General features: G+C 34.1%; 13 protein-coding genes, 1 long non-coding RNA gene and 1 pseudogene across 19 annotated transcripts in view; 7 read left to right on the top strand and 8 right to left on the bottom strand.

Moving 5' to 3' along the window:
* LOC145603674 (phosphatidylinositol 4-kinase beta 1-like) overlaps positions 1-9,164 on the top strand; it is a 13,671-nt gene extending 4,507 nt beyond the window's left edge. Inside the window, exons 5-16 of the mRNA XM_081659623.1 lie at positions 1-392; positions 2,578-2,658; positions 2,758-2,880; positions 3,697-3,766; positions 4,726-4,823; positions 4,900-5,004; positions 6,400-6,453; positions 6,837-6,980; positions 7,093-7,146; positions 7,223-7,297; positions 7,934-8,017; positions 8,108-9,164. The exon at positions 1-392 is cut by the window's left edge and continues 38 nt beyond it. Coding sequence (XP_081515749.1) covers positions 1-392; positions 2,578-2,658; positions 2,758-2,880; positions 3,697-3,766; positions 4,726-4,823; positions 4,900-5,004; positions 6,400-6,453; positions 6,837-6,980; positions 7,093-7,146; positions 7,223-7,297; positions 7,934-8,017; positions 8,108-8,209 — 1,382 coding nt within the window. The 3' untranslated portion in view covers positions 8,210-9,164. The remainder of the gene's footprint in view (positions 393-2,577; positions 2,659-2,757; positions 2,881-3,696; positions 3,767-4,725; positions 4,824-4,899; positions 5,005-6,399; positions 6,454-6,836; positions 6,981-7,092; positions 7,147-7,222; positions 7,298-7,933; positions 8,018-8,107) is intronic.
* A 705-nt stretch (positions 9,165-9,869) lies between these two features.
* LOC145605146 (BTB/POZ domain-containing protein At2g13690-like) lies at positions 9,870-13,801 on the bottom strand. Its single transcript, XM_081661173.1, has 2 exons — positions 12,714-13,801; positions 9,870-11,040 (listed from the first exon to the last, which is right to left on the bottom strand). The coding sequence occupies exons 1-2, from the start codon at positions 13,431-13,433 to the stop codon at positions 10,099-10,101; spliced, it is 1,662 nt and encodes a 553-aa protein (XP_081517299.1). The 5' UTR covers positions 13,434-13,801; the 3' UTR covers positions 9,870-10,098.
* A 9,408-nt stretch (positions 13,802-23,209) lies between these two features.
* Positions 23,210-25,568, bottom strand: LOC145605192 (NAC domain-containing protein 82-like). Its single transcript, XM_081661230.1, has 2 exons — positions 25,485-25,568; positions 23,210-24,659 (listed from the first exon to the last, which is right to left on the bottom strand). The coding sequence occupies exon 2, from the start codon at positions 24,405-24,407 to the stop codon at positions 23,400-23,402; it is 1,008 nt and encodes a 335-aa protein (XP_081517356.1). The 5' UTR covers positions 24,408-24,659; positions 25,485-25,568; the 3' UTR covers positions 23,210-23,399.
* Positions 25,569-28,583: 3,015 nt separating this feature from the next.
* LOC145606264 (NAC domain-containing protein 82-like) lies at positions 28,584-30,333 on the bottom strand. Its single transcript, XM_081662291.1, has 2 exons — positions 30,265-30,333; positions 28,584-29,774 (listed from the first exon to the last, which is right to left on the bottom strand). Exon 2 carries the CDS (start codon positions 29,613-29,615, stop codon positions 28,584-28,586), a length of 1,032 nt encoding a protein of 343 aa, XP_081518417.1. The 5' UTR covers positions 29,616-29,774; positions 30,265-30,333.
* A 4,896-nt stretch (positions 30,334-35,229) lies between these two features.
* On the top strand, positions 35,230-41,472 carry LOC145606000 (pectin acetylesterase 6-like). Its single transcript, XM_081662064.1, has 11 exons — positions 35,230-35,890; positions 37,056-37,138; positions 37,625-37,754; positions 37,858-37,931; positions 38,114-38,325; positions 38,452-38,512; positions 39,173-39,226; positions 39,356-39,433; positions 39,542-39,647; positions 39,735-39,880; positions 40,830-41,472. Exons 1-11 carry the CDS (start codon positions 35,698-35,700, stop codon positions 40,935-40,937), a joined length of 1,245 nt encoding a protein of 414 aa, XP_081518190.1. The 5' UTR covers positions 35,230-35,697; the 3' UTR covers positions 40,938-41,472.
* Positions 41,473-48,785: 7,313 nt separating this feature from the next.
* Positions 48,786-51,559, bottom strand: LOC145604677 (transcription factor MYB61-like). Its single transcript, XM_081660590.1, has 3 exons — positions 51,118-51,559; positions 50,732-50,861; positions 48,786-50,600 (listed from the first exon to the last, which is right to left on the bottom strand). Exons 1-3 carry the CDS (start codon positions 51,248-51,250, stop codon positions 49,460-49,462), a joined length of 1,404 nt encoding a protein of 467 aa, XP_081516716.1. The 5' UTR covers positions 51,251-51,559; the 3' UTR covers positions 48,786-49,459.
* A 27,922-nt stretch (positions 51,560-79,481) lies between these two features.
* On the top strand, positions 79,482-86,402 carry LOC145603588 (uncharacterized). 4 transcript variants are annotated; one of them, XM_081659518.1, is made up of 3 exons: positions 82,495-82,769; positions 83,063-83,091; positions 84,169-86,402. In XM_081659518.1, exon 3 carries the CDS (start codon positions 84,241-84,243, stop codon positions 86,101-86,103), a length of 1,863 nt encoding a protein of 620 aa, XP_081515644.1. In that variant the 5' UTR covers positions 82,495-82,769; positions 83,063-83,091; positions 84,169-84,240; the 3' UTR covers positions 86,104-86,402. The 4 variants fall into 4 exon arrangements, with proteins under 4 accessions (XP_081515645.1, XP_081515642.1, XP_081515644.1 ...); XM_081659519.1 differs by lacking the exons at positions 82,495-82,769; positions 83,063-83,091 and adding an exon at positions 79,482-79,592; XM_081659516.1 differs by having other exon boundaries at positions 82,493-83,091.
* Positions 86,403-86,806: 404 nt separating this feature from the next.
* LOC145603616 (choline/ethanolaminephosphotransferase 1-like) lies at positions 86,807-103,464 on the top strand. Its single transcript, XM_081659563.1, has 20 exons — positions 86,807-87,412; positions 88,477-88,678; positions 89,672-89,681; positions 89,812-89,862; positions 90,360-90,437; positions 91,116-91,191; positions 91,347-91,369; positions 91,443-91,543; positions 92,088-92,182; positions 92,354-92,422; positions 92,782-92,851; positions 93,173-93,236; positions 93,328-93,368; positions 93,455-93,539; positions 93,695-93,757; positions 94,313-94,371; positions 94,473-94,525; positions 95,350-95,422; positions 102,964-103,003; positions 103,120-103,464. The coding sequence occupies exons 2-19, from the start codon at positions 88,542-88,544 to the stop codon at positions 102,983-102,985; spliced, it is 1,170 nt and encodes a 389-aa protein (XP_081515689.1). The 5' UTR covers positions 86,807-87,412; positions 88,477-88,541; the 3' UTR covers positions 102,986-103,003; positions 103,120-103,464.
* Positions 96,711-99,659, bottom strand: LOC145605825 (uncharacterized). Its single transcript, XR_014105145.1, has 4 exons — positions 99,359-99,659; positions 98,499-98,617; positions 97,329-97,412; positions 96,711-97,007 (listed from the first exon to the last, which is right to left on the bottom strand). It is a non-coding gene; the product is annotated as an uncharacterized LOC145605825 (long non-coding RNA).
* A 1,761-nt stretch (positions 103,465-105,225) lies between the features above and the next one.
* Positions 105,226-107,033, top strand: LOC145603553 (large ribosomal subunit protein eL31-like). The gene is made up of 3 exons (XM_081659478.1): positions 105,226-105,327; positions 105,444-105,568; positions 106,536-107,033. Exons 2-3 carry the CDS (start codon positions 105,486-105,488, stop codon positions 106,813-106,815), a joined length of 363 nt encoding a protein of 120 aa, XP_081515604.1. The 5' UTR covers positions 105,226-105,327; positions 105,444-105,485; the 3' UTR covers positions 106,816-107,033.
* A 1,302-nt stretch (positions 107,034-108,335) lies between these two features.
* On the bottom strand, positions 108,336-111,091 carry LOC145606121 (uncharacterized). The gene is made up of 7 exons (XM_081662176.1): positions 110,905-111,091; positions 110,763-110,824; positions 110,590-110,673; positions 109,933-109,987; positions 109,054-109,189; positions 108,849-108,899; positions 108,336-108,749 (listed from the first exon to the last, which is right to left on the bottom strand). The coding sequence occupies exons 1-7, from the start codon at positions 111,014-111,016 to the stop codon at positions 108,650-108,652; spliced, it is 600 nt and encodes a 199-aa protein (XP_081518302.1). The 5' UTR covers positions 111,017-111,091; the 3' UTR covers positions 108,336-108,649.
* Positions 111,092-112,000: 909 nt separating this feature from the next.
* Positions 112,001-118,963, top strand: LOC145603552 (suppressor of mec-8 and unc-52 protein homolog 2-like). The gene is made up of 11 exons (XM_081659477.1): positions 112,001-112,263; positions 113,285-113,422; positions 113,511-113,560; positions 113,903-114,017; positions 114,887-114,935; positions 115,047-115,136; positions 115,875-115,943; positions 116,017-116,140; positions 117,433-117,797; positions 117,937-118,320; positions 118,595-118,963. The coding sequence occupies exons 1-11, from the start codon at positions 112,217-112,219 to the stop codon at positions 118,877-118,879; spliced, it is 1,716 nt and encodes a 571-aa protein (XP_081515603.1). The 5' UTR covers positions 112,001-112,216; the 3' UTR covers positions 118,880-118,963.
* A 952-nt stretch (positions 118,964-119,915) lies between these two features.
* On the bottom strand, positions 119,916-122,057 carry LOC145606263 (bifunctional aspartate aminotransferase and glutamate/aspartate-prephenate aminotransferase-like; annotated as a pseudogene). Its single transcript, XR_014105232.1, has 9 exons — positions 121,908-122,057; positions 121,736-121,828; positions 121,543-121,646; positions 121,174-121,422; positions 120,976-121,089; positions 120,718-120,795; positions 120,430-120,600; positions 120,227-120,340; positions 119,916-120,128 (listed from the first exon to the last, which is right to left on the bottom strand). The product of XR_014105232.1 is annotated as a bifunctional aspartate aminotransferase and glutamate/aspartate-prephenate aminotransferase-like (transcript).
* A 1,129-nt stretch (positions 122,058-123,186) lies between these two features.
* On the top strand, positions 123,187-131,186 carry LOC145604959 (cell division cycle 5-like protein). The gene is made up of 4 exons (XM_081660953.1): positions 123,187-123,603; positions 124,505-126,208; positions 128,146-128,427; positions 129,556-131,186. Exons 1-4 carry the CDS (start codon positions 123,427-123,429, stop codon positions 130,249-130,251), a joined length of 2,859 nt encoding a protein of 952 aa, XP_081517079.1. The 5' UTR covers positions 123,187-123,426; the 3' UTR covers positions 130,252-131,186.
* A 779-nt stretch (positions 131,187-131,965) lies between these two features.
* LOC145604728 (transcription factor PIF3-like) lies at positions 131,966-136,946 on the bottom strand. Of its 2 annotated transcripts, none has more exons than XM_081660655.1 (8): positions 136,517-136,946; positions 135,882-136,029; positions 134,569-135,733; positions 134,376-134,474; positions 134,214-134,279; positions 134,001-134,066; positions 133,149-133,652; positions 131,966-132,709 (listed from the first exon to the last, which is right to left on the bottom strand). In XM_081660655.1, the coding sequence occupies exons 2-8, from the start codon at positions 135,968-135,970 to the stop codon at positions 132,689-132,691; spliced, it is 2,010 nt and encodes a 669-aa protein (XP_081516781.1). In that variant the 5' UTR covers positions 135,971-136,029; positions 136,517-136,946; the 3' UTR covers positions 131,966-132,688. The 2 variants fall into 2 exon arrangements, with proteins under 2 accessions (XP_081516781.1, XP_081516782.1); XM_081660656.1 differs by having other exon boundaries at positions 134,007-134,066.
* Between the last annotated feature and the right edge of the window lie 6,287 nt (positions 136,947-143,233).

The following is a 143,233-nucleotide window of genomic DNA, read 5'->3' as shown; positions in this document are numbered from 1 at the left end:
AAGGAGGAATTCCTCTAGCAAATGGAGATGCACTATTGCCAAAGCCTCCTCCATGGGCTTATCCATTGGGGACGGTACAGGAAGCCTACCATAATGATGACAGGATGTCAAAATCAACCTCTCAAGTGATTGATCGAGCTATGGGTCAATTTAAGGATGCAAAAGTTAAATTTGTTAGTGTCAGCCTATTGGTGGAGGATCAATGCTGTGATCAACCGTTTCATGGACAGAGTAATTTTTTGAGGGTTGCGAGACTTGCTGATCAGGATTATGTCAGAGTCGTGTTGACAGCTGATCCTAGACTTAGATTTGAAGATATAGAAGATCAAGCGCCACCACGTAGAAAAGAGCATCGGCGTGTTCCAAGTATGATAGCTATGGAAGAAGTAAAGGTGTGAAACCTTACTTGCTCTTTTTTATTCCAGTATATGCTGTTTTTGTTTCCAAGATTGATCTGGGTTCCATTGTTTTTACTTGGTTTCAATTACTGCTTTGAGTAATATTTGAAACCAAGTAAAAAGTTATTTTCTGACTCTATTTCTCCCTCAAAACAAACATGCAATATGTAGGGATTGGCCCACGATTCCAAATTTCCATTGGCATTCCTTGTTTAGGGTAATATATTGCAAAAACTTTGAAACTTAACTTATAGGGTAGTTTTTTTTAATTATTATTTTTTATTTTTACCATTTCAACTGTTAGCCGTGTTGTACACCTATATTAGATAGTTGCTTTAACAGCTAACCTCTAACTGTTAGCAAAACTACTGACAACTACTACCACAACGGATCTTTGGTTGCAAGTGTCAATAATATTGGATTCCTTAAATATCATTGCTAATGACATCCAACTGCAATTAGATTACTCAGTTTCTGATTATAATTTACTCACCCTTGTCTCAAATCACATTCTTTCCTTCGTTCTCATGTTATTCGTGCCCTGTCTCCCTTAAGAATCCATGCATTAATGGTTAATTTCTGCTTTTGCCTTACTTTCTTACTGACGTGCTATGCGGGGTCATTGTTATGTCTTTTTATGTTGCACATGCCTGCATTTCAGCTATTAGTTTTCCTGTGAGATTGATTCTTGTGTGACTGAAGGCTTGTCATTTATGCATAATTTCTGTGTGTATGTAATTACGTCACTATTGCTAACTACTTTTTTATATTGATATTACTTAATCGTGATAATTATAATATACTTCCTCCGTTTCTATTTACTTGACTAACATTCCTAAAATGGAAATGTTGTATTACTTGACACATACTAGTGTGGTAAACTTTTGGTGGATAAAATCTCTAGATTACCCTCAAAAAGTGCATATGGGGCAACTTTTGGGGGTAATATGGTGGGCCATGTGCAACAAGGGCCACAAAACTACAATTTCTCTCTCCTCTCCTTAAATATTGTGCCCAAGGCTATGGGTCCAAGTCAATAGAAATGGAGGAGGTATAAGAAACTGATTTAAATGTTTGTGTGCTTCTGGAATTTGGTGCTGTTCCTTTAAATAAATTGGTTCAGTTGCATGGAAAATAAAGTGAGTTGTGCACTGGCTGAGAATTTCCCTTTTAACTCTATTCTTAAGATAATTAAATATTCTTTTTCGTTTGATTACTGAACTTATACGACAGTGCTGATAATTTTTTGAGGATCTGTATGGTTCTTAAATGACAATGGTGGAAAGTTTATGCTTGATTCGGTGAATTAGTTTTTAGCTTATGTACTTGAGTTTATGGGTCCCTAGGCCCGTAGTTTTGGAATAGTTGGGCCTTGTGGCTATGAACAATGAAAGTCTTCCTATTTGAGTTTGGTAAGATTAGGGATTCTATATAATAGTTTTAACATTTCATCTATTGAAGCTCCAATAATTTTTATATTGTGAATTACCTACCTATATCCTTTCTACACATGCTGGCCTTCTGGTACATGGGCAGCAGAGAGAAGCTACTTTATGTAGTTCATGGGTTTGAAAGTCCTTTTCTGAAGGCATAGAAACAGGACTGGGAAGAAGTGCTGGAACTATGCATAAAAGATACTTGCTGATGATGATGTCTTTATGATTTCCCCTTTTTGAACTTTTGATATAGGTTGATTTATGTTATTGTTCTTGTTTACTCCATTTTCCTTTTTTTTTTTTTTGGTCATTGTCGCTGAGGATGCTGTTTCTACTTTCTGCCTATGTTAATATACGTCGGTTCTTTTTAAGTGTAACACTTTGAAATTTATACTATTCGCAATTTCATGTACACATTGTATTTTTTTGGTGATTATTTCCTAAGGAAGAACATTGTCATGTGGTGTCTTGTTAGATTCGTCTCAATTTGTACTTCATAAATATCAAACTTTTATAATTCTTACACATTGATAATTGAAGATATTCACATTTATAAGTATGCATTGGTAATTATGAAAAGTGTTTCATGTTAATAAAAAAACGGAGTAAGTGTGTTTAAAAGAAAGTTTTTTTTCCTCAATGTAGATTTACCACTGCATTTCCTTCCAATCCTTCCAGCCCTTCTATCACCGCCTGCCTTTATCATTTGCTTTGAAACACTCCTAATATAACTTTGTATACAGGCTGCAGCAGCTAAAGGCGAAGCCCCTCTTGGATTATCCCTGAAAGGGACTAGCCAAGAATCATCAGATGCACAACACAAGGTTATTTAAACTAACTTGGATATTAGTTTTTTTCAGCATTATTTGGCCATAAAGACAGTTTAACTTAGTCATCCTTGTGATTTTGTTATCATTGTGCAGGCTGCCAATGGTGGTCCTCCAAAGCCCACCGATGCATTGTCTGGTGAACTTTGGGAAGTGAAAAAGGAGAGGATCCGCAAATCTTCAGTTCATGGAAAATTGCCTGGTTGGGATTTGCGATCTGTAAGTGATTCAGTGGTTATATTCTAATTTTTTTGAATTGATTCAGATGATGTTTAACAATGACCTCGTATGTCAGCAACTGCTGATAAGTCTAATGTATGTAAAAAGCCTTGCGGATAGCATTGTTTCCAGTGCAAAAGATGACTTCTGATGTTACTCACTTTTTTCAAATTCTATTTATGTTTGAACATTGATATATGTTTAGTACCATGGAAAGTAACTCTTTGCTAGTATGCTGGACTTTGAAAATATCTAAATTTATAAAATTAAGGCACATTCCATGAGCTTTGAACAAAGCTATTGAACTGTTTTCTGCCTATCTCAATGTGGATTTCACTATTTCCAAAATATCAACATTACATTATTTACTAATTGATAATTGAAGATTCAATTAAATTTTTGCGTTGGCGAACGTTATAAAATAAACATGTTAACTAAAAATGAGTGAAGGAAGTATGATGTTTGCATTCATGCTTTATAATTTATTCTCACCACAGCTCTAGCCAAATAATAGAAATTGATATTAATAGGCTAAAACTTTACTGTCTATCTAAATCGCATTGCTTTTATTCCTGTAAGTTGTCATTTTCTTTTGTGATGAACATGTTTTTTTACTTCATTATCTTAGTCAGACACTTGAAATGCCTTGGAGATTGGCTTAATTCTGTTGAAGAAAGTGTCCAATACATCCTGTTATATTTCGCTGCAGCCATATGTTCAGCCCATCAAAAGACTTTATTGTGTAATTTAAAGTATCTAATTTGCTGTATCCATATTTTCAATCCATTAAGAGACTTCAGTTTATTATTTTTGTAGGTGATTGTGAAAAGTGGTGATGATTGCAGACAGGAGCATTTGGCTGTTCAGCTTATCTCCCACTTTTATGGTGTGTTATCATCACAACCTCTTGATTAAACAAAATTTTTGTTGGCCTTAAATGATGCTTCTGCAAGCTAGGAATGGATTTTTGTGAGAATCTATACTCTGTAGGACAGGTCAAATTGTCCTCAAATTTGTAGTCTGATTACTTTGATATTTGCTGTCTATCCTTTTGCTTTTGTACTTTTCTTTCTAAAATGACACTGTGGGCTTCTATGTGCAAAACTTGGGGCTGAAAATGCCTGCTAGGTGTGACACATAGATGAATCTATTTACTTAATGGGAAAGACACTTGTCCAGACTTCAGATTACCCTTACAGGGTTTTTCCTCTATATCTTGCCCTTCATGACCTTTTCGTCCAACTTTTCTGCAAGAGATAGGAGATTTCTAGGGCATTTGCTCCCTCAAGGTGGGTTGTTGGTGCAGATTTTGATCTGCATCAATATAATGACACAAGAAGGTGTGGTTTAAGGATTATGGTTCATGTGAGAGAGCCTGAGAGGTTTTAATGTCTATATTAATGATAATGAGATGTATACAATATTTTTACATTTCGTCTCAACATATATATCTTCTAAGTATCAATTTTTTGCATTTTACTTGTAGATGATTATATTAATGATCAAGTTGTGTGTTGACAAGCGCGTCAAACAGTGTAGATTTAAATAAGTGGAGTACTGCATTTAATACATCTGTAAGATATAAAGTATATCTTTTGTTGTTAATTAGCTAATAAATTGCATTAAGCATTTCTAAAACCTCATATTTCTTGATTAATTCTTCTTAAAGATGAATCTTTGCTTAGCTATAGCAGGATGCTTTCATTATTTACTATATTGGTTTATGATTTGTTCTATTGGTCATTATCTTGGCCTTCACTGTTCTGCTGTTATACAAGCTACACATTAGCATTGCCTTTATTCTGGTTGATATTTGATTTCTCTTCTGAAATTTTGTTACTCCAGATATTTTCCAAGAAGCTGGACTCCCTCTTTGGCTGCGCCCTTATGAGGTCTTGGTAACCTCATCTTATACTGCTTTTATTGAGACAATTCCTGACACGGTAACTAAAAAGATGCTAGTAATTACTTTACCTTTAGCAATCATCTACTCTGTTTAACTGACCTTAATATGCACAGGCCTCAATTCATTCAGTTAAGAGTAGATATTCTAATGTCACAAGTTTGCGTGATTTCTTCAATGCAAAGTATCAAGAAAATTCTCCAAGTTTTAAGCTTGCTCAGGTAATTTCTAGCAGCTTGCCTGTAGTTATACTATGTATTGTATTTGATTGATAACATGGAAATTGCCTTTATTGTGCTTATTCACACTTTTGTCTCCCTTTTCTTTAATTTTCTTCGCTTCAAGTAATGTAAATTGTTATGTCTTATATGAGATTACGAGGTGCATTTTTTGACATTGCCTATAATTCTGAGGGCAAATTTGTATAGGTTTGCCTTATGGCAGTGTCAATAAGGGCTGAACTGGTGGCTGCCAATTGTTAATATATGAACTGTTGTCTATTGTTTTTGGCTTTTTGCTACCACTATTAAAAAAAATCCTTTCTGATGTGAATTTTTATTTTTGTGGTTTGATTTGGAAATTCAACTATAAGATATACATAGTTCCCACTTGCTAATTGCATTATATATATATATATATATATATATATATATATATATATATATATATATATATATATATATATATATATATATATATATAAAATAAGCTGTCTTGGGAAGCCTGTTTATGTTTTTTTTTTTTTTTTTTTTCCAGAGCTTAGCAACCAAATCAGCCCCATTTTCAATGTTATTTTATTTTACTAATTTTATGTATTATGTAGTGCACTGTGCACCTGCCGAAGAACTTCCAAGATACATCCTTGATTTTCTTTAGGCCTTAGGTAGCCACAGAAGGCTATGATGAATTTAGATCCTAGGTCCTGGTGTCTCTCTTTACCTAGATATTGATGTCATGTACTTCTAGAGTTCTAGTTATTCCATTCTAATAAGACGACTTTTAGCTTAATCTGATAGCCTGATACTTTAAAATAGACTCTTAGAATAATTACAACATTTTACAAGCCATTTGACATATTTGGTAGTGGTTGTTAGAAGATACTAGTGAAACAGGGCAGTCCAATTGTGATCATGTTTCCCTAGGAAACTAGTATTTTTTGTATGACTGGCACATTTCATGGTATGTAATTATAGGTTGTTTTTTTTAAAAGTTTTTAGTAATTTTCTGATGGGTTTTAGCTATATGAATAAGCTTAAATAACTGTTTATTTGATTTTGGTTAAACTTTTCTTATAAGTAGATCATTTTCCTTTTACAGAGTGCTTTATAGTTTACAGGATGATCAATGGTTTTTTTTTTCCTTTCCCTTTTTTCTTATGGCCCGCTCTAGTTGTGCCTTGATTGTATTGATACTTTGATTAAGTGGCATACTAAATATGTTGAATTAAAAAATGTAGTAGAGCTTTTATGTTTTTCTACTTGGTTGAGAGAAAAAGGACCTTTTGCATTTTTAAGTTCAAAATATGGCATACTTTTTTTTTTTTTTTTTTTTTTTGGATTCTATTTTTTCCTGTTTGACTAGCTGAGTGACCTTTGTTTGTGTTTCATTTTTGGCAGCGGAACTTCGTGGAAAGTATGGCAGGATACTCTCTTGTCTGCTACCTTCTACAGGTGTTCATAATTCTCTTTTTTTTTTCCCAACCCCAGGCTACCATATCTGTTTGCTGATATGTCTGAGAACTTCATTTAATTGCTAAATTGATAAATTGTTGTCATTATGAAATTAGCTATATGACCAATGTTTTCAGTTTATTTATCTTTCTATGTCATGCTTAATTGGATATTTTACCTGTCTTTTGTGGTTCCACAAAATGGTTGCCCCATTTGCTGCCCTCGCCTTGGGTTCAAGTTCAGAAGTTGTTGCTCCCTCTCCTTTTCTGAGATATAGAAACATGTTTACCTGTTAAAAGTACTATTTCTGATTCTTCTGGTTCTAATACGTTTTGGCCACAAATGGACCTCTGACTTCATGTACTTATTCTTTTGTTCCATAGATCAAGGATCGGCACAATGGTAATCTTTTGTTGGATGAAGATGGTCATATTATACATATCGATTTTGGATTCTTGCTGTCAAATTCTCCTGGAGGGGTTAATTTTGAAAGTGCACCTTTTAAATTGACTCGTGAACTTCTTGAGGTATATTTGAGGGCATCATTGTTTTGTTTTCATGCTTGATCCTTTTATGTTATTCTATATGTTCAAACACTTCTGTTAAAATTGGCCTTTATGTGACTTTTGTGATTCCTAGGTGATGGATTCTGATGCTGAAGGAGTTCCCAGTGAATTTTTTGACTATTTTAAAGTAAGTATATCATCCTCTTGCAGTTTGAAAATAAGGCATCGGTGAAATTTATTAACAAAGCATACTATGCATTCAGGTTCTGTGCATTCAAGGTTTTCTCACTTGTCGCAAGCATGCAGAGCGAATAATCCTTCTTGTGGAGATGCTGCAGGTAGGGTCAATGTTTGTAATTGCCCTTTTATTCTATACAATTTGTGTATACAAGTACATATATTTTATTTGAATTTTGATTTAGATATGTAGGTTTCACTGATTCGTTGCGATTTGTGAATAAATGATTTCTCTTTCCCTCGGCATTAATGTTAATAAAAATGCTCATTGTTTTTCTCACCTCAAACTTGATTTTATATACAACTTGTGTGTCTACTCTAATTAGATTATGAAAATATAAAAATGTTTATGTAAGAAAAAGTTTAGATAGTAAAAGAGGTGGTGTAAAAAGGGAGGTGGGTGTAAGAAAAATAAAATAGATAAAGCAAGGGAGAGTGAGTGAAAAGGTGGCCAATCTTCATTGTCTTGGATCCTCTGGTGGAGACCTCGCTGTATCCCGACCAAAAAAACAGTAAATTATATATGTACTGCTTGAATACAAACTTACGTGCGTTTTCTTGAAATATGCTTCCATTCCCTTGTCGCATATATAATTTCCATTTATCCTTTGGGACTTTGACGAGATAAATATACGAGTTATTTGGAAAAACCTGATGTTATTTAGATGAAATTCTTGTCAGTTCTTTTTAAGTTCTGATGGTTAGTTCATTGTAATTGCACTATGTTTCCGTTTCAGGATTCTGGATTTCCATGCTTTAAAGGTGGACAGCGAACTATACAAAATCTAAGAAAACGATTTCATTTAAATCTTACTGAAGAGGTTTGATGGTTTTATTTAACTCATTTTTTCATTGTTTAGTTGCATCTTTTTAATTTTTTGACAACTTAAATGTTTATTGGTGTGTGGCAGCAATGTGTCTCCTTGGTTTTATCCTTGATAAGCAGCAGCTTAGATGCATGGCGAACGAGGCAGTATGATTATTATCAGAGAGTTTTAAATGGGATATTGTGATATCACACTTTTAGTTTGGACATGGCCTTCTTTTAAATGGGATATTGTGATGTCACACTTGGAGTTTGGACATGGCCGTATAAGGTTGTTGATTCGTATGGAAACGACTCTTAACCAAAGCAGCTTTGATTGAAGTGAGTCAAGTGACCCTGTAGTCCAGGTGAGTACTTGCCATTGTGTCATTGAGTGCTTTGGGATATAGAAAGAGGATAAAGGTGACCATGCAGTCTGATTTGTCGCTCAATTATACTGGATGGGAGTATTTGTGACTTCACCGGCATGAAAACTCAACGGAAGTGGAGACGACTTGGTTGGACTTGTCAAGGGATCATATTTCGTGTTTGTCCGTTTTCCTTGTTTCATATCTTGTGAAAGCTTTGTTGGCTGGGTGACAGTTACCTTTTGGCTCAAAATGAGTCAGAACTCTCACTCATTATCTGCATCCTGAGTTCCTGACACTGTACATAGTGATTCTGCAGAGGGTGAAATGCTCGTCTCGCGTTTTTCATCCACTTAACCTCAGACACCAGCATTAACATATACCAACATCTAAGTTGTACATTTCGGAATACAATTTGAAGAAGGTCAAATGGCTTTGCTGGAACATGTTTACCAGAGTGGGCACTTGATGCCATCTTAGCTTTCATATGGTTTTAACTGTGAATTTTTGTATACATTTTGTGAGCAAATTGGCCTCTTTCTTGAGTGGTCTCATGTGTGTAAATCCTTTTTTTTTTTTCTCCTTTTTATTTTTTATATTCTGCTTTTACATCTTTTATTTTTTTGGTAGGTTTTTAGTGATTTGTTACCCCTTTGGTAAGGAAAACTATTTTTCCCTTAATTATAATTGGTTTTGATGGTGTGATTAGGATAACTTGTTAACACAATGTACATGCAAAGAATTTTCATTCCTTCTCTGATATGAATAGATTTGAAAGGTTGTTGGATCTGGTTAGATTGAATGCGGCATCTGCTCTTGATTGACATAACAACCATCTAATTTCTTGTATCTGATTTTAATGTTTGTTCCCTAGGACTATGGCCAGTTGCAAAGGATCTATCATATTCAAAGCCATAACTATTATAAAGGGTAGTCCGTACTTGAAAAACTGTTATGTTGAATATGTGAGAGGTTGAGATAATATGACTATTAATTTGAGAGTTCTCTATTCTTTAAAAGATAATTTTCTAGAACGTGCACAACATATTGTCATATCGAAAAAACTAACACTTCATTTGTATTTAATCTTCTCCCTGCCACAATTACATGCTTCCAATAGGAGCAAGGAACACTGGGGCCTCAGTTAGAACAATGCTCATTTGTATTATATGTAAGGTTGATGCGCTGCAGTCGAGCATGCTTTATGTGGACCACGCTAGCACCCTGTTTGGGTTGGCAATGCCGGGATACAATAGTAACTTAGTACTGTTGTTATCAATGTTTTAGAAGAGGGACATTTACTTCTGTCAAAACAAAAAAGGAGAGACAAGTACTTGGCTAAGTTTTGTAGATTGTAGATAAACCTCTACATATAACATACTCCGTATGTCGGAACTCGGAAGTATCGAATCAACCATTCTTGGATACTAAAGCTTCTGATGAACTCATCATCACTATTTTTGCAAGGGTTTTTTATAAAAGATGGAGTGCTTTCGAAATGTTATGTTTTTCTTTTTTTATCAGTTAGATGTTCATTGTTAAATGCAATTTTTCCATACATAGAGAAAAATACAATCAATTTCGGCGGAGAACAAGGGTTGTTAATTATGCCTTGCTCTAACTTTCTACACACAAACTACATATTCTACAAAGCCAATCCTACAATATTGCACAATACACAACACAAGTGGGGAAAATTGAGTAGGGAAGAAAAAAGACGGAGACACGGCTATCTCGATTCAATTGCATGAGTTTCTGAGCCTCTTAAGAATGATCTGCGCCACCAAATCTGGAAAGCTTTGCTAAGGTTAGGGCATTCGGTTCCATGCTTAGAGAAACATCTAAACCATTCCATGAACAATGCATACTGGTGCTTCAGAGGAAGTGTAAGGAGGGATTGACCCATTGCTTCCTCCAATTCCCTCACATTCAATCCCTTTCTACACCTCTGCAACCAACCAAAGTCCAGAAGCATAGGACTAAACCACGAGTTGAGAAGCCCAAACCTTGATTCAGCCTGGCATTGCAATTTCCTCGTCCCCATGGCAACAAAAAGAACTGCCGAGACACGGCTTAGTTCATATCTCACCATAGGTGACGCTTTTTGATGCATTTCGAGCAAATCCTTTTGACAGGCCCACAAGTCAACGAAATCTTCTGCCATCTGACGATCAAGTAAGATTTCTAACAACCAATTAATGTTTTCGACCTGCCACGATATGGATTCGATTAAGGGTTTTTCTAAGTTTTTTTTGCTACTAGCCTGCTCAAGAGGGGCAGTGTCAGTGGCCTCTTGGAAAAGGCAAATTAGGGAAGATATGCTACACCGACAGAGGGAGTAGAGATCCTCTTTGCTGATATCAAGATAGTCTTTCTCATAAACTGAGCTTTTAGATAAGAGACCTGTAACCATGGATTTGAGCTCATTTCTTGCTTTGGCATTTCCACAAGTGGTGATGGAACGAACAATCTGGCTTGCCAAATTCTGCTGAGGAGAATTACAGTCATTGAGGTTGAGCCTAGAGAATATCTCATTATTAGTTCCATCATCAAACTTAAACTTTGTGAAGAGTCTCCTAAGCTTCTCCTCCTCTTCCTCCGTCCAAGGAACAGCCTCAAGATACTTTAAGCAGGAGTGAATACCTCTGTTGAACTTGATGCTTGCCGATACCTACAGGAAAAGATAAATCAGGACAAGCAAAATGTCAATGTTTGCTAAAATGCAATGATATCTAGTGCAGGCATTTCTAATACTGAGTAGAACACAGTGGTATCATAACAATAAATCCAACCAAAAGACTTATTTTCTCCCATCCTATAGTATAAACATTATCTTCATCTCTGGTACAAACTTTTAAGAAGAAATTTCCTCTTTATTGTGATAGAATACCAGGCATACAACCAGCTACAAACGCAGCATTGGAATTTCTCAAGGGTATCTACATGGAGCATACACTCTCAATCTGATAACACATATACCTGAGTTCACTGAACAGACCAAATACCTAATGAAAATATCGAAGAAATAAATATGTGATATAAAAATAAATTACACCAGCCCTCACTTGCATGTAACTATTCCGGAGTATGATCCTCCCCCCACATGGCCACATTGAAAGTTACACCTATATGAAAGCGATAAGTAAGGATTTAATGCATATGAATGTTTTGTGACGACGCTGAAATCACCAAAGATAATGCCAAGATGATTGGATATGTCATCAAAACATTAAGTCACATATATCCAGCTTTGCACAGATGGTATCGAACAGGCATAGCTTTCATGAAGTTTTACCTAGACAACTTCATGAAACATTAAAGGTTTTCTGGCATTCTCTGACTTTAGAAATGTAGATTCTCATTTATTTCACCTTTAGAAGGGCATCAGAAAATTATAACAGTTATGCTTACACACATAATGACAACCAGTGAACCAGCAGCAGGATATCAATTAACTCGGGGAGAGCTGGGAAACCATACTAAGTTAGCAAATCTATGAAGGTTCTTCTAGCACTTTGACATAATCTCACTAACATGCATTACATTACTTTCTCTATCAATGGCAAGTTCCCAATTTCACTATACAGGAGAATGTAAGCTTAGGGGAGAATGTGAAGCCGGTCTATGTAGATTACTCACAGGCTCATAGCACCCGATTACATAAATATCTCCAGACTAGAAAGGCCAGCAATTATAATGCCACATCAATTCCATCACCTTCTCAATTCCCCTTTAAATCAATTGACAAATCCATTTTTCTTTCACATTGTTCAGTAACTAATAATGACCAAGATATTTAATGGCGTTCATCCATTGCATTATATCCTATACTTGACACCCACCTCAAAACTACACATCCCTTTACTTTCTATAGACAAACCATCAGTTCCATAAATATCCAAAATTGCAATTGAAAGTTTGTATTTGATAGTTCTCAACTAACCAGTAAACGAGCATTGACTGTTAAGGCTAGAAATGAAAGCAATCAGCTATACCGTAAAGTTTAATTACACTAAGGTTCAACACAGCCCACATTACAATCCCATGCTTACTCTACCATCAAAATCTAACATTGTGTACATACAAAAGAGGAGTTAAAAGCTTTACAAAAAAACTACAATAATAGCAATTGAGCTATTAGCTAAACATATTTTGAGATCAAAAGCCAAATCCTCCATAAGAGTATAGGCAACTTATAATGAATTAATCAATAAATGTGATACTTCAGTCATTTCACAAACATCAAAAACAAATTGACAACAACACCAACCCTCAAAGATAACATTAAATCATATACTTGGTATTTAAATAGCTTCAAGAGATCAATAAACAGATAATGTATACCTCAAGAATATCGATAGCGCGAAAAGCTCCAATCTTAATGAGCTTCTTAGTGATATCATCTTCAAACATAAGCTCAATAGTTTCCCTAAAAACACCCAAATTCTCAACCTCAGGAACTTCAATCCTACAAAACCCACCATTTTTCTTGGAATTCTTAATCAACCCATCAAACAAACAACTATTTTCCCCCAAAACCTTAGAATTCAACTCCAAAACCAAACACCCACCACCATATTTCCCCTTCAAACTCAACCTCACATCAAACACACTTTCCTCCTCACTAACCCCACCATCATCTTCACCCCCATTTTCTCTCTCCTCCCCCAAATCAACCTTCTGAGTTGAAACCAGTTCCTGCTCCTGACCCACATTGCTAATTTTAGGCGGAATCATATCCGAATCAATCGGAGAAACCCGACCCGGAGATAGAATCCGACGACGGTCGATCCGACTCACAATACCCAACCCAGATTTGGAGCTCTGAGGTGAATTAGGGAAAGAATTAAGGGATTTTGACAGGGTTTCAGAAATGGGTGGACCCACAATTTTGTGGGGTGTTTTGGAAGAAGAAATTGAAAGGGTTTCAGGGGATTTTGGTGGGCTTTTGAAAGAACAACACCATGAAGAAGAAGATGGTTTTGCAGTGGTTGTAATGGCGGTTTTCCGGCGAGATTGTTGTTCCCGGCGACGACCCTTTTGAGGATTCCGGTAAGTATCCATTGAAGTGGGGTTAGATCAAAGAAATTGCAGAGCAAAATTGAGAGAGAAAAAGGGGGATTAGATTGCTTGAATTTGGGTTATGGAATCACTGACAAGTGAGTTGGAAAGGGGAGGAAAGAGAAGAAGAGTGAGAGTAGTAAAATTGGAGTATTGAATTGAATAGAGTTTAGGGAGAATCTTGGATTATTGTTTGATTATTTTGTTTGTTAGTTAGTTTGGTAATACAAGTATCCGTTTTCTTGTTGGACAGAGTTGCAGTTTGTGAATGGAAGAGAGAGAAGATGAAGAAGAAGGTGGGGGTAGTGTGCTACAAACTACAAGTGTTAAAATTAGGAAAATTTGTTTGATCTAGATTCTAAATTAGTGAAAATAATGGCATTATGTATGTAATTGGAAAGGTTTTAATTTGATAATAATCATCTTGGATTTTGGTGATCTTACATTGTGGATAAACATTGATATATCGGTGATTAATCAATTGAAATTTGAAAAAAATAAAATAAAATAAAATAATATGTGGTGGTGTAACGTAAAGATGTATTAACCTAAACAGGTGTTATTGTGGCGTTCGAGTTGTTAGAGTCGAGTCGATTCAATTTTAGTCAAGCTTAGGTGATAAGTCAATCGATTTGGTTTTTGGACTACTCAACGCTAATCAGATTGGGTTATCGATTCAATTTTAGTCAAGCTTAGGTGATAAGTCAATCAATTTAGTTTTTGGACTACTCAACGCTAATCAAATTGGGTCATATATACTCAAGTAAATATTGTCAAATATCATTTAGATTGTTACATATAATAAATTAAAGGGTGTTGTTAAACGCATTTACGTTTATGTTGGATTGGTGGATCATGGCCGAGCCAATTTTACAAACGAATCAAATTTAGCTATATGATTTTGGATAGAGTTCAAGCTCAAATTGATCAATCATGTACAGTTCTATTTTAGGTCTCAAAATACTTATTAGTATCTATTTGACTACAAAGTACAAAACATATGTTTGACAATGTTGCTATTTTCTTACACTTGTAAGAGTTATAAGGTGTACACCCTAGTATTCGTTCGGATTTGCACAACAATTGATCATACGTCCTATGGAAAGTCCCTTACATCAATTCATCAATGGTACAATGCACACACCCTTGTAGTTAGAAGTACATGTATGTAGCCTAACATTGTCTATACTACCTTAAAATCCCTAACCAAACTGAAATGAAAGTCTCGTGATCTCAACTATCACCAAATCACTATAATGAGCTTATAAGTTTCTTCCATCTACTTGTAAAAAGTGAATGTTATTATATAGCTTGCCTCAACTAATTAGGCAAGGATAAAGATACTTGTTACAAATCTTACACAAAACAAGTTGCAATTATTGTACTAATTACTTTACATATACGACACTCAAAAGCATAAATAACTCACATTTAATCTCTAAAATTTGGCCAATTCATCTCTCACCAATTCAATCACCATCAACTTATTAATTACTTTCTAATAATGGAAAGTGTAGTTATGTACTTGTGTATGTACTTATGTACATGCACGCAATTAATATCTAGTGTATGATTAAGTATATATATACTAATTATAGTATACTATATTTCAAAAAAAAAAAAAATTATAGTATACTAACATTTACAACTATTATAACCGATTAATTTGCATGATTATTAGGCTAGATGTTTAGTCCAAAAGAAGATTAGAACCTCGTGTATTCTATGTAAAAATCAGAATTTTGTATAAGCAAGTGATTATATACATAATCTTGGGGAAATCATTTTGTCACAAAATTGAAATTCTAACTTGGACGTTTAAACTGTATGATTTGTAAGTAACATAGTGGAAAGAAACGAATCAGATAGAGAGAGTTTGAGTTAGCAGATATGCATATCATACGTGTATATTAGATGATGGATTGATGGCCGCACATCTATCTAAATACTTACCATAATGGTAAAATTATAAATCATTCATACATCTTCATTACATGAGGACAGAAGTAGGATTATTGACATATGCTCGTAGTAAAAATATTTAGCCTAACCTCATTCATTCCTATAATGTGATGTCTTATTCGTCAAAAAAAAATATTATAATGTGATGTCTTATTAAAGTTCTACCAAAAAAGAAAGAAAAAAAAAAGTACTTGTACTACTTTTATCATTTGGCTTAATACAAAGTATTGGGTGATGTTTCTAGGCTTTGTCCTGTTTCAACGGCAATCATTTATTCGATGATCAATACTTACCTATTACATGTTTACATCTAATTTTTTAGATTAATCAACTCGATGATTTGACGGTAATTTTTCCTTTGTATTTTATGAGTATAAACTTAGGGACAAATTTCAAAATTTTATACCCATTAAAACAAAGTTACATTGAATACTTAAAAGTACACAAAAGTTGTTGTAGTTTTTTTTAATATACCTAAGCAAATGATAGGCTGAAATATCAACAAAAGTTCAAGAATAAGATTTGGTTTAATATACTGGTGTGTGATATAAAGTTAATTCATTATGGAGTAGTGTATGTTGTACCGCTTGCACCCTAGCACCGTATCATGTTCCACTTTGAAGATGGTACTTTTTTTGCAAACTACTTGCCTATAGAAATATGATCAAATTGATGTAAAAACAAGGAGGGCCGTAACGTATATAAATATTATGCATGGGGTATATAACATATAGTAGTCCAAATTAAAGATGAACAACCTTATTTTTCTTTGTGAGCATGAACATATTATATAGTTTTAATATTATTTTTTTATACATCAAAGAATCAAATAGAAAAAGACTTATACAACAATGATAAGATTCCACGCGTTAACGTTATAATGGAAGTCTCGTTGTATTTTGTGGTCACCAATTTGCTAACCATTTTAGCTTTGCCAAAAAAAATTTATTATTATATTTATATATAATTAAATATATTTCGTGTCACTAAATAATTCGTTTAGTACGAGGCAATATATAACAAGGCAAGTTCACTTAAAAATCTTTATTAAACTATAATTTATTTCCAAAACGTCGGTCTAAAAATATTTTTAAAAATTCACTTTCATCAAATTCGAAACAAATTGGATATACCCATCTAAAAATCAAACATTTACCGCTTGCCACGTGGATAATCAACCCCATACTAGATTGCCACGTGGTTAGGTGACCAACTTGCCACGTTGTACATATTTTATGGTTAACCGTCTTAAGCAGTTAATTAGTTAAATTGTTATTTTTCCTCATACATAACAATTATAAATACCATAGGTTATAATATAATATAAGGTACAAGTTTGTCACACTATATATAAAAGCCGACCCAATTTTTATGAAGTATTAGGTTGTCTGTCTCATCACATAGATTCGTAGAATTCTCTTGCTTTCTGTTGAAGTTATTTATCTAAAATTAAAAGAGATGACAGAAGTTGTACCAATTATGAGGATTGATAGAAAATCTTCAATTGAATTTGAGCCTCGTACTCTTAATTTCCAACAAATTCAATCTGCAAGGGTATGCATTTGGTGTATTTATTCAATCTTCTATTTCATTTTTTGTTGACATGGGTTGTTAGGGCCTATAATTAGTGTTGATATTGTATAGTTAACGGGCCTATTTCTTGAGCCCTAATCTCTTGTATAAATACTCTACTCTACACTCTAATGAAACTACGGAAAATATTTTCGTGACATGGTATCGGAGCCAAAATCATTCTAATCCCTAAAATCAATTTCTACTTTCTACATTCTAATCCCTAAATTAATTTCTATCATAATCTCTACAATCAAATTTCTGGATTTTTTTTTAATCAAGCAATTTCTACGAATCTTCTTGCTGTTCTAAATCAAATTTTGGGCCTTTTCTAATTCTACTGGTTTACTCCTTCGATTGTTGTGCGTTGCTTCCCATACTACTACTCTCCATCTGTGCGCTGCTTCTCATAATACTACTACTTCTTCTTCTTGCTCAAAAATGGTGAATGACAACCGCAATTCGATTCTCAATTGTACCCACTGCAATCGATCGGGCCACGACTATAATTCTTGCTTTCTTGTCCACGGCCTACCCGATTGGTGGCTGGACAGATATGGAAGTAAAGGCCGTTCTTCGTCTTCGGCAATTGCTTCCCCTGTGTCGCAAGATCAGCCAGGTCGCAGAGTTATCCCGCGGGACAGCCCTCCCAGCCGCAGCCAGGCCGCGGAGTGGACTGCCCAGCAGGCTGCGACAACCTACCAACCAGAGCACTCCGCGACCCAGCCGCGGGACAGCCCTCCCAGCCGCAGCCAGGCCGCGGAGTGGACTGCCCAGCAGGCTGGGAGTCCTGCTCTTCCTCGGTTTACTACTACTACTGCCTCTTCTATCTTGGGTGTGTTTGATACTCCTACGAATTCTATGGCTAGTGATTCTCTATCTTTCTCATGGATTATTGACACCGGTGCATCCCATCATGTTACCGGCAATGACAATTTTTTACAAGATGCTCATTCTATTATCTCTTGTCCCGTTGGTCTTCCCGATGGTGCTAAGGCCATGGCTACTAAAGAGGGTCGTGTTGCCTTGGCGGATGGCATTACTCTCGAACATGTTTTATTTGTTCCGCAATTGAATTGCAACTTGATTTCTGTGTCTAAGTTGATTGATGACTCTAATTGCTTTGTCCGATTCACTAATTCTCTTTGTGCTATACAGGATCAATCCTCGGGGAGCTTAATTGGTGGCGGTGAACGGATAGATGGACTATATTATTTCCGGCGTCTCCCAAAAGTATGTGCTCTCACAGGTCCGGCCATTTCTACATTCGAGTTGTGGCATCGTCGTTTGGGGCATCCGTCGGAGAAAATTGTCAAAATGATTCCTGCTATTCGAGGTAGTTCTGCTCCTAAGTGTTTACATAAAGCATGTGAAATTTGTCCTCTCGCAAAACAAACCCGAGCCAGTTTTCCTGATAGTGATAGTCGTGCTAGTCGTATTCTTGAAATGATACATTGTGATTTGTGGGGACCGTATAAGACGGCTTCTACTTGTGGTGCTCATTATTTTTTAACTATAGTAGATGATTTTTCAAGAGGTGTTTGGGTTTATTTGCTGACTGATAAAACTGAAGTTTATTCTTCTTTCTGTTCTTTCTTTGCTATGGTTAAAAATCAATTTGATGTTACTGTTAAGTGTGTACGGAGTGATAATGGAACTGAATTCAAACACATGCTTCCCTATTTTGATGAACATGGCATTCTCTTTCAAACCTCTTGTGTCGGTACTCCTCAACAAAATGGTCGGGTAGAGCGTAAACACCAACATATATTGAATGTTGGTAGAGCATTGATGTTTCAAGGCAATTTGCCAATTGATTTGTGGGGTGAGTGTATTCTTGGGGCGGTTTATGTTATTAATCGCACTCCTTCTCTTCTACTTGATAAGAAAACTCCATATGAAATGCTTTTTGGCAAACAACCTGATTTTGATACATTACGTGTTTTCGGGTGTCTTTGCTTCGCTCATAATCAAAAAGCTAAGGGTGACAAATTTGCTCCTAGGAGTAGGAAATGTGTGTTTGTGGGTTATCCTCATGGCAAGAAGGGTTGGAAGTTATATGATTTTGAAACTGGAGAAATTTTTATCTCACGTGATGTCAAGTTCTATGAGAATGAATTCCCCTTTGTGTCTACTAGTGACTCTCTTGATGCTAATGTGGGTACCGAGGGTGTGTCACATGACAATGTGGTAGTTGATCATGATTTTTTGGATGATTTGGAAAATGTGTTGGAGGTCGGTGAATCCTCTATTGACCCCGATTCACCACACGCACCGAGCACCCCTGCCACTACATGTGCTACCCCCCATGCTCCTCACACTACTGCACCTTTTGTGCCCTCTAGTACTGCTTTTGCCTCGGAGGCTGCTGATCCGAGTCTCTCCTCTGAATCATCTCTTGATCTTGATCGTGGTCAACGGCACAGACATCCCCCGGGTTGGCATCGGGATTATGTTGCACATACTATTTCTGTTCCGAGTCCATCTATCACTTCTGGTTCACCGTCTACTCCATGCTCCTCAGGTACTCCCTATCCTTTAGCACATTTTGTGAATTGTGATAAATTTTCTGTGCGACACCGTGTATTTATTGCAGCTGTTGATACGATGGTTGAGCCTCGTAATTTCAAGGAGGCAATGCAGGATGAGGGGTGGAAAGCGGCTATGCAAACAGAAATTGATGCATTAGAAAAAAATGGCACTTGGGTAATGGAAAAATTGCCTCCTGGTAAGAAAGCTCTTGGGTGTCGATGGGTTTACAAGGTCAAACTTAATTCTGATGGCACACTTGAGAGATTAAAGGCTCGTCTGGTTATCTTTGGTAATCATCAGGTTGAGGGTATTGATTACAATGAGACTTTTGCTCCCGTCGCTAAAATGGTCACTGTTCGTGCTTTTCTTGCTGTCGCTGCTGCAAAGAATTGGGAATTGCATCAGATGGATGTCCACAATGCATTTCTACATGGTGATCTTGATGAGGAAGTTTATATGAAGCTTCCCCCTGGATTTCATGGCTCTCAACCTGGTATGGTGTGTCGTCTTCTGAAGTCATTGTATGGTCTTCGACAAGCACCTCGTTGTTGGTATTCTAAATTGGCCGCCTCTCTGAAAAGGTACGGATTTGTGCAATCGTACTCTGACTATTCTCTCTTTACTCTGCAATCTGGGTCTATACAACTTAGTGTTCTGGTGTATGTTGATGATTTGATAATTTCTGGTAATGATTCTTCTGCGATTTCAACATTCAAGTCATACTTGAGTGACTGTTTTCATATGAAAGATTTGGGTGTTTTGAAGTATTTTCTTGGTGTTGAGGTTGCTCGTAGTCCGGAAGGCATATTTTTATGTCAACGGAAATATACACTTGACATTATTGCAGAGTCTGGTTTGCTAGGTGCTCGTCCGGCAGGTACTCCTATTGAGCAGAATCATACTCTAGCGAAATCAGAGTCCTCTTTCTTTTCTGATCCAGAGCAGTATCGACGGCTTGTGGGCCGTTTGATTTATTTGTCTTTTACTAGACCGGATTTAGCATACGCGGTGCATATTTTGTCTCAATTTATGCAACAACCGCGACAGGACCATTGGGAAGCAGCTCTTCGTACAGTGCGGTACTTGAAGGGATGTCCGGGTCAGGGAATCCTTTTGAGTTCAGATTGTGATTTACATATTACAGGTTGGTGTGATTCAGATTGGGCAGGTTGTCCCTTGTCGCGTCGTTCTATCTCTGGTTGGTTGGTGTTTCTTGGTGCTTCCCCTATATCTTGGAAGACTAAGAAACAGGACACTGTGGCCAAGTCTTCTTCAGAGGCCGAATTTCGCTCAATGTCTAAAACCACTGATGAGTTGAAATGGTTAAAGGCCCTTCTTCTGAGTTTGGGTGTCTCCCATCCTCGTGCTATGAGTTTGTTTTGTGATAATCAATCTGCTTTGTATATTGCGAAGAATCCGGTTTTCCATGAGCGTACCAAGCACATTGAGGTTGATTGTTATTATCTTCGTGATGCAATTCAGGATGGTATCATTAGTCCGTCGTATGTGAAGACAACGGACCAATTAGCGGATATTTTCACCAAGGCTTTGAGTAAAAGTCAATTCATGTATTTACTTGGCAAGTTGGGCATTTGTGATTTGCATGCTCCAACTTGAGGGGGGGTGTTAGGGCCTATAATTAGTGTTGATATTGTATAGTTAACGGGCCTATTTCTTGAGCCCTAATCTCTTGTATAAATACTCTACTCTACACTCTAATGAAACTACGGAAAATATTTTCGTGACATGGGTTCGATCTATTCTTATTCATCAACGTTGTCTGATCTAGTCGTAAGAATTACAATGACAAGCTATGTATTCGAATATTAGAGAGGGTGAACTTATATATATCAAGGGTGATTTAGAAAAATTAGAGATTTTTGTGTGTGTCGATAATGGATAAATCCATTTATAGTTTTTTTTGTTCGATTCTATAGGATGTTACTCAAGTATTAAGGGATTCACGGATGTTATAAGTTAGGTTGTTTTTTGTGAGAGGTTGTTTAGATGCATGAGTCATTTAGTCATAGAATAAAAAAGATATAGCCATATCGTAATTTTTTTTTTTTTGTTTAATATTTTCAGAGATGTAAAAACAAGAAAATTAGCCTTCAATCAATTTTTTTGATATAAGAGAGTATTTTATTTTTATATTAAAGAGAGTAGTTCATTTTTGAAGGAATGTGTCTAATCATTATTGACATTCAGCTAAATCAAAATTTTGAATTAAGCATGAGATTATAATATAATCTGCCAACCTTTTTTTATCGTTTTATAAGTATTTTTAATTATTTTATAACTTCTTTTTTGTGATTATAATTACTGTGATTGAATTTTACAGGATGCAGCTTTGTGCGTATTAAATTCGAGGAGTATAGAAGAAGCAAATCAAATATTTACAGAGGTAATTACTGAAAATTTATATCCATTAGGAGAAGCAAATCAATTATTTACATAGGTAATTTTTAATTAGCTTTGTGCTAATGCATGGGCTTTTTGTAATAAAATAAACGTTTTGTACAATTGAAATATTCATTTAGCCATAATTCATATGTTATGTAACACATGAGGTCATGGGCTTAGCCTCATTTTTAAGGTCATATGGTATCTAAAAAGGGCCCAAATTTTATGATTTTTTGTTTTTTTATTTTTATTTTTTTTTATTTGACACAAATTTTATGACTAATTTACTTGAATAAATGATGATATTTTTTTCATAATTCATATTTTTACAGTATATTTTATTGGGTTTAAAATTTATAGAGATAGGGGGTTTGAGAAAATTGATGCATACATGGTCTATGCACGCTATAAATATTTTATTATTTATCAATGATTTTATAAACGGTCGTCTTGATAGTAATTTAGTCATTTTGATGATGAGATATAGTATATGACAAATTAGATAAATTTTTTCAAATGTCATGTATGTTAACTACACAAGTGAAAAAAGTGTGAATATTATGTAAGAACGGACAGAGTATTACATTTAGCATGTACGTAACTGATTTATGTCATAACTTGATACTGTAGGGTATGGCGCCCGTAGTAACCAGGGCTACCCGAAATACATCATGCAGAACAGCAACGGGTGGATGTAGAGATGAAGAAGAGGATGTGTATCGAACATATAGCAATCAAGATCTCATAATGGACACATCAAGGGAGGCATTTACTGCTCCATTTTAAGCCCTTTCATAGTCATGCTTTCAATTTCTTTTCATGTAATAGTGCACTTTAACCTGCTTCTGTAAATATAGCAGCAATCCAGTACTTTTTTTTTTTTTTTTTTTTGGTTCCCCTTTAATACTAGGAAGAGTCTTTTTTGTTAGAGAAACTAACAATAAACTTTGTATATTTTGTTCAATGTTTATATGGACCGCCTAGTAGCAATTGTTACAATGTACTAGTATTTGTTCAAGATCATCAATAGGTGTTGGGTGTGGTTTAAAATTTTAAGGCCTAATATCTTGATGGAGTATTCGGAGAAACTAAGCAAAATTAGTGTTTTCTCACGATTTACTTAATTTATTTGCAAGCTAAACTTAATAAGGCCTGATCATGAGTGAATAAACTTGGGCCTTTTGTCTTTAAACTTAAAGTTTTCAATCGAATTAGTCAATTGTTGTCCAAGTAATGCAAAAATTGATTTAAATTGGCTATTTTCATATCGTTATTGATTCAGCCAATTAAAAAATTTATTAAGCATGAAATTATGACAAAATTAGCATTCTAGCCAAAATTTATTAAACATTTTGCATTCTCGCCAGTACAATGAAGTTTAAATTGCAAAACTGAATTAAGTTTCAATTGAAAAGTTTATACAGACCACACAGACGTCATATGCAACCATATGCATAAGTCACAAGTGCATAACCTAAGAGAGTGTCCAAGACTCTCAAGTTACTTTAACAAATCATTCATTTCAAAGAAACCAGGACTAGAAGGATAGCCCCAATTAGAAGGATCGACCAAATCTCCCAATCCTGTAAAAATACCACCATCTGCTTCATCCTCAGTAAAATACGCCAATAGCCTGTCCAATTCGTCCTCTGAAGTCGGTAAAACACTAGCACATTCCACAGAAGCTGCTGAAGATTTTGAGACACTTGTAGGTAAAGGAGCAGCAATTGGCACATCCAAGGAAGTTGCAGCAGGAACGTATGGAGTAGTTATAGCAGCAGTGGCGCTTGGAGAAGGCTCTTCAGCAGCAGCAGCAGTGAAGGGAGGACCAACTGGTGAAGAGACCTTTGGAGCACCCGAAGACAAGGAGATAACAGAATCAGCAACACATGGGCTGTTATCAACACGCCCACAACCCATATCGAGACCAGACTTACTCCCCTGCACATTATCCTCATTGTCGCTGTCCCACTCTTCTTCAACGAAACGAGCCCCATAGTCTTCTCCATTCTTTGGTCCTGCACCACTCTTTTCGAAGATTTTACAGATGGCATATGAATCCTGAGGCACACCTTTGTCAGCCAGAACTTTATCATCCAATGTATACTCATGCATGACCCAATTGGTCCTTTCACCCTTCGGAGCTTTTCCAATGTGGAAGATTAAAGTCTTAATCTTTCCAACATCCCATGAAGCATACTTAGTAGGCGAATCAGTCCCTGTCGATTTCCAATATCCCCTATTAGTAGTCCTGTTCACTCTGCCTCCAGATGGGTATTTCTTTGACCGAGGACAGAAGAAATACCAATACCGATCCTTAGTTTTCAGATGTGCCATTGCAGGAAGATCCCAGGGTTCAAACTTATACACATCAATCTCAGAAATCATTTGAGGACCCAGAGATTTACCCAGAACCTTCCTCTTCAGAAAAAACATGAACAACTCTTCATCTGTTGGGTGAAATCGAACCCCCGGTGGAAAGGACTTATTACACAATAGTTCTTCCATGAATCAGCACCAGAAAAGAACAAGCAGTCCTCTCCTTTTTAACTTTCAATCTACTTCAAATTCAAGAATTTTGAATCGTAACAATAATCAAAGGAGAGAGAGGGATCAGAGACAATCAACTCACCCTCCAATGATTAAGCCAAAAGCCAAAATTTAAGAACCCAACCACCAACGTACCCTCGTGAAGAAACAACGATAGAACAGAATGATCCACAAATTTTTCTTCTTCAGATTTACAATAGACATGGAGATCTGCAATTTAGCACAACCAACATATTCAATCAACAAGAAAAATCACAATCACTCCAAAAATAAGGAAAAAACAAAACAGTCAACCAAAATCAAGACTATCCAAAATTGATTCGCTGATCAAACTAAACTTGTGAAATCACATAGAATTATTCACGACTAACAATATGAACAGAACCGAATAAAAAAATTCAAAACAACACAATAATCCATCTTAGAAAACTCTAAATTGACTAAATGACAATCAAAATCAACGATGAACCCTAAATTAAGTAATTGATGATCGATAACTAAGAAATATTGTAATCGAAGATGAAAAATAGTTAAAGAGCATACCCAAATTCAAACCAGAAACAAAAATCCACCTTAGAAAAAAACCCAAATTGATTATCAGAAGATAACTTAACGATAAACCCTAACATTTGAAATTCAAATTCAACGATTGAATATCGTATAACCAAATTCAAACCAATACACACAAACCCACCTTAGAAATACCCTAAATTGACAATAAAAACGATCAACTAAACAATAAACCCTAACTTCCGAGATTGAAATTCAACGATCAAACAATATAATACCCTAAATCAAACCAAAAACACAAAAACCCACCTTAGAAAAACCTCAAATTGATAACACAGATGATCACTAAACACATAAATCTAACTTAAAAACCGCATTGCAAATTTCAATCCAAAAATACAAGAACACACAATAGAAAAATCTGAAATTGACTATAACAAACGATCAACTAATCAAACAATAAACCCTAACATTTGTAATTGAAAATCGACGATTAAATAAGAAAGTAAGAGAACAAGATTATACCTAAGCTACTTCAATGGAGGAGAGAGAAAATCCTCGGAGATTGAGAGTACGCGGTTGAATGGAGAAGAAGAGTTGTGTTTGTGAAGTGAAAATATGAGAAGCTGAAAAAATGAGTACTCGTAATATATAGACTTGAGAGAAAGACTGATTATGAGAATGTATTGTCAATCGTCAGATCAAAAGATATTGACGGTTAAGATTCTTTCTAGATCAAGTTTTTAATTTATGGAATGTTCTTAAACACAACATTAAGAAATGATTTCTATACTCTGTACTTAATTAGGGCCTGTTCTCATTGACTGAACTCAGCTGAACTGAACTGAACTGAACTCAGCTGAACTGAACTGAACTGAACTGAACTGAACTCAGCTGAACTGAACTGAACTGAACTGAACTGAAATGAATATTTTATAAGAGAAGGAAATTAGGAGTTGAACTGAACTGAACTGAACTGAACGCAGCTGAACTGAACTGAACTGAATTTCAACGTAAGAAAACAGGCCCTTACTCTGTATATTTTTGTTGATTAAATCAAATAGATAAGGGCTTGTTTGGCATCATTTTTGGTTTTCAGTTTTCTGTTTTTTTTCAAAACTAAAAACCAAAAACAGGAAACAAGAAAAAGGAGTTTCCACTTTTTTGTTGCCAGTTTTCAAAAATATTATGATTTTAATAAGTTTATATAATTTTTGATTCATTATGTGGCATATATCATATACTTTTATATAACAAAAAACCAAAAAACAGAAAACCACAGCAATGCCAAACGAACCCTAACTTTACAAGTACGAGTATTCCCTTCATGTTTTAATAAGCGTTACAGTTTGACTAAATATGCATGTCGAGATACACTTTGACCATTAATTTTTCAAATTATATGTTAGTAAAAATATGGAAATTTTGATGATATGAAAGTGTACATTATAATGAATCCAACAATGTATGAAGTAATATACAATACTCTGTATTATTAATTTAGTCAAATCAAAACCATTATGTAAATAGTGTAAAAAAAAATCAAATTGTATCACTTATTAAAACATGGAGAGAGAACCATGTATCGTAAGTCACAACTTCGCTACCACATCCCCTATTACTAAAAGAAAAAATATTCAAATGGAATAATTTGTACAAAGGGAGTACAATGTATTCATTTGACATTGAAAACAAGCACATACTCCATTGATCAAATATTATTACAATTTGTGCTTATAATATTACTGTGTTTCACTTAAACTTTGTTAAAAAAAAAAAAATTACTCTTATAAAAACAAATAAGTAGCAAAATTAATCCTGAATCGACCAACATAATTTAGTAAGACAAATTATATTTCAGATTTTGTTGAAATCTATTTCTTCTTATATACTTTCGTACTCAACATTTGTTGTGATTCTTGTGAACATATTCATGACATTAATACAAGCTATACTTGGTTTTAAAGCAAATAAACAAGACATGTTATAATTGTTACGAAGTACAAAGTATTTACTAAATACTTCCCATTCAGTTGCTGAAAGATAAAGATAACTAGATAAGCTTTCTATCTATTGAAAAATGAAAACTACCCGTAGAATAATTAGTCTACAATTTATATTATAAAAAATATTACTCGTAGTATTAAAAAACTACTTTTGCTACTAAGTTTTGACGTGTCATGCAAATGAGAGAGTTCGGCCAATCAGGATTCAGAAAACGGAGTTGCCAAGTTGTATTAAAGTATTAGAGTGATGAAAGGCTTCAACAACAAGATAATTAATTATTATTTGTTAAGTTACGCAATTTGTCAATCCAATTGGCCCAATAAAGGGTTGGGCCAATGACAAATTACAAAACCCAAAAAAAAATTTATTAGGAATTTAGGATGTACTCCCTCCGTTTTTAAATACTTGCTCCATTTCTCCATGTGCGGAGTTTTAGGAGAAATTAGAGAAAGGAATAAAATATGGAGATAGTGGGGTTGGTGGAAGAACAAAAAAATATAGAAAACAAAAGTAGTGGAGAGAGAATATATGTTAGGACCACTAGGTGAGAGAAATTGATTAAATATTGTAAAAGCTTTCCAAATAAGGAAATGAAGCAAGTATTTAAAAACGGCCGCAAATGGAAAGTTGAGCAAGTATTTAAAAACGGAGGTAGTATTTAATTGCGTATAGTCAATCAATATGAACAACCCCTTTGATATAATAGTTTATAACACAAGCAATTTTGTATTGCACAAACAAATATTGTAAAAAACAGATTGATTGCTTAGGTTAGGCCCTAATATCGTTGGTTTGGTTATTCTAATACATCTAATAATATACATAAATGAAATTGACGAACTTATTATGGAAGGAGACAGTTTTTTTTTTAATTTAATTTTATTTTTTATTAGTTTTACTTAAGGTTAAAGGCGATGTTCTTTTCACTATTACTTGTGTTCATTTAATACATACGTATCTAAAAATAAATTGAATATGAGCCTTAGATTTGAACTATATACTATTTTGGTTTGAATCATATTTTCTTTACTCTCTATTGTTCTCATTATGAACCATGTTTTTCTATGAGTGGAAATAATATTTGATTTGTTTATTTTGGGTTCATAACCTTAGCAAGTTTAATACGAGTAGTTTATAGAAATAGAGGTAAAATTTTGTTTTATATTTCCATAACACCCTGTCCTTTAAAGTTAATTATAGCATAAATGCATAATCAACGCATGTTTGCTAATAGTTACGAGTACTACTTTCAGCCTACTACTGTAAGTAGTAGTGTTTCCATACAAAATTAAGTATCGGGATTCCACGTAGTTGACTAATCATTTTAGGGTTGAGAAGTGATAAATTTTAATTACATCTTTTTGGATTTATTAGAGGACATAGATGATGTTGAACGAGTTTGATAATCGCGCATGTTTTGTTTTAACATAACTCTGAAATTTTTTGAAGGTAGAGTATCCATTTGCTACGTACTTCTACTAAAAAAAGAAAAAAAAAAAAAAAAAAACATATCTTGTCAAAGGCAAATCTAATATAACTCTATTACTAGTATTACTTTTTCTAACAAAAGCTCGTGTAATTTTGGATTGCATTGTATAGAATTGAGTAGCTTTTATATTACTTCAATTTTTCATATGACCTAACAAGATCATTCATTTCAATGAATGAATTGTTTAAATCTTCTAATCCTACAAAAATATCCTTGAAATCTTCTGGATCATCGGTAAAATGCTGCAGAAGTCTTTCCACCTCGTCTTCTTCTGACACATTCAAGGATAAAGGAGCAGCAATAGGCACATCCAAGGATAAAGGAGCAGCAATAGGCACATCCAAGGGAGTTGTAGCAGAGATGTACGGGGTACCCATAGAAGTAGTGGTGCTTGAAGTTGTAGCAGCGAGGTAAGGAACACCCATAACAGCAGTAGTTGTGTTTGAAGTTGTGGCAGCGATGTGTGGAGTACCCATAACAGCAGAGGTGCTTGGATAATGCACATCAGGAGCAGCAACAGAGGTAAAAGGACTACTAACACACCCACAAGGGCAACACATATCACAGGACACAAAACCAGATGTTCTCTCCTGCACATTCTCATCAGAGTCGCTATCCCACTCTTCTTCCACAAAACGAGCCCCATAATCTTCTCCATTCTTTGGTCCTGCGCCACTCTTTTCAAAGAGTTTACAAATTACATATGAATCCTGAGGCACGCCTTTGTCAGCAAGCAATGTATCATTCAAAACATATTCATGCATCACCCAATTAGTTCTTGCCCCATTCGGAGACTTTCCACTGTGGAATACCAAATGCTTGATCTTTCCCACACACCGTTCTTTATACTTTACCTCCTTGTCCTCTCCAGTCGATTTCCAATATCCATTTTTAGCAGTCCTGTTCACTCTACCTCCAGATGGGTATTTCTTTGAACGAGGGCAGAAGAAATGCCAATACCGATCCTTAGTCTTAAGACATGCCATCTCAGGAAGATCCCAGGGTTCAAACTTATACACATCAAGCTCAGAAATCATCTGAGGACGACTCAGAGATTTCCCCAAAACCTTCCTCTTCAGGTAATACATGATCAACTCCTCGTTCGTTGGCTGAAATCGAACCCCCGGTGGAAACAACTTAACATCTAATGACCCTTTCATAATTTAGCACCAGCAAATTCTCCCAGAAATTTTGAATGATCAAAGGATGATCAACTAACTAGTCAACACCAAAAACTACGAACTACGAAACCAACCGCCAACGATGAAACACAAGAATCCACAAACTTATTCTCCCCCGATTCACAAAAGACATGAGATCTGGAAAACCAACATAATCAATCAACAACAACAAAAAAAAATCACAACTTTTCAAAACAATCCACCAAAAACAGGACCAACAAAATTCAACTCAATTATCAAATTAGACTCGAAATTCACATAAATGTCTAGACTTCAACGTAAATCGCAATGAAATTATAACTAAAAATACAATAATCCACCCCTAAAAAACCCTAAATTGACTACACTAACGATCAATTCAATTATAAGCCCTGAATCGTGAAATTCGTTATCAACTATCAAATAATCTGATATTCTACAATAAAAATGAACACCGAAATTCAAACCCTAAAAAAAACCCTAAATTGACAATAATCGATCAAAAATCAACGATAAACCCTAAATTGACGATCAAATAAACGATAAAAACCGAAAAATGTGAATTTGATGATCAACTCAACGATAAACCCTAAATTATGACATTGATATTTGAAGATCAAAATTAACAGAAGAAAAAACAAGAACTTACTTCAGAAGCTATTTCAATGGAGGAGAGAGAAAAAGGTATGATGAATTCAAAATTCGCGCTTCAATGGAGGAGAGATAATGAGTTGCAGGGAAAAGTAAATGAACGGTTTATATAGGGAAAAAAATTAATGACGCGGTTTTTTATGACCGTCAGATCTAATTCAATCTAGGGATATTGACGGTCACGATTTGTTCTTGTAATATTCTATGAAAGGTAGGAGTATCTAAGATAAATAAATGTAATCTAATAAGATACGAAGTAGAAGTAGTGAAGTAAATCAATATAATATAAAAATATTTCCATCAAAAAAAGATAATTATTACAGTCTCTGTTCTTTTTTAGTTGACATTATTCACTATTCTTTATCACTCTTGCAAACGTACAATTTTAATGATTAATATCTTATCAAGATTGTAAATAATAATAATAATAATAATAAAATAATGGTTATAAGTCACAAAAGCTAATCAAAGTGTAGTTTAACTACATATAAAGTTCTGTTCGAAAAATCAAAAACTAAATCAACCAATTTAAACTAACAACAAACCGTAAAGTAAAATGGACAACACTTTCTTAAAACCTTGAATAACACACAAAAATATAATCGAAAGTTTCGCCTAAAAATTTTAACATTAAATTATAACTCTGAAATGAACCGTCTATAGATAAAGTATAATATGGAGTAATAAAAATAAAAATCCAAAACAACTTTAGTAAGCAACAAAAATCCTAAATTGGAAACAATAATGATCACAATATATTTAAGGGCAATTTTATCTCGGAATTGAAACTTATCTAAACAGTTTAATAATAAGTAATACGGAGTACTCTGTAAGTCAAATCAAATCCATGTAAAAGAATGAATGGAGTCGTACTATACGAAATTAGGGAATACGAGTAATAAATAATCTTACCAATTAATTAGAATTTAAAGTAAAAAAAATATGTACGGCACGTAGTATAATTAGTCCACAAATATTTACGGAGTATTTTATATATGTACTCAGTAGTCAGTACTCGTACTATTTTTTTTTTATTACTCGTTCTATATATATATATATATATATATATATATATATATATATATATATATATATATATATATATATATTAGTCCACAAGAATTAAAAACCATACTTAAAAACGTCAAGAAAGTCATGCAAATGATGAATACTAGCCAATTAGAATTCAACATTCTAGTAAACAGAGTTGCCAAGTTGTAGTAGAGCTGACAACTGAGTGATGCAACGTCTTCAACAAGAAGCTGAACTCATACAGCAGTAAGAACTAGGTCCAAATCGCCCAGAAAATGAAATGTAAATAGTTGGGCCAATGATGAAGCCCAATATAGCCCAATTACAAAATCTGACAATTTTGGAATGCAATGGACAATTGATAAAGTCCAGAGTAAGAAATGTACTTGGTTCAAAGATGGATATTTGATGTACTAGTACAACTTCCTTTTAGATTGAACATTTCCATTTTTCAAATTTGTTAATGCATAACTCATATTTTTTGGTGCAAACGAGGGGCTAGGCCTCAAAGAAAACCAAAAATAATATACGTTGGGACAGACCGAGGGAGAGCCACACCAACCCTATTTTCACGTAAAATATGGCCTAAAACTAAGACTGAGACTGAACCAACTCAACTATGTTGTTCTATAAAACTCCTTGATTGCTTAAATTAGCCTATCTTTATGTAAAAGAACCACACCAAAGCTATCTTCATGTAAATACAGACTAAAAATTTGAAAAGTATAAGTGAAGGCATAAATGATCACCAAAATAGAGTTGTGAATATCTAAGTATTTTATTATATAAAAAAGCAAATGAGACACAAACATTGGTTATGTTACATTTTCCATATTGCATAGAGTTACTCCGTATTTAACATGGAGTATATTTTAAGAGAAGGGTCTTTAATAGTGTATCGTTGTAACTTGTGAGAGTTGAAAATTTAATCATCATATCAATCTCGAATAATAGAAATTATGAGTCTCTAATAAATTCCGTGAGGAGTAAAAAATGAAATAACTGTAGAAATATCCAATGGCGATACAATACAGAGTACAATCTATACTAGTAGTGATACATATAGTTCAGTGATAATATTGACCCTTGTCACTAAATTATTTTTGTAATATTATCATTATATTTCTCATTATTGTTGAAATCATCAACGTGTCATATACTTGTATTAAATAATCATTTTTGTAAGTTAATAACACATTTTTAGTAAAGTTGCAGCGGGCCGGGGGTGTAACAAGTTAAAGATTACCATAATGAATAAATGAAGTATGATGGATCTACAAAGTTATTTTCATTTTGTTTATTCACTTATGAATGAAGAAATGAGTAAAGGACTTCGTGACTGCAAACTTTTTATAAGAGATGTAGAATGTACGTACTAGTAAGAAAATTAGGTCCAAAAATTTAGAAGGCAATTGCGAGAAATTTAAGGAAACAATTTGAAATGAGTTAATGAGAAATTAAATTAAAATGAGAGATTATACTACATATTTTGAGTTGATAAGTGAGTTAAGTGACAATCAATAATGAGGCTTAAGTTGAGGTTATACATTCAAACTCATAGCACGAAAGATTTATTGCATGTACTTTTTTAAACTTAAATTAGGTACAAAAGCTAATCAATACTATGGAAAACAAGGGTCAAAATGAGGTCTACAACATATATTAATTCATCCCTTATTCGATCTAAACCAATATCCTTTAATATAAGTTATATACCACCTAATCAACTGACAGTTTCTATACTTTAGCCAACAAATCAGGATTATTCTAATTAATTAATTAATTATATGATCCACTTTGCAATATGCAAATTGATAAGCACATACAAGTTTAATTCACGGGTTTATAGCAAAGTTTTTGTCATTATTAAATTAATACTTGAGCAATATTCATTATAATATTGTTAATTGCATGCCAAATATAATTTGACTCCTTTAATAAAGAAATACCAAACCTAAAATTAATTAATACGCATTAGTAAATTAAAGGCTTGGATTCACGAGTTGTGTCGCGCACTAGACGGAAACCTCACGCTAAAGACTAGCGTATGAAGATTAGCTTTTAGATAAAGATACCTATCTTCTTATAAAGTTTTCGAGTGAATGTCACCTCGCTCGTTAAGAAAAAAAAAACACTAGCCGACTAGGTTAACCATGTCTACATACTCGGCGTTTTTTTAATTTAGTCGTCTCTTTAAATTTTCTCATATAGTCGTATTATATATGATATTATATCCCCAAAATCAAATTAGCCCAAAAAGTGAACCGGGAAACAAAAAATAAATAAATAAATAAATAAATAGTTTCACATTAGCTATTATCATTGTAACATGAATGTTTTGGCCTATAAACTTTACCCAACCAAAATTTTAGGAACATTTTTTTTTATTATATTTTACTTTTTTAATGGGGCCAAATAAATAGAAACACTTGTTGAAGCAAAATTATACGAGTATTTCGTAATTCACATTATACTCTTATAGGAAAAAGATATTGTAAAAAATTAAAAATAAATAGAGGATAATTAGGAAGAGATATCAGTAGATATTTGAGAGAATCTAAAACATTTACCGTATCTTTGTATGATTTTAGAAGAAGATCATAGTGATAGATTATTGAGATGATCATAAAATAATTAAAATCTCAAAATATTTCTTTGAAAAAAATCCTAAAAATATAATGTATATATTAAAGTTAATTGGGGATAGATTGTAGAAAATAATTGAGATACTAATGAACCTTAAGATTTAAGCGTGTCAAAAGTTGATCCAAACCTTGTGTTATTTATACCTTTATTGTTAAAGAAAAAAATGACTAAAATATAGAAATATAAACAACTTATAGAAAGAAAGGCAAATTCGATTTGTAGTTTATTTTTATCAAGTGGCTAAAATTAAATGGATTAAATAGTCAAGCATTTATGATTCGACTCAAATAATTGAATAAATTCCTTTCTGTCATACAGAAAATGTGTCTGTGACACTTCGTTTACGAAAAGTTTGCGTAAACGAAATTCTGACGTCGATCAAAATCAAACAATCCAACACCAACGGCAATGATTATGACAGTCATTTACAGGTGTCAACGATGAGTGATACTAGCATTACTAGTGTACTAGTGAACTTTCCACCATTAGTTCTACTTAACTAGCTAAACTCTGTACATTCGTTGCGTGATCTACGGGTAACATCCATCAATACCCACCACAACAACGATACACCTTGTACAAAGCCGTAATCTCAAAATGATAGAGTCGTCGGTTGCATTTTAAAGTTACTCGTATTTTATGTTGTTATTTTCGATAACATCTCAATTCTCATTTATTTTAGTCATGTGTTAAATTTTGGGTCTGTTCACATTTACTTAATTTCAATTCAGTTTAGTTTAATTCAGCTTCAATCAGCTCAGTTCAGTTCAACTCCAATCAGTTCAGTTCAGCTCAATTCAGTAAATGTGAACATACCCTAATATTATTACACTTTTTACACCAACAAAACATCAACAACAATAACAACAACAAAACTTTAGTCTCAAAATGATTTGAGGTGAGCTAACATAAATTGTCACAAAAAACCAAGAACCGTACGATATGAGAAAGGAAACTTTTTACACCAAAAAAGTAAATTATTAGCAAACTTAGCTAGTAAGATTACATTATGTAATTACATTAAACTGGCTAATAAGCTTAATAACAAAGCTAATAAAGCAAAAGAAATTTATGACTAACAAAAATACAATAACTAAAATTAAAATGAAATACATTTGCAAGTATGTTTTTTTCTCTTTTTTCTATTTTTTTTATCAATTGTTGGTTCTCAAATTAATTTTTTTTTTTTTTTTCGTTTTTAAAAGTGTAACGACATAATAGTGATCTTACTCGATAAACTAACTTATACGCTTATACGGGGTAGAAGACATACTAATCACTTTCAAGTTTCAACTTGTTAAGTACGAAATTTTTATTGTTTTTGGCATCTATTTTTGATTTTGTTTATAAATAAATTATGGCATGCGCAAAATTATAAACACCCTAGCAAGTAGCAACAGTACCAAGATCCTCGCTTATTACTTTCTCTGTGTCTGACTCTCAGTTAAATCTACCCTAAAACACGGATCTATATAGATTCCCCATTTCCATTTTTTATTTTAATTTTTAATCTAATATTCATTCCTTACTTCACTCAAAATCCTACTCAATAAAACATTCACACTTAAACCCAATTATTTTCTTGTCAGAATCTGGAAATAATCCTTTTTTGATTCATTGAAATATAATTCTGATACATTTTCCATTTCTGGGTATTTCATTATTTTGGATTTCTTTTTCTGGGTATAAAAATTGGAGCTATTCTGTTATACAAGTACATTTTAATCAATCAATTAAACAAAAATTTTGGGAAATGATGGATTTTGGGAAATGGGTTTTTCTGGGGTTGGTTTGTTTTGGAACATTTTTGGTTTTTGTTGAAGGTTTTGATTATGCAAATGTGAGTCACATTTCATTTTTGGAGTCCTATGAAGTTTCTGTTGCTGCTCCTCAACCTCTCATGGTTCCTCTTACTCTTATCCATGGAGCTGATTCCAAGGGCGCTGGTATAATCTTTTACTCTAATTTATTTCAATTCTTGTAATTTTGTGTTGTTGAATTTCAAATCTTGTTTGGTTGCTTTTATATGTTTTTGGTGTCGAGTGAGTCGTAAAGGGCAGTGATGTAGACGGGATTTGATTCCGTGGTTGGATAAAACCCGGCTAGAATATAGCTAATTGAGCTAGTTGGCATCCGTTTCTTGGGTAATTTAGGTTGTGATTGTAGATCTTTGCTTGTTTTGTACTTAAGTTGGAGGAAATGAGCAAATAATTTTGTTCTGTTTGTGTTGTTGGATTGGTGAGATGTTTATCTAGCATACAAATTACTTGAAAAGAGTGAAATTTAAAGCCTAGGTTGAGAAATATTGTATGGTTGCTTGGCCAATAAAAAAAATGGCATGTTCTGACTTCTGAGTTCTGACTGCTTCATAAATGAAACATGAAGTATTACTCATTTAATGAACCTAATAGTATATGTAAATAAGCTTCACATGCCATTCATGTTCCCTATTATCCATATAGGAGTAAATTTTATTTCATCTCTAGTTTCTAAATGTTATAGATGGAGTTATGGGCTACATCTAGTTGCCCATTCTGCAGGATTCCATTAACTATGATGATTATTACTATGATATTCGCGGTCCTTACTATGATTAGTACGCGTGTGGATTGATTGAAAAGGATTAGGACCTGCTTGTTTCTAACTAAATCAAAGAGCATGGTCTAATCTGAAGTGTACTTAGTGCAGATTGCAGAATTGCAGAGTGAAATTTGGTTTGTATATGGGTAATTGGGTTGCAACAAGCCGTCTGAGTAATATTGGTTGATGAATTTTTTCCCCTTGTTACTTATTTAGTTGGGTTATCTTAATGCTAATGGTGTTGACTAGTATGGTGGTAATGGTTGAAAAGGCTAACCAATTCTGTTTTGATTGTGGTGGTTCTCAATCGTTGTCACCAAGGTTAAGAAAGCTCCTTTCCAACTTTTAATCTTGGTCTATCTAATGGCATAGTACCTTTTCATCCATAAATTTTCTGTTATTGCATTTTTTTCCTTTGTGTGAATACATTCATGAGGAGTTTATTGATTTTAGTTTTGGTTTAATTGAAGTTTGCTTGGACTTACACTCGGTCACAATATGCTTTAACTTGAATTTGTGATGTTTATGCAGTCTGCTTGGACGGAACATTGCCTGCTTATCATTGGGATCGTGGATATGGATCAGGGGCCAACAGTTGGCTTATTCAATTAGAGGTGTGCAGTATTAGATGAAATTTGTTGCATCTCTACCAAAAAATTTTTTATAGTCATTTGCTCTAAACTAATTTTTGTGTATCTGTGTATATCTTGAGAAAGATGAAAAAGTTGTTAATTTTCCTGTACATAGATCATTAGATAACTGATCAACTAATATAGATACTTTTAGGCTATATACTTGTTTAAAATCGGAAAGCGCTCTCCCTGTAAATTATTGATTAAATGGTATGTTAGAAACAAGTGGATTATGCTAGTAAAGGGAAATTTTGAAGGTGTTCGTGATGATTCTTTCTCATTATTATTCGGAAACCCTTGGTCTGCAACTGTGGTCTGTTAATGTATGTTTATTCCACATCTTACCCTGTAAGTAGGTGTTGTCTTTGTACCGGATTCATTTGTTTTTGAATTTGATGCTTACTTTAGTTTTCATTGTTGCTGTTCTCTTACTGGTTGTTTAACTTCAAATTTTGCCATCTTGTGCAGGGTGGAGGTTGGTGTAATAATGTTAGAACATGTGTCTACAGGAAAACGACTCGACGTGGGTCATCTAAATATATGGAAAAGCAATTAGCATTTACAGGATTATTAAGCAATAAGGCTGAGGAAAATCCAGGTCTTATTCAATCCTATACTTGTGCTAAACAGCCCTTCTCCTCAATGTTTAGGAATTCTTTAATCCTTAGCATTTGTGGTTCAACTACCTTACAAATGTACAGATTTTTTCAACTGGAATAGAGTAAAGCTTCGATATTGTGATGGTGCTTCTTTTGCCAGTGAAGGACAAGACGAGGTTAGTCATTTTTTTCCCCCCCAAACCATCTAGTATTAATCGCAACAATGAGTCAATGGAAATATCAAAGAAAAATATCCTTAGGGTTACTAAGATTGGGATGCAGGGGAGTAGAAGGTGTCTAGTGCTTCCTGTTTGTTTTGTCAAGCTTGGGAATCATAATAAGTTGGTATTATTTACAGGCGAACCAACTATTTTTTAGAGGTCAACGCATATGGTCTGTTGCCATGGAAGAATTCATGGGGAAAGGAATGCGTAATGCTGATAAGGCTCTTCTTTCTGGATGTTCTGCTGGGGGTCTAGCATCCATATTGCACTGTGATGAGTTTGCAGCCTTGTTCTCAGGACACACCAAAGTGAAGTGCCTGAGTGATGCAGGATTGTTTATGGACGCGTAAGTAACTGTTATTGTTGCTCATACTTTTTGATGCTTATGAAATTACCGCTATTGTTGTCAGTAACAGTAATTTTCAGCAAGAAAATGATAATTTAATTAGGTATTGACATTTTGGCTTTTCAGATTGGATGTCTCAGGTGGACACACCATGAGGGATTTTTACCACGGTGTGGTGACTTACCTGGTAAGAAACTAAATTTCATTTTTTTCAAAGCATTGGTTACAGTCATAGAGATTTTTCATCAATTAATAATTTAAGCTCAGCTAAACACTTAAACAAGAATGACAGTCTTCATTAGATCAGTGCACCAGAAAATCAACTAATTTGCGTTGAACTTGGATACATTTCTGCTGTCCTGATTCCAAAGTGACCATTCGAGATATAATGGTTTGTTTTTGGTGCAAGAGATATAATGGCTTGTGAATTTGTATGCAATTAGATATTTGTATCATGGCAACTTGGAGTGGTGGAACAGTGGATGGATTGTGAGGTTATTATTTGTAGCCTTACTTGCAAACTATGAAACTACGACATTTGTGTGGCAGTGATGTGTGCTTCGACTAGTGGATTTATTCGTTAAACTCGGCTAAATGTGGCCTACAGTAACTCATGTCATTCATACCAATGTCCTAGCATATATAACCAACTTAGGCACTTCCAGTATAAAGACATATGAGATGAGCTGTATATGTAGAATACCATATTTTATAACTAACATGTTGATTTAAGGCATTGATGTTGTTCAAATGTTCAGTATTTGTTAGTTGTATATTTATGATTTTGTACTGTTAAGCACTTATTTTATGAATTAATACTCATTTGTATCTTTGTTGGTCTTTGCAGGGTGCTGGGAAAAATCTGCCTTCTTCTTGTACTAACCGCATGGATCCAACTTCGGTAATCCTTTTCTAAGCTCTTAGACAATTTTTATGCTAGATATAATAACTAAAACTCTATAGTGCTAGTAATATTTTGCCTAATTCTTCACCTGTGACCTGAAACCCTGCTATTTGCCTCTCTTTGCAGTGCATTTTTCCTCAAAATTTAATCGCCAACATCAAGACACCATTATTCATTCTCAATGCAGCTTACGATGCATGGCAGGTGCTGATTGTTGTGTTTGTATACTTGAATTTGTATTTGGCATTAAAAGTTGTCAAACAATTTTTTCATGACTCACAGAATTAACATTTTTTACGCTACTGAATTCAGGTTCAAGCTAGTTTAGCCCCAAGAACAGCTGATCCTCACCACTTATGGGATCAATGCAAAATGAACCACGCACGTTGTTCTGCATCACAAATTCAATTTTTCCAGAGTAAATTCTAGCACACACTAAGCAGTGATCGCTTTTCCGCTCTTTTTTTGAAAGTCTTCTTAGGATTATCATAATTTACCGTTACAGGATTTAGAACTCAAATGCTAAATTCACTGAAGGGTTTCTCAAGGTCTAGAGCAAATGGGCTATTCATCAATTCATGCTTTGCTCACTGCCAATCTGAGAGGCAGGACACATGGTTTGCGGATGATTCCCCAGTTCTCCGAAACAAGGTATCTGAATCTTTCAGTTCTTCAGTTTTGCACTTTTGCAGCAATACAATTACTGTCACCCCAATGTTACAGCAGTCACGTAGACATGTTTATAAATATACAATAAAACCTTTTGGTCAAGTCTAAACTCTTAAGGTTTATTGTTATTAAAATAAAACGTATCATAATTTGAATTTGTCTTGTTTGCTGGAGTATGAATCGGTTTTCCGTGTTAGAAAAAAAACAAGCTGTGGAGGTGGGGGCTGAGTGTGGGGAAGGCTTGCATGTGCTCGTTTAGGATGGATTATTAAGGAGGGATTACAAAATAATACAAAAGATGCCATGCTTTATAACATAAGATTTGACTCTTATCTTATTGGTACTCCTTATGGAACAAAAATGCATACATATTAAATTCCTCAGTAGACTTTTCACAATAATTGACTTTGCGGACCAAGTTGTATTATTGTATTCGTTAAATCATTACTCCGTATATTAGTAATCAAGAACTCAATCCGTGATCCTCTGTACATACAAAATCCATTGAATATTTAATGCTAACCGAAAATCTGCTTGAAAAGACATTCTTCTGCTCATCATCCATTTAACCAGTGTATTCGACTTTATATATGTGAAATTATCTAGTGGGTCTGTGGAATCTGTCTCTCTCTCTTAGTCTGGGCTGGTTAGAGGTGAGATTGCTGCCTTTAAGACTTCCCTTGATTTAGTGGTTGTTTTGAGCCCAACCAAGGACATGTATTGATCGAACACCGGAGTAACTGGACTATATAGATAAAATTTATGCCATAGACTTTTCAGATTAAACAAGAACTGTTACAAACTCGAGGAAAGATTGTGGTTTACCCTTTGATTTTTCACTCTCAAAATCTTATGTTTCATTTCATTTTGCTTATGTTTGTAAATGATCGGTTACCTTACAAAATCCCGTTTTTTTAACTTGTTTTTGCAGCCTGTGGCGATAGCTGTTGGTGACTGGTTCTTTGATCGATCAGCCATTAAATTCATTGATTGTGCATACCCTTGTGACAATTCTTGCCACAACTTGATATTTCGATAATGGGACAGATTTGTCTCCTCCAGTAGCTTCATCTTCTCCAATAGTCTCATCCTACTTATTGATTCATTACAACATATCTTTTCTGCTATCGCTGCTGTTCATTGAAGCCGTCATTTTAATTTGACGTTGTTCATAATCAGCAATAAGATCAAGCTTTTATTATGGGAGCCTAAAATTTTGGCTTCCCAATTTGTATTCTTAGAATTATTGCCTTCATATTTCCCACCACAGTTTGTTTTAGTAATATTACTTAGCCAAATTCAGGCATTATGTCAGAATCTGTAGCTTGTATCATTAAGAATTTGAAACTTCAACAATTTGTTGTGTAACATCCATAATCAGCAAAGGAAATTCAGGGCCAAATCTTAGGCCATTAAATCTACATATTATGCAGCAGGAATTCTGTCTTTTGCTGTTCTTGTAAAAGCTCGGGAAGAACTCTAGGGGATCCTAGCTTCCCTCAAGATCGAGCAGGAATTTGTTGAAACATTGCATTTTCATTCAATCTTGGTTGTGTGACTGTTATTTTGTACTACTTTAATACGAGTACTTGTGGGTATGTTTAAACTACGTGTTACGATTACATAAGAGTTCGATATAATTAGATGTTGGATCTGTAAAAATACATACATAACATAGAGATCGCGAAAATTGAACTAGTGTTTGATGTAACTAAATCCCTAACAACTACCTATAAAACTTGTGTCCAGTTATTGTGCTACATTATTAGGGGGAGAGGTGTTTATTATTGTATGTCAGAAATATGTACTCTGAATTAGAGTGGAGGCAAAAATCCAACCAGGTCTGTAGTCCTTACAAAATTCACAGGAAAATATTCTCCCTCATATATTGCTTGTTTCATGTCCGAAGATATGAATGCATAAATTACTGTCTCATAACAATTGAGCTTAAATATCACCATCTTTTTTGGGTTTTGGCATATATCCATATTTGTACTATCAATGAAGACACTTTGCCAACCTCCTGCCTTCCTTATCTAGGAAAATAAGTTAGACAGCAAGTGTTTTTAATTAAGTATTTCGTCCTTTAAACTTACTTTATGACTTTGAGATCACAAGTTCGAGTCTTGTCATCCCCCTGTTATCAAGCGTTGACTCTTAAAGTTGTCTGGTTGACGTGTGAGAGATGTTCCTTTCAGGGTTTAAGTAAGGTAATTCTCAAATGTTTGGATGGAGTTGAATTTAATACTCAAACATCAATCATCTCGAACATATAAAGTATAGACGTAAATATAAACCATATACTCCCTCTGTCCTATAATATATTTTTGATTTCTTATTTAGGAGACTCAAAATGTTGTTCTTGTTTCTATTTTTAGATGGTATGTAAAGACCACTATACCCTCATATTTTTTACTTTATTCATTGTATTTCCTACATTACCTGTAAATTTTATACATGCCTTATACTTTTTTCCACTTTCTCTTTCTAACTTTTGTCCATAATTGTACTTTATCTACTTCCTCTTTCTATTTCTTATATACTGTGAAAAGACAAAATATGAACTATATACTGGGACGAAAAAAGTACAAATTTCGAAATATGGCGTTACATATAATTTAATATGAGGCTTGATACTCGTATTCGTATTTATGTCTACACATGCCTATCCTACCCCCTTTTTTATCCCCTAGAAATTACTAGCACAAACGGCCACCGGCAACACTAACTAAAAAGAACAAACTCATCACAGCTTTCCGAATAAACAAGACAGATAATTCAAAGATTTAACAATTATACAAACAGCTAGCAAAGTCATAGAAGAAAGCAAAAAAAAGAGTTTGAGCCGCCCTTAGCTAATAATTTTTATTTTAGTTCATTCAATTCTTAGCCAATAAAATTATATTTTGATTCTTATTAATAAAGTTTATCCTTATTATAAAAATTTGAATTGAATTCATGTAGGACCTTAACAAAAGAACATGTATGATCAAATTATTTGGTTCACATGGGTACTCAATCAACAAAGACAAAAACTTATGTACATTCATGCATATTCTTACCATGCAATATTTATTTATTTTGGTAGCCCCATAAAAAAATTTTGTATTAAATTTTTTATTATATGGCTTTAAGTATGAAATTATAATATAATATAATGATTTTCACTAATTCTTATATGGTGGTCAGCCATCATAGGGGTTAATTCATCGTTGTTATATGAGTTACTCGATCAAATTACATGAATTACTGACATTACTCGATCTGTACTATAGAGATTATATTGTTCTTTTATAATTGGTCACATAAGATAGCTAGCCGCACACAAGCTGTATAGCCCGTATTGAATTATTTTTGTAATAATTTAAATATTTTATGGGACTTGGTGTATGTGGGTGCACGTGGGCATACATAAGTTGAAAGCCCAAAAGTGAGGTATGACCCCATGCCCTTAAATGAAAGGGACATCCTCAACTTAGCCATCATATTCTCTCTCCTTCTCTATTCCTTCCTTCTTTTGTCAATTTCATGTACGGAACCGCCTCTATTTTGTGACCTTATTATGGGGGTGTTACCCTTACTTTGTGATTTTCAGCCTTTTGGGGTCCTTTGACATTTTATTTGCCTCTAAATTATGTATATATTTTTCCTACATTAATTTGTATTTTTTTATTATTATTATTATTTTTTTTTTTTTTTTGATATAGTAGAATTGTTGAAAGGATTTTTTTAGCACGTGTAATTTCGAAATTAGGTGTAACAATGATCAAAGTCCGGTTTATGGTCTTCAAGTTAAATTAATACTAATCATTTTTAATGAGAATAATGATTTAAACTAGTAAATTCGAAAAAAGAAAAAAATGGACTTAATTAGCTAGCTAGGTTTAATTTATGACATTGACTATACAAACTTGTCTAACTTATCCATGTGATATAAATTATATGGTACTTACAAATTGTTATTAGAAACATATACTTTAATTTATTAGGGTTAGTAATTGGTACGTTCGATCCAAACAAATAATAAGTAGATATAGAAAAGGATTATTTAATGTAAAATAGTACAACTTTGTTGACACCCAATCGACGGTCAATTTGTATATAGGACATAAATGACTTGCAAAATGACATTGAAGTTTGCTTTCTCTATTTGATTGGAGGGATTACAAGTGATGAGTTGCACTGTGGTCCTAGCTAGCTTGAAGGTTAATGGGGTCATATTCTCTATAAAAATGTATGCATTCAATCAAATTAGCGAGTTCCTTGTTTAGAAAGAAGTTGAGTTATTGAGTATTGACCACATACACTTGTACGAGTATATGTTACATGATCCGTACAATGAGGTCAAAACGATAGCATTATTATTAGTTTTTTTTTTATTAATTAGGTAATTTGGGGGCATTGTGAATAACCAATTAAATCATATACTAGTATGATGTTGTATAAGACTTATTCCACTACTAATAAGATGTATGTTGATATATGATGCTGGACTCACTTGGTAAGACTTTTATCTCATAACTTTGAGGTATGGGGTTTTGTGTCAAAAAAAAAGGGATTTGAGGTATGGGGTTTGAATCTTGCCTAATGTGAATGGTTGGGTGGAGATTTCCTTACCTTTCCATTTGCTCCTAAATATTTAATTGGTCAGCATATAGTACCATATAATCGGTAGGGTTAGACCCGGTTAGTCCTCTTTACCATACAAAAAAGTTTAAAAATGTTGATATGAAATCATGTAGTATACTAACCCTATTCGATCGGGTTCAAAATACAATATTAATGTGACAGCTAAGGGCCTGTTCTCTTACATTGAAATTCAGTTCAGTTCAGTTCAGTTCAGCTGAGTTCAGTTCAGTTCAGTTCAGCTCAATTCAGTTCAGTTCAGTTCAGTTCAGTTCAGCTCCTAATTTCCTTCTCTTATAAAATATTCATTTCAGTTCAGTTCAGTTCAGTTCAGTTCAGTTCAGCTGAGTTCAGTTCAGTTCAGTTCAGTTCAGCTGAGTTCAGTCAATGAGAACAAGCCCTAATTATGAACAAATGGAATAATATGACATTACAATAGGATATACAAGAATTTGTGAGTGAACCATCATGAACATTTTTTTTTTCCCTTTCACTTTGTACATACTGTGCATGATACCATTCAATAGAGAATTACAGCAACTTTAAAGATCCTGAATTTAGATAGTCAAGATCTTTGTTGCATCAAGTTGCAATTAGTGAGTAAATCCTTTCACAGTATTAGATTAATATAAAATTGAGACGTGTTTTAATCACAACCTTGTGCAATAAAACATCTTCATATTATAAATCACTAATGGGGAACAAGAGATTATAAATACCAACATTTTATCCTGTAATTGGCCCCCCAATAGGCTAGAAAGTTCTTTCAAAGCTTTTTACATAAAACCTAGCTACACTATTAGTCATCTAGAAAGAAGAAAGAAGTAGGTCTTCTTTGTCTTAATAAAGTGCTTGAAACAAAGCTACCACTAAGATCTTTTCACTCCTAGATACAAGTAGGGTCTGTTCTTTTCAGCTTATTTTCAGTTCAGTTCAGTTCAGTTCAGCTCCAATAAATTCAGTTCAGTTCAGTTCAGCTCAGCTCAGCTCAGTTCGGTCAATCAAAACAGGCCCGCAAGCTTCTCAAAAATTGACCCGAACTGAAAATGCAATTACCCATTTAAATATTTAAATATAAAATACATTTATTCATAATGAATCCGACTCAAAGTAATTTTTATAAGTTTGAAATAAAAAAAACTAGTTAATTAACATAGAGATGTGATTATTTGAAAATCAATCGACCAATATTGAATCCGAATCTAAATCCAAAACTAATCCTAATTGACCAATTGACTTGACAAGTCTAACTAGGTACAAATATAATCACTTGACTTTTTAACACAAGCATGATACTTTGATATGCAAATGTGTCGAGTCACATAGTTAGCATAGCATTAGCATTAGCATAGTTATAGCATGGATGAAAATTACAATACTTTGCTGCCCCTAAAAATGGCATGATGATGAAGCACAAGATTGGTAATAAGAGTGTATATGACAAATATAGACATGACATACTATACTGCATGATGCAAGCCTATATACAAAAGGGAGACAGGCAGATAGATAAGATTCCACCTTTTTTTTTTCCTTCTAATTTTTAAGGGGAGGAGGGTTAGTTTTTCTCCCTAATAATAATACATAGTAATAATAATATTTAATTAACAGAGTATAAAACATAAGCTAATAATTGAGGCTTAAAAATATGTATTATACTCTGTTAATAATAATATATATATTTTTAGGTACAAACAGTTATTTTATACTCCCTCTGCTGTGAGAGTGAGGGATAGCTCAACTGGTTAGAGTTTTCCTCCCGATTTCAGGAGCCCTTGTGGCAAGGGCTGGCAATCCCTGACCCGACCCGATAACCCGAACGAACCCGACCCGAAGTTACTGAGAGAAACCCGAACCCGACCCGATTCGAACACGAATGACCCGAATTCGACCCGATTTGACCAAAATTTCATATTTCGTAATAATATTAAGTTTTACACTATTTTTTTTTATTGTTTCTAAGCATAACCCGAAATCAACCCGAAATCTGACCCGAACCCGACCCACTGACCCGAATTGCCACCCCTACTTGTGGCTCTCTAAACACACAAAAAAAAAAAAAAAAATGCTCCCTCTGTTTTCCGCAAACAATAAGAGGGAGCAATGGGAAGTAATAAAAGTATATAATATGCCTATTCGAAGGGGTATATAAGGGTTAAAAAGACATTTCACAAGGAAACACGTATAATATATTAGGACCCCATAAGTTTATATTTGATCAAAGTTTCTTGCTAGAAGCATATGTAGTTTTGTGCTTAACATAATTATAATTTGGAAGTTTCCTTCATCTGTCTAAGAAGTATCAGCATCATGAATAAGAAGGGGTAGAGGACACTATTGTTTCTTCCCTCTACCATGAGGGCCAAATGAAAAGATACAAAGCATGTACATGTACATGAGGGAAAATTTAAATCCATGTCCACGTATATATCCATTGTTTTTGAAAGCTAAAAGTACTTTAATTGATATTTTGGGAAGCCACACAATACGGCTGGTATTTGTTCGGATTTAGTTGTCACCTTATTATCTAAAATTACATTATTATAATAGGGATATTTTATTTTATTTTGTGTCATTCGTATCTTTTAATGTTGACCCTTAATTCTGTAAAAAGTTTATTATGAAAATATACACAAATATGAATTTAACCATTTAAGTTTTTTTCTATAAATAGTCAAAGTCGTTTGATATAAAATTCAAGGTAAAAACAGAGGTGTACGATTCACTAGTAGAGAAAATGTTTCAAAATTTAAGGTTAAATCCATAAGGGAATAGAGTGAATCATGTGATGGTTCCATGTTTGGAAAGGTGTTGAAAATCTAGGAAGTTAATGTGTGAAGTGAGAAGAATAGTGAATCTATTTCATAATTTTCAACTAGTTGAAATGTTTATCTTGTTCGGGTTCAATGTCTAATTTCGTTATTTTTCACATCAATTCCTATACTAACGTACAATAACATAATTTAAAAGCATTTGGACTTAAACACATGCTTTTTAATACTTCTTCCGTTTTTTATTAGTTGACACGTTTCAATTATCATGTTTGCCAACGCATGTTTTCAATGATTAATATCTCTTATTATCTACAATGTAAAATTATAAAAAGTGGATATTGATAAAATATACATCGAGACGATTCATACATGATCCCACATGACTATGTTTTATTGTATATATACAGATCACAAAATCGAGTCAAAATGTAGTGTGTAAATAGTATTAAATTCATACAGTATCAACTAATAAAAAACGGAGGAAGTAAAATACTCATAATTTATTAAACCAAATTTAACTACATACCTCTATAGAAAGCATGGTTATTTTAAAATTAATTAAATGGTGAAAACAACAAAAAGATTGTTTGCTTTATGCACAAAAAGCCCAAAAATAAACAAATGAAGAGAAATTTCCTATAGTGATAATAAAAGATTATAATAAAAAAAATAAAAAATAAAAATAAAAAAACATGTTAGTAGAAAATTTAGTGGTTGTTATAAATTTTATGGTCATTGTCCTGTTAACTTACTTAACTAGCAAGGGCCAAAAAGGTTGAATACATGATTATTATTATTTTTTTCTGTTGGGATGAAAAGGCCTTGTCTTTGAACAAGTAAAAATAATTCCATGTATCTTTCTTTTTGGTTAACATGACTATGAGTTCTCATTCATTTGGAGTGAGAAAAGGTAAAAACTAAAAAGGTAAAAAATTGACAATTCTATATTGAAATCAGCCAAAGAGGAACTTGGGGAAGAAAGGCTGTCAAAAGGGTGAAAACTATCTCATCCATGAGGGACAATGATAGACACCCATTCAAGGATTATGTATAGTTTTTTCATCAAATGCTTGTACATTATCATAATGAACCTCTAAAAGAAAATTAAAATTAAGCGGCCCAATGAAAAGGAGGATTAGTACTCACATCACATGTCGCGTTATCAGGACCCAGTTTTAAGAATCTGATGTTTCGGTAAAAAAGTTAATTATAACATTGACAAAATTATGCGTAAGTACTAGTTTTTGAGTGATGTGACTACAAAGGGATAATGTGCATATATATGTAGGTAAATCTAAATCTAATCTCTTTTCACGGATCATTATCATGTTAATTGAGAGTTTTATACCTTTAAATGCGTCTATTAGACTTCAGATTTTATTTACATGTCATATCTATCACAGTTTTGCTACAATTTCGCACAGTTTTTATCTAAATAAGTTAATAGTTCAAATATTTATTTCCATTGTAACAAGGACAAGCCCATGAGAACAAGTTGAAGAAAAAAAAAGATGGGAATTTTAAAACATGTAAATGGAGATTAGAGTAAGTCACCATCTTTTCCTCTCACAATCAACTTTAATAATAGTTGAATTTAACCCAAAAGGAAACGCTCGTTATGAAAGAAACACTAGATATTCACATTACGCACTCCTCTCATTCTCAAACTCACCTCCAACTAGCTAGAGCTGTCAAATGGGATGTTTCGAACTGAATTTGAGTTGGATTGGATTGGATTCGAGCAAGGGTTACAACTTGTTGCATGCTACCTTAACAAAATAGACAAATTACATATACAAGAATAATAATCAAATTAAAAAATTTAACAAAAAAAAAAAATTATGACAACACAATCATAATAATAATTCACACAAATATTTCATTAAACCCCCCCTTGATGAACATGTCATGTATATGATCCTATTTACAATATGAAAAATGAAATTTATATTTATAGAAAATAAAAAATAAAAAAACCCTCTATAGCACACAATAATTCATTGTAGGAGAAACAAATTAAAGAACAAGAAGAAGAGGAAGAATCAAGAAAAAAATTTTGAAAATTATAAATTAATATAATCTTCCTTGTTTAAAAATTAATTCCTCTTTTTCTTTTTCTTTTTTCCCGCCTCCATTTTTTTTATGCTTATTTTTTTTTAGCTCAGAAAATCTGACCAAATGCTTCAGCAAGCCGTTGTAAATCCTTGTTATACATATCAGTACCATGAAAACCCGACATCGGTGGCGGCGGCGATGGCTGCTGGTTTTGATGCCATGTTGTGAAAGGCATTAGTGATGCTTCAGTCTTAATCTCACCATATGAAGAAGTATTAGTAGAAGTTGTACTTTGATGATGATGATTATTATGAGGGGCTAATAACAATGGAGTTGTACTTTGTAAATACTCTGACCATTTAATTTCATCTGGGTTTGTACCATCTACTAATCCAATATTATTACTGTTAATCTGAATATTATTATCTTTGTTGGATTTGCCAGATGATGAATGATCAGTAAGTGTTGCCCAAGAAAAGCTGTCGAAAAACGAACCGGTGTTATTGTTACTCAGATGATCATTGATAGTGTTGTTGTTGGTTGTAGTGTTAGTAGTGGTACTACCACTCTCATGACTTGTACTGGTTGTTGTGGTTGTCGTTGTGGTGGCAACATCCATGTTCTGGTACCCGTTGTAGGCCTCCTTAGCGAGGTCGGTGCTTGAAATGAACGGGATTATGGAAGGCATCATGTTTGATGTGTACTGACAATGGTTGCTGTTGTTGTTGTTGCTGTTATTGCCATTGTCATAATTTCGAGTAGGGGTTTGGAGGGACGAACCAAAGCAGATACCTTGTTGGTTCTGAAACCCGAATGAGCCGTACAAGGTATCAGGGAAGAATTCGTGGGTCGATAATGGTGGTGGTGCTAACGAAAAGGTTGTAGGATTATTGTTAGTGTTAGGGTGAGCCAAAGAAGAAGACATTGACAATGATTTTGGGTCGTTTATTGGCTTATTAGAGGTTAGGTTTATGGGAGTATTATTGTTGTCATTGATCATAGTAGAAACTGATAATCTATCAGTTTTTCTGTTGTTGCTGTTGCTGTTGTTGCTGTTGTTGTTGCTGCTGCTGTTGTTGCTGTTGCTCGATTTCGCCTTCTCTTCCTCGATTTCGACCTCGGATAATGGTTTGTGGGTGTTTGGGTCTATGCCTCTTTGCCTTAGCTTCTTCTTAAGGCAAGAGTTCCACAAGTTCTTTATCTCATTATCAGTTCTTCCTGGTAACTGTGCTGCTATCTGAGACCATCTGCCAAAAAAATAAAAAATAAAAAAATCAGTAAAATTATAAGAAGACATAATTATTGTAAAATAACATTATATCATTATCATTCATGAAAATTAAAAAAACCCCATTAAAAATTGAAGAAACAAAATTACTTGTTTCCAAGAACAGCATGAAGTTCAACAATTAAATTTTCTTCTTCTTGTGAGAATGCTCCTCTTTTTAAATCAGGCCTTAAGTAATTAATCCATCTTAGCCTGCAACTTTTTCCACACCTTTGCAGACCTGCAAAAATTAAATAAATATTTATGTAAGCCCATAAATGTTTAGGAAAATTCTTAATTTGGGTATACATTGTTATAATAGTACAGTGATCATTCACACATACAGAAATTCATTTAATGTACACAGTGTCGCTTCTGGTACTTTTATCATGATCAGAAGTAACAGAAGCGACACTGTTTTCCTGTTCCGTTGCTATTGATAGATAATAGCAACGGAACAGGAAAAAAAATAAAAATAAAAAATAAAATTAATGTACCAGCAAGTTTAGGGACGGAGCTCCAGCAACCATGGCCGTACTGGGTGATATGGCGAAGAAGCTTCTCGTCTTCTTCGGGTGACCATAGACCTTTCCTAAGCTTCTGCTTGTAGCAGCAAGAATGTCTACCCATATGTGTGTGTAGTTTAAATTAAGGAAAAGTATATATTATCAATCAATTTTACAAGTATTTCTTATCTCTTTCTGTGCAATGCAGCTGATTCTGGGTTCTAGGACGTGTCACAAAATGTTTTGTTAAAAATGAAAATTTTAAAAAAAAATGTTTTTGTTGTTGTTTGTGTCAGCTTGCAGCAAACAAATGAAGGTTGTGAGTCTCTTTGAAATGGACTAATAAGGAGATGAAATGAGGAGGAATTGGAAGGATTTTTTTTTTTTTTTTTTTTTTAAAAAAAAAAAAAAGAAAATAATTTGTTTATTTTTTTTTGTTTGAGAGGAGAGAGAGAGGACAAGGAAGGGTTGAGAAAATGAAGTGGCAGCTGGTAGGGAATCTTGGTTTATAGAAGAGCTTCAAGGGAGGAAAAGACACATCTCCAATTAGATGATTGAACTATTTCTATTTTTACTTTTATAAAAAAATTATTAATCCCCGTCTCAATTTACTTGTCTCATACTCATTTATGTAAGATTTTATGCAAGTGAAAAAATAGATAATTGAATATGAGACCCAACTCAAGAGAAAAAATGTTTCTTTTAAATTAGAGTTGAAACAGATAAATTAAAATGAGGCAAACAAATTAACATGGGGGACTATTATCTTCGTTACAAAGCTAGTAGTTTAACATTTTGGTAAAAATTATGTTTATTCTTACACTATGCATGACACACACTCATTCAGGGTCTATTCTCTTCAGATTATTTTCAATTCATTTCAATTCTTACCTTAATTTCCTTCTCTCATAAAATATTCAGTTCTATTCAGCTCCAATAAGTTTAGTTCAGTTCAGCTCAATTCAGTCAATCAGAACAGGCCCTCAGTCATTCGTCAGCTTTTTAATTTTTACCCTTCTTAATGGTTGTGTCTAATATAATTAACTTAGGTGAAGGAAAACTTAAAATGTTTTTTTTTTGGATTAAATTCCTTTCCTGTTTTTTTTTTTTTTTTTTTTTTTTACTTGGATATAGAGGGAGAAGGGTGGAGATGAAGAGCTACACCAAAATAAGATGCACAAGTCTTATCAAAGGTTTGAAAATAAATGATCTGGGGCATCCCTTGCCTTTAGTGGGGGCTGATGATATTTCAATGTAATTTACTGCAATTAAAAGTAGGATTAGCTTGTATTAATTTCTTTAATTTTTAATTTTAGAGACAGATAATGTCCTCTTGGGATCACCAATCTGTACAGATTTATTGGTGTCCCAGATTTTGTAAGTCCCTACATGCAACACTGCAACTCTGATTTCTTTATTCCATATATGAGCCTCACCACCTCCTTTTTAATTACTCTTTTTTTTTTTAATTTATAATTTTTTTTTCCAGAAAAAATAAATAGGTATAGAAATAGGCATCAATGCATGCCATCTAATAAAAGGGTCAAGGGAAAATTTGAAGGTAGACTTTCAATATTTTACCTTTCCAATTTAATGGCAAATTATTGCATCTTTTTCTAAATTCTCGCAATTTTTGTATTTATGCATGGTTTGACAGCATGATAAAGGTTTAAAAACGGCGGAAAGACACAAGTGTTGCAATTGTTAAGAAACAAAAAAACTACGGAGTAGTAAATAATCTTTTACTAAATCTGATCTTTATGTAATATATTGAAAAGGGGTTATAATGAGTTTATGAGGCCAATATTTTAAATTCTTTTTGGATAGGAGTTTTCAACTTTCATCAATGCTTTTGTTGTATATTCCATCGAGCTTGTTAATTAAAGATTTCAGTAGTATTTGTATCAATTAACATTCAATTAATTTACTTTTGAGCATGGTCAACTAAAAAGTAAACCATGGTAAAGAATATTGGATGGATCAATTTCATGGTATGGAATTCCATATCGTGGTTACTTTTTTCCAATCTAGTGGCTATTTACTATTAAGTCATCTCGTAAAATTTACTTAATCTGTTAATAAATAATTTCATTTTTGTGATTGATCGTTAATCCAATACCCAAATTGGGCTAGACGCTATAGTGCATAGTGACCGATAAGCAAAGGAGAGAAATCTGAGGAATAATGGTTGGTTCCCACTCAATCTACAAGAGATAGGTAGTGGAGATCGAATCCTCAACGAAGAGAGTTGGACGGTTTTAGAAGGTTAAAGGCTATACATATTTACCCAATCTAGAACTCTATAAAGCTCCCGAGTTTAAAAAGACCAATATATATTTATATAAAGATTAGCCCGTATATAAGAAGGTGAAGGTAAGAACATCATTTCATACATTATTATATTAACAATTATGGCCCCCAATAATTCAAGAAAAAACACCCCCAAAAGACCTCTAGTTATTTACGTACTTCATACATAAATAATTTACCTATCTTATTGCAAATAAAAGTCCGGTAACATCCTAGATATCTAGCAATTTTATTGTAAACCCGTCATCTCTGTATTTTTTTTTATATTTAAAATATATATAATAAAAAATAAAAAGAAAGAAAGAAAGAAAGATAGCATTACCTTTCCTTAAAGGCATCATCAAAGAAAATAATACAAGTTCTATTCATTTGCCCTATTTTCAAACAAGTCTATCCTAGAGTCTCTTAATCCAAAATCAGGCAGAAGATTCCCAAATTGGAAAAATATTCTCCAAAGCTATAACCATCTATGATTAGCTAACATGGGTTTGATTTGGCTTCTTCCATTAATTGTTGATGATAACCCTTCCATAATCCTAATTAATATTTAATTAGTTAATCAAATTATTAATTAAAAGTGTGTTTATTTATACACCCACACGAAACTGAGACTACCCTCTTCTTTAATTCTCTTATTAATCTCCCCTCCTTTTCTTGACAAACATAGATTGCAGAAACTATTAAAGTGAATTGACCTTTATGTCCTTTACTCATCCTTTTCATTTTTTGGATAATTTTTCCAAAACCATCTTAATCAAACTTATTTAGGGAAATATAATAATTTTCCCTAGTAATTATATATAATAATAATTCATTATATAGGGTTACATAATTTTTTTAACATAAAGTTTTTATGCCATTTTTGTTACAAAAACAATATACATCATTCTTAGATTAAAAAAATAAAACACTGCCCATAATTTCTGCTTCTCTATTGTTTTCTTTCTAATTCTCTAAACAAATACAGCTTCAAAAATCTCATGAAAATTAGTATAAACAAATAAATATAGATAGGACATAATGGCAATAATGTAGTTGTGTCCTATACTGGATTTCACTGTGTATAGATAATAGAGACAAAATTTAGGTGGATTAATACAGCATACATGGTATTACATAAGTTGCTAATTTTGTTTTGCAGAGTTAAGTATAATTTTATACAATAGTTATTTCACCATTAATCATTATTAGACTACAATTAGGAAGTTCTAATTTTGAAAGAGACTAGTCTTAAATGTTTGTTAGTTAAGTTGAGTAGTTTTAAAATGCTACTCATCTCATTTAATTAACGAAATAATCTTGAATTATTATTATTTTTTTCCCGAATTGGACAATGATATTATTTCACGGGAGTGTATATTATTCCCACTCCATTACATTTTATATCCACTCGTAATAGTTATATTGTATGAAATACGAGTATATTGTTTAATTATTTTTAGAAGTTGTGTTTATCTAGTGGAAAACAAGAGGCACAATTTATAATTACTACCGTACAAAGTATACTTCAAATATAACTATTGTCTCTTCATCTTACGGTAAAAAAAACTTTTAGCGGTTGAGATTCTGTGACATCAGCATAAATTATTTCCATTACTATTGTCAATTTAGAGAGAATAGAGAGTTGTATTATGTATTTAGCGTATACACATATATATATAACCTAAGGGATTAGGGCGGAACATTACACCGGCCCATTAGCTATACATAGAATATAGTCCAACACCCCCCCTCAAGTTGGAGCATGCAAATCACAAATGCCCAACTTGCCAAGTAAATACATGAATTGTTGCTTGTTCAAAGCCTTAGTGAAAATATCCGCAAGTTGATCCGTCGTTTTCACATAAGACGGACTAATAAGACCATCCTGAATCGCATCACGGAGATAATAACAATCAACCTCAATATGCTTAGTACACTCATGAAAGACCGGATTCCGCGCAATATACAATGCAGATTGACTATCACAAAATAAACTCATGGCGCGGGGATGCGCGACACCCAAACTCAGAAGTAAAGCCTTCAACCACTTCAACTCATCGGTGGTTTTAGACATAGAACGAAATTCGGCCTCAGCAGAGGACTTAGCCACAGTGTCCTGCTTCTTAGTCTTCCAAAGATATAGGGGAAGCACCAAGAAACACCAACCAGCCAGAAATAGATCGTCTCGTGAGAGGACAACTAGCCCAATCCGAGTCACACCAACCTGTAAGATGAAGATCACACTCAGAGCTCAAAAGGATTCCCTGACCCGGACATCCCTTCAAGTAACGCACCGTACGTAGTGCGGCCTCCCAATGATCCTGACGCGGTTGTTGCATGAATTGAGACAGAATATGAACCGCATAAGCCAGATCAGGCCTCGTGAAAGATAAATAGATCAAGCGACCCACAAGACGACGATACATTTCAGGATCAGAAAAGAAAGAGGACTCTGATTTAGCCAGAGTATGATTCTGCTCAATAGGAGTACCTGCAGGACGCGCCCCTAGCAAACCAGTCTCTGCAATAATATCAAGGGTATATTTCCGTTGGCATAAAAATATGCCCTCCGGACTACGGGCAACCTCAATACCAAGAAAATATTTCAACACACCCAAATCTTTCATATGAAAACAGTCACTCAAATAAGATTTGAATGAAGAAATTGCAGAAGAATCATTCCCAGAAATAATTAAATCATCAACATACACCAGAACACTAAGTTGAACAGCCCCAGATTGCAGAGTAAAGAGTGAGTAATCAGAGTACGATTGAATAAAACCGTACCTTTTCAGAGAAGAGGCCAACTTAGAAAACCAACAACGAGGGGCTTGTCGTAACCCATATAAGGACTTGAGAAGACGACAAATCAACCCAGACTGAGAACCATGAAAACCAGGTGGTAGCTTCATATACACCTCCTCATCAAGGTCACCATGCAGAAATGCATTATGAACATCCATTTGGTGCAATTCCCAATTTTTCGCAGAAGCCACCGCAAGAAAAGCACGAACAGTAACCATTTTTGCCACAGGAGCAAAAGTCTCGTTATAATCGATCCCTTCAACCTGATGATTACCAAATATAACAAGACGAGCCTTCAATCTTTCAATAGTGCCATCGGAATTAAGCTTGACCTTGTACACCCAACGACACCCCAATGCCTTCTTACCCGGAGGTAACTCCTCCATCACCCATGTCTTATTTTTCTCAAGAGCGGTAATTTCCTTTTGCATGGCCTCCATCCACCCCTCATGCTTCATAGCCTCATTAAAGTTACGAGGCTCAACCATCGAATCCATAGCTGCAATAAACACACGATGGCGCACAGAAAATTATTACAATTCACAAAATGTGCTAAAGGATAAGGAGTACCTGAGGAGCTCGGAGTAGACGGTGAACATGGAGGGATAGATGAACTGTCAAGAGAAATAGTATGTGCGACATAGTCCCGATGCCAACCCGGAGCATGCCTAGGCCTTTGATCACAGGCTAGGTCCAATGTAGGAGGAGTAGAAGAGCTCGGAGCAGCCACATGAGGAGCCGTGGTGCTGCTGTCCGAGTGTGGCGCTGCTGTCACAGTAGGAGCAGCCTCGGAAGAGGAGGAAGCAGCAGCAGCCGCAGGTGGCCTGCGGGGAGGGCTGCTGTCCCTGGCAGGAACCGCAGGTGGCCTGCGGTGTTGGCTGTCCCTGGCAGCCGTGTGGTCAGCAGCATGAGCAGGAGTGGGGGGCTGATTTTCGGACACTAAAGACCCCTCACCCACTTCCAAAATATATTCCAAATCATCCAAAAAATCATTATCCACTCCAACATTTTCATGAGATATTTCGTCGACTTTTTCACGAGTAGAAACCGGCTCATCCTTTTTAACAAACGGAAATTCATTCTCAAAAAATTTAACATCGCGTGAGACAAATATTTCACCGGTATCTAAATCATACAACTTCCAACCCTTCTTGCCATTAGGATAGCCCACAAACACACACTTTCTACTCCGTGGAGCAAACTTATCACCTTTTGCTTTTTGGTTATGAGCAAAACAAAGGCACCCAAAAACACGCAACTCATCATAATTAGGTTCTTTGCCAAATAGAAGTTCATAAGGAGTTTTGTTGGCTAATAAAGTAGAGGGAGTGCGATTAATTAAATTAACCGCTCCTAGAACACATTCACCCCAAAGATCAATCGGCAAATTGCCTTGAAACATAAGTGCACGACTCACATTTAAAATATGTTGATGTTTACGCTCTACCCGCCCATTTTGTTGAGGGGTGCCAACATAAGAGGTTTGAAAAAGAATGCCATTATCATTAAAATACGGAAGCATGTGTTTGAATTCGGTTCCATTATCACTCCGTACGCATTTAACATTAACATCAAATTGACATTTCACCATAGCAAAGAAGGAACAAAAGGAAGAATAAACTTCAGTTTTGTTATTTAATAAATAGACCCAAACACCTCTCGAAAAATCATCAACAATAGTTAAGAAATAGTGAGCACCACAAGTAGAAGGTGTCTTATATGACCCCCATAAATCACAATGAATCATCTCAAAAATTCGGCTAGCTCTACTATCACTATTAGGAAAGCTATCTCTAGATTGTTTAGCTTGAGGACAAACATCACATGCTTTATTCAAAAATTTGCTACTAGAACTAGAACTAACAGCAGGAACTAACTTGACAATCTTATCCGACGGATGCCCCATACGACGATGCCATAACTCAAATGTCGAAACCGCCGAACTTGACACCGCACATACTTTAGGAAGTCGCCGGAAATAGTAGAGTCCATCTATCCGTTCACCGCCTCCAATCAGGCTCCCCGAGAGTTGGTCCTGTATAGCACATAAAGAGTTAGTAAATTGTACATAACATGTAGAGTCATCAATCATTTTAGAGACGGAAATTAAATTGCAATTTAATTTGGGAACGTATAACACGTTTTCAAGAATTATTCCATCATCTAAAACCACTCGGCCCTCCTTTGTTGCTATGGCTTGACTACCATCCGGAAGACCGACAGGGCAAGGAGAGATGTATTTGACATCCATTAAACTAGATTCGGCCCCGGTAACATGATGTGAAGCGCCGGTGTCGATGATCCAAGACAATGAAGGATACTCACCCGTCATCGTATCTTGTTGACGATTATTAGCCATGGTTAGAAGAAGACGAACTTGTTCCGGTTGAAGCTCTGCCAATGCCGAGAGAGTATCTTGCGAGGGCAGAGGAGCAGCAGTACCTAGAGCACCCACGGCATTAGCCTTAGCCGTGGGTTTGGAAGAAGCAGCAGCGGAGAAGGGAGCAGCAGAGTGAGGTTGGGCAGCAGCCCTGCTGACTAGACGCGGCAGCCCTCCCTTTCTTGCCATACTTTTCAATCCACCAATCGGGATACCCATGGAGCATGAAGCACCCAGCATTCTCGTGTCCAGCACGTTTACAGTGAGTACAATAAAGCGTTGTCTTGTCAACACGAGGAGCAGCTTGGTAAGGACGACGATCTTGAGGCAGAGCAAACACATGTGCCTCTGTTTTATCAGAGGAGGCACGTTCCCTAGCAATATTTCGAGAACGTTCCTCCTGTAGAAAAGCTTGATAGGCACGTTCAAGATTCGTAGGGGGCTGCTGTGAAAGGAGGTTCGTACGGACCAAGGCATATTTATCATCATCAATTCCAATCAAGAACTGATGCAATTTTTCCTCTTCCCGATCCGATTCGTATTTCGCAGCAACATCACAGGTACAATTGCCGCAAGTACACCCATGTGGTGGTTTGAGACGAAGGAGATCATCAAAATACCCCATCAAAGTAGTATAATAATCCTCTACTGTCATAGTTTTTGATTGTTTGCAATTAGCAATCGTAGTCCGCAATTGTTGGAGGCGAAGACCACTAGCCTCACAAAATCGCTTCTCCAAATAGTCCCAAAGTTTCTTTGCCTCCTCAAAGTAAGGGATTGAAGCCGCAAGTTTGGGGTCAATAGAACGCAAAATCCAAGACACAAGCATAGAGTTTACGGTATCCCAGTCAAGGAGTTTCCTCTTCTCTGGTGGTTTATTAATCGTGCCATCAAGGAAGCCGTATTTTCGTCGGGATTTCGGGGACAGAGTAATCGCCCTAGACCACGCAAGGTAGTTGTCGGGCTTCAAAACCACATGGGTAATGAGGTTACCAGGTTGGTCTCCGGCGCCAAGGTAGAAGGGGGAAGATGGATCAATTTTGCCGTCCTCCATAGTAGTCGATCAAGGAAGCAGTGATATAGAAAAGAGAAGGAAAAAAAAAAAATTTCAGAGTTTAGAAATTAGAGATTAAAGTAGTGATCAGTAGAGATGATTAGAGATTAGAGAATAGAGATTAGAGAGAAATTTAGGGTTTAGGGTTTTAGATTGATTTTAGCTCCGATACCATGTCAATTTAGAGAGAATAGAGAGTTGTATTATGTATTTAGCGTATACACATATATATACAACCTAAGGGATTAGGGCGGAACATTACACCGGCCCATTAGCTATACATAGAATATAGTCCAACAACTATTCAATTGAATTTCATTATTTCAATCTAATAAAACTGTTGGATCAGAGTTACATGTTAAATTAGTTTTGTATGTGCGATTGAGATTTAAGATTAATTTTAGCTTGACCTAGTGTGAGTTTGAGCATCATGGCCATTTGCTTACATCCTCCTCACAAATTGAGTAGAAGAATTGAAGTTGCAATCATAATTAGTCAAGTTTTCAACCATACAAATATTATGAAATGAAGATGCTTTACAAGTTCTCTACTTAATTTTTTCAACCAATAAGAACTATATATCATAATGTTTACATAGTGCTTGCTAATTATTAAGTGGATTTTACTAACGAGAGAGTAGTAATAATAGATTAGCCAATTAAATCACATGCGTTTAAAAGGAAGACCTAATTTTGAAACATATTTTCATCAAATATAATTCAGGGCCCTTCATAATTTTGTTCATGATATGTAATTGATTCATATCATCATTTGCTCAACTTTTTTTCACTGTGTTTTACGTCCATAAGTCTTGCTAAACTGAGCAATCACAAACCTAATAAAGCGTTACTAGCATGATATTAACCCAACTAGAATTATATTCCTTTCAAATAACAAAATCATTAGCCCAACCTTCTATATCCTATCCATCAGTTAGTTAGTAATACGTTTTGCATGTAAAAAACCGCGAGAAGGCACAAATTATTAGATGTATATGAGAATATATGATCTCCCACGACGTATTAACTATATAGTGGAAGGATTGAAAAACAAAGTTCACCTCTTATCTAGGGTGAAAATTGACATACACTAGGCATCACCATCATCATCGTATTGTAAAATGACTTTATTTAGCATGAATGGTAGAGAGCATTTCACTTGAAGAATCATATAGAGATTACGTATATATTAAGTAAAATTTTTATATGTCAATCAAACAATTTTAATCAGCTTAGTGAAATTTGACGGACGGCCATGGACTATTGTAGTTTGAGTCAAATCAAGCTTAATTAGATATGGGTTTATTAGCTCGATTGTTGAGTGATGACGTAGCTCAATTCCATACATATTGAATTTTAGACATTTATGTTTATCATATAAGATTCAAATAGCTCAAAACATGTAGTTTCAATTCTTCTCTATTAATCACCACTTAAAGAACGTACATAAGCTTTTGATAATAGTAACAGTACACAATTATAGGACGTGCATGGATTAACTAGAATACTAATTGAATAATTAATTAGATGAAATTAATTAAAGTCACAAAGTATTAATTTGCAAAGATAATGACCCACAAAAGCTAGCTTATTCTAGCGCAATTACATACGTGATATAATTGCCAACAAAGTAAGAGGTACAAGCACATGAAAGAAGATATAAATAAGCATGGGCGTATACAAACATCCAAAAGAACTATATTAGAATAATTAAAATCTTCATTCAACTTTCTAATTATTTATAATAAGATTATAATCCAAAGTTTCAAACCTTATAATATAACTCTTAAACCTTTGTCCTCCAATCATTATATATATTCTCATATATATTTTTTTACCTCCATTATGTATTATTAGTTGTCCCCTTTTTTGTTCTTACTATGCTAATATCATATAATATGTGATGAAGGTTCCTTTGTCTATTACAATAAATCATATTAAAAAATTACTAGTTGATTAATTTAAAATTAATGAATGTTTACAAAAATTATTTAATTTATCATGAAAAACCCATACCTCGTTCATGATCAAAATCTCCATAACAAGCCTCTTATGCCACTCATGAGCTTATCATTAAATGAGCTGTGTTTTATTAAGTCAAACCCTTAATTCATGTTGATGATGGTGATTATAATGCATGTTTTTTCCACTTTGTATGTTAATCATTTGTCGGCACGAGTAATTAATTACGATTTTTTTAATTAGTCCTCAATCACTTTAAATTATTATTCTAATTGCCAATGTCAAATTTTTTAAATTACTTTTGTTGTGTTAATTTATTTAATATATTTGTACCTTTCAAATTAAAGGTTAATTTAAAAATTGTTTTTATTATATGACTTGGTCATTAATTCTAGGGAAGTGAATGTCTGCCTTCTAAATTGTACGATTATAAAGTCCAAAAAAATGACCAAATTATGGGAAGACTATAAGTCTATAATGTTCAGGGAATCTATATGATGTTGAAATTAATGTTTGTTTATTTATTGAGCCAAAAAAGAAGAGCAAATAAAAGCATAAGATATTCCAAGGGGTGTGTCCCTCACCGCGTTACAAGCTTGTTACTATGCATGATACAAGTTTTATTATAAAGTTGGAATTAATTATGTTTTTGCAAGGAATCATATATATTATCATACATTCATACTAAATTATCACTTAATGCCTATGTCCTTGCATCATCATTTTGCATGTATTGACATAGGCATACTTTGAATGGTTCCTTGATTAATGATTATATAAGTAATTGAAATACCTGGAAATTTATGTAGTTTTTTCGCTTGATTGATATGAGCGTTAAGACTGTTAACTAGTTTAAATTGTTATAACTTTGAGAACATAGGTAAGTCTGCCATCCACACCAGAATAAATAGAATTTTTCCGAAAAAACCTGCTAGTGGACGAATGTAGTCATCAAGACTTAAGTATATATCTCAAAGTAAGTAATAAGTATAAAGTAAATTTGACATCCAAAAAATTTATAATAATGTATTATAGGTCAGACTCATACAAAATTTGCATTAATCCTAACATAATTAAGTTAAATTACGTACTTAAGAGTACATGTATCAATCTCCCTACAATATTTGGGACCAAAGACTCAAAGAGGACACTATTGCTTTAATAGGATGGAGAGTCCATGTAACGACACGAAGCCTAATTAACCGACAGTATTGTAGGCAATAATAATAAGTGTGGACTGAGGAACCCAGTGAAGTGCAAAGGAAAACGCTAACGTAAGTCATCCAATGCTATTAGTTTCTTGAAACAATCATTCATAATACTACCTCCGGTTCATATTACTCGCAACAAAGGGGTATTATTTGTGAGACATAAAATATTCATTTGTTGCGAGTAATATGAACCAGAGGTAGTATATAATTTCATCTTGTTATCGGGTATACTTAGGGCCTGTTTACATTAACTGAACTGAACTGATTGAAGCTGAGCTGAACCAAACCGAACTGAACTGAACAGAGCTGAAATGAATATTTTATGAGAGAACGAAATTAGAAGCTAAATTGAACTGATTGAAACTGAATTGAACTGAACTGAACTGAACTGAATTGAACTGAACTGAAATTAAATTGAAGTGAACAGGCCTTAAGAAATACGTGTACTTATTAAGGTCCTTTATTTTTATATTTAATATTTTTATATTTAATATATGTTTCTTTAATTTGATCAGTTGATCATTTGGAGAATTTAAAACGAGTAAAACTAAAAAAAAATTACGCAAAAAGAATTACATTGTATTACACCTAGCTTTAAATGTACCCGAGAACAATATATATTTTGTTCTTTTGCATGCGGCAATTAGATCGGCGAAGGTCAACAACAGATTCAAGTATCTAACTACAAAATTATTGATCAAATTATGAAACTTTAGCGTACAAGTTTCGAACGTTACTCATACACGTAAAAACTAAATCTTAAGGAAGAGATTAATTTATTCCTATAAACATTTTCCAACATGAACCTTAATAGAAAAAATTAAACGAATTACAAAGGAAAATTTTTTAAACAATACGAGTAATATTTTTATAAATCTGCTTACACTCTTAGGCCGGCCTACACATAAGGTCTATTTTGGAGGATAAAGAAATTTCATATAAGTATGTCTTACTCATTATAAATCTGCTTGGCAATATATAGATCAATTTCAATTCACGTAGCTGATTTTGGTAATCGTCTTCTCTTTTTTATGGCAATAGATTGTCGTCAATTCGTCATATTAGGGTGATAAGTCTGATCTTTGAGTTTGAATTCGAGTTCATCATTTTATTCAAATCGTGCATGAAATTATCTTATTATGATGTAATATCTCTCGAGATGTAAAAGATTGGATCGTTAACAAGAATTCATGTCACTTTGAATGTAGTTTGGATCCAGCCAAATTAGGATACTGGGTTCTTGGGGCTTGCACCTTGTGTGCACCAAAAAAAAAAAAAATTAGGATACTAGGATAAGATAATGTTTTTTCTAGGCTTTTCAAATATAAATGTTTCATTTTAAATATTCTAACATGTATAAATTAAGACGAAATAAATTTTATTACCGAGTATACAGGGTAATTCACATGTGGATATTTCCCATCCACTCATATTGGATTTTGAAAAAAAATTGGTGGCTCATTATGCATTGCGATAATGATAATTAGAGTGCGATGTGTCAATAGACAATCCTAATCAATCCAAAGTTTATAATCACATCACCGATTCTAATTTGTGGCACAAAATACACCATCCTTTCATATAAGTTCTAATTAGCAAATCAATATCAACGACCTTGTATTAATTGAATATAATTAGAGTATATACTTAGTAATAATGATTATGTTGTTAGAGGAAAATACATACATGAAGAAAACATTCGTTAGCAAATGTATGTTACATAAGATCTTTTATATGATTTACGTGATCCCGTAGATGTCGGTGACAGACTGATATGATAGTACATAAATCATGTGTAATAGAGAATTAAGTCCCCATAATTGATCATTAGTTTCTACTCTTTATTTTGTCTCCTTAAGTTTTTGGTATTATATTCTTGATTCTTTGGTGCCTCCCCTAATCCCCATTTCCATCTATTCTATCATCAATTCAAATTATTATTAGTCGTTAATTCTTTTTAAGAGATTATTTGATATTGATGGGAATAATAACAATAATGGTTTTGAAGGTTGTAGGAATGTAGGTGTGAATATAAGCTAGAGGATGAGGTGCGTTATAACATATATCGCCATATCGGTCACTTTTATGGTCTATGCACCTTAAAACTTTGAAGTCGAGAATCCAATTCCTCTCCTCTCTTACTAGCCACCCAGCTTAGAGCGAGGAGGAATCCAATAGTGGGCCCGGCCCAAAGATATTACTTCGTATTGGACTATTTTATTATAATGGTGCATTCTAAGTTAAGGTGAACATTTGCAGGTTCGATTTAAGTAGGAAAGAGGACATGTTAAACGTGTTATATATTTCTTAGTCCAATTGAGTCAATATGGCAAGAATAAGCCCTTTTGTGAACCTGACAAATTGTCCGTACTCACCCTATTAAACAGGTACAGTCAATCAGGCTTTTCCATGAGACATCGAGCCTAAAAAATCCATTTAGTTATGTTTTACTAAATCTAATTAATTGAATTGTACATGTATGATCTTTAGATGTAGGGTAATTAGTGCAAATAGTAAGTTTGGTAATCCTACATGATTTTCCGTACGTGTTTTTGTATAGGAAAATCATATGATGCACATACATAATATCAAATCATTTGGGTATGATCTTATATATATATTCCACACTTTCAAGTCTTCCACAAAGTTCTCAAGAACTCGTAATTATTTGGATTTATGTACTCCTATAATAATAATTACTGACACACTAAATCCATTTCATTCATTTGTGTATAATTTTACAATTTTTTGCAGGTTCTCAAACTCACGAGTCATGATTGTGTGGGGATTTTGTTATGCACATACACTAGGTGCATTTTATTTTTCTTTTCTATTTATATACAAGTAATTGTTTAAATATTAAAAATAAATAAATACTTTAGTGCCTCCAGTTACCCGTTTTTTTTTTCCTTCTTTTTTGGGTACTATTCATGCGTGCATGAACGATTACTTATGTTATGCATGCATGCATGAGACACTAAATTTCCTCATAAAAAAAAAAACAAATAAATAAATAAAAATAAAAAGAAGAAACAATGGCTTTCAACATATAGTGATAGTTAGAAATACACCTTGTGCATTTAAGGTCAAAAATTTAAACCCCGATTAAGAAGTAAGGAAAATTCCCTTATTTTGATTTTTCCTTTTACTTTTAAACGTTGATCTCTGTAATTGGATTGACTAACTACATAAGGGATTACTATCTAAGCTACACTACCTATTACCTAATGAATGTTTTTTTTTTTTTTTTTTTTTTTTTTTTTGTTGTTGTTGTTGTTGTTGTTTAGAGAGCCACAAGGACAGGGGTGAGAATCGATCCCAGGATTTCCTGGAATCGAGAGGGAAGCTCTAACCATTTGAGCTATCAGAGTGAATGTTGTTAATCAAGCAAATGTTTTGATACAATATGAAATGGACCTAGTAACTCGAATGAGGAGGAGAGTTTGGTCCACAAACAAGGCTTAGGAGCTTCCATACTATAATCAATTGGCAATAGTAGGAGTAACTCCCTAACCTTATAAAGTGGAATCATCTCTTCTGTATAAATCGTTCATTAGATCACGCTTATGGATAATTTTTATATTACGGACTAATTAGGCACAATAATACACATACATGTATGTAATGTATGATGATGTTTTGATCCCTCGATCTAAGAAATCACAAATTGAAGTAAGGACTAAGGAGTGATGCCTCATTGCCCACCACTAAAAACTATTGTATCCCATGACATGTGTATCCCATGACATAAAGCAAGAGGTCACGTACAAATTGCATAATTTCAATAATTTGGAGAAGTAACGTTACTAGTGCAAGGACAATGGGGTCGATATATGTACCAATTAGAAAGTGCGACACGAGTCCATTATAAGTAGGACCATTTCCTAATTTTGACTAGGTCGCCCAATTATGAGCTTTAAGACAACCATGTCTTACGTTTTAGGACGACTTTGAGTGTTTTATCCGATCCTAAATCATTTTATGTTACGTTTTATCATTACATTTTAATGAATAACTTTGAATATATTACATATGCATTGTACCAAAGTTCGGTGTGTTTAGAAAGGAATTTGAGTTGGGTTTTCCCGCTGAATAATTGTTGGTACGATGAGGGAATGCATTATAAGACAATGTAACACTACGATAAACATAACTTATAGATCATAATTATCTCAAATATACCATTTTAATTTAAATCTATTATTTCTTTTATTTCTGATAGAGTATATAAATTGATTATAGGGCCAATTTAGAAGAGCTCCGCAACCTAGACTCTGATACTATGTTACAGGACCGTCTAATAAAAAACTTAAACTTATGATTTGGTTTGAAGTGCTTATGGTTGAAGCCCAAAATTAAATTATGCGAAGTATACTTTATCATTTTCAGATTAACTGCAAAATTTATTATTCAGATCATTAGAGTACAAATTTGATTATTAATATCTTCAAATATAAATTATATGCTCAAATCATATTACGAAAATTGTAATTAGATTCACAAGCTCATGTAAGTTCATAAAAGAAGAAACTAGGTTTACAAGACTTGGGGCCTTGGGCGCAATATCCTAACAAGCATAATTTGATAATAGGCTGAACTTGCAAGAGTCAGGGTGGGAGAGGGCCCACAATTACCATGTACTTGACTACTTGTATACATTTATTATACTAACCCACAAGCCCACAAATATACTCCGATTTTGCTAAAATGATTTTGATTTTCAATTGCGATCATCAATCAATTTTATAATTTTGAACACTATGATATTTCAAGTTTTTCAACACTAAGGGCCTGTTCTATTCAGCTTAAGTTCAGTTCAGTTCAGCTCTAATAAATTCAGGTTAATTCAACTCAGCTCTAACAAGTTCAGTTTAGTTCAGCTCAATTCAATAAATCAGAACAGACCCTAAAAACCTATCCATCGAGTCATGTTATTGCGCATGTATGTAATTTTTTCAAAATATTACATATATAACAAATAAATTATACACAAACAAAACATTTCAGTTATGTTATGAAGTACATGGTTAAAATAGCATTTGTTATCCTGTAATAACTCATACTATATCAGTATATCGAACTCAAAATCTAGTTGGATGGAATACTAAATTAAGATTGTTGGGATGATATTTTTTTTTTTTATATATATATTATTTTTTATTTTTTTTGTTTACGCTTACTATATAAAGTATTCCCACTACGTATTTACGTGTTTGCATTGTTCTCGTTTCTCAAAATCACTATTCCTAAAGTGAAATGACTTCATATTGTATTGACTTCAGCAACTAAACTCAGCAAATGGAGTATCCAATATAGTGTGCTCTTTATATTGATTTGAAATGGTAATTATGTTGCTCCTTTTCTCAATCCTTGATTGATATATTCCTTAGGAACATAATGAGTAATGTTACATAAATCCATGTGAATTGTCAAGCAATCCAGTTTCGACTTCCAAGAAGTAGTTATTATGGAAGTATATTAGGTTGATGTCCTAGTGTACAATGGTGTTACCACATAATTCACGTGTAAAATTACTAAATTAAGAATACTCTATTTCGATAGTTGGGGTTATTATATGAAGTTCTCGCATATGCTAAGTTAGTATGGAATACTTCGATTATATATATGAAGTACTCGCATATACTAAGTTAGTACGAGTAGATACATACAAGATCTTTGTCGCACATATATAATACCCATACAAGGTTACAAGCCATATGAGAGCTGCATGGAAACCACCTAGCTTATCAAATGAGCTCCAATGAAAAGATTGATTTCATGCAAAGGATTATGATCATATATGCATTGGAAAAATATTCCTTCTTTAGTGAAGCATTTATATATAATGAACCTCTCGATAAAATGAAAGGTCTAATCATGAAGATGTCAAGATTTTGATATGTTTGAATTATGATTGATAGAGATTTTGATCCACTATACTAAGGAATATTGAGAAACTTACATGTGATGAAGTGGATCGAGTCACATTTGTATATAATTAGCCTCTTGTCATGTCATATAATTTCATTTTATGGTTCCCTAATGAGGTTTATGGGTGGGAATAATGGAAGTTATTAATCAATTTTTGAGGGGTGATTATAAATTAAAGTGTGAGGAAAATCTAATATAGATGGACATACTTTTTTCAAGTGTCATTTAGGCCTAGGTATCATCTTAATTGATCTACTAATTATGGACTTTTTACTTTGTCACTTTGCAATATCATGTATAGTTTACCTACATCTTTATGTGGTGATGTGAGAAATACACAATTATTAGGCTTTAAAGTGTTTTCTAATAATTTTTTATTTATTTATTTTTATTTTTTATGAGAGTAGAAACTGCATGTTTTCTAAAAAAAAAAAAAAAAAAGAAAATTTGCATGTAGCAACAGATCGAGCATACAATTCAAATACAAAATGTGATATGATAATTATCTATTTATCTCAAATTTATTTTCATATTATTAAAAATTTATTGGACATTACATAAAGATTTTTAGAAATTTCCAACCACGATGACAGAAAAATGTGTTTTTTTTATATACTTGAAAGATATCTTCCAAGATAATTTTTTTTTTTTTGGCTTAAATTACTTTTCCACATAAGAGTACAAATTACATACAATGATACAATACTATATCCCGGTCAAAAAAATAATAATAATACAATAATATATACGTACTCTGTAGTACATAGTAAAAAAAATAAAATAAAATAAAAAAATAACAAAAAAACTCATAATTCAGCATGACCGTCATTTAAATTTATTGTCAATTATTTCATTATGAAAAGATAGTAATTTTCAAGCTTGGTCAATTTTGAGTACAACTTGGGTTACTCGGGATTACATCATTTCATTTTTAGTCAAATCAACTTTGTCAAATCTAACTCAGTTTACTATATTCATTGTGCACCTAGAGATTTGCATATCTTGTGTCAAATTTTCATCCTTGAAAAGATTAATTACACTGTATTATTCTCTAATTAAAGATTAATCTATACAATTATAGACGAGGGATTGCCGCCAAAGGAACAAGATTGAAAGAAAAAGGCCAATTACACGTACAAGTTGTTGGTCCACCACTATTGCGTATGTCCTAAAAGGAAAATTAATTTTGAGAGGAATTACAAATTCAAGGACAACCAAAGATATTTAATGTTGTAGATCAATCATGTCTTATGATGGTTGCTATTTCTTGTCAATTAAAAGGAGGATTAATGAAAAGATAGGGTTTTTAAGGATAGTGTCACTCTATTATGTTCAATGACACATGAATTATGTTCCCTTTAATTTCAAATGACAATTTGATTAGGGTAGAAATTAAAAATGATGAAATTAACTATTTTTATTTTCAAAATTATAACTTATCCTTATGAAATTTATATCAAATATATTTATTGTATTATATCAACGACACACTTGAGTAATTCCATTAACAAGGTTTATTAGCCAATGGAATTACATTTATTTGATGATTTTATGGCTATGATTTATGGGGTTGTTGTGGTCCTAACTAGTAAAGTCACTATGATTAGTACTTAATTTGACTTGGTTCATTAAACTAAATCCTTACTTTCTTCTAAATCACATCGCGGTTCTCACTTTATCCACCCTCCTATTTCATTAGAGACTTAGGGCCTGTTCACATTTACTGAGCTGAGCTGAACTGAACTGAACTGAACTGATTGGAGCTGAACTGAACTGAACTAAGCTGAAATGAATATTTTATGAGAGAGGAAAATTAAGAGCTGAATTGAACTAAACTGAACTGATTGGAGTTGAACTGAACTGATTGGAACTGAACTGAACTGAAATTAAGTAAATATGAACAGGCCCTTAGAGTCTAGCTTGAGAAAATAATTATGCGTGTGTTTTAGCAAGTTGGACAAGTATTGTGGGAGCAAAAGGGTAATAAAAGAAAGAATATTGTGAATTTGTGATTGTATTATATCATTTATATGCAACATGGTGTACTTTGGACAATTTTAAAAATTTCTTACCATTTGAAGCCAAGGAAAATAAACCAATAACTAATTAATAGAGTGTTTCCATAAGTTAATTTGTTGGACCATTTGAATATTTCTTGGGTGCATGAAATATTACTATATTATTGATCATATTGCCAGGGTTGACATTAGTTAATACGGAGCAATTAATATGTTGGTGAAATTTTAAAAAATCAAAAGCCGTCTCTTATGTACATGACTCTATCTAGACCACATAACCAAGGCCGAGTATGCCCTAGCGCATGCTAGCTAGCTTAATTAATCGATCACAAATTAACAACCCCGCATTTCCTCAAATAGAAAGGCTATTTGGAATGTGGAGCTAGCTAGGACCCCTGTTCTTCAATATTAAGGGTGCCCAAGAAAGGCAGAAAGTTAAAGATATATACTCCTTTGAAAGGAAATAGCTAGACACCTTAAAGTTCCCCACTCTTAAGTCTTAACGTCTGATTCCTTACAAACTAGGACATCAGCACACATTATTAATTATTAGCAAACATTTAATTTGTTATAGGTTAGTACTTGCTTGAAGGTTTACAGAATTATTTTACCAAATGGTAAATATTATGCACAACTAGCTACTCTCCTAGCTAGATATTGGATTTGTTTTAAGGACAAATCTTGCTTTAAACTTGTATATACACCGATTCACGTGGGAAGAAAGTCTACGTACATATACAAGGGGGGGTCAGGGCTCGGCCCGCCCCAATGATTTTTTTATTTTTTACAACTTTGAGCTATAATGCATGAATACTATTAGGAATATAGGAAAATATATTATTTTTCTATATTCCTAACATATACAAAATACAATCATACAAATACGAAGTATATACTACCTCCATTTCCTATTAATTGCAGCAAATGAATATTTATATTTTACAAATAATACACCTTTGTTACAATTAATATGTAACAGAGTTAATAGTATGTGTACAAGTACATGCATATAAATGATTTTGGCATATAAATTAAATGATTATGGCATAGTGTATTTGTACCGTGTTGGAGGATCTATCTTGACCCCTCCAATTCATTAGTCAAGATCTACAAGTAATCAAGTATACATACATGTTATAAATACATGAAAATTTCTTGAGTATGAGTATCTTGACTCGGATTTTGTCCAATGCTTCAATTAAGTTTTGAGCTACTCAATTTTGAATTATAGTAACATAAACGGCGCATCTATATATCACATCACTCAAGTAAAAAATAAAAAGCCGAGTTGCAATTAAACTCTTAATGTGTTAGTTCTAGTTTCTCATCTGATGCATGTAACTAGCTAGTACAAAAGGAGTGAGAAAGGGGGACTTGAACGATAAGAAGTCTGCCCTAAAAAAAAAAAAAATTGATTAAACATTTGAAATGTACTTGTAAATTTACTTAGTGTTTTGGACTGTGTGATTATTAAACACTTGAAATTTACTTTTGATGGGCATATTATGTTTTAATAATGTATACTATTACTCTATTAGCGTATTTAGCGAAGTCCCCTTCATTGTTGAATCTAAATAGATAATGCTAATTGTTAAGCCGAAATTTGAACAATAAACTGAAAAGGATAGTTTGTAATTGTGGAAACAGAATATTGGTTACTAATTTTCATAATTTTCATGATTATATTACTCTTTGTTGAAAAGTGAATAAATGTACACATGAGTTGTCTGATACTACTACTACTACTACTACTAATAATAATAATAATCATCATCATCATCATTGTTCAAAAAAAAAAAAATAATAATAATAATATTCATTGTTAAAAAAAAAAATTAGATAATAATACTCCCTCCGTCCCTAAATTACATTCCTCCTTCCCATTTTTGGTATTCCAAAATTACATTTCTACTTTCTATTTTTGGTAAGTTTTTTTAGTAAATCAACTCTCTTTTCTGTTTTACATTTAATGCTTTCTCACTCATCCTTACCTAATCTCACTCATAATCCTTGTGCCAAATTACAATGAATATGATTGGTTAAAAATTTTCAATTAGGAGCATGTGATTGGTCCTTTTTTTTTTTTGCAAAGGATTGATGACATGTCATGAGTAATAACTAATCTATCTTTGTACTTCCCATTGCATTATCTAATTATTGTTATTTGTCTTATTCTTCCCTCCTTAATTCCCGTGTAAATTTCCTAAGAGGAATGTGATTTAGGGACGGGGGAGTAATAATGATAATAATAATATTCATCGTTCAAAAAAAATAATAATAATAATAATAAATCCGTCCTTAATTAAAATAGATAGATCGAGAATAAATCTTCTAGATACATTATTAGTATTTGCATTATACTGTACAATAAAGTAACACCAACACATTATTTACCACGGTAGGTTATTGAGAACGTTTTTTAGGATGTGCTTAGGTTACGTATGTTGCACATAAATAAATATAGTCATCACTCTCAAACAAATTAGTACTCCAAAACATTTAAGAATGCCTAAAATTTAGTGAAAATGAATGTGCTAAAACAAAAGTTTAGGAAGCAACCCATGTTAAAATGCTTGGATTACAAAGAATTGTACCATTGTAGGGCTTCAAAGAAGAGGAAAACGAAGAAGAATTAGGGTAGACTTTATGAGATGACATTACATATTTTATTTACAGGTGTCTAATTTAAATAGGCTTATTAATTTTTAAGATGAATAAAAAGGGACATAATCACATGCAAAGCTAATAAGTGTTAGTTAAATCACAGCTTATTAACAAGTATAATTAAATCTTTTGTCATATCAAAGCAACAAAGTGATGAAATATGATGACCATAAAAGCCTCAATGTCATGTCTTTGCTTTCTCAATGTGGAAACTTCATATCTCAATTACAATCATTGGCCTGACTATATACATAATCACTGTTTTTTACCACTTTCCTTTTTTTACTGTTAATTTTTTAACTAAAAAATGATTTTAATTTTTATTTCATTTGTATAATCAAGAAGTGAAAGTTGTAAACGAAATAGTTTAAGGGACAAAACGAATATTAACTACTAATTCTTACTAGTAATTAATGACAATCTATCTAGTCTATGATTATTTGATTAATGGAAGTTGTACAATGGATTATTACATTGTTTAAAACCATTACATCAATTAGCATCTTCACTAGTAGGGTTTAGTACTATTGGAGATTTCATATGTTTTTTCAAAAAAAAAATACTGTAACATTGTGACTTTGTGATCAGAACACGAATATGTGACGTTCTGTACGTACTCATCAAAATTAATCTTAAAAAATATCACTAATAGAGTTAAAAAATTAATTAGGATAGTACAACCCAGCTCATCTTTTTTAAAAGTCAGCCCTTGTATACATACACACCGAAATAAATGAGAGTAAGATCGATGTTAAAATTACACATGTATCCTAATTAATATAGTAGTATACTGTATTAAAATTGATATACATGTCGATCTATACAATTTTATAGTCAAATCACGTTTTACATATACATTTCTATCTCTTGGTTGTTGAAAGTGGATAAGATGAATAATTAGCCTAGGGTAGGCTTTAATTAATTAGCCCCCAATTTCCATGTTGATCTGATTGCTTGAGTGTTGAGGTCCCTTGAAAATAGACTCACAACATTAATACAAAATTACAAGTTAATTTGTTACTAGATAGATTCGTCGTTAAATTTTGTTCTTAAATAAAAGTCTTGTCTAATTTTTATCAATTTTCAATATTTGTTTTTTTTTTATTCATCTTTAAAATTTTTTTGCAGAAAATAACTACGAAATAACACTTAGCTTAATTGGAGACAAAGGGAGCAAGTCCATTAAGAACATCTTGAATTCTCCATTTCTTGTTAGATAAGCTTTTGCGTAAGACCGGACTCATCGTGAGTCCAATATATCTGACAATAATATTCTAATATATGATATTAATAATCTAATATTTGACATTAATAATCTAATGTCATATTAGAATATTAGAATATTATTGTCAGTTATTAGATTAATATTGTCACATATATTGGACTCAGCGTGACTCCGACTCATCAAAAAAAATTTCTTGTTGTTAAGACATACTTCGTACATTATATTAGATTATTAGATAGCTCTCTTAATTAGTAATGATGTATTGAAAATTGCTCCCCAAATCTTTCGGTTTTTTTTAATTTTTAATTTTTTTATTTTTTTGCAAAGAAATTTGTAGAATAGTTGTCGTCCTACACTCCTACATGGCTACATGAATCAAAATCCACAATATTTATAGTCAACCAAAAAGACTTTACAATAATCATTGTACAAACTCTAGATGATGTACATATATATTCTATCTATTTTATGTGGTGTTGTGATTAAAAGAGTACAAATTCTATTGTAGATAACACAACAAAGGTCAAATCCTTTTCATGTTTAAAGAGAATATCCATCTATACAAAAGGAAAGTATGATGCATGTTATTACTATATATAAATTCTTGTCTTTTCATTTGCTTTCTTTTTGATCTAGTGAGAGACAATGAACCCAATAAATTGCCATCCCTAAATGAGAGGAATTTTCTTTTTGAATCATCATTCCACGCTTAGATTGATCATGATACATGAATGCCCATCCTTTCAAAAAAAATTGACTTCACGCACTTTGCTCTATCTTACTATAGATAGTTATTACGCGTTTTCGATGCTAGCTAGCTTTATTTTATTGATAAAGTTTTGTGAATTAGTATATAAGATTTGAGATTGAATCTCAAATTAGTTTAAAACTTACACGCGTAAGTCATAATCAATTATATTGGTTATGGGCTTGTAGGTATCACCTGAAGTATTAGATTAATCGGTGAAGTCTTTGGGGTGATGAATAAGATCGACATATAAGTGATTTAAGTTTTATGAAAAATCTTGTGATGAAAAAGTCTGGTTATAAAAGTTAGTTATTTTAGACTAACATTGTAAACTTTAGAGCCCATTTAATTAATTTGTTTCAAGATTACTTTATCTAATTTTGTATTAGTTCAAACAAGATAAATTATAACATGCTCAAATTAAATACGATATCATAAACTAGCAATCAAATAAACCATCAAAAGGTTAACATTAGAAGTTTAAAATTACTTTTAACTATCATCAATTACAGAATCTCTTGTCTGGTTGAAAATTATGTGCTTGTCTCCCTAACTAATTTTTTTACTTAGTCTAGCTTCTTCCAGAAATTATGATTCACCTTTTATGTAATTCGTATAATCATAATCATAATAATTTATCCTACTAAAACCAGTAATAATCTCCTAGCTAAACAGTAACTAATCAAGATTTAGGATGCTAATCAGGGTTATCAAGGTGACAAGGTGTCATTGTCTTCTATCACTTCAAATTAATTTGTGTCAAGCTCTAATAATACTGTTTTCCACTTAATTAATTATGTTCGTTAATTAATGATCCCCTTGCTAGTTGTATTAATTAAAGGTGACAAAAGGTTAATCATTTCTGTACAAAGAGTTTAATTGTGACTCCAATCCCATCATAATTGACAATTAAGGCATCAAGGGGCCTAGCTAATGTGGTCAATTTATTCTAATTAGGCATAAAAACGGCTTGAATAATACCATTTTACTATTGTTTTATATCTTTTACCTCACCCCCTCTTAGGAAACATGTAACCTAAAGTCAATGACTTACCTATTCTATACGTCATTTAATTAGTTTTTAAAAAAGTTTGCTTAACCAGGTAACACCGACAGTAAAAATTAAACAATATAGAAGCATCTCCAACAGTTAATACTTCCTCCGTTTTCTTTTACTTGCAACACAGCCTTGTGGCACGTGTTTTGAGGTCGGGTTTATGTAATGTAAATGGACAAATTTTTCACTATAATTTTTACAAATGATTCTTAACCCTATTCTATTTTTCGTGTAAAAATTATATTGATAAAATCGCTCGTTTACCCTCACTAATCATCTCCAAAAACTGTGTGCTTAAAAGGTGTGTTGCAAGTAAAAGTAAAAGAAAACGGAGGAAATACTTAATAATTAAAAAGAAGCAGGTCCTTTAATTTGTGGTCCACAACATTTCTTGTGAGGTAAAAGAAAAAGTGGTGGGCACCACAAGTGTACAAACTCACTTTCGACCTAATCTTTAAATCTCGCTAACTAACAGTGTATTCTGAAATTAAATGAAAATTAAGCATGCAACATGAGAACATAGCGGATGATGGCAAGTTTAATTTCTTACCACCTATCTTGCCTAGCAATTAATTTACGCTACTGCTCGGGAACATAAGATGTAACGTACCGCAATAGCTGATAAAGTGTAAGTGACTTTAGGAGCCTTATTCTTATTCAGATCGTTTTGTTTTGAAGCAATCTACTATATGAACAACTCCTTTTATGCATTGAACTTTTAGAGCTTTAGATGTGTAAGTTGTATCCTTGTAGTGAATTAAATATTTAAATCCAGTGCACTCCTCCCAAATTCACCCCTTCGGCGAGCTTCAATCACGTATCACACGAACAAGAGATGGAATGTATCATTAGAGTTTCTTTTTTCGTTCCTAGAATAAATTTCCTTGCGCGACCTTATTTTTATTACAACTTTCACATTTATTGGTCCCAAATTTTGTCAAAAATCGATCATATATATTTTTCAAATTAAAGTACAATAATGTACATGTTCCTACTAAAGGTAAATGTACATATAGCTTTTACATAAATTAGTTTTTTTTTTTTTTTTTTTTTTTTTTTTTTTTTTTTGAGAGAAATACATAAACTAGTTAACCTTGTCATATAATGGAATTCAGCATTACCACCCTCATTATTCATAATGTTCTATGCAATTTCATGAATATAAAAAGGGCCCAAAGACCTAGCAAGTTATTGCTATTACATTGGGCCTAGCTTTATTGAATTAAAAAAAAACCAAAATTATGAGGCCCATTAAGCATATAAGCCCATATTGTTTTGGGCCTAATATACAATAGATCTTCATCGTGGGCCATATGGCCCATATCCATAAAATTGTCAATTTATTTTAGAAATTAATGTAAGGCCGGTGGAATAATTAGACATGCCTAATAGTCGGCAGCCTAACTGTATTGACGAGATTAGCAGCCTTTTCTCAATTTTAATACCACTTTTGTATAAAACAAAGGCTATACTTCAAGCTAAAGCTCCAATCTCATATACAATTAGCAATTTAAGCATAGTTAAGTAATTAAAAGCTTTAATTTATCAATTTAAGTTGTTAAATGCGTTAGTTCCAAAAAAAAAAAGTAATAAATTTATTAGGTTTCAAAAAATAAAGTAGTTATAATATTAATCATATTTTTTATAACAATATAAAACATTACACTTTCTAGTCATGCTTTGATTTATATTTCATACGTTGTATATTTGAAGCTTTTTATTTTGTCATTTAATATTTGTTAAATGTGTAATATGTTATGCACTAATGTCAAATAGCTCACTTGGTAGACGATAAGAATTGGACATAATGATTATGATTTTTATTGAATTAATAAATGACAAGATTTGACCATTAAAATAGATGTAAGACATGTACGGTGCATAGCTTAAAATTGCTCCAAACCACTACTCGACAGAGAAGATGAAAATGGGTATCATATGACGTTATCTTTTAAAAAAAAATAAAAATAAAAATTATACTATCTGATAGAGAATATTCCTAGAATATTCTCATCCTCGGTTTAGGATATATTTGTATAAGATGAAGAAAACACTATTTGAACTTATAAGATTGTTGACTTTAATAATAATAAAAAAAAAAAAAAAAAAAAAAAAAGCCAAACCACTTATAAGATTGTTATATATGTTACTTTTTTTTTTTTTAATCAGCTCAAAAAAATTACACTCGGGTGTTGAAAGAAATGAAAAAAATCTCACCAATTAAGATAATTATTAGGTACGTCGTATAACACAAGTTTATGAAAGAATGAGACGTGCATAAAGAATATAGGTTGGCAAAGTCGGTTAAGATACACTCATTTTTAATACGTAATCATATATGAATTTCGTAGTGATGACAAAATAATACACATACATACAAGTATATAGACATATATTCGAACACTTGCTAAGAAAAAATTAAAGAAGAAAAAACAATGTAACCATCATTTGTCACCATCGCCAGTTTTGCATTGGTCTCCACTATCCATGCCGTCACAATTTCTTCTACTCATTCTCAACTAAAAACATTAATGCATCATTATTCATTATCCTTTTTACTTTGCTATTTAGTTTCTAGTTTGAATCTAGAAAATAGAAAACGAGGTTTATTTGAAAAAGAAACCTTACTATAAAAATGTCACATATAAGATTTTACATGCGTCTTTATCATAATTTAGGCTAATTGTTATATTATGCGCTCTCGAAAATGTTACGCTTATGGTCAAATGAATACAGCCACAATAATAAAATATCATTTTGAAAAAAAAATTATATATTATTACAAATATATAGGACACATATTTGTTTTTAGCCCAGAATCAATTACTTAAAGAAGTACGTAATATATACTACTATTTTAAAACAAGAAATATTATACAGTTCGAAATATGACACTTGTAACTTGTCCCATGTTTACCGCAACTTCTCTCTTTTTTTAACTTTTTGTTTTTACATGCTCTCATTTTTCTCTGTCAACTTTCATAAATTTTATTTTCCCCTCTCCATTTCTCTTCCTCTTCCTTGTTTTCAAAAAGCCAAGAGAGGGGGACAATGAATTTGAAACAATTGAGAGGCTATTAATAATTAAGGAAAGTAACAGTACAAGAGGAATCACAAAAGGTATGATCACCAAATTTAATTTTAATTTCTTCTTTAATTTCATTATTATATTTTTTAATCCTTCTAAATAGTAGTATATATGAAATAATTATTGTCCATTCCATCCCATATGTAATAAATTTAGGGTTTAAAAATGATCAAAATCATATAGAGGAACATGTATGGAGAACTTGTGTTTTTGTTGTATGGTAAAATTTGCAATGATCAATGATTTAGATCAAAAGCAGGAGATCATATAGTGATAATAAATCAACAATCAAGAAGAGGCAACATTGAAATACCAATAGTAACACAAATAAAATGAATTGATAGGCTTCTTAGAAAGATATACTTGGAAATTACTCGATCTCCATGAAATATGATACAATATAAGACAATTATATATCAACTAATCGAAATTCACTCAAAATCGAAACTTCTCCACATCATTATCGTTCCTCCTTCCCCCAAATCGAAGACGAATGGGGATTCTCCAATTTAATGGGGGTTGTCATCATAGCCATGAGGGTTATTCAAAGGTTTGAGATGAATTTTAATTTCTAGCATTTCTGCATGGTATGAAGTTAATAATTTAAAAAGAAATCATGTATTAATTGATGTTTTTTAACTTATATTGTACAATTAAAGTTTTTATTACGTACTAGACGAGGAAGTTTTATCTTTTCAGTGTTCCTTATAAACAACGTCCTTCAATTAAATAACTCATTAGTACCTTAGACACCTTATAATTTTAATCATTACTTTTTCTGCTCTAATTTCCCTTTGTTATTATACACCCAAACTAGATTTATCAGTTATTTTTATATACATTAACTCTTATAAGTTATTAGTATTTTTACATTTAAAAATTAGGGGAAAAAATCATATAACATTATAACACTCCTTATAAGTACTTTTAATACATTGTTGGAAAAAAAAAAAAAAAAAAAAAAAAAGCTTATCTCTAAAGTTTTATTCATAGAAAATAAAAAAGACAGCATTGATTGAGAGGCAAAAAGGCCCAAAATAATAAAAAGATGGGTAAAGAAAACCACAAAAGGGCAATGGCAGTCACATAATTCTAAAGTGAGCGTGGAGGATGAGCTGTCCAAGCTTGGCAAAATGCGCAATCATTGGCCCCATAATATTATTAAGGCCGTTAATTTTTGGTTTTTAGCTTTTGAAATCAATTCAAATATTTCTTTGCTAGTGTATACTTCCTCCGTTCTTTTTTACTTGACCCGCTTTGACTCTTACACTATTCACCACCTCTTCTTTGACTGTCTTTTGTGAATAGTATGTAAGGAAAAACATATTCATGTGAGATCTTATTGAATTTGTCTCAATAAGTACTATCATAATATATAACTTTTGTAAATTTTACTTATGGAGAATTAAAGTTATTGATCGTGAAAGTTTTGCATTGGCAAGCGTGATAAAAAAACATGTCAAGTAAAAAAAAACAGAGGAAGTAGTTTTATAGGGGTAAATCAGTTAGTATTACAGGAATTGTTTCATCAATATTATAGGAATTACTCGGTCAATACTATAAAGGTTACTTTGCCAGTGTTATTAGAGTTACTTTGTTAATTTGTTCTTTTACAAGCGTCATATGATGTGGTGAGTCACATACAAAACGCGTTGTAATTATAACAGTTTTAATAATACTTGTAATAAAATAATGATAATAAATAAATAAAATAAAATTATATAACATATGATCTGGCTATGGCTAATGAACTATTGTACTACTTCTACCAACATTATTATCCAATTTTTTTTAGTGAGCATTTGTCATATGAAAATTTAGGATAGTGGATATACTCAATTAGCTATAACCTGAAAGCCAAAAATAAAGGCACTTTGGTCTCCTTCAAACTTTTGTCACCTTGCTTTGCTTTCTCCAAACAAGATTAGTTTTATTATTTTCTTTCATCTTTTATATGTTAATCATAAACGAACTAGAACTTACAACTTTAAATAGTTGTCGTTAAATCAGAATTATTATTAATAAGTTACTTAATTTTACATAAAAATAAATCAACACTCAAATCTAACAATAACATATTGTAAGTTCGACTCATATAACATATGCCAATTTAATGAAATTAACTTGGTTTTGATGGGGTCATTAATCATACAGAGCATTATGTTTCTAACAATTAACTAAATTCAAACAAGTACAAGAGTAGAGTTTGTCTAAGGGAAAGATGTTGAAAACAATATCTTAACAACCTCAACTTTGATCTATCAATTAATATTTCTTTGATCTTCTTGACCTACATATGTTGATGGAATTTGGGGGCTTATATATGTCCCAAAAATCAAATCACCTTTTGAGCTAAAAAAAAAATTTTAGAAGGAACTATACAATTTAATTCCATGACTTTAATGTGTTTTGAGCAAGAAATTACTTTTGTGTTACATCTTATTACATTAATGTATTAAAGTTTAACTTAGAAAGTTTAAGATATACCAAATCCCTTTATTTGAAGTGGAGTCCTCTTTGTTGAATATACAAAATTACAAATCTACTGTTTGCTTCAAGTTGATAAGAAACCTAACGACTTTAAACTAATATTTTAACCATAAAACAAAATTGATTGATATTACAAAATGATGTACATCCTTGAGCTTTGATCCCAAGCTAAGCTTTCTTTGATACTACTTCTAAAACTTTAATCAGCTAACTTAGTTGATATTCATACATATGACTATTATGATACATCCATCTACATCCTAGAATCTCTTGTTAACAGTAATGAACTATGCCTTCTTTTATGACTACTCCGAGCACGAATTTTATATATCCAACCAGTCAATAACGACTCACTTAAACTAAATTTTAAAATTCCTATTATACAACAGATCATACAACAAAATAAACCTAAATTATAAGAATCCGAACCTCGATCAACCCCAACCAATTAAGAACCACTTGAATCCCAAAAATCTCATTCTAATAATATTATTACATGACTAGTTGACTACATGAGGTCGCTCACTAATGCAAGTGAAATAAATAATTGAATTATAGTGGGTTGGAAGGGGGACCTTTGAATTAGAAATAGAGGGAAATTTCTTTAAAAAAAACTTAGAAATAAGAATCAAATTAAATTAGTTATAGTCCATGAAAATGAGCTAGCAATCCATGTGATTACCTGTCAAAACCCACAAAACAGTCCACTTTCCAGTGAGGTACTTTGCTGTTCTTACTTACTTAGCTGCTGCTACACTTCTTCTTCTTCCTCTTCTTCTTTGAATTCTTTGATTACTATTATTTTTTTTCTATTTTAATTTAATTTTTCTGCCAAACCCACTTATTTATTCTTTCTATATATAGTAATTACTGTAAGATATCAAAAGTTTCCTTTCTTGATTTTGATTACTTACCAAACACATCCTTAATCATCAAATTAATTACACCCTAATTTTTTTTCTCCTTTTTTTTTTATTTTTCTTATAAAAATTAAAACTTATGGCTACTCAAGTTCCTGTTTCTGAGCCGCAATTGCAAGAGGTATACAAAAAAATCCAATCTTTTTTATTTTTTTTGGCAATTTTTTTGATGGGTTTGTGAAAATTTATGGTTTGTTTGGAGAAATTCGTTTAATTCTTTGATATAATTTCTGGGTTTGCTTCAGATTATGAAATTGATTGTTAAATTGTGGATCTTTTTAATATACTCTGTAGGTAAGAATAGTATGCTCTGTTCAAATTTGGTAAAATGAAGTGAATGAATTTTTTGATGGTGCAAGCAATTTTTCTGCTAAATATATAATCATATAGTTAATTTTCTACCTATTTTTATTTTTATTTTTAATTTTTATTTTTTAAATTGCTGTTGTGTTATGTGATCTTAGTTTATTGATTTTTTTATATACTAGTATTATAATCATGAAGTTTACTTGTAGTGTCTGCTTCCTGAGATGAAAGAATAAAAGTTTGGATTAGAGAAAGTAGTATTATACTCGTATTATTAATCATGAAGTTTACAGTGAAATATTGCATATATGATATAATTGTGACAAAAGAAAGTAGCAGAAGTAGAGAAATATGTAAATGAATTACTATTGATATTTGATAATTGTTGTGGTGGAATGTCATGATCAAATAATTAAGGATGTGAACTTGTGGATCAAAGGCTATTCATGAAGTTTTTAGAGCATCACGACTTTCATGACTGTATGTGTATCGTTCCAATCTCAAAGTGTCTTGAGTAATTTGACAGATTTTCCGACTTTGAGTTGAGTATGTGTCCAAGTGTTAGACTCGGCTACTACATGAAATAAAAAGGCTGTCCGTCTGTATGATGTACGAAGTGTCTAGGTTCTGACACGGATACTTTCGGTAATATAAAGAGTTAGAGCTTACATAGTATTCCTATGAAACATTCACTAAGAAAAACATTATATGTGCTACTTTCTGTCCTTTATTCATCTTCCTTTTCCTGTTATTTCCAGCTTTGTTTCCTTTTTCCTTTGCTTTTATATATTGGTTGTGCATACTGTATTCTTTTCTTGTATCTTAATCCTTCTTATATCATATATGTGACTTTTTTGCTCACAAATATTACCTTTTTTAATTACTGCATCAGGAAGCAGATAAAAAGGAATCACAAGTGGTGGAGAAATTACCAGAAGTGATCATATCATCTGAGCAAACAGATATGCCTAAAACAGAAGAGGTAAAAACCGAGGCACCGGAGATGAACAAAGAGGTGGTTGCTGCTGAGGATATGACGAGTACACCTGATGCCCCGGTGTCAGAACCAGAAACTGTTGCAGAAGTGAAGCAAGAAAGTCCCGAAAATGAGCCTACGAGTGAAGCTCCTGTAGAAACACAAGCCGGGGAACAACCCAAAGTAGAGGCTGTTGATGAAAAGAATGAAGAGAAGGTGGAAAAAGTGGTTGAGGAGAAAGAAGTAGAGGCTGAAACTCCTAAGATTGAAGTGCCTGTTGAAGCACAAACCGAGGAGCTACCCAAAGCTGTAGAAGTTGTTGAGGCGAAGGAGCAAGAATCTGAAGCCCCCAAAATTGAAGAGCCTGTTGAAAAAAAGAATGAAGAAGTTAGTACTGAAGAAGTGGTGAAAGAGCCAAAACAAGAGGAGGCTGAAAAGAAGGAAGTTGCTGCTGAAGAGGAGAAGCCGAAGGATGTTTCTGTTGAAACCAGAGACATTGATGTTGTGAACTCAGCTGTTGAGGGTGTTGCTGAGACAAAGGTAACGTCAGAAGACAAGCCTGTAGATGAACCTCAGGAAGCAGTGATTGAGAAGGTGACCGAGAGAAGTTTAGAAGGAGTTCCTGTTGCTGAGCCTGTCAAAGTAGAGGAGTCTAAGGAAGAAGAAAACTCGAAAGGTGAAGTGGTTGAATCCGCTGTTGAAGAGGGTGGTGAGAAAACAGTAGAAGCAGATCAACCTGTCCAGGAGGAAGTGGTGAATGTGAAAGATTTAGCCTCCGTAGACTACCCTAAGAATGTCGAGGAGTCAAAGCAGGAGCCTCCTTCTGAAGTAGCGGAGGAAGTGGTAAATGTGAATGATTTAGCTTCTGTTGATTACCCTAAGAATGTAGAGGAGTCAAAGCAGGAGCCTCCTTCTGAAGTAGCAGAGGAAGTGGTGAATGTTAATGATTTAGCAGCTGTTGATTACCCTAAAAATGTAGAGGAGTCAAAGCAAGAGCCTCCTTCTGAGGTAGCGGAGGAAGTGGTCAATGTAAAAGATTTAGCCTCCGTTGATTACCCTAAGAACGTAGAGGAGTCAAAGCAAGAGCCACCTTCTGAAGTAGCGGAGGAAGTGGTGAATGTGAAAGATTTAGCCTCTGTAGACTACCCTAAGATTGTAGAGGAGTTTAAGCAAGAGCCACCTTCTGAAGTAGCAGAGAAAGTGAGTGAGCTAAGTGATGCACCGGCAGTTGAAAGCAAAAAGAATGTTGAGGAAGAGAAGGAAATTGCCAAAGAACAAGCCGAGGAGAAAATTGCTGAAGCTGAGAAAATTGAAGAAAATGGTGATGTTACAAAAAGGTCTAGTCTAGGAGACATGATGAAGGAGGACACTGATACTACTCAAACTGAAGAAGCTGCGAAGGTGACTGCAAACGAGACTGTGAAAGAGACTGCAGAAGTTTCAGAACAGGTGAAAGCTGTAGACGAAAGCAAAGAAAAAGAAGTGAAAACTGAGGAAACTAAGCCAGAAGAATCAGCTCAGAACCAAGAAGTAGCTGTAAAGAGCAGAGATGTTGAGGTGATTCCTCCTCCTTCAGTACCTTCAGAGGAGAAGAAAGCAGAAGAAGAGAAGGCCTCAGCTCCTGTTGTCGAGGCAGAGAAAAATGGACATATTGAGCAAGTAGCTAAGGAAGTTACAGCAACTAAGGATTCTGATGAAGAGAAAAATGAAGACATAGCTGCAAAAAAGCCCCCTTCAAAGACTATATTGTCCAAGGTGAAGAGCTCTCTCGTGAAAGCAAAGAAGGCGATCATTGGAAAATCTCCTTCCTCGAAGACAATCTTAACTGATGCTAGTAAGGGTGATTCGTGAGTAAAATTTGAAGTGATTTGCTGTATCATATTTTTGGTGTTTGTGATGTTGTTGAGGTTGGTGTTTGGTATTATTTCGGTTTGTTTTGGTTTGTGTTCCATAGAATGTGAATACACAGAAGGGTATAGGTTTGAGGTTCTGTAAACTTGATGATTTCATTTCTTTTGTTGTTTATTTTATTGAGATTCTTATTTAGTACTGCTATTTTTTCAAGTGTATGAAATAGTAATTTGTATTTGTTTGCTTTCTAGTTTGTTGATAAACATGGAAGAATTGTTATTGAAGCATTATTAGTGGTATCTTTGTCTTTTGTTTGTGCATCTGTTTTAGTTTACCTGTTCTCCAAAAATTGTTGAAACTTCCATTGACAGTTAAATTGTTTTGGAAAAAGTCTTGGGCAAGACTATTCTACGTTAACTTATTGTGAGACATTAAAAATTAACAGAAGATTTTTGTTATAGACTAGTAAATATGAGTGTTGCACATTTGCATCCCTAAGTAGCCTAATTACAAATTTTTTTTGATGGATTAGACAGATCTTTTCCTTGATAGTGGCAAAAGGTTTGGTATAAAAGATGCTCGTTTAATGAATATAAAAACAGGTATAGTCATATACTCGCATTGTATAAAAGATGCTCGTTTAATGAATATAAAAACAAGTATAGTCATATACTCGCATGTCATCTCTAACTCCAAGATGCTTGTCTAATGAATACAAACACAAGTATAGTCGTTGTCCACCTCTAACTCCAGGCAAGAAGCACAATTACGAACTATTTGAACCTTTAATAAGATTAAGGTAATATTGTACTTACCTTTACCTCGTAATCATCGCCAACTCCAAGTACTTAGTATATTGAGTGGACTAGAACTACCAAAAACTAATCAAACCCGAGATCAACCAAACCAAAATTCTATCTACGTGGACACCCAACGATTTAGCATGATCAGATTCCAAAATCACATAATAATCTGTCTAAACTTGACTCAAACCTAACCCGCGCATCCAATTCGACAGACCAAGACCTAACAGGAATCAATCAAGCATGAACCCAAAAAACGTAAAATATACAGAATTGCGTAAATAGGAAGCCCATATATTTGTCGAATGCACGTGTCTTAACTGTAAAAGCCAAACAACTCCAGCTCTCCTATTCCTTCTCGACACTCCCGCCATCTCACTCCCTTTTTCTCTCCGACAACCGCCGCCCATCTCCGACGACTCGCCGCGCATCTCCGCCGGTTAAACACTTCTTGGTCGGTCGTCTGTCTGCCGCAGTTTCCGCGCTTCTGTCGCTGTTTAATACAAGTCAGTTACTTGTTGTATTTTGAGATCTTGGTTTTCATTTTTTGCTATTGTTTTACCCTGAAAACTTGGATTAAGTCTGTTTTATTGTCTTATTTATTGATTTTGAATATGGGTTTTTGCTTTTGTTTGGCTTAATGTTACATACTCTATTGGGTTATTATGATTCTATTGTAGTCACTCATTTACAGGAAAATTTTGACCGTTAATATCTTTGATTGTGTAATCGGTGGAATTTATTAAAAGTTGATGTTTTAATAATGGAAATGGGAATGAATGAATTTGTTAATGGGTAGAATTTGTGAAAATGGAGGAGTATTTGTTTGTTGTCTCTTGGTTTGTTGATTTTGTTCCGGCTTTTTCGAGGGAGAAGGTGGGCTAGTTGCTTTGTGGTGGTGTTATTAACATGTTAATTTGGTGGGTATTAACTTTTATTTGAGGAATTATAAGAGTTAAACTGATGATGATGAGTTTTGTGATGGAGTTATAGGGAATTGGGTGGATAGGGATGTTTGAATTGAATGTTCTACCCTTGTGGTGTTGAGGTTTGGCATAGGCAAAGTTTCGAAATCGAGTTGGATACCGGTTGCATTTCAGTGATGTTTAGTTTCTGTTTAATTCAGGGATGAGGTATTGTGATGGGTCTTGGCTCAATGTTGGTGTGGTGAATACAAGTGTTAGAAGTTTGATTTCATTTCTATGAGTAATAACAACATGAATTGGAATGTTTGACACTAAACCCTTTTTGAAAATGGTATCGAGTCAAACATATTCAGACACGTATGGAATTCTCAATCAACACTTCCATAGTGCGGGGGCTCATTTTCATTAGATTCTAGTTTGTTGAACCAAGTGGGCCCTAACAAAGTCTTGTTGCTACTTGAATGCGCAGCAATTTGTTCAATGTTATGAACTCCTTCATTGTGGATAAAATAAATTTTATTCTACTTATATTTGGCTTATCTCATGTGTAGGTTAAAAGGGTTTTGCTTTCCCCGATCAATTTGAAGTGTGTGGAATGTGGATTCAGTTGATAAATAATGATTTATGAAGTTTGTGTTGTGTAGGTTGCCTCTGCTGAATTGAAGTTTCTGGAATCTTTGATTTACTAACAGTTGTGAGAGAAGGAAGAATGGGGTATATTGGAAATCATGGTATTGCAGCACTACATAAGCATAAGTATAGTGGTGAGGACCACTCATATGTGGCCAAATATATCTTACAACCATTTTGGACTCGTTTCGTGCTTCTTTTCCCTCTTTGGGTGCCGTAAGTATCCACTTTTCATTCCTTTTTTTTTTGGCTTATCAACCGGATTCTAATTATTGTCTGCTCTGGCTAGTATGTCTAAGAATTAGGCTGATTTATTACAGTATATATTAGGATTTCCCTCAAATATTATATGTGATCCACTTTAGTGTCAAGCTCAAATAAATTCCTTATGTTTTTTAAATAGAGAGACACAAGAAACGAAACTGTGCTTCTCAATGCGATGACTGTTGTATATATCTGTAGTTAAAGCAATGTAGAAATAAGATTTAGGGAGAGATAGACTTTGTTCAATGACTCTTGCTGTCCTATTATAAAATCAACTTACTGTATATAGTTTGGGCCATCTCAAGAAGCTATCATCTTTCCTTCAGATGCATGCTTTTGTAAGTTGCAAAATTTTTGAGGCAGTGGAAGTCTATATTTGTTGCACTAGGAATTGTGCTGTTTTCAAAGTAATAATATTTCTTCATAGTAGCAGGAGTGGACTATATTTTGTGTCTCATTATTGGTCATATTATGTGAAAACCTTATTGGCTAATGAATTGGAAGTTGTGAATCTGAGCTGTATGGGGAGTAAAATATGTGCATGAATTTTTGGCTGGGCCCTTTAGAAGAAGCCCCGTTTTGAATTTGGGTAACTTTGATAGTGGAAGTCTTTGTGTCTTGAGCTTTATTTTCCAAAAGTGTGGAACACATCTGGCTAGCTCCATGTAATATAGATATCATGTACAAGCTCTTGTTTGTATTATTTGCAACAAAAGGTGAGGTGAATTCAATTGTTTCTTGAAGAAATTGTTGCAGGAAATGCTGTGATACTTTATTTTGGGCAGGAAATGCTAATGCGTTATTATACATGTTTGATTAATTGTTTTTGTTTGCACTTACATTTGTATATAATCCCTCTTTCTTTGAGCTTAATAAATGTAATGTGATATTGCTAACTGTCTTCCTTTCTTTGTGCACATTTGCCGTTTCTGGATGCTTCTTCAGTCCAAATGTGGTAAATATCACTCTTTATATATTTTACATTTTGCTTTTCTCTTTTTCTCTCTCCATTACCTAAAAGTATTTTCTGTATCAATTGGATGTTTTGCAAATTGTCTAAGAGGCTACTTATTGTTTTGGTGCAGATAACACTTACAGGATTCATGTTCTTAGTAACTTCTGCGTTGCTTGGATATGTAAGTGAAGAAATTCTCTTCAAGTTTGTACTGGAAAACTTGATGGTTTTGTACATTAAGTATCTTTAACAAGTTGATGTGTTACACTAGCTGACTTATAAAGTGCTCTGATTACTCATACTTTAGCGGTCTTTGATTTTGAAGCCTTTCCTTTTTAGATACTTTTTTGAATTTGTTAAACTAATAACCATCATTTTTAAGCTGTCTTTTTCAAGGCTCCTTCCTCCTCCTCTTCCACCCTTTTTATGGGTACTTTAGTTTGGTGTTGAATTGAACTATAGCTCAATTTGGGGTCATAATAAGAGATTTTGGTTATGAAATCAAAGAGAAGGATGTTCTGATATTGCTCTGTAAAACATGGAGGCACATTATGTGAAAAAGCAATCTTGGTCCTAGGATAGTAGGATTAAGAATTAGTTCTTTTCAACTTATCTTTGGTTGATAATGTCTATGTTTTGATAAGGATCTCAGTATATCTTGTTCTTGCTAATTTTCAGATATATTCACCTCGTCTGGATACACCACCACCGAGATGGGTTCATTTCATGCATGGATTACTGCTCTTTTTATACCAGGTTTATTTCCGTTACGAGTGACATGATTACTTGCCTCTTGTGAATTCTTTGTTGATTTTGCTGTGACTGTTGGATGTAATTAATGCCTAAGAATTGAGTACTCTTTAGTCTAAAATACTATAACATAATGTTTGTTATTCTTTTTTCCAACTCAAGTGCTATGTGCAATGTTGGCTCAAATTGTTCTGCTAATTTCTGGTTCTAATCCTCTTGAATCCATACAGCTGTAAGTGTTTTTGCTTGTAACTATAGCTTCCTTGCTTTAATATAAAATTCAAACTCTGTGTTATATGTGAAAAAAACAATCTTCCAACTTGTCAACTGGCTGGAATTTGGTTTGGATTTTATACATAAATTTTTAATCCTCCAAAATTTACAGAAGGAGCTTTTGTTTTATTGTTGTATCTATAATATGGGGTAGTAAGCTTCTAGTCGATGTTTGCATTGTCAAGTTCCTTTGATATCCCTGAGTCACAGGTTTGATGATTGGTCCCATGCTGAAGTTTCAGTGTTTCACCCATAGAAGGGCTGTTATCAGTCTAGCAACCACTGGACAATTTTTCCAGTTATTATAGTAGAAATGTACTAGTGTACTATGTTTTGCTTGTTATGTTTATTGCACCGGCCTTTAGATTTGTTACATTCTCTTACTATTTTCTCATCACTCGGTCACTCCAGACCTTTGATGCCGTGGATGGGAAGCAAGCCAGACGTACCAATTCTTCAAGCCCATTGGGAGAGCTTTTTGATCATGGTATATTCCTACTGCATTCCTACATCCTATGTCTTCCTTGATTTTTACGCAATATATGCTTTTGGCCTACTCCTGTTATCAGGACATGACTTGCTTTCTACAAGGGTTTGAAACTAATTTGATGTATCCTGGATGTGTCTGATTATGCATTGCAGGATGTGATGCTCTTGGCTGTGCAGTAAGTGTGTTCTGTTTCGATAATGTTCTATGCTTTAAAGCAGATGGCCCTTAAATCTATATTTTCATCTCAGCTTGAAGCTCTTGCTTTTGGGAGTACAGCTATGTGTGGAAGGGCAACTTTCTTGTTTTGGGTGATAGCAGCTGTTCCATTTTATGGTGCAACTTGGGAAAAGTATGTGCTCTTAATCTTGCTACTTTTTTATTTTATTTTATTTTTTATTTTTAATTAAGTGACTCAGATAGTTGTGGTAGGCTCGTAGCATATGACTATTTTGGTCTACTGTTTGATTAATGACATAACTCTGACGACTAATTTTAAGTATCCTGTCTAGATTGCTTGTACCTTAAGTAGGATACGTACTGTTTGGTACCCCTTCTACCATTCTTCTTTTGTGTGTTGCTTTGTTAGGATTTAATACGTTCATAACAATTCTACGAACCACATCTTTGTATTGTTAAAGAAGGTTTGGTTGTTATTGGTTTTGGTGGTGCTATAATTATTCATCACCCTCATTATGGTTGCTGTTGTGGTCTTAATGGTGATGAACCGGATGATAATTTATACTGGGTGTTTCTGTTCTTGCTATACTGTCTACTTTGCCGGTCAGTTGCCGGGCTGCTTCTATATTTAGAGCGGTGATGGATGTTCGCGATTTTTTTGTTTTGGATCCACTTTGCAACTTAACTTGCTCCTTTTCTTTGGCTATGATTTTCAGCTACTTCACAAATATTCTAATTCTTCCTGTAGTCAACGGACCTACAGAAGGTCTCATGCTGATATATTTCTGCCACTTCTTCACAACTTTTGTAGGTAAGCCACTGCACACTTGTCAAACATCATAGAACTCATTTTATTTCTATGAGATAAGAATCATTGGGCCTTAAAAACCATGTTGGTGACTTGGTATTGGCATTCCAAGAAATATGTTATAATAAATTAGTTTGTTTCCATCTATTATTTCTAAACTTTTGTTCTTATTAGGTGCTGAATGGTGGGCTCAACAATTTGGACTATCTATTCCCTTCTTGAGCTGGGTGCCCTTTTTAAATGGTAGTGTACATCCTCCAGAATCTTGTTGATAATGACTAAAATATGTTTGAATGCATACTATATATTGCAGTTTTTTATTCCTCCAGTTGATCCCAACTTAGGTGTCTTGGTAATAGTAATGTGGAAGAGAAGGAGAGGGGGAGAAGGAAGGAAGGACATTCATAATTTATTTTCACACCATTAATAACTCCTTTTTTACTATTTTTTTGGTTGGTGGATGGGTGCATATCTGAGTTAGTTTATTAATGATTTCTCTCCTATAACATTCATTTTTATAGAAAAGCTTTTTCTTCAGTATCAATTTTTTTCCCTGTGGATGCATCTCTGAATTCCGACTCCCTTTTTTCTCTGTGATTCAGGGATCCCAATGTACCAAGCTGCGTTGTACCTAATGATAGCTTCTGGTGTGATACCTACTGTTGCATTCAAGTAGGTATTCTTTCCTAAGTATATCAATCCTTTTGTGTACATCATCTCTTTGCATTAGCAATAGAGCATTGAACTTTAACATTACTTGCATGCTGGGATAAGATATGAGGTTCTTCATCAAGTTTAGCCTAAATGGGAACTATTCGCTCATGGACACATTCAATCTGGCTCTGTCCCTTGGTATCTCCTTATGTTCATGGTAGTGCACAATTATCAACAGCCGCAGGGATTGTTGTAATACAACATTTTCAGTGGATGTGCTGAATTGAGTTCTTTGTATAACTTATTAAAGTTCTCATCTTAAGAATCCTTCCCATGCAGCATACAGAATGTCTACGGCGTAGTTAAAGTGAAAAAAGGAAATATGCTGCTTGCATTAGCTATGGTAATAAAAACATTGTCTTTTCTCTTGTTGCATTCCTTTTTATTGTACTTGTTACTATCTGGGAACTCATTCTTGATGATATTAATGTCAGCTTTACCCATTCGTGGCACTCCTGGTCGGAGTTTTCCTTTGGTATAGTTCACTTCCCTTATCTGGTTAACTTGCTTTATGCCCTTTTGAATCCTTGTCCTTATACATTAAAAGTAATGGTACTGCAGGGATTATTTGTCTCCAGCTGACATAATGGGCAACTATCCCCATCTCGTTGTTGTGGGGACTGGACTTGCATTTGGATTCCTTGTGGTAAGTAAAAGTTTAAATTATTTGTTGTGACTTTCTGACACCTACTTATTAGATTATTGTGCTTATTTTTTATATTTTCATTTATATTGTAGTATCTCTTTCAGACTTTCATCATTGTACTTTTCTATCTTTGATGTGTTAATATGTTTTTGCAGGGTAGGATGATTTTGTCTCACTTGTGTGATGAGCCTAAGGGTCTTAAAACGAGCATGTCTATGGTATGACTCTGGTTGATGATCTACTTTTAGTGTAAAATTTTGAGGAATTTCATGAAAACTTGTGCATTTGCTAGTTATTTCCTCTGGCCTGTCTTTTTACTATTATACTATGAACCTGTTTTCTTCACTATATTTTTTATTTTTGTTTACTTGTCACTGAACGTCTTTAATTGATTATTAATAAGATCGTGAATTAGATATTTGGAATATACACATTGAGATATAACAATATCCCACTTGATAATGTCTTTTTTCTTGTGCATTAATGTAAAAATACTGTCAAAGCTTAATAGATCAGGATACCAAACTAGAAAGATTCACACCAGACCAGAGCCTACCTAAATCAAACCAAAATACCTTATTTTAGTTGTAGAGAACAATATCTATGCTGGTTCGTGTATTTGCACCACATTACTTAAGGTAGGAGAGTCATACGAATATGCGATGGCAGCCTTTGGAAAAATAATAATAAAAGATTTATGTACTGTGCATTTTTTGTGTTTTACTTTCCCTGTTTGCATTTCATTGACTAACTCTTTAACTACTTTGCTTCAGTGTCTTCTGTATCTACCTCTGGCCATTGCAAATGCTTTGACTGCTAAACTAAATGGCGGGTAGGATATTTAGCTGTCAGATTTTGCCATTTTTTTAACCATGATTAGTTAAAAATTCATCACTTTAGCTTATTAATTTTCATTTTTTACCATGTTCACAGAGTTCCTTTAGTTGATGAGCTCTTGGTGCTGCTCGGTTATTGTGCATTTACTGGTATGAAACATTCGAACTCTTTTGGGACTAGCTCTTTTCTTCTTTGGTTATTGGCGTCACCTTAGAATTATATTTCTCTTTAGTGTTAACATCAACAATATTATGAAGGAAAAATTTCTACATGTAGAATTGTAGAATGAATATTTTTATTAAGTAAATGAAAATTTGATTGGTATGAAATACTCAAATAATTTTTATTTGGTCTTCCTGGTATGATGAACGATTTTCAAAAGCGAAGATTTACTATTTTACTTTGGGTATGAAAATAATTCCCATCGTACCATTCACATAAGTTTGGAAGCACAAATCAATTTCCTTCAGTCAAATTTAGAGGCACAAATAACTAAGGACCACTGAGGTGTAAACACAATGGTTTTACAACCTTTACTGGTATTACTTATAGCTGCAATTTAATATAGTAAACACAATGGTTTTACAACCTTTACTGGTATTACTTATAGCTGCAATTTAATATAGTAAACACAATGGTTTTACAACCTTTACTGGTATTACTTAATTTCAAGTGAAGAAACTGCTAATAGTGTTAGTTGATTTACTTAATGAACTGCTTAGTATAAGTTGTTCAACTCTGTGCCAAAACATTTAAAAAAAAATTCCCTCCCACTCCAGTCCTTGGTGGACAATATCATGGGAATTTCTTAAAAACCAATGAGAAATATTTATTTTTTGAGATATATATCGAGAAATTGTTCCAATTCAGTTTGGAGTATGGTGAACATACATTTCATTATTCCTAGTCCCATTTTAGACTTGTTTTTCCTAATTGTGTTTTTTTCCTAATGGTGTTTTCTGGCTTTGCTCAGCTTGTGTGTATTTGCACTTTGCAACATCAGTAATTCATGAAATCACAGCGGCATTGGGAATTTGCTGCTTCAGGTAACTTTATATCTGTATGACATTGTAGAAATGTATGTCACATTTCTTTTGTATGAACTTTTTTTGTTCCATTAGCAGGACTGTTTGTTCCATGTTTTGATTCATGATACTTATTTGTGTTTACTTACTAATAAAGGAATTTGTCATTATATACACCGTATATAAGGCTGCATGATTCCTACTGGTGAGTGGTGACTGCATCCATAGGTATAGTTAGATTCATGCCAAGTTACTGCATTATTGGTATAAAGTACAGTTGGGTTATGTCTTTTACTATAGAAATAAAGAGTCCTCCAAGGCAGCCTTCTCCAAGAATAGCACACTGCTAGATCTTCTATTTTATTGAATGAAGATATAATCTTAACCCTTGCATCTTTTAATTTCTGTGTTAAATGCATTCATCTCATATGTATTAGTGCTATTGTTTTGTTTCCTAATTTTGGTCACTGCATATTCTTGTGAAGGTTAAATGGGGGGCATATATTTGGCCCTTATTGCAATAACATTTCATTAAAGAAATTTATGTGCTGGATTATCTTTGATTTTGCTATCCCCTGTATTACTTCAAAAGGAGAGTATTAGTATCCATATGGTTGAATCAGGTCCATAAATCATTTATATGGTGGGTTATATCCTTTTTTTTTTGGTGCACTGGTGGGTTATATCCTATAATTTGCCTGATTAATGCTTTGGTGGTAATGAGAGGAAGGAAATATGGGAAGATAGTGCGAGACTACAGAACACATGAATATTTTAGGGTAGCATGACTGTAGGGGTTCATATAATATGGGTTCGGTAGTCGAGGTTTTTAAGGGATAATATGGGTTTAAATGGTAGGGGTTTGTGAGGCATAGTAGGGGTTAAGATAGTAGAGGGGGTTAGTATAGTAGGGATTCATGTAGTAGGGCTTATGGTAGTAGAAACCCCCCCCCCCTCCCACTAGGCGAAAAATAGGGTTGGCCACCGGTTCAAAACCCCCCTTTGCCACCGGTTTTGAACCGCTGGCCAGTGGGGGGGTGGCAAAACCTAGCACAAAAGGCCACCGGTTCAAAACCGGTGGCAAAAACTAGTATTGCCAACGGTTAACCGGTGGCAATAACCCTTGGCGCTTTTTTTGATCAGGGTTATTGGCACCGGTTCCTGTTCAAAACCGGTGCCAATAATGGCCAAAAAAAATAAAATTTTTTTTTTTTTTTTTTTTTTGCATTTTTTTCACTTAAATTGATATATAAACACTAACATATACATAAACTTACTTATTTTTATAAAAAAATGATGTAATATTACAATTTTTGTCCAAAAAAATAAAATAAAATACAAGGTTACAAACAAAGTGGCTGCACAGAAGCAGATTAGCAGCAGCAAGAGTCGAACAGCAGTGGCGTAGAGCATAGCAGCAGCATCAGGAGCATAGAAGCAGTAGCGTAGAAGCATGCAGCAGCAGCCTTGTGATGCAAGGCAGCAGCAGCATCAGCATAGAAGCATGCAGCAGCTGCAGCTTCTGCGGTTCTGCCTCACTGATGCAAAGCTCTCTGTATCAAGCCACACTGTCCTTGAAAGTTCCCCTAGATGTGAATTCAAAATCCTGTGAAATAATTCAAGTAAATTATGCCTTATTACAGAGTCACGTCGGCGGACTTCCAACTTAATTTTATACAATATTATACAAACTTTTACAAACGAAACAAACCATAGATCACATGAACAATACATCAATGTAGCATTGTCATTTAAAAGAAAATTATACAATATTATACAATCATCAATTATGTACTCCGCATTTACGAGCCAATTCAATATGTATCAATACTATATCAAATGTGAAATTATAATAATTAATATGGGATTAAGGGAACAATGGGACAGCCTTACATAGTACACAAATACACAAGAATCTCACAACTACCTGATTCCGGGACCGTGACGTCTGAAGGTCTGGTGCCCCGGCCTGAGGAGAAGTATCAGTTACATTCTCTCCTTGTGATGGTACCTAAAATCAGCACAATAATAAATCAAATGATAGTTTTAATACTCAATGTTCAAGCATGAACTAAATGTAATAATTTAAATTTAATTATTGTATGAAAAAAGATTATAAACCAGCTCAAAGTTAGGGAAAACTATCATGTACATCATTACATTAGAAACCCTCCTTATGAGAATGAAAGGGGAGTATAAATTAAGCAAGTGTCCATATAAAATTATAAATCGATATAGATGCCAAACTTTAAATAAAAATTTAGGCCTCATCTAACAACATAATTGGGTCTTATCTGAAAAGAATTTTAATAAAAATTGGGTCTTATCTAAATAGAGAAAAAAAAAATCTCAATAATTGACGTGTCATGTAAGGAAGACTAAACTAAAAATCAAAGTAACATTGTTTATTAGTATAATATGCTTTTCCAGTTCATAGTTTAGGGGGGGGTGACTGGGTGAGTGAGAGCAACTTAGATAACACTATCACCATTTATTAGACATTGGACTTATCGAGACTGAGACATAATAAGTCACTCTTCTTTTTTTTTTTTTTTTTTTTTTGAGGAAACATAATAAGTCACTCTTGTCGTGTATAACAGAATTTATGAACATATCATGAACATAAAACCATTCAACCAACAAACAAATTGACAGCAGGGTCTTTTACCTTTGATAAAACATTTAAAATCAGGAGCAAACAAGATTTCCTGCTCCCAACTAACATGACAAGAACTAAATTATTACCACATAAGCTAGAAACACTAATTTGCCAAATTATAACTACAGCTCTTGTGACTTTGGGAGTTGTGGTCTTGCACGATAGATCTCCCCGGGTGCATGCAATATTTTCTATTCCCAACTGGTATGGTACAACCGTACAAATTAGAAGGATACAAGGATCCATCCTTAAATTATTACCATCACCAGGGAGCAATAACTCGATAAACAACCGGAGAATACCCCAATATTCACTAACTAATTTTCCAAAAGCCAAAAGACACAAAGTCAAGGGCACAAAATAGTCTATTAGTTGTCCACATGTGCTATATCCTATAAAGCATTAAAAACGAACTATTGTGGGGTTTGTAAAGTATACCTGAAATTAGTTAGAGTTAAAAGCTGTGTGATTTCCTTGTAAAGCTCCCTCTTCGTTAAATGTTGAAAATACTTTCAAATCACCACACAAGTATCTCAACCGCCTTGGACTTGTCTTGCCTAACAAATTCAAACAAACACCACAATTTTAATACCAATTTCACTCCCCCCATATGCAAATATTCAACAAGTACACCAGCATACTATAACCCGATTCACATGTTCCTTAAGAGCTTTATTTCTCTGCAGTTTTTAAGCACAAGAACCAGTACAATCTCTATATATTCAGAACAAAAGAAGCATTTAACCCCTGCAACTTCACTCAAGCAACACCACATTCCAAGCTGCAAACATCATCATCTTCTCATCACAAATGTACTCCCCATACACCTACCACAAATCACACAACGAGGATCCCTCGGTTCTGCTTCTCTTTGATCTCAACATCTTACTTTCACTTCATCTATAATAATATCAATCAGATTGTGATCAAATAATCACAAAATTCATCTAAACTACTCCACAAATTACCAACAATTTAATCTTAACTGTGTTTTGTGGTCAAATTACAAGAAAATTCATTAAAATTACTCCAGGAATCACCAGAATTTATTTAATATATAGCACTCAGTTTTATGAACATTCACCTAAATTACTCTACACATTGCCAGAAATTTATCTAATTTACTCATTTTTGAGGTCAAATTTCCATAATATTTGTCTAAATTACTCTACAAATTGTAATTATCAATAAACCACTAGTTTTATCAATGGAGATTAATTAAATTACAGGAAAAATTCACAAAATAGGAAAAAATGATTCTTATGAGAAACATGAATTATGCATAACAAAATGTTTACCTGAATCGTCGTCATCATCATTTCAAATATTAGGGTTTGTACATTCCGATTGATGATTCGTCAAATTCATAGCTGAAAATTCGAATCAAGAGTTCTTTCACTTCCCATTCATTCGAATTCAATTCCCATACATACAAATTACAATAATTATCAGAACAAGAGGGACAAAATCAAATTCAAAATCAAACATCACATACAAATCTAAACTCAAAAACAACGACCCAAATCATAAAATCAAAAATCAAAACCCAAAAACTCAACAAAATCGAAACCCTAACCTAAATTATACAAAATTAACAAAACAAAGGAGGGTTAAACCTTGTGAGGAGCAGCGTCGCCATTAGAGATCTAGGCATCGTTCTCTTAGTTTTTTAAGGGCTTATGCCATTAGTGACGACTGCGGTGGTGGTGGCGGAAAGCTAGGAGGAAGAGAGAGGAGGGTTGTGTTGGTGGTGACTGCGGTGGGAAGCTAGGATAGAGAGAGAGGAGGGTTGCGCTGGTGGTGGCTGCGGTGGAGCAAGAAGAGAGAGGAGACGGAGAGTTCGAGAGGAGAGAGAGCGTGTGAGTTAGAGATAGAGAGGGAAAATGGTAGGGTTTGGGGTATATAAAGGGCCGGGTTTTTTTTTTTTTTTAAATATACTTAGTTATTGCCACCGGTTCAAAACCGGTGGCCTTTCAAATTTTTGCCACGGGTTTGGTTGAACCGGTGGCAATAACTCTTTGCCTCATCCCGCCACTAATTTTTGCCACGGGTTTTCAAAAACCGGTGGCCAATGAGCGTTGTATTTTTCAATTTTTCTACTAGTGCCCCCCCTCCCTCCCTTCTTGAGTATCAGGTAAACACTTTCAGGTTAGTATAGTAGGGGGTTTGTGAGGAATAGTAGGCGTTGGATAGTTGGGTTTATGGGTAGAGATAATAGGGGTTATGGTAGTAGGGGTTGAAATAGGGATAGTAAGGGTTTATATAGATATAGTAGAGGCTTGATAGTATGGGTTAGGGTAGGGGTTAGGATTAGGGTAATAGAGGTTCATGCAGTAGGGTTCATATAGATAAAGTTGAGGTTAGGATATTAGGGGTTGATATAGCAGGGGTTAGAGAGTAGGGATTATTAAGGGTTAGGTATAGTAGGGGTTCATATAAATATAGTATGAGACTGAGAGATAGATGGAGAGGTTAGTGTAGTTTGAGTTAGGATAGTAGGGGTTCATATAAATATTATGAGACTATGAGTTAGATGGAGAGGTTAGTGTAGTTTGAGTTAGGATAGTAGGGGTTAGGGTAGTAGAGGTTATTATGGTAAGGTTTGTGAAGCATAATAGGGGTTGTTAGTATTGGATAGTAAGGGTTCATATAATATGGATATTATGGATTATTAAGGGATAAAAAGGGTTAAAATGGTAGGCGTTTGTGAGATAAAGTAGGGGTTAAAATAGTAGGGGCTCGTGTAGTAGGGATTAGGGTAGTAAGGGTTCTTACAGATATAATACGTAGATAGTATGGGTTAGGATAATAAGGGTTTATATAGATATATTAGGGGTTAGATAGTATGATTAGGATAGGGGGGTTAGTATATTAGGGGCATGTACAGGTTAGTAAAGTAGGGGGTTTATATAGTTATAATATGAGTTAGGATATTAGGGGCATGTAAGGGATAGTAGAGATTATTATAACCCCTTACTAAATCTATATGAACCCCTATTATCTAACCCCATGCTGAAGGGGGTTAGATAATAAGGGTTTATATCAATTTAGTAGGAGCTTAGATAGTGTTCATATAGATTTAATGGGGGGTTAGATAACAGGGGGTTTGATAGTAGGGGTTCATATAGATTTACCAGAGGGTTATAGTTTTCATATACATTTTGTAGGGGGTTAGATAGTAGAGGTTTATATAGATTTAACGGGGGGTTGGATAGTGAGGGTTCATATTGATTTAACGGGGGGGTTAGATAGTGAGGGTTCATATAGATTTAACGAGTGGTTAGATAGTAGGGTTTCACATTGATTTAACGGGGGGTTAATAGTTTCATATTGATTAAACGGGGGGTCAGATAGTAGGGTTTCATATTGATTAAACGGGGGGGGGGGGGGGGGGGGGTCAGATACTAGGGTTTCATATTGGTTTAACAGGGGTCAGATACTAGGGTTTCATATTGGTTTAACGGGGGGGTCAGATAGTAGGGTTCATATTGATTTTACGGGGGTCAGATAGTAGGGGTTCATATTGATTTAACCGGGGGGGGGGGGGGTTAGATAGTAGGTTTCATATTGATTTAACGGGGGGTTAGATAGTAGGGATTCATAAAGATTTAACGGGGGGGTCCGATAGTAGGATTTTGTATTGATTTAACGAGGGGTCAGATAGTAGGGGTTCATGTTTATTTAATAGGGGTTAGATTGTAGGGATTCATTTATATTTAACAGGGGGTTAGATAGTAGGGGTTTATATAGATTTAATAGATGGTTAGAATAGAGGTTCATATAGATTTAGTAGTGGGTTAGATAGTAGGGGTTCATATAGATTTAACAAGGGGTTATATAGTAGAGGTTTATATAGATTTAGTATGGGGTTAGCTAGTTGGGGTTCATATGGATTTAACAAGAAATTTAATAGGAGGTTATATAATAGGGGTTCATATAAATTTAACAGGGGGTTAGATAATAGAGGTTCATATATATTTAGGAGGGGGTTAGATAATAGGGTTTCATATAGATTTAACAGGGGGTTAGAATAGGGGTTCATATAAATTTAGTAGGCGGTTAGAATAGGGGTTCATATAGATTTAGCAGGAGGTTAGATAGTAAGGGTTTATGTAGAATTAGCAGGGGATTTGATAGTAGGGGTTTATATAGATTTAGTAGGGGGTTAGATACGAGAGTGAGGGATAGTTCATATAGATTTAGTAGTGGGTTAGATAGTAGGGATTAGGATATTAAGAGGTTCATACAAATGTAATAGAGATAAGTGTAGTAGGGGTTAGAATAGTAGAGGTTAGATTGTATGGGTTATGATATTAGGGGTTGGAATAGTAGAGGATGGTATATTATGGGCATGTAAGGGATAGTAGAGTTAGGATAGTAGGGTTTAGGATAGTATAAATTAGAGTAGTACGGGTTATGTTCATATAGATATAGTTGGGGTTGAAGTAGGGATATTAGGGGCATGTAAGGGTTTATATATAATGGGTTACGATAGAGATTATTAAGGGATCATATTAGGGTAGGGTAGGGGTTAGTATATATAGTAAAGGTTAAATTGTACTTCGTATATGTTAGAATAGTAGGGGTTGATTTAGTATGGTATGTTATTAAAATATACACTTGCTCCTACTATCCTATACTACTATCTTAATCTTTACTATCTTAACCCATACTATCTAATCTCTACTATCCCTACATGAACCCCAACTATACTAACCTATTATCCCTTAATAACTCCTAGTTCTCCTACTATTGAACCCATATTTGGCATTAATTTTAGGCTCTATTGTTTGTATGATGTTCCTAATAATCAATCCAGTTGGAGTTGTGACCGAAGCATACCTCAACTTTGTTTAATCTCGAATATGTACTCACTTTTTCTATGTTTATTTATGAATTACAGGATTACTAAGAAAGAAGCATAAGGAATGTTAGAATTCTTGGTATGATTGATTTTCTCCTTCATGTATCCTTCTTTTGTCTGTATCAAGCGATTCACGCCTTTAGCCCTTTACTAACTATGGAAACTTCCTTCCCCCTTGGTTACTTTTTTTCCTAGGTTTTGCACGTCAGTCCATCAAGACTGGCTTATTCAAGATGTATGGGAACAACTTCTTACCCGTGGACTGCGTGATTTCAGAAATTCAACCAAGATTGGAAGTTGTACTAGATTATGATATAATGTTATGCTATCGATCTGATTTCACAACCCTTGAGAAGGCCAAGTTATAAAACTATAAGTGCTTAGTAATCTTGAGCATTATGATGTTTTTGGCCTTTTGACAAAGTCACAAGGGTGTCATAAAATTTCATATTCTGTAATGTGTGAACTGATACTGTAGAAATTTTGCTTGCAAAATGCAATGCCTTTTTGATCTAAACGAATACTGTTGAATATTTGTGATTTCTGGGATTTCTTCTATCGATTAAATTTTTCTTTTCTAATATCTATTTTGTACAACAGAGTACTAAACATTATATGGTATACCAGCTGATACGAAAGTAATAATTGGAGTAAGCAAAGGATATAAACTATTCAAGTACCATGGTATTGTGATCTCTTCAGTTAGTTTTATTTGTACGATTCTAATCTAGAACAAAGGAATATGAACTAAGAGATCAAATATCAATGTCCAGCATTCATTATGCTTAAAGGATGAAGATTAAAGAAGAGAAAAATAAATTTTTGAAGAAATGAAGATTAAAATTTTGATTTTTTAAAGAGATAATTTTTGAAAGCAACCTTAATTACTCTAACCGGCCTTATTGAGGCTTCTATCCAACTTTCAACTTTCTTGCCACTCAAAGTAGCTCATAATTTCATATGCTACTTTCATAAACGTTATTTTCATTAGTTGGTCTTACAAGGAAAGTATTCCAACCCTCATAGCCTCATAGTCTTTCAAAACAATTAATTTTTCCAAAACTTGACTCAAATAATAACTCAAGCTCAAAGACTAGTCTTTTTAAACAAAATAAAGCTTTAAATAACTTCACAAAGGCATTCTTCTAGCTCTTGAGAAAGGGATCAAGAACATTCACATTGAAGGTGATAATCTGCTAGTCATAAACTCAATTATAGGTACTTGGTCAATTTTGTGGCAGATCGAGCATATCATTACAAAAATCCATTATCTCCTCAACAAATTTAATAATTAGAGCATTTGACATATCTATTGAGAGGTAAATAGAACATCATTCACATTGAAGGTGATAATCTGCTAGTCATAAACTCAATTATAGGCACTTGGTCAATCTTGTGGCAGATCGAACATATCATTACAGACATCTATTACCTCCTAGGTAAATTTGATAATTAGAGTATTTGACAAATCTATTGAGAGGCAAATATAGCAGTATATTGAGTTGCTAATGTTAATAATTTAACTATTCATAATATGGACATTAGTCTTTGTAACAACTCTCCTTTAACTACTATCCCCTATTTATAGCATTAGGAATTTTCAAGGGTTTCCTAATGCTTCCTCCTTTTTCTTACCTTAATTAGGGGGAAAAAAAGTCTACTGGATCAACTAATTAAAAACAATTTTTAACATTAAGGGCCTGTTCTCATTGACTGAACTGAACTGAACTGAAATGAATATTTTATAAGAGAAGGAAATTAGGAGCTAAACTGAATTGAGCTGAACTGAACTGAACTGAATTTCAACGTAAGAGAACAGACCCTAAGTTCACTTCTTACTTATTACTTAAATAATGTTTTTTTTTTCCTTTCCTGTTTGCATATTTAAAAGTAATGAAACTTATACCGAAAAGGGCTAAATACACAATGAGACGAATCTAACATGATTCAACTTAAATACTTAATATTGTCTTTTCCATCCACATTAGTGTAAATTCATTGTCAATGTTAAATCAAAAGTAGACCAAATCAGACTAAAATCATAAGACATAACCATCTATGTTAAAAAAACAATAGTGTTTTACTTTTGTCCAAATGAGCCATATGAGCAATACAAATTACAGTATACATGAATGGCAAGAGATTTGAATCTTGACTTGACCCGAATTCGAACAACCCGAAAATGTTCCGACCCGAATAAAACACCCGATTAGATAGTTCTAATGTATAACAAGCCCTCTATTATAAAGGCCCAAATTAAATAGATCATAAAAAAACCTCAATTAAAAGACGGACTAAGAAGCCCATAAAAAGGAACTAGGGTTTTTCAGTTCTTTATACTTTAACCCTTTTCTTCCTTCCTCACTCTCTGCTTCTCTCTCCATTTGCCGTCGCATTACCAAGGTTTACTTTCTCTCTCCTCTTTCTCTCTCTTCGAGTTCGTCATTCTCTGCAATTTCTGTAGTTTTAATGGCGAATCTGGAGTTATTAACGAACTGAAATTTGTTTGATGATTGCAGGAAGGTAAGGTATTTTCGAGGAAGAAAAAGGAGACAGCGAAAATGGTTGAGAAAACTATAGGTAGAAAGGAGGAGGTTGTGACTCGGGAGTACACCATTAACCTTCACAAACGTCTCCATGGATGGTACTTTCTCTTTCTTAATCTTAGATTTTTAGATTAGGGTTTTTGATTTGGGGTTTTTTTGGTTGTGAAATGATGGTACTCTAGGTGATTATGTGTTTATTTTGTTATAACTAGTTGAAATACTTGATTTTTATGCAGAAATTGTTATTTTTGAGCTGAAAATTTTGTGGGGTTTGGTTTAATTTTTCTGGGTTTAATTGTTTAGTTTAATAAACATTGTGAATATGACTGAGATTTGTGAGTGATTTGGTGGATCTGGATTGATTATGGTGGTTGTTTGATTGGGCTCTTTTGTTTAATGTAATGCAGACTTGAAAATTATTGTATTTACTGTTCATTATGTGATTAAGATTGTAATTTTCATTGATTTTATCAAGGTGTTAATGTTCGGATACTTTTTAGGGTTCTGAATGAACAATTACATGAAAATGATAGATGAACATATTCTTGAGCTGTTTTAAACCCCAAAGCATAGCTCAAGAGTTTCAATTGGAATTATGAAGCTTTGGAATTTTAGGAATTTGGTTTGATTATGAAAATTGCTTTAACTGATAATGTGTGGTTTTAACTTACAATTTGATTATGTTCAATCTTTTGATGCTAAATGGTGGTTGTTCTATTAGAACATGCTTTAACTAGTTACTATAGTACTGTAAATACTTGTTTTATAGCATTTGTTTGTTGAACCATGTTCGCTCATAGCTGTGGTTGAAGCGGATTGTATAATTGGCCTGTTGGTTTGCCTTGTATTGATATGGAAGTATGAATCTGAATTGAGCTTTTGACACTAAAAGTTCATCTTGACTATTACCCTATCATTCTTCAATCATGATTGAAATTAAATTCAGTTATCAGAGTTGAATAACGAACTAGTTAGCTTATCCCTGTGCCGTGTTCTATATCCTTCAACAAATTGTCTTCAAAGAGTTTAGGTTGTTAATTTCTGTTGTGACTTTTATTCTGACAGCACCTTCAAGAAGAAGGCACCAAATGCCATCAAGGAAATCAGGACTTTTGCTGCAAAAGCAATGGGAACCAAGGACGTGAGAGTAGACGTCAAGCTTAACAAACAAATCTGGAGCAGAGGTATCAGAAGTGTTCCCAGGAGAATCCGTGTTCGCATTGCTCGCAAGAGAAATGATGACGAGGATGCCAAGGAAGAGTTGTACTCTTTGGTTACTGTTGCTGAGGTTCCTGCTGAAGGTTTGAAGGGTCTTGGTACTAAGGTTATTGAAGATGAAGATTAAGCAAAGGTTTTACATCAGAGCACTAGATAGTTTGGCTTTGTTTAAGGCAATTTTTAAAATTAGAAGGTCTTTGGTGATGTTTATTGCACTGAGATGTTCTTTACATATGAATTTTGATTTTGTTTTGTTAGTAACAACACCTATCCTTCGAATTTGAAACATGTGACATTGCAATTTTGCTCTACGTTTGTTTATGTTCTATCTTGACTGATTTAGGCAATGTTTATCACTTTATTGCTCAGAGTACTATTCATTTGTTGGTTCTCTGCCACTTGATTATCTTCGCACTTGTTTAGCAGTGAACCAGTGATAAACTGGGATTCAATTGCTTTTCTAGTTTCTCGTGGCATGGCTCTTAGTAAGAGGAAGAAATTGGTTGTGGATTGGTGACTGTTGTGGCACAATCATTGCAGAGGAAGACTTGGTCTGAGTCTTCTTACTGTCGCTACTTTAATGGATTTGGCTGCTGAATTCTTGTCATCTTGGCATCTCATTTTCCATCTGCCATAAAGTATGTATGAAGAAGTCAAGAAGAGTTTATGATAATGTTGCAAGAATTCTATTCTCGGATTGCAGAAATTTGTAGTTCAACTTCAACCCGGGTTATAGGGATTGTTTATGGCTCTACTTTATTGACTACGGTGAATAATTCTCAATCCTACGTACATTTTTGCAACCCCAAGATTAAGTATGATGTTTGTAATTGAAACCTACTGATAAACTATCAAATTAAGAAAAATACATTCAAACATTTTGGAAAGGCACAAGTTTTCTTACCTTTATCCTACTATTAGCTTCTTGTTAAGGTTAGTGGAACAGTCCATGCTATTCAAGCATGACTGCATGAGCCTCTAGTGATATGTAATGCCGAAGGTACGTTGATGCAGTTCAAATATAAACATGATACAGTGTTTTTGTCCAGTAAGGGAAAGTGCAGAAAGGCATAGCAGTGTGGTTAGATTCTATTTATGTTCGCGTTTGTACTAAGCCTGTAAATCTTAATTGTCAAAATTTAAAGTTTTAAGGCTCAACACGATCTTGAACTGTTGAGTAGATTATGAAAAAGAAAATGCTAATCTTGTTAGATATGTCTACATTGCTCAAATCAGAAAGTTAAACTACCTAACAACCTACAGTAGGTAACACTTACATTTAGTTGCCCACATGCTTTTAGAATTGTGCCTACATCTGTCTTACTTCTGTCTAGTAAAGCTCTGCTAGGTTCATTTATTTGATAGTTAAATTCAAACTCGAGCCAATCTGATAGGAGAGAAGCCCAGATAACTTGCAAGCAGGCACAAGAACATGGGATAATTATAAGCCTTTATCGGATAGTATCAAATTTACGAGTTTTTCTATACCAAGAATACAGGTAGATCTATTCAGATGCAGCAAAACAGGATGAAAGAACCAGTCTGATAAAAAGACAAGGCATTTGAGGTGAGAATTAACAGACAAGAACAAAAAAAAAAGCCAGCTGTACTAGAAAAGAATAGAGCCAGGCAGCTGATAGCAAAATGCTGTTGAAATAACTATCCATGCATAATGTGGTAGTGTAAAGAAACAGAGGAGAAGCTGGCAAAAAAATCAGCTTGCAACTCTTTGATCTGTATGTTACATTTGACTCATAGCAAAGTGAACAAACAACAAAACTACATGTCTACATGCAGATGAGCAGGAAAAAATAAGCTACAGTGCTACACACACCCTACCCTCACAAAAATCCTAGCCCTATTTCGAGAAGTAGGCTTCAAAATTAACTTCTGATTAAGAGCCCCAGATCAGTTCAACACAACTCAGGGGATCCAGGAGAAAGTCATGATGAAAGAGAACCTTATCTTGCTTTGTAAGCATACATGTAGCTTCTAAGCTTTCGGACTTCTTCAGACGATTCATGAAGAAGATGATCCACATAAAGGCAAATCCCAGCTCCACTGCAAGGACAACAATTGTAACACTATTTAGCAAATGCCAGATTATAATGTGAAATGTAGAAGACTAAAGGTTCCACTTCTTTATCTTCGAGAATGTACCTTAAAGGACCAAATGGAAGCCAAATGACATCCCATCGAAATTTTGGCAATCTACAATACATAAATGAACTATCAGATGTAAGTAGCAGGGAATATTTTGGTCCCAAATACAATATTAGGGTGTTGTGCCACAAAATAGGGCTGCAGTGACAATAGGTTATTTTAACATGGATAAAGAGTTAAAGAGTGACATAGTGGTGCTTACTTAAGCATATGATAGAGCCAGAAGACAGCAAGTAGTATCCCACCAAAGACAGCGTACCAAATCCACTGTCTGTGGTGTTCTGAACTCTTCATTAGCCCTAGAATGGTTGTTGAACACGCGATAACTGCTAGCCAATCTGTTAACAGTTAAATTAGTGGAGCAGAAAAATACTATTTGCACCAGAGATTTTTACAGTATTTTTATTAAAAACTAATATTGGGAAGAATAGAATGCAAAGCCTTTTTCCTCTAGGTTTTTCAGTCAAAGGGAAATGGCTTATTGCTAACAAATTATGAGGTAAGTCCTGTACTTCTGCACAATTTCTGAATTTCTACTCTTTTATCAGTAGTTGGAAGTGAAAAGGGATTTAATTTCACAACACTTCCTGTTGGCACTATGCATAGAAAAACAAAATGAAAGGAAGATTCAAAAATGAAAACAAAAAATGACAGCCAATACCTCCTCTCACAAATTTTATCTATCCTATAGGACAAAGGTGGTCAAATTAATGAGTGGAGAGACAATATATACTTCCATATGCTTTAGCTACACTGGATATAGCTAAACAAGATTACATAAGCAATCAATATTAGGTTTCTAAGCACTTGTCCCAGTGTACTCATCATATAATAACAAAAGAAAAGTACCACAAAAAGAAGTTCAAGAAAGCACACATGCGCACACTCTTTTCCCCACAATCTAGTGCATAGCATAATTAAAAGTAGAAAATTAGAACCACAATAAGTCTTACAGTAGGAATGATAATTTTGCAAAAGTAATCTCACAATCTGTGAGGACTACTTTGGCACCATGAATCATGATATCTGAACTGTAAGATGTTCCAAGGAAAATGAAATAGGCAAGATGAAGAAACAATACCACAAAGTATGATAAGCCGTGAATCAATGTCCTCCATGAAGTAAGCATGGTAACGCTGTTCAAGACAATGTAGTAAATGTCAATTCAGGAAATGGATACACGTTAGAAGCAAACAACAATATGGTCAATATTACCAAGATAATACTAGTTAGAGTTACCATAAATCTTTTACTTCCTATATCAACAATAACTCTTAATAATTAGTACATCCCACAACACTCAAATCATCATCGGTAAACAATCAATGTAATCCTAGATGTCTTAGTTTCCCTTAACTACAGATAAAAACTACAAAACCTTTTGTCTAGGTTATATTTTACTTCATAATCTCATATCCTTGGAATTCTATAACCAATATTTTCGCTACATAAACATTACAATTTTAAACATGCCAACTGCATAGCTTCAGCTAGTTAAGTACACACACGGACACACCAAATTCGATACACGATCAATATGAAAAACCAACTTAACATGTATTCTCCCATCAGACTACAGACACATTTTAGCAGGTTTGATTCTATAACAATACCTTCTTTTTCGTGGTACCAACATTCTAAATTAGCAACAAAAAATAATGTAAAATGAACAAGTATTTAAACATTCATGCTGCTACAACTAGTAACTGAAGGGAAGAGCAGGGATATTAGAAATTACCAAGTCCCAAGGATGAGCAACCTGACTGTATATGGAGAACAGAAGAAATGCTATGTAACACGACATCAATACAGCAAATACACTCTACAAAAAAACCCAAATTCAATAAACAGTTAATCAATAATTCAATGTAAGAAAAAATTCACCAAAAAAAAAAAAGTTTGAATCTTTACCCTCCATAATCTGCTTTGTTGAGAGTGTAATCTTTCAAGGGATCGAACCAATTCTTCTTGCTCTGTAACAGTAAAGATAGTGTTTAGCAATTAAGTTATAAAAATTGAATGAAAAGGAAGGTAAACCCTAAAATTGAATGACCTTGAGTATCGATTGGGCGATCTTCGTCGACAGTGGGAAGAGAGAGATCATCGTCGTTTGAATTTGGGAGGGATTTGTTGAATTTTCTTGCTAATTTCTTCATCGTCCCCATTATTTCTATTCTATGCTATGTTGATTCATATTCAAATTCATGTACTAGTCATCTTCATAGGAGGAGCAACAGCAATTACAGCATATGACTTGTTCACTTATTTGACATATCACATTTGAAGTCCTTTTCATTTCCCAAAGTAGAGGAGGGAAGGGTACCAGTGTAAATGCACGGGATACATAATGCACGAAATATAAAAGTTGGGCAAAACGTGGAAAAATACTCGTGAAAGCATACGTAGACACGTAGTATGCTATTTATTTACAAAGTATTTCAAGTAATTGAAAATGTGATATTGTGATTGACAATATTGACCAAAAATACCTAGAAAACGAGTAAAAGATTTGTGCTAAATCATCCTTAAATGGAGTGTTCATAGATGATTGATATTTTGCCATAACTTTGAAGTACATAACATTGTCTGATTACCCTTCTAGATTCGAAGCGAAGAGCTACAATGAATTGACATAATACCATTTGGATCGAATAGTTATAGTTTGCATCAAAGAGTTTGTTGGCTTGACTTCCAAATCACGAGCTAGGACAAAATGAAAGAAACATAGGGTGACCTTGCATAATGAATTAAAAAGAATACCTAGAGGTGATCAATAAGCGGACAATGCTTTATAACATATAAACGGCTTACTTAGCAAGCTCCCATATTTTTTGAAAGAGCAAGATCTCATATTTTGTCTTACGTTAAGTAAAATTTTTCTGTCCATACATGCTTTAATGAAGGTAAGCTTAGTTCGGTTTTCAAGTTGTAAACCAAAATACACAAATAACTTTTATAACATAAAACACATGCTCGAAAATATTCGGTTGAGTTGGTCTCATCTTAAAATATTCCCTTCGTTTCATAATAATTGTAACACAAAACAACATTTAAGTAGAAGGTACGAATGTACGATGCAAAAACGGTTCCTAACCATATTAAGTGGTGATTCGGTTACCCGTAAATTAGATCAAGACGAGAAACCGGGCCTGTAATCGGGTCGATTTCCAGATTATAGAAAACACATTGCTCCATCTTCCTTCATAGAATTTCTCCTCTGCATGAACAAACCAAAAGCCCTAAACTTTCACAAAACCCCATTTTCTCTTTCCTCTTCTTCCATCAATTCACTGCCAATTTCTTCAATTCAATCCAAAATAAAGCTGAAATTCGAAAAATCCCCAATTCAATTTACACAATAAACAATGCCTGCGAACAAAAATTATCACAAAGAAAAGGCCCTCCGTCGAAAGTAAGCTTCTTCTCTTACTATTATTGTTACTAATTTTTCTCTATTTTGTTAATTTTGATGCATAAATTAGCTCAATTATGTTGGTTTTATATATAATTTCATGAATTTATGTTCTTGTATTGGCTATAGTGTTACTGATTGCCGTATAAACTATGATTGGACCTAATTATGTTTTGATTAGTTATTTCTAGAAGTCGTAATGTGGTGGAATTGAATTCGTTGCGATGATTAATCTTCTGGGTTAATTGTTGTATTTAGCACAAAATATTGGGAAACTTTGGGATCAATTTATGTAGAATACTAGAACAGGCAGAATATGGAGGATGTTGTTGGGGGTGATATATGTCATGACATTGAGTCTGGAAAAGGCGGTTATTTCTTTGATCAATACGGAAGATTAGTTGTTCGAGTTGAGCACTAAGTGGAATCAACTTGGTGGAAGCTCTTTTGCTATTAAATTTAGTTAGGATTTGAGCTGCTTGTTAGGTTTATTTGTTAGTGTTTATCTTGTAGAGACAATATGACATACACATAAATCGATTGTGTAAATCCTTTTACCTAACATGTGTTTGAAATATAATGGTTTATCTGTTTAGAAGTTATCCTTACCTCAATTTGGTAATATAATGTAGCAGTGTACTCATATACTCCTAGTATTAGTCACTTGGACTTCTTGATGAAGCAAATCAATCTGTTAAATTTGCTCTCTAGAAGCGGCATATTTAAGAGTTGTTAGTAACTTAGCATTTTCTTTTTTTATGTTGATGTTGACAAAACCCACTTGTGAGCTGTGCTGTTTGTTGTTTCGAAGGGTTTGTTGCTCTTTGTAACTTGTTGTAAAGTTGTTTAAAGTCTTGTTTGTTGTCCTGATTATGCTTTTTTTATTGACAAACAAAATTTAGAACACACATCTTATGTTTGTACACCTTCGTTTAAGTGTAATGATGATTTATGCGTTTCTTAAATGATTGCTTACGTGTGTGAGGTTTTATTGACTTCTGCTATGTATGTAACCTTTTAGGGAGGAGAAGCCAGAAGAACCAGAACTGCCAAGGTATCGTGATCGTGCAAAGGAGCGGAGAGAAGACCAAAATCCTGATTATGAGCCAGCCGATCTGGGATTCCATGCTGTTGCTCCTCCTGGAAATGTTGATCTCAAGTGAGGCTCTTGTGTCTAGTTTCCTTTGGTTGTTGTAAAAAATGCTTTGGATTAGTATGTTAACAGTTGCTTTTTTTTTGAATTGCAGGGCAGCTGATTCACACAAGTTGGCAATCGAGCGGAGCAAGTACCTTGGAGGTTTGTCTATTGTACTATATTCAATTTCTTATACACAAATTTGGACAAGAATATGTTTTTGTAATCCCTGATGCCTATTGGTTTATTGGTTGTGATAATGTGACATCCAATGTTGCTAATTGATTGTTATTTATTTTATGTCTTTAACTATAGTTAACTTAGTAACTCTTGGTTTCTAATTTTTATGTCATGCATGCCCTTACTGATTTATTTTTATAATCTTGCTGGGTTTTTAGAGTTTGTTTTATCTCCATAATCTTACTAAATTTGGGTATATTACACAGAAACCACTCGTCTAACATCTGAATTGTTGCACATTTTGACTCATTATGTTTGTTCCAGGTGATGTTGAGCATACTCACTTGGTCAAGGGTTTGGATTATGCTTTACTTCACAAAGTAAGAAGTGAGATGGACAAAAAGCCAGAAGCTGAAGAAGAAACTGATGGAAAATCCAGGTGATTGCTTTTGCTTGGTCTTCTGTAATGGTCTGAGTTCGGTCACCCTGCAAAGTCAGTGTAACAACACTGATTTCTGAGCAAATTTATAAAGAAGAAAGCTTTTAGACTGATTGATAATGGTGGAAGGGTTACAAAGGATAATGTAATAGCTTAAGGCTATCAATCTTCGATAGTGAGTTTAGCTCACAAGTCTCCAATGATGGCTTTAGGCCATAACTCTCTAAAGGTTTACACCAAATTTCTGCCTACCTATTTCTTTCCCTTCCTCTCTATTTATACTAAGGACTATTAACCCTAATTAACTAATATAAACTAGAATACCTATACTACCCCTCCAGATTAATCTATTACATCTTCGTATGTGTAAATTGTTTATCTTGGACCTGTATGACACATTTTATGGGACACCTCTAACAGTGGTCTCAAGATGAAACTTTTCACACTTTCCATTGAGATTGTTGCCCATTATCGAGACAAGATGATCTCAACTCGCAAGCTATAACTTCCTTGTTTTCCTTTCCATAGCATAATAATCTTAAAATGATACAAATGGCGGGGTTCTATTTCTGTATTTGTATCTCAACGCTGGAACTTGATCCTCTAAGAATGTAGTTAAGCAAGAAATGGAAAGTTTTTTGTGGGACAAGCAATAAGCCAATAAGAGAGAAATGAGAAGTTTTTTGTGGGACAGAGGGAGTATGGAGAGATCAACATGGTCTCACTATTGGACTGTTCTTAGAACAACAATGGTCGGCATGGAAACTGCCAAGATTGATGTTGATCATAGCTTAATCTTTTATACTTTGGTGAATGCCCTTAGTTTTATCTTATTGCTTTGCCCTGAAAGAATGTTTTGTCTTTTCCAGACCAGTTAAAGATGACCAGCCTGTATCATTCCGAACAGCAACTGCAAAGGTTATTTAATTTTTCTTCTCTCCAGATGTTGTTATCAGATTGTAGTGTGACAAACGGCTTTGTGCTTGTGACTTCCCTTTATTATTACTAATTATCTTACACCTCTTTCAGTCTGTGTATCAATGGATGATCAAGCCTCAGAGTGTCGTTAAAACTAATGAGATGTTTCTTCCTGGACGAATGTCATTTATTTTTGACATGGTAAGTTACTGGATAAGGGTTATTTATGCTATATTTAACAGTCATTTATCTTCAATATATGGAAATTTAAACAAGTCTTGTGTTGCCGTTCAGTCTCGTTCTTTTTCGAGTTTGGTGTTTATCTATAATTCTTTTCGGACTTGGATAGTTTATTAAGAACTTTCAATTTGTTTTGCTGTTTTCTGAGTTCTGATTCTCTATCCTAATAGATTTACTAGGCATACCTGGAAATTGATCCTTCCAAAGACATACGAAGTATGTTATAACTATCTGAATATTCTCTCCAATTCTTTTTTTTATTTTATTTTTTATGATCTCATTGTAAATCATATAAAGTAATTTATATATTGTATAGCTATTATATAGGTATCTCTACGTTCAATAAGCAAGCATCTATCTTCTCTTATACTTATAATTTCTATCTTTATTACAGATTGTAGTGTAATGCTTTGTGTTTTTTTTTTTTTTGAAAAATATCTGCATTTTACCCGAGTAGTCCACAAAGGACAAAATTATCTGTTTTGCCTATCGTTATCCTTATGAGCTGATTACAAAGCTCTTTCTATTGAGTAATAGATTGAGTAATTCTTGAATTAGCTCTTTGAAAGCTTGAACTATTCACTTAATTTGAAGGATCCAGATTCGTACGTGGAGAATTTCTGTTAAGAAGGTTAATGTTGTGTTGCTTGATAGTTTGTGAATTGGATGTACTCAAAGCTACTTCTTCATGCATTGCAGGAAAATGTTTATTCTCATGATATCCCGACTACGTTGCATAGAAGTAAAGCTGACTGTCCAGTACCCGAGGTTGGCAATCTTTCTCTGTATAGCTCAAATTTGAGTGTAAACTTTCATCTGAATGTGTTAATTTCTTGTGCAGGAAATGGTAACTGTAAATGTTGATGGTTCTGTGCTGGACCGGATTGCAAAAATTATGTCTTATCTCCGTTTAGGATCATCTGGAAAGGTTCTCAAGAAAAAGAAGAAGGAGAAAGAAGTCAAAGGTATAATGGTGCATCTGTTTTTATCAGTAGGATTTTTTTTCCCCACAGGTGACTTTTACCTCTTAAAAAATGTAGTTTTGTGACGAGTGGAAGATGTTAAAGTCTCCTGCATATCTCCCTGAGGCTGTCTTAACCTGACTAAGCTGCAAGCTTAAATTTAAAGTCTTGCTGGCTATGCATATCCTTTGCCCTACTCTTGTTTGGTATCAAGTTGAGCAGCTTTGCCTCAAACCCTCAATCTACTAGAAGAATGTCTTTGCTGTACAATACGTGTCAGTGGTATAACTACTTATTACTTGCGTTATAAAAATGTTTAACAAGACACCAACAGCAATATGGTAGTCTTGACTGGCTAATACCTACCTAGGTGGCTAGACTCGTTCATGGCAGTATCTACTCTGGGTTGATGTGGTGTGCTTCCTGCAATGTTTTTTGTGATAGAACTCAATTTCAAAGGGAGAAGAAGAGAGAGAGAGAGAGGGCGGGGGGGGGGGGGGGGGGAGGGGGAGGGGGTGTCAAGATGTAAGAGCCCTTAATACAATTCCTGAACTGTGGGATAATATGCTACCTTTGTGTATTGCTGAGTGGGCAAATTCTGGTTAATATAGGATGGAGGTATCAGTGCATAGTTATTGTGAGTAGAGTGGAAGAATTTGAAGGTGAGGTGAAGAGTAGCAAGGTCAAGAAAGACTAGTGATGGAACAAAAAGAATACAAGTCCTCAGTCTTCTATATATAATTTGTTATCTAGGCATTTATTTCACATTCTAGAGTTAGGAAGGAATTTAAATCGTGTGCATTGATCTTGGCCAGAATACATGACATTTCAAAGAATCCCAAAATGGTTGAATGTCTATGGTGTGTATCATTCAAACTAAACATTGGCAATCATCCAGTTAGGTTCCTTTAGAGACATGGTCATTTGCTTGTTTAAAATGCAACTTGCACTCCTAGTACTACCCTGAGGTTGCTTCAGTTCTCATATTCCAATACTATATACCCCTCTTTAAAAGGGTGTATGAACTGAAAATTTTAACACTCTTGTACCTCTATGTGGTCAACACACCTAAGTTTTGAACCCAGAAGAAAGAGAGACCGGGGGGGGGGGGGGGGGAAGTGAGGGGTGGGTTCTTTCAGTGTGCTGTGCTTAAATAGAACAGCTTTGCATTTGTCTATGATTCGCATTATTGGTGCATATGGTTCTGGTTCTTGCAACTCTCTTTATTTTGTGCTGTCTTTGCAATTCTACTGGAAAATAATTTTTTTTTTCCCCTCTGTTCTGTCATTGGCTAGGAAAACTCACTACTGTTATCAATGAGTATGATGATTTTGAGAAACCACCAAAGCCTGATAACCTGTCATCAAAGAATCAATATGAAGAAAATCTCCCCCCGCCACCCCCACCCCCACCTCTAAGAAAGGACACTCTTGATACTAGAGACAATCATGGCCCAGCTGTTGCTCGAGCTGAAGAGGATGATATCTTTATTGGTGATGGTGTTGATTATGAAGTGCCCAGCAAAGATATGAGTCAAAGCCCCATTTCAGAAGACATGGAAGAGTCTCCTAAGAACAAGGAAAGGGCTTCCTATTTCGATGAACCTGTTTATGGACCAGTGCCACCTGCAGCCGATCCTTCTCAAGATTGGAATCAAGCTGTAAGTTTGCTTGGGATGATCATTTGTTTGGTCTTGAGATGTATATAATTAATGCTGTTAGGATTTCTGATAGCATGTGGATGGATCATGGATGTGCCAAATTCTTATGCTTGTTATGCTCTTGTATGGTTATTTTCAGAATGGCTATGTTGGTGTACATGCTCAAGCTCTAGATGGTGGTGCCTATCAAGGGGAGTGGCAGGACTACCAATATGCTGATCAGTTGGCCTATCCTGATCAATATCTCCAACAGATGCAGGCCTATGATATGCAAGCAAATGCAAACATCATTCAAGATCCTCGCCTCATGAGTCAAGAGGAGAAGGATCGAGGATTAGGGTCCGTGTTTAAGCGGGATGATCAAAGGCTTCAACAATTAAGGGAAAAGGATTCTCGGGAAAAGGATCCCAACTTCATATCTGAAAGTTATTCTGAATGCTACCCTGGCTATCAATCATATAACCATGAGGTTGTGGACAGTGATGATGAAGGCGACTTATCAAAAATGGATATGGGCGGGCGTGTAAGTGATTTCTCCCATTCTCTCTCTGTTCTTTTGTGCCTGCATGGCTGTTTATTCATTTTGCCTAATAATGCCTCCTAGAGCTTTAAGATTTTATGCTAGACAAGTCCACACTCTATATGCTTATTCACCTTTTTTATTTTTTTTTTGGGGGTGGGGTCATGTACTTTGGCTAGGGAGTAGTAGTATAGCTGTATAGGTGTTGTGCTACCATGCCCCTTCGTATTGTTTATTAGTGCTAAACATTGTGCTCGTTTTATTAAATGCTCAATAGGCCAAAGGCCGTCTTCATCGGTGGGATTTTGAGACGGAGGAAGAGTGGGCCCAGTACAACGAGCAAAAGGAAGCAATGCCAAAGGCTGCTTTCCAATTTGGTGTAAAGATGCAAGACGGACGAAAGACACGAAAGAACAAGGAGCAAAAGCTCAACAATGACCTTCACAAGATTAACAAAATCATTGCTCGGAAAAAGGGTGAGAAGGGGGAAAAGGGTGACAATGGTGATAGTCCACCTTTTGATGATGTACAGTCTTCTGGAAAGAAGCCTCGTATAAGTTAGAATTTTGCATTTTACGATCACTATTGCTGTTGCTATTGTATCTTTGTTTTTCTACATAATATATATCATCAGAACTTGATCAGAGCAGTTAGCTGTATCTATCTTTCAAATATAACACCAGGATCTTATTTTGCATAGAATAGAGAGAGAACACAGTGCATGAATTTTAGAGTCAACATGCGCGCCCCTCTGATACATCAGACGTTTCCTACCACTCAGAGGTGATCACAGCTCAGCGTCTCTCTCTCTCTTTGCAACCTGAGCCTTTTTATCTGTGTCCCTTTCAGGCTTTCATCGATCTTCTTACACAAACTAGCCTTTCCTCAGAAGGAGAATGCGTATAACTGCCCTAAAGGCCTCTGAACTTCTTCGGTCTGCAGGCTGCAGATATTGTGAACCATTGTTCTAGCATTATGTAGAAAGAGGACATGGTTTCTCAGACTTCTCTCTTGTTTCATTAAATGGATAAGATTTTTGTCCAAATTGATAGAAAAATTGGTATAATACTGAATAGGAGCAAATTCCATATCATTTTTCAACAATATTTTTCAACAATGTATGAAAATCTATTCTCATAAAAATGTTGGTGGGCCCATGTTTGTGCATAGGAATCAGGGTGCCAAGGTTAATCATCGGTGACGGAAAAATAAGCTTGCCTGTTCATAGTAATTAGTGAATGAAGCTGCTGTAGAAATGAATGAATTATTTACCATAAAAAACAGTTTACTGTGAAAGTCAGTATGTTTTGACCATTAGAGTCAAATGTGACCTATTATTTTGGGACGCATAAAGTAATGAATTATTAAGTAGGTAATAATAAGGTCTTTTTTTTTTTGCATATATATTGTAAAGAGTGTATGTAAAATCATGTCATGTTTAACGTGACAACTAATTTCGGATAGATAGAATACTGATTATCAAAACTTTTAGTTAATCAACAACATATACAACAAATGGTATTGGTGTTGATGTTTTATTTCTCGAAGATCATTTAAGGCACCCTAACATAGTTTTTTAGTACGAAAGGAACCAAAACTGAAAAGTACAAATTAGCATACTTGAGCATAAGCTCAGATCAGACTGTTGGCAAAAATTACAACATATTTGCTTAGTGTTTAACTGGTGGCTTGAGTTGGACAAGCTCTTTCTCAATCCTCTGCATGGCCTCTTGAAGGGTGGAAAGAGATGCTGCATAGGAAATTCTTATGCACTTATCATCCCCGAATGCATCTCCCGGGATTAACGCCACCTGAGACAGGAATTACATCAGAGGGAGTGGTATTAGTTATTGAATTTACAGCCTGTTTGTGATCAACTTATAAGCAGAAGCTAGTGCAGCATAATTACTTGAGCTTTCTTGAGAAAATAACGACAGAGAGATTCCGAACTATCTATCGTGCCAAATCCTTCAGCTTCTGAACCATAGTATGAGCTAAAATCAATGAAGAGGTAGAAAGCTCCCTGCAAGAAAGCAACAACTGAGTCAGAGGTGTTTCAAAGAGCGAGATCATAGGATTAACACTACATACATACATACTGTTTGATATTACCTGAGGATCTGATGTCTTAACACCTTGTAAATCCTTCAATTTATTAACCAAGAAATCGAGCCTGTCCTTGAAAGCACTGACCATGTTTGCTACTTCCTTGCCCCCAGCTTTACCCATTCTTAAAGCAGCAACTGCTGCTGCCTGTGATATGCTGCTAGCAGATGAAGTGGACTAAAACAGCAGCCGAAAATTTGTTAGATACCAGGATAACTAGCTCAGTGCTCATTTTTACTGCTGTTATAATCTTGTCAGACAGTTTTTCAATAGTGGACTACACATTTACCTGACTCTGGATTTTCCACAAGCAGCGACAAAGTGCTTAGGACCAGCAAGATATCCAAGTCTCCAACCAGTCATGGCGAAGGCCTAAGGTATTAAAATTGAGTGTCAATGAAAGTATGGATATTACGTTTAATACAATCTTAATTTCCGGAAGTAAACATGTTATTAAGCCACCAATATTTTCATTAGGGGAGCTTAAGCTGATGAAACATTGGACTTCATTGGTTAGAAGTTTGTATTATGCAGAATTTGTATGTAAGCTACCTTGGAAAACCCATTAATTGTCAAGGTCCTGTTCTTCATGTCTGGTAGTGCTGCAAAACTAGTATGCTTTGCTGGTGCATAAATTATGTGCTCGTATATTTCATCTGATAGTACCTGAATTAAACACCGCCACAGAACAATCAGAACTCAGCATATCAGATACTACCTGCATTAAAATGACATATAGGGTGGAATTACCAGAAGGCGGGGGTGCCTTGCTACAATTTCAGCTATTTCAAGTAGGAGCTGCCTAGGATAAACTGATCCTGTTGGGTTGGAAGGCGAGCATACAATCAACAACCTCGACTTCTCACTGAGCATTGCCTCAAGCTGTTTTGGGTCTAACAGAAAGTTTTGAGACATATTTGTTTGGAGAATAAGAGGAGTTGCACCAGCTAGTCTTGCTATTTCAGGGTAACTCACCCAATAAGGAGCAGGAATTATCACCTGAATATACAATCAACAACTTGATAACATGTTACACCAAAAAAAAGTTACTCAAGACATCGAAAGCAGCCTGAATTATTCGTGACCTTTAAACTGCAGCATGGATTTTAACTATTGTACCTCATCTCCTGGAGAACAAACTGCAAACACTGCTTGAAAGATGGATTGCTTGGCTCCTTTACTTACCAGAATTTCGTCGAAATTGTAAGAGATTCCATTCTCCTCTACGACAAGAAATCAAATATAAAGCTTAACCTTAAGGCATAGTTATCAGTCATAAACATAAAACAAGAATGTTCGTTTACTGTATTACCTTTCAGCTTGTGACAGATTGCTGTACGAAGCTTGACTGTACCAGCAATTGGTGTATATCTTGTGAATTTTCCTCTATTGCTCTAACACCAGCCTGTACAATAAAACTTTAATAAATTATACCACAAGTATAAATCTAAATGCACGCGATGTGAAAGGAGTAATAGTTAGACCTGAGCAATGATTGAAGGAGTGTTGAAGTCAGGCTCTCCAGTAGACAAGCTAATGACAGGCACACCAGCTTGTACAAGTGCAGTTGCTTGGTCAGCTATTGCCGCGGTTTTGGATGGCGCTACACACATAACTCTAGGACTTAATGACATATCATATATTCATATTCCATGATTTGAGCTCTTCAAAGACTTGTTACTATCTGATACCACCTGTATAAGCTTAGTTAGCTTTACTTGGGATGAGTTGTGTTTTCTTTGTTAGGGAATACTATATATGATGCATTCTTCCTTGGTTTAAATCAATCTACAATTAGCTCGTGTGAAAATCATTTGAATAATATTATCCTAAGGAATTGTTTGAAGGGATTGATTCGATGGGGTACATACCCATTATGGTTATGGGGTTTTATTCAAATGAGCATTATATTAACCAAAAGATAATTCAACGTGCCTATCACAACACATTAATGGGGGACGTTGGGGTTGGGATTCCCTTACCCTCCACTCACTCCCAAAAGGTTTAGTTACTAACTCGAGTCGGGTTGGTCTGTGAGTGATTTCGGCCTATAGGATCCCTCTATTTACCTACCATGCACAAGGGGGTTGGGATTGGGTCACTCAGGGAGAAATTCCAAGTTTAGCATCTTGATAGACTTAAATGCAAATCGAGTGAAAATTGGTAAACATGCAATTAAATCAACATATTTTCAAGCTACTAGGTCCAAATAACCATATTTGGGCCACAATTAAGCTTGATATTAGAGTTGATCACATGGCCATACAACCACAACAGGGTCAAATTTGTGAGTTGTTAATTGTTATGGTCGAAAGGTCAACCTTGACCAGACTTCAAAATTAAGCCTAAACACAAGTTTCAATTTTTTTTTTCCGTTGCTGCTACCCATGTCCACAAAATAGTGTAGAGCTTGGCACCAGTCGAGATGATCAAGCCCACGTCCCATGCTAGGCTCACGCTGGAGTGATCATGCCAAGCTCGTGCCAAATTCATGCCGAGTCGGGTCATATTCATGCTGTGCCAAATTGGTAAACATGCAATTGATGTCTAAGCACTACTCATAATCTACCGACAAACCTCTTATACAGTGTCGAGTCAGGTCATATTCATGTCGTGCTTATGCTCATCTTTGTCCGATACGGGTGAAGTTTTATTCAAATGTAAGATTGATCCATATTTGTAAAGTGGTAAATGAATTCGGGTTTCGGATCTGAAGGAAGAGAAAAGCCAACGAAAACTAACAAAAATCACCATTCTTTTCTCTCTCCTCTTCTTCCCTAATCCCTTTCACCTTTCCTTCTCCTCTGAACCCGCCATTGCCGTCAATTTCCAAGCTCATAAACCCTAATTTTCAATCATCAATACCCTTCAAACCCCAGAAAACCCCAATTCAGAAATCATCCAATTTCTCGTTTTTCTTCAATTCGACTTCCTGAATCCAAACACAAAAAACCCTTAAAAAAACAATTTTGATTTTGGTTCGATTGATAAAAGAGATTCAAAATGAGGATTATGATCAAAGGAGGTGTTTGGAAGAACACCGAAGATGAAATTCTTAAAGCTGCTGTTATGAAATATGGGAAGAATCAATGGGCTCGAATTTCTTCTCTCCTTGTTCGTAAATCTGCTAAACAGTGTAAAGCTCGTTGGTATGAGTGGCTTGACCCTTCTATTAAGAAGGTATTCATCTTCTTTACTTTCTTTCTCCTCATTTTTGTTTGATTTTTCAGTGTTACCAATGAATTTTCCATCACTTTTATTGAGTTAATTGGGTTTGATTTTGTATAATTTAAGGTTGTTTTTGTGATTTTTTATGCTTTCTGAAGTTAAATTAGTGGTAGGTTGATGGTGATTGGAATGTGGTTCTTCATTAGGTTGAAGGATTGAGCTTTAGTTCTTGCTATTAATCATGTGTGTAATTATGAGCTTACTTATCTAATTTTGATCTCGGATTCCGGAGCTATATGCATTTTGTAACGTGGTCGGCGAAGGTTGCATTTACTAGATGCTGATACTCTAGTTTATGCTAATCACAAATTCACACTGGCAGAAGTTAGATGGTGATTAAATAGAAGGAAATTTGATCTAATTGGAGGGTGGAGAGACTCGATCGAGAGAGAGAGAAAGAGAATGAGGGGGACGGGAAATCATTTTATAGGAGTGATGGATGTTCTAAAATCTATGCTGTATACCTAGAAAAGTTGTTGTGGTTATGGGATATCGTTACACGTTAGTTGTTGCGATGTTCCAAATAATATGTAATCACATTTTGTGTAGTTCATAAGCTGGGGGTGTTGTAGTTCATAAGCTGGGGTGTTGTAGGAGGCGCTTGACATTGGTAAACGTTCTGATAGCCTTTTCGTTATTACTATATTTACTCCCCCAATCTGGTTTGCCTTTTTCAGTTTGTTTGTTAAATTGAATGTGGTATTACTCTGTTATTCTTGGTAGCAACTAGCAAGTACATTGGGAAAGGTTTAATGAAGATTTTACTTGTTTTTTTACGTTCTCCCCTTCTTTTGAATTAACTTGAACAAGTCTTAGGAGTGATACTGATTCTGAGTCTTCCTGAAACTTGTAGACAGAGTGGACTAGAGAAGAGGATGAAAAGCTACTTCATCTTGCAAAGCTTATGCCAACTCAGTGGAGAACTATAGCACCTATTGTTGGTCGTACTCCATCTCAATGTCTTGAGCGTTATGAGAAACTTCTTGATGCAGCCTGTACTAAGGATGATAATTATGAACCTGGAGATGACCCACGTAAATTACGTCCTGGAGAAATTGATCCCAATCCAGAGTCTAAACCAGCACGACCAGATCCCGTTGATATGGATGAAGATGAGAAAGAAATGCTCTCTGAAGCAAGAGCTCGGTTAGCCAATACAAGGGGTAAAAAGGCTAAAAGGAAAGCTAGAGAGAAGCAGCTTGAAGAGGCAAGGAGGCTTGCTTCTTTGCAGAAAAGAAGAGAACTCAAGGCAGCTGGTATAGATGTCAGGCAAAGGAAGAGGAAAAGAAAAGGTATAGATTATAATGCCGAGATCCCCTTTGAGAAAAGGCCTCCACCAGGGTTTTATGATGTTGTTGAAGAAGATAGACCTGTAGAGCAACCTAAATTTCCCACAACAATTGATGAACTTGAAGGAGAGAGAAGGGTGGATAGGGAAGCACGATTAAGGAAACAAGACATTGCAAAGAATAAGATTGCTGAGAGGCAAGACGCTCCAGGAGCAATAATGCAAGCCAACAAACTTAATGATCCAGAGACAGTTAGAAAAAGGTCAAAACTGATGCTTCCTCCTCCACAGATTTCTGACCAGGAGTTGGAAGAAATTGCACGAATGGGTTATGCTAGTGATCTTTTGGCTGGAAATCAGGAACTTGCGGATGGGAGTGGTGCAACCCATGCTCTTCTTGCAAATTATTCCCAGACACCTCGACAGGGGATGACACCCATGCGTACTCCCCAGAGAACCCCTGCTGGGAAGGGTGATGCTATCATGATGGAAGCTGAAAATCTGGCAAGACTGAGGGAGTCTCAAACACCATTGCTTGGAGGAAACAACCCAGATTTGCATCCTTCAGATTTTTCTGGTGTCACTCCAAAGAAAAGGGATGTTCAAACTCCTAATCCAATGCTTACTCCTTCAGCAACTCCTGGAGGATCAAGTCTTACTCCGAGAATTGGCATGACTCCCTCTAGGGATGGAAATTCTTTCAGCATGACCCCCAAAGGAACTCCTATCAGGGATGAACTTCGTATTAATGAAGAAATGGATATGCATGATAGTGCAAAACTTGAACTTCGGAGACAAGCTGAACTGAAAAGGAACCTGCGTATGGGTCTAAGTGGTCTACCAGAGCCCAAAAATGAGTATGAAGTAGTTGTTCGTCCAGAGCCCGAGGATTCTGAGGATCCAGAGGAGAAGATTGAAGAAGATATGTCTGATAGGTTAGCCCGTGAGAAGGCTGCAGAAGAAGCAAGGCAGCAAGAATTACTCAGAAAGAGGTCGAAGGTGCTGCAAAGGGAGCTTCCTCGACCTCCTTCTGCCTCTGTTGAACTCATTAAGAATTCATTGATCAGAGCTGGTGAAGACAAGAGCTCGTTTGTCCCTCCTACTGACATTGAGCAGGCAGATGAAATGGTAAGAAAAGAGTTGCTGAGTTTGCTAGAGCATGATAATGCCAAGTATCCACTTAGTGAGAAAGAGCAGAAGAAAGCAGCTAAGCGAAGTGCTAATACAGTACCTGTCATTGAGGATTTTGAATTAGATGAGCTGAAAGAGGTAAATTTCTATTCATGTACCAGTTTTCTTGTTCATTTCCTTTTACATTGTCTAAATCTGCAATGGTTTTAATTTAAAATTCAAGAACCTGAATTGGCAACATGGAAATCAGATGATGATTCTCATTATTGATGTTGAGAAACTATTTATAAGAAGCACTGTTCTCTACTTTTATCTTTAAGGATAACATTAACTACTTGGCCACCACAACAAGCTTTGATGAAGCTTTTTTTTTCTTCTTTCTTTTTTCTTTTCTTTTCTTTTTTTTCCTACCAGTCAGCTGCTTTTATATTTTGTCCCGGAAATATTAGTCTTTTGAAGAATTTTACTTGTCCCACAAACATCTATGTCACTAATCAGCCCATCAATGCAACATTTCGAGCTTGAGGCTACTTTTTTTTGGAACAAATGATTTAGTAACCTCTATATCAAACCCTATAGCGGATCTATTTAGAATCCTGTGCTGACTGCTGAAAGCCTAAGCTGGTACATGATTTGGGATATGTATAAAAAACTGAGGGCTCACTAAGGCAATAGGGATTTCCTTAGGCACACCTCATTAAATTGAGGCACTCTAAATTAAAATTGATAAAATATTGTTTCTTTTATATAGGCCCAGGAACAATCATTTTTTATTTGAAAAAGGAGATATATACACAGTTTATCACTCCCAAATCTAGGGTTTAGATTTGAATTCCCTCGTCCTTAAATTTTGAGCCATCTACTTACTTGACTGGTAATGGAATGGTACACTAGGGCTTTTACCGACAATGAGGCAACCCTCTCCCAGGTTTGATCACTTTTGTCCTTTTAGCTCATGTCATCTGTTCTCTTGGCTATTAAATGACATTATTCTTAATATTTAATAATGTGCAGTATATCATTTTTTGTACGAGTGAATATCTACCTTTTTATGATTGTGTGATGGGGTAGGGTATGACTGTTTAGAACCTGAAAGGTTGTGTAAACCTTGACCTCCTCAGACCCTGCCAACAAGGTGCATTTTGTTAATTTTAGGACAGAGGGAGGCAAATGAGTTGAAGTTTTTCTTCAATGGACCTTGAGCTGTGTTGCTTTCCTAAGTCCTTTCACTAACCTGAGTCTGCAGTCAACTGCACTATCATTTTTTGTACGAGGGAATATCTACCTTTTTATGATTGTGGGATGGGGTAGGGTATGACTGTTTAAAACTTGAAAGGTTGTGTAAACCTTGACCTCCTCAGACCTTGCCAACAAGGTGCATACTGTTAATTTTAGGACAGAGGTAGGCAAATGAGTTCTAAGTTTTTCTTCAATGGACCTTGAGCTGTGCTGCTTTCCTAAGTCCTTTCACTAACCTGAGTCTGCAGTCAACTGCACTCTCATCTTTCTGCCTCGAATACCTGGTTGTTGGATGACCCTTTTTCTGCAAGGTGAAAGGATGATGTTACTTGTTCAGGACTTTAAGGGCCATGGCGAGCAAAATGTGTGTCTGTGGCTTACAATTTTGAGAGAATCATATGCTCCCTTTTTGTTTTGTTTTGTTGATAACAATTTGAGCTCTTCATTGTGTTGTTTCGTTATTCTATTTAGTGACTACTGTATGAGTGTACTCACTGATTAATGGCTATCAGAAAGACTAGTATCACTCAGGAAGAGAATGTCAATATTTTGAAATTGATTGTAGGTGGTAGGTCTAATATTCAATCAGGCTAATTGGATAAGCACAATGCAATAACTTGAAATTCTAGATGCTGCACGAATGGATCCAATCTTTACTCTAATGTGATGCCCTACTTGGAAACTGTGTAAACTTGCTAAACTATTAAGGGCATGTTTTGCACATAAATCTAACGCTACTGAAATGCGCGAGTTTCCTCATCTGCTGATGTTCAATGCTGCGAGTAATATCAAGTATGTATAATTCATAATCTTTCATTTTGTATTCTTTATGTCAGGCTGGTTCATTCATTGAGGAAGAGGCGCAGTATCTATGTGTAGCTATGGGACATCAGGAAGAGACCTTAGATGATTTTGTTGAGGCACACAAGACTTGCTTAAATGATTTGATGTATTTCCCCACTCGTAATGCTTATGGTCTTTCCAGTGTGGCTGGAACTGTAGAGAAGCTTGCTGCCTTACAAAATGAATTCGAAAATGTTAAGAGGAAGATGGATGATGACAATAAAAAGGCACAACGGCTTGAGAAAAAGATTGATGTTCTTACTCATGGTTACAAGGTTGGTTGTTATGTTAAACTTCTATTTAGTTGATATTTCTGTATTCACAAACTGTTTCAGTTTTATTGTAATTTTTTTGTGCTAAGTAGGGGGGTTGGGGTTGCTCTGCATAAGCCAACAAGGACAGCATGTGTTAAGCAACTCCATTCTTTAATTTACATGGCATCATATATAGATTGAAACACAGCGTCATTGAGCCATTGACTTCTTACACTCTACTCTATCTACTTATAGTGAATATCAACTTTCTGGCTGTCTAAGCCATAGCTCAGACCTGTCTTATTAGTAGAACTTGTCTAGTGAAATGTCACCATGTTCCTTTTTAAGTTACTATGTCTAACAACTTTGATGATAGCAAAGTTTTTCATATTACCAATTTTGAGGTATTATTGAAATGGTTTTGTTTCTGATAACCAATAAAATAATTTAAAAAATGTTACGCATCTAAAGATTATACATAGATTTCTTTTTTTAGATTATAAAAAAGTACTAATATTAATCAATCAAGTAAAAGATTACTGTAGAGGACAAGGTGCTTTCACACTGTAACCAAAGAGACAAATTACAGGGTAATTCAATTCCTTTGAATCCTCTCGAGAATAATATTGTATATAGCCGTACTATGTAAGTCAAGTATTATGGATCAGGGAGATTAAGATAAAAGGCGTGTTTACTTTCTTTGTGAAGCAACTACTTTTATGTGTGTAGTTTGATGTGAAGGGTTAATGTGGATCTGTCCAGAAAATTTTTTGGAGTACTGTGGATGTGATGGCCATGAGAAGATTTGAATATGCAATTCTCTGGCATGCTTTTCTAGCTATTTTGTGTTTGTAGAATTAGATTTATCCTATAATTGGTTTTGCATTTGAGGTTACATGCCCTTCAAGGTTCTATATCTTAATGCTTTTTTAACCAAAAAAAAAAAAAAGGAAGTGGTGTTCACCATATTAGTCATTACCTTACTGGTTTATTCTGACTATGTGGCTTAGGTTAGGTCAAGACCACATCCAACCTTTGCTCATCTTTGTGTTTTTATAAGTTATTTTGTTATACAGAGCACATGTTGATGCTGTATTTGATAATATCTAATTATGATGATGCTAAGCTGTGATAGTTCATGTATTTCAGATGCGGGCTGATAAACTGAAGACACAGATCGAGCTCACATTCAAACAGATGAATACTGCTGGAACTGAATTGGATTGCTTCCTAGCTTTGCAGAGACAGGAAAATATGGCAGCTTCATTTAGAATCAAGGGCCTTTGGGAAGAAGTCCAGAAGCAGAAAGAGGTAGAGAAAAATTTACAGAAACGATATGGAGATCGTGTTGCTGAACTGGAGAGTATACGGCAGCTCATGGATCAGTACAGAAAAGCGGAAGAAATAAAAGCTAAGAAACACTTAGAAGAGTTGGCTGAGAATGCAGCTAATCAGGCTTCACTACTGAGCTCTGAAACTCCGGAACCTGCAAGCACCATGGAAGTGGATTCCTCTGATGATGTAAGACCTCAGGGGGATGGTGAAGCTTCTGAAACAGTCAATCTAGCTAGTTTGCAAAATGACATGCACACAGATGGTGATGTGGCATCAATTGCGGATACACAAAGCATTTCTCTTGCTTCTGAGGCTAAGGGATCTGAAGCTGTCATGGAGCAAAATGCAGACGACACTAATGTTCCCAATAGCATATTGGATAATACAGATCATTCTGTAGGGGAAGCTCTTGAAAACAATGGTTTTGTCAATGGAGAGCCTGTTTCTATCTCTAAATTGGAGACACCAGAAGTAGATAGGGAGCTCAGTTGCCAGATCAACGAGGCATAAGGAAATAAACTTATGATAGATGGAGATGTGGGCGTGCCTGTAGAAAGGGTGGAAGATGGTGTCAGTAATAACCAAGTGTGACACCGACTTGCAACTTTAGTAGTAGGTTGTTGCTATCTGTTGGAGCTCACTGCACCTAAAAGAGGTATCAAAGGGAATGTGGAAGAGATGATTCGAATGAGACTATTGAAGTTTGTTGGGTCTTCATTTTTGCTTGTGCATTGTTCCTTTAGCGAATATGGATTTAAAAACATTTGATCTTGCTTCGCTCCCATGTCATGGTATTTGGCATGTTCCTTGGTCTTCTGCTGTTAGAACGACTCTGAAATACATTGAATATGTGGACATATATCATGTTTTTATCTAATAGAATGATATCTATTGAAGATAAAACTTGTCCAGAAACAACAATCTGATTCGTGTGTTAGAAGTGCCATTTCCTGGGAAGCTGCTTAAAACACCAATAGCATTTCAAGCATAAATTCTCAAGAGGATAGCTTGCATCAATCTGGTATTACTAATTGTTCTATTTGCAACTTATACTAAAATTGCTTGAGCTGCTCCCAAGTTCGTTGATAATCTGATTTTTGTTCTTGTTGATTGGGGATATGACCCAGGCTATGTCTTCTCGTTTTTGTCAAAATTATCGCTGTTCCCAGTGACTTTTTACGTATAGGACTACATCCTTATTTTCTTTAGATTGAGGAGCGGGATGGTTTACAAATTGGTGGTGCAGAATTGAAATTTCAGCTTTCTGTTGAGGACTAGACTAACCATGAGCTTATTTTCTTTTCTGAATATGCAGCTGTAATAGATGTTAAAGATTCTGTATGCTTGTTTTGTAGATTTAAACATATTCTTCTGTACTGACATCAAATCATCTAAAGCTTTTCTTTTTATCAGATTTATGTAGGTCTTTTAGGGGTCTGAATAAACAGGTTGTTTCATTATTTCAGGAACTTAATTTCAAATGACTTTAGAAGAACTACTCCTTCCGTCCTTTTTTGTTTGTCCCATACGACAAATGTTTATGGCGAACCATTTTACTCTCAAAATCATTGCATTTGGTTCTACCAATTTTCTCCATTGCCGATTCCACCTAGCCAAAGATTAGAAAAGTGACAACCACATTTGGGCAAACAAAAGTCGACGAAGGGAGAATTAGGTTTCTACTTCTACTCCATATTAATCATGAGCAGCTAGTAAAATAAGTACAACTATGACTAGTTCTACTCCATATTCATGATTTCTCATTAAAGCTTACCTTCCATGAATTGACTACTTTAAGAATAGTTGGAGTTGCCGAATCAATTATACCCAGACATAGATCATGCATATGTGTCAGTTCCAATCTTCACCAGCAATACTTGGTCTGGATCTACCTTGGGTTTTTCAAACGTTGCGTGCATTTTTTACATCTAATCCCAAAAAGTAATCTTGACTTATATGTTTTAATAGCTAATCAATTTGCATAACTACAAACAATTTGTTGTCTAGTTGCCTAGTTGGTAAGGTTTTAGATGCGATATTTTACAGTAGAGATGAAATTCCGTCTACATCATTATCCTTCATGATTCCTTACAAACCTGAAATAAATCAAAGTGCATTAGTTTACTCTATAACGAGCAGCTAAATTAAATGTAAGTATACCTGAGAAGAAAATGTTTTCTTATGTGGTTTTCGAACCTTTGGATACAAACTAAAGACAGAGAGGAAAAGCCAATAATTTCTTTTATTTTCATATGCTGTAACATAAATAAATATTAATCTAACTATTTCATACAGTATTACATGATGAAATCATCAATCACCATATTTGGTGTACTTTTACAGAAGTATTTCCTCATACTAGGATGTTTTGTGTAATGTAGATGATAAGGGGACACAGCTCCCTTGAATTATTTGAGATGCATGACAATACTATATCATATACGAGTATTTCCTCGAAAAAGAGGCTTTTGCACTGGAAATATACATTTAAACCACATATACACCTCTAGGAGATCAGCACTAGGATATCAAAATACAATGTCATCTTCATAAGATGTACAGATCTACAAAAGACCTAACCTTAGTGTTTGTAGAGGGCAAAAACTCTGCATTTTCGTCGGACATGCCACTCTCAAGCATACTATACTTCCCATAAACAGGGGTCATGGGTTGGCACTTGATAGCAGCCGGGAAATTCTCTTACCGTTTGGAGCACCTTCAATCAAACATCTATCTGAGAATATATACACTTAGAAACAGGTTACTTGTCAATACTTTTGTACATTTTATGAAGATGACATGTTGCAGTTTGCCACTATTTCATTCACAGGCAGGCAACAAGTTTCTGTCAGGCGTGTCAGCTATGCGTAGTGTCGTTTCTGTAGGCAGCTTCAGCAGTTTCTGAGACATTAACATCTTGACCTTGATTATGGCACAAAGCAGACTCCTAAACACCCTCTTTTGATGTCTGAAATTTGAATACACACAGTTATGGTGAAGGTTTGTTTTAGAAATGCAACACTTAACTAACTTTTCTCAATGCATTATTATTGGCCAGTTTAAGACAACAATGCATTACATAACTCCTTGTAACATATCACTTTGAAAACCAATGCAATAACTTACCTCTCTTCAAACTTGACCATCTTCGTAAACGACAAAAACGTAAAATTTGAATGGAGGGAGTACTAAAAAATAGGCTAGCGTCATTATACTACAGTCTTACAGTCCTAATGTTGTTCAATAATTGACCCCTGATGTATTTTTTCACAGGAACCAGAAAAGTCCTACTCATTTAAAATATATGAATTATGATAATATCTAGTGATGATATCAATTATTGAAGACCAATAATTTCACAATACTAAAACATCCAATGTAGGGACTAAGGGACAAAATGCAAATACCTGATTTGTTGCCTGATTCATGGAGCTGTTAACGTTGTTACTATCCATGCTCGAAATTACTTGTGGGTTAGCATCCTTTTTACTACTAGATGGTGCTAGATGTGTTGCATTTGATGACCCAGCAACACCTGAGGCATTCAATCCTATGGCCATCTTCGAAAGACTTCCCATTGGAACGGAAACTGCAGGAGTTTGCTGCATGGACATTGGTAATCCTTGACCAAGGTGCGGAAATGCCTGAAGATTAGAACCCGGCATTCCCTGGAACATAGGACCGGTTCCAGGGACAGGGTAATGTGGGCCTTGGAAAGGTACCATCTTTGTGCTGTTATTCATGTTTAGCATGTTCATCCCATAGCCCATTCCCATGCCCATTCCCATGCCCATTCCAAGCCCCATGGCCCCCATGGGAGAGAAATGTGGCATATGTGCTCCATGGATCGGCGGCATTCCTGGTGGTAGCATCATAGGCTGCATATACATCCCAGCACCCATTGACAATACCTGCAGCATCCAGTAATTGATGTAAGCCAACGGATTGTCCAGTTTCCGAAGGCATAATGGGTACAAAGTAGTAAATCAAGGGAATGGTAATGAAGTCTTCCATGTCAATGTTCAACAAGATACATCTATCTAGGCAGACATTTCTCTTTTCATTCAATTTCATCATCACTAATATCCACATCTCTGGATGGTAATGACAATGGATGAAGAAAAGCAAATGCTTGCAAATTATGAATCAATACCTTGAACATCCAATTTTCATTACAATATTACATATAAAACTTCATTACCATACAATTAAATTGTCAATTATACCAAACAAGCTGCCACAGCAACCTAATAGCTCACCTGTACCTGAAGTTGGAGAGTCTTCAAATATTCTATAGCCTCATCAAGCATCGAAGCTTTGTCCGCCTAGTTTTTGGAAAGGAATAGTTAGAAGAGTCATATATGATAGAAAAGTGAGCACCAATTACATATCTAGTCTTAACACCCAAAAAATTTAATTAAAACACAGATGGTATATCCAACCATAGGCATCGAAAATATCATAAGAATTACCTTATTGCAGTTGGGTATGAGCTCTTGTAATGCGCGCATCTTCTCATTAATTCTATCCCTTCGTCTCTGTTAGTAACGTTTCAAAAGGTACACATTAGTTTCTGAAAGCAACTGTCACCAGTCTCACCACTACAGATACTAATATGCAAACTATGAGCTCACCCTTTCAGATAGATTATGCACTTCTGCAGCCCGGCTTCTCTTTGACCCACCGCGACCATGTGCAGGTTTTTTCCCACCCACTGATTCCTCTTCAATATCCTGCAAGTTAGACAATTTCCAGCTTATCATGAGAATTGGAAAATAGAACGACAACAAGCAGAGATTATTCATCAGGAGTAAGAAGAAATCTTACTTCACTAGGATCTTCTGATTCTGTTTCACGAGATTTCCTTTTCGAATTACGTGCAGGCTCATTTGAAGTTCTTTCTGCACTATTGGCTGAACATACAGAAGATGTTGCAACTACTGGCTCCATGATTTTATCACCACTGGTACCCACTTTGCTCATTGGTGAATCACACACTTGATTTTGTGACGCCTGATTTTTAGCTATGTCTTCTCTACACATAGGTTGATTAGCAGAAAGCAGCTCTTCAGTAGGCGGCTTTGGGGGTAAAGCAATCGAATTGTCGTTTGTTGGTGCCATAATGGATTGATTGTGAGATACTAGTTCCTTTTGGGAATAACCACTATCCAAATTAACCAGTGTAGAGTTAGCAGGATTACTACTACTCAAGGTGCACCTTTTATTTCCATTCTCTAATCTCTTTGAGGGGTTTACAGTCACCTGATTAGCTCTAGAAAGAGCAGCAGGCCGCGAAAAGCAGGGAAAATTTGTAAAGCCTGAACTAGTAGTACTAGGCTGTCCTGCATCCAGCTTCTGCAACCTCAAGCTGGTAAAAGCACTTAGTGAAGATGGATTAGCAACGGAGTCTCGTGAACCAACATGGTGGGTGTTGCCTGCATTGCTACCAGTAATATCAGAAATTCCTGATCTGGGGACACTTTGCTGGAAGGGAAACATAAATTGCGGTACCTCAATACTTCCACCTCTATTATCCTTCTCATTACTTGAAAAATCCTTAGATGTGTTGTTATGCTTCAAGCTTGCAGAATTATCATGGCCATCACCATGAAAACTAATTTTCCTTTCGCGGTATGCTAAATGATTCTCCGTGGGGAGATCGTTAATTGTAACTCCTGATAACTCATTCAAGAAGTCAGAAGTATAGTCATTATGCAAAGATTCTTCCATGGGATAATTCAACCAAGGTACCAAGTCAACATCTTGATCCAAACCCATTTCACAAGAAGGTACAGACATTGGAAAATCACCCATTACAGAATCCATTGTGCCAAACTTGACCATTTTCGAGTAATTAGTACCACTCCTACCATCTTGAGACTTGAGTCCAAAGGTTTGAAAATTGTTTGAATTAGTACTTTTTCTAGCTTTATTACCTTGCATCATAAGTTGGCCATTTTCCCAAACTAGCTCAACACAATCAGTTTCAGGTCTGCATCCAATTCCCCCAAAAAATACACCAATATAAGTACACAATAAGGGAAAATAAGGGTATATTCAAATGACCAAAATAAAACCTAACCTATAAAGTATAAATATTAGCCTACTAATACAATTTTTATCCACCAAATCAAGCATACCTAGAAGAAGGATCAATAGAAGTAGAGGCAACTTCATTGGTGACATCCACTTTCCCTTTGAACATCCTAACAAGCTCAGTTAAAGGCATATTAAAGATCAAAATTGTATCTTTCACAACATAAATTTCTCTTCTAGCAAAGCCAAGTCCTGCAACCAAGTTCCGAACCCGAAATCAGCTTCATTCAAATCTCAATTTCTATCAATAAAACCAAATTAAAGTGCATCCAGCGGAAAGACAAAGTTTTCACAATTCATTGAGCTTAACACTTTCAATGGAAATTCATGCTCAAAGTTTACAGGAATGAGTGGCATATACAGTAGTATAAAATTAGAAGGAAACCCTCTAAATAATTAAAATAAAAATAGCCCAAATGAGATCTTATTTAACTGATGTCCTAATCACAAAGATACACACAATTAGAATAATTTAAAGGTACTAGTCAAACTAATTGTTTAATCACAGTATCACCATATCATATACTATAATAATCCCACTAATTAGAACTGATTATAGGTTAAAAAATTCAATCTTTATGATACAATCTTGATTAAAATATAATACCCAGAAAAACCCACATCAGAATTATCCAAAATTAAACAATAATTATAGCAAAAACACAAAACAAACACCAACCTTGTTATTATATAAAAAATTGGCAGCAAAAGGAAGAATACCCAGATACTAAAAAGGTCTAAAATTAGCTGAAATTGTACTCAAAACTCAAACCCCAAAAAAACCAATCATAAAAAATCAAAAATGAAGGGCACAAAATTTCTGGGAAATCAGAATTTTATCAAATTCTTCTCAGATTTCAAGCCAATCACACTAATCTAGTAAGTGCTAAACTTATAATTTAGAGGGTTAGAGAGAGAATTTAGAGAGAGAAATAGAGAGAAGATCCAGGTGGGTAGTAGTAGAAGACGGCGTAAGGCAAGCAGAGTTGCTGTATAAGCGGGGCCAAGAAAAGGGGAGAAAAAGCAGAGGAGGCAACAAGAACAGGATACTGTGCTAATATGCAAATGCTTAAGATCATTTCAGTTTTTGACCATTTTTATTGCTTGTTTTTTTTAGCTCCAATTACCGTTTTTTACCTACTCTTTTATTGCTTGTATTGTGTACCTTTTGTTCACTTTGGCGGTACATTTTTGCATTAAGATGTACTCCCTCCTTTTCCGTATGATTTTGTCGTGTTAGGGGTATACCCAGTCCGGTTAAACATGATTTGGAGTTTAACTCAAACTAAGGGCCTGTTCACATATACTGAACTGAACTGATTGGAGCTGAAGTGAACTGAACTAACCTAATTTTAACAGCCGGTACCGTAACAATGAAAATGGCACCTTCTTTAGTGAGATTATATGAGCAAATGCCTGAACCAAAATATGTTATTGCTATGGGGGCGTGTACAATTACAGGGGGATGTTCAGTACCGATTCTTATAGTACTGTTCGAGGAATCGATAAACTAATTCCCGTGGATGTCTATTTGCCAGGCTGCCCACCTAAACCCGAAGCAGTTATAGATGCTATAACAAAACTTCGTAAGAAAATATCTCGGGAACTCTATGAAGAGAGAATAAAGTCTCAACCGAAGAATCGGTGTTTTACTATCAATCACAATTTTCGTGTTGGGCGTAGTATTCATACCGGAAATTGTGATCAAGGATTACTGTATAAATTTCCATCTACTTCCGAGATTTCTCCTGAAACATTTTTCAAATACAAAAGCTCCACATCTTCATCCAAATTAGTGAATTAAACAGGATTCTTTTTTTCAAATTGTAAGCAGTTATGAGAGAGCGAAATTAGGAGTTGAACTGAACTGAACTGATTGGAGCTGGACTGAATTGAACTGAACTGAAATTAAGTAAATGTGAACAGGTCTTAAATCGTAAAAATACGGTTTAAAATTTTACTGCTATGGTTGACTAATGTTTATATGTTAAAGTGTTCCAATTGCTATATTTTTAAAATTTATACTTTTATCAAGTTATAACATTTTTCATATTTGAAATGTGCAATAGATTGATATGATAGGAACAAAGGGAGTAAACACAATCAATAAGTTTAGCTTTGAAATAAATTTTAATTAATTTTCAAAAATGGTTGCTAGTTTATAATACTCTTTATTATTTATTTGTAATGGTTGTCTTTAGTTAGTTGTTGCAATAATAGTTATGAGAACAATAGTACTTAGATGCATAAATTGAAATTCATCTTTTACGTGCGTGTTATAGTCTTTCTTGAATCAAATAGTAATTGTGATTAAAATAATGTATCTTATTATTTGAAATTGTTAATCATGTAGATTTGACAATTATTATATTAGAATCATGTAGATTTGACAAAAGTTTTAGCTTGTGTCTCCGCATTTGCACCCTATGGGATAAAAGGAACAATTACAACTTTTGCAAATTGTTAAATAATTAATGTTTCTCCTGATTTTAAATTTGCATATAACACATCTTGAAAATGGTATTAAAATAGGAATTCATGATAGAAACACTCGTATATTAGTGTAATTAGTGTTTATATTTTTATGATTTTCTAACTTTATACAATTTTCTAGTGCGTATTTAATACTTATATGTAGCTCTAAGGGATATGTATAACATTTTCCTAATAATAATAATAATAATTATAATCATCCTTCTTCCACACTGTATTTCTTTTTCTTCCCTCACTATTTAATTAAAGGTTCATGAATTTGTATAGTGGCCATGGCTTTTGTGGGGTTAGTTGATATAGATTGTGCTAATGGATAAAATAAATAAATAATGTTCATCTTTTTACAAAAAAAAAACCAATAAATATTTGTTTATTATTATAGATTGGATCTGTAATAATAGAATTTGGAGTGAGAGCGTGAGATTGTCGTGTCATTTTTGTTTTAAAAAATATATTTTGGGTCACTTTATATCATTTGAATAGATTGATTTCAAAGAATTATTAAAAAGTCAGAGACTTAGTTTATAATGGGTAGCAAAGTTCTAATCTTCCCTTGATTGTAGGTACAAGACTATGATAACTATAGGATTAACAATGATTAGAAGGTCTTTCACTTGTTAATCAAGCTTTAATTACGTACTTTATAAAATTAAGTAGGAAAAGTAAAGTTGATTTCACTTTATGATTTTGGATAGGATTTTTAACAAGTTAATTATGGTTGGTTCATAAAGAACTCTGCCAATCTTATATTCAGAAGAACTTTTAATGCAAAAAACAAAGAACAAAATTATTTGTTATAGTGCAATCAACATGCAATTTAAGGAAAAAGATAATTCTTGTTACAATAATTAGGGCTGTTTAGAGTGCAGTCTAAACTGTACCAAAGTACCAAACCATACAATAATTAGCGTTGTTCATAAATGAAAAGAATTCATTTTCTCCCCATCTTAAAATATAAGAATACTATAAATCATATCATATCACAGGTTACTAGCAAAGTAGTGTTCTAGATAGCAATTGATAGATTTAAACTTATTTTTGATAAGATTTGAACTTATTTTATTCAAATTTGATCGAGACTAGACTTATATGAGTGATAAACAATGCAGTGGATTCAAAACCGCCAACAATACACTAATAAAACCAATGGTTATGATTGAGACCCTTTCTGAAGTGTCAAAATAAATCTTGGTTGGAATTGGAGCAAAATTTGCTAAGGATATGGCCCAAACATGAAACATCACTTCCAAAGTTCCAGCAATAACTCCTCCAAGAGACTGAGACTATCAATTCATAGTTAGTCTCCATCATTGGTTACATGGTCCTTACTACATTATTGATTAATCTATCTACACATACTTTGTTTTCAAGCCCATATCCCTACTTTGTTAAACCTATTAATGGTCCAATAATAGCAAAAATATTTAATTACTAGACATGGTCAATGACCTAATTTAATTAGCTAGAAGTATTGATCAATTTATTCGATAAGTTAATTAGGGCTAATATTATACTTCAAGTTCACCGAAGTTATATTCTTAATTATAACAACACAAGTACATAATAGAAACATAAATTTAATTACATCGAAAATATATATAACTTTGATGAATGGAAAAAATTAAATATGTAACAATATATTTTAGATTAAAGCTCCGAATAGTTTGGTAATTTTTGCATGTACAATCTAGGCAATAATGTCTTCGAATCTTTGATCCTTAAGTAGCCAAGCCAAGTATGTAAAATGTAAAATATGGAGCCAAATCATAACTTTAAATAAGCAATGGAAATATGGAACTTTAGCTCCTAAATTAAATTACTTCTTTTTTTTATTGTAGAATAATTTGGATATATAATTTTAAGAAAAGGCAAATTAAAGATTTGGATTATATTAGGTCAAATAGTTAGGAAAGGATATGTGAATAGAGTAGGTGACAAAAGTAATGCCGTGCCTTAATTTACAAACTGTTGGAATCATGGCTGATATATTTTTATCAATTTCGGATCAATTCATACAAAGAAAAAGAAGATAAAGATAAACAAAGCATAATTTTGTTTTCAATAATTTGCAGACACCAAATCACTTCCTTTATTATCTAGGATAGATGTCATAGATATAGGACCCATCGACCCACAAATGAAAACTATAGATAAATAATGTTAGTAGTAAATAATTACTATTACATATGAGCTTTACAATAAAGTTTTTGCTAACTCTACAATTTCAGAATAAAAGTTTAGTTTTATTTTAATAGATTACATTTATGTTTTGGTGTTTTAAGAGATTACATTTAAAAGGTTGATGGTTTCAAATATTCTTGCGAGATGACAAAAATAAGATTTAAGGATCTGTTCTACTCACCTGGCCTTATATTAACTTATATATATTTCACGTCTAATAACAAGTTCAGTTAAGTTACAACAAAATAAGTTTAGAAAAAACATAATATGATAAACGTTAACTCAACATTAAATTACGAGTTTACAACTAAAATAAGTTCAAATATAATAAGACAAATGAAAATAAATGAAAATCATGCCCTGATTCTTACATATATGATATAAAATGGGCGTGATATGTTTGACAGTTTGAGCATGACATAAGGAGCTCGGGCAAGCTTACATGGTGAACCCTTTCAACTCTAGGTTGTTTTTACAATATTATTTTTATATTATGGAGGAGCTACGCTGAGGGGTATAAAATGCATAACATAGGTAATTACACACACACAACAAAAAAAATAAATAAAAAAATAAAAAATAATGGAAACAAACATTGAGACAATAAATTTCATAAAATTATCTTTTTCTAAAGTGTATATCTTCAAATATTGTCAAATTATAGTATCTAAGTAGTGAAGAGGTCAAAATATGAAACAACAATTGAAGAATTTCAAATGACTATATGCACAAGGGTTTTTTTTTTTTTTTTTTTTTTTTTTTTTTTTGGCTTAATGAGAATATTTAGTCTAAGATAATACTCTCTAGTCTCTACCCAGTAGTTAAGCGTCTAATTTGACTGATATATTTATACAGAAATACTTGCGTGGACCTGGTTCACAATAATATTATTGTGGACCCGAGGTTTATACATACGCAACTGACACTATATTGAACATAGTGACCTTTATTTTTAACATAGTAACTTTATTTTTAACAAAGTAACCTTTATTAAAAGTTGCATAATGTTTAATACAATTGTGAACTTGAAGTACGACGTTATGACCCTTATTTAACATAGTGACCTTTATTATTAATATTTTATTAAAAAAATTAACCTCTTATAGCCTATATATTACCAAAATGACTTTTATTTTCAACATAGTGACCTTTATTTTATTATAGTGACTTTTTTTTTGTATTAATAAAACAACCATAGTTTCTCTAATGTTAGTGGTCCACAATAAATTAGTGTGAACCAGATCCATTTAAGAATTTGTAATATTTATAAATGCAAAACATATTTTAAGCGGTTATATTCTGATTATTAATTAATTAAAACACTATATATATACGGAATATTATGTATTAACTGTAAATAAATAGTAATGTAAAAGACAAAACAGGTCCTCTGAAAAACCTAAACGCGTGGAGCCCACAAAACGAAGAAGAAAAAGAAGTTTCCACGTGGTACCACATAAGCCAAGTAAGAGATTTGGAGGTACGTTGATGAAGTGTGCAGGTGTAGCACATAAAGATGAGGACCAGAGCAGCAAATCAAAATCTCCTCATCTGTTATTTTGTGCAATGAACCCCCAACAAAGATAGATGTTGCTTCGTCTTGTCATGGAAATTTAAAGGAACTTTCCAACTTAAGCCATGTGATCATATCTTATACGACTAGTGTTTTTTAGCCCTTTTTATTTTCTTATTTTATTTTTTATATTTTTGTTCCTTTAAATTTCTCGGACCAACTTATATCACATAAATTAATATCTGATTCAAAATATGTGGTGCTACCGTTATACAAAAAGTTTGCTTTGCGTAGAATCAAATCATAAAAGTATAAATTCATTCATTGATATCGACAACCACCATATTATTTAACCTAATAAAATACTCCATAATATAATGTATAGTTTCGTGATATATTATGCATTCAGATCAATTCAACACTCTATCTTCAAATAATGTTTTACAACCACTAATTAAAAATTGATCTATGTATCACTAATTGATCATTGTTATTATCACTTTTTGGGAGTATGTAGTGACTAATTTCAAGTATGCACTATTATTTAAGGTGACAAATCAATAATATAGATAAGATTACAATCTATATTTTGTGCTAATCATCTCAATCATTTCCACTTTTCTTAGCTTAACATGTTAGCTTAGAGATGCTAGCCATAATTTACATGTAATTTATTATCCTATGATACTATTTATATAATTGTATACAGAGTTTGAATTTATTGTTTTTATGTTAATAAATTTTGGATGTATTCACCTCCCAATTTTTTATTCAAAACAAATCAAGCAACATGCGTGTGTGAGTGTGGAACTAGAGCATTATTGCATGAGCTTCATGCGACGGTAAGTACGTGCATTAAACATGCATATTTCCATGCACATCTCGTACATACACAGTACACTTGCTTGCAAACTTATGCCACCATTAGAACAATATTCCAATATCATTACCTTATTAACGATAGGCTAATGTATGTGTCGTCTCAATTTATTTCACGTAATTTTCCCGATAATCATACAATACATATCTACGACAAATAAAATATTCTATATTCAAGACTATTTATGTTGATTGTGTCTCTAAGCTAAACTCGCAAAACAAACTCATTAAGGCATTTTGATCTTGCGTAGGGTTTATTTGTTTTTTGTTCGTTCTAAATTTTTTCGAATAATATGAAGGACTCACTATATATTAGATTTGTAAGCTTAG

This window comes from Chenopodium album, chromosome 22, assembly GCF_948465745.1.
Source record: "Chenopodium album chromosome 22, dcCheAlbu1.1, whole genome shotgun sequence".
NCBI classification, from domain to species: domain Eukaryota; kingdom Viridiplantae; phylum Streptophyta; class Magnoliopsida; order Caryophyllales; family Amaranthaceae; genus Chenopodium; species Chenopodium album.
The sequence above is the reverse complement of the archived record's forward strand: the minus strand, read 5'-3'. Positions and strand labels throughout refer to the sequence as shown.

Coding starts and splice junctions, on each gene's coding strand:
- LOC145604959 (XM_081660953.1), top strand. CDS start 123,427: ATGAGGATTATGATCAAAGGAGGTGTTTGGAAGAACACCGAAGATGAA. Junction 123,604..124,504: donor TTGACCCTTCTATTAAGAAG/GTATTCATCTTC, acceptor TGAAACTTGTAG/ACAGAGTGGACTAGAGAAGA. Junction 126,209..128,145: donor AATTAGATGAGCTGAAAGAG/GTAAATTTCTAT, acceptor TCTTTATGTCAG/GCTGGTTCATTCATTGAGGA.
- LOC145605192 (XM_081661230.1), bottom strand. CDS start 24,407: ATGGAAGAACTATTGTGTAATAAGTCCTTTCCACCGGGGGTTCGATTT.
- LOC145604728 (XM_081660655.1), bottom strand. CDS start 135,970: ATGCCTTTAACTGAGCTTGTTAGGATGTTCAAAGGGAAAGTGGATGTC. Junction 135,734..135,881: donor TCTATTGATCCTTCTTCTAG/GTATGCTTGATT, acceptor AATTGGATGCAG/ACCTGAAACTGATTGTGTTG. Junction 133,653..134,000: donor CTCTCCAACTTCAGGTACAG/GTGAGCTATTAG, acceptor TGGATGCTGCAG/GTATTGTCAATGGGTGCTGG.
- LOC145606121 (XM_081662176.1), bottom strand. CDS start 111,016: ATGGGGACGATGAAGAAATTAGCAAGAAAATTCAACAAATCCCTCCCA. Junction 109,988..110,589: donor TTGCTCATCCTTGGGACTTG/GTAATTTCTAAT, acceptor TGTCTTGAACAG/CGTTACCATGCTTACTTCAT. Junction 108,750..108,848: donor CTTCCATTTGGTCCTTTAAG/GTACATTCTCGA, acceptor TTGTCCTTGCAG/TGGAGCTGGGATTTGCCTTT.
- LOC145605146 (XM_081661173.1), bottom strand. CDS start 13,433: ATGGATACTTACCGGAATCCTCAAAAGGGTCGTCGCCGGGAACAACAA. Junction 11,041..12,713: donor GCGCTATCGATATTCTTGAG/GTATACATTATC, acceptor CTTTTCCTGTAG/GTATCGGCAAGCATCAAGTT.
- LOC145603553 (XM_081659478.1), top strand. CDS start 105,486: ATGGTTGAGAAAACTATAGGTAGAAAGGAGGAGGTTGTGACTCGGGAG. Junction 105,569..106,535: donor CACAAACGTCTCCATGGATG/GTACTTTCTCTT, acceptor TTATTCTGACAG/CACCTTCAAGAAGAAGGCAC.
- LOC145604677 (XM_081660590.1), bottom strand. CDS start 51,250: ATGGGTAGACATTCTTGCTGCTACAAGCAGAAGCTTAGGAAAGGTCTA. Junction 50,862..51,117: donor CTCCGTCCCTAAACTTGCTG/GTACATTAATTT, acceptor TAATTTTTGCAG/GTCTGCAAAGGTGTGGAAAA. Junction 50,601..50,731: donor CATGCTGTTCTTGGAAACAA/GTAATTTTGTTT, acceptor TTTTTTTGGCAG/ATGGTCTCAGATAGCAGCAC.
- LOC145603616 (XM_081659563.1), top strand. CDS start 88,542: ATGGGGTATATTGGAAATCATGGTATTGCAGCACTACATAAGCATAAG. Junction 91,370..91,442: donor GTGATGCTCTTGGCTGTGCA/GTAAGTGTGTTC, acceptor TTTTCATCTCAG/CTTGAAGCTCTTGCTTTTGG. Junction 92,183..92,353: donor CTTCTTCACAACTTTTGTAG/GTAAGCCACTGC, acceptor TGTTCTTATTAG/GTGCTGAATGGTGGGCTCAA.
- LOC145603588 (XM_081659516.1), top strand. CDS start 83,050: ATGGCTACTCAAGTTCCTGTTTCTGAGCCGCAATTGCAAGAG. Junction 83,092..84,168: donor CTGAGCCGCAATTGCAAGAG/GTATACAAAAAA, acceptor TTACTGCATCAG/GAAGCAGATAAAAAGGAATC.
- LOC145603552 (XM_081659477.1), top strand. CDS start 112,217: ATGCCTGCGAACAAAAATTATCACAAAGAAAAGGCCCTCCGTCGAAA. Junction 112,264..113,284: donor GAAAAGGCCCTCCGTCGAAA/GTAAGCTTCTTC, acceptor GTAACCTTTTAG/GGAGGAGAAGCCAGAAGAAC. Junction 114,936..115,046: donor TCCGAACAGCAACTGCAAAG/GTTATTTAATTT, acceptor CACCTCTTTCAG/TCTGTGTATCAATGGATGAT.
- LOC145606264 (XM_081662291.1), bottom strand. CDS start 29,615: ATGAAAGGGTCATTAGATGTTAAGTTGTTTCCACCGGGGGTTCGATTT.
- LOC145606000 (XM_081662064.1), top strand. CDS start 35,698: ATGATGGATTTTGGGAAATGGGTTTTTCTGGGGTTGGTTTGTTTTGGA. Junction 39,227..39,355: donor ACCGCATGGATCCAACTTCG/GTAATCCTTTTC, acceptor CTCTCTTTGCAG/TGCATTTTTCCTCAAAATTT. Junction 39,881..40,829: donor CCCCAGTTCTCCGAAACAAG/GTATCTGAATCT, acceptor TTGTTTTTGCAG/CCTGTGGCGATAGCTGTTGG.